Source organism: Gorilla gorilla, chromosome 9 (genome assembly GCF_029281585.2).
Source record: "Gorilla gorilla gorilla isolate KB3781 chromosome 9, NHGRI_mGorGor1-v2.1_pri, whole genome shotgun sequence".
Lineage (NCBI taxonomy): Eukaryota > Metazoa > Chordata > Mammalia > Primates > Hominidae > Gorilla > Gorilla gorilla.
Window position 1 is genome coordinate 21,991,116 of NC_073233.2, and position 144,179 is coordinate 22,135,294.

At 42.8% G+C, this 144,179-nt stretch overlaps 1 long non-coding RNA gene across 2 annotated transcripts; it reads left to right on the top strand.

Annotated features, from left to right (window-relative positions):
• Positions 1-33,800: 33,800 nt before the first annotated feature.
• LOC109028793 (uncharacterized) lies at positions 33,801-113,694 on the top strand. Of its 2 annotated transcripts, XR_008669762.2 has the most exons (5): positions 33,801-33,883; positions 47,955-48,195; positions 53,436-53,604; positions 112,655-112,780; positions 113,497-113,694. It is a non-coding gene; the product is annotated as an uncharacterized lncRNA (long non-coding RNA). The 2 variants fall into 2 exon arrangements; XR_010135374.1 differs by lacking the exon at positions 47,955-48,195.
• The last annotated feature ends 30,485 nt before the right edge of the window (positions 113,695-144,179 follow it).

Below are 144,179 nucleotides of genomic sequence, written 5' to 3' on the forward strand. Positions count from 1 at the left end.
ATCCTGAAGGCCACCTGTAGTCACCATCTGTTGCTAGTACTTAGGACTTCCCATTTCTCCTGCTTGTCTACAGTATGTTCACAGATATCTGGCTGACTGTCAAGTCCATGGTTAGACATGTGGGTAGCAGATGTGCACAGCATTGCATCCAGCTGTGCTTTTGCCAGCTGTAAGATACTGTATGCCAATTTCTTACCCATCAGACATCTGGAGAACAGGGCCCACATGAGAAGAAGCTCCTAGACATGGTGTCCCTCTGGGTGAGAGTCATAATGCCTTCAACACTCATCATGAGCCTAAGAAAAAGCTTGAAACAGAATTCTGGCCAACACATTCAGGAAATAATTATTGAGTGCTAACTCTGTGAGAGGCACCATCCTAGATGCTAGAGAACTGGTGGAAACAAGACAGAAGAAAGGACTTCACTATGGAGGAAGGGGGAAACTGTGATTCCCAAAGCAGTCAGGATGATCCTTTAGGAAACTCAATAGAGTCATGAAATTGCTCACTCAAAGTAAAAGCCGCAGTCTCTACCATGGCTTTACATGAACTGCCTTCCTCTTCCTTTTTAACCTCAACTCTTAACACTCTTCCTCTTGCCCTACCCACTCCAGCCACACTGGCCATTTTGCATTCCTAGAACACACTAAGCATGTTTCTACCTCAGGGCCTTTGCACTTGCTATTTTTCTTTACTGTTGGGAACACTACAGGGATTCGTAGTTCTTGTTTCCCTTTCTTTTCCTATTGTTCCCTTCTCTTCCTACCCCCACCAAATATTTTAAAAATTCAGAAGCTAGTCATCACAGGCAGTTAAAGAAGAAACCATGTTCTTCCACAGATTGTCCTGGAATGCCCCACCAGCATCAATGACTAGGTTCTCTTCCCTGGCCCTGAAGGAGTGGGCCACTTTCCAGACACGTCCCAGGCAGCAGTCCTGCTCCATGACACTGTCAAGAAGCGAGGAGCCTCAGGAAAAGTCACAGACATAAACAAGATAAAGCCTGTGACCTTCTAGGACACTTTGGCCTGTGGACCACAGAACTGTCAATGGCCCAGCCCTTGCTCTGATAAGGGAGGGCAGGAACATTCCAGGAGATGCATTTGTCTCAAGCCCTCAAAGGCTGAGCATCCCCGAGAATCTGGCAGAGAGAGAGAGGACGGGGGAGGCTGGTGGGAGGATCTCTCCAGGGCGTGGAGCCAGCCCCACTGCCCTTGCTATCCCTTCAGCCCAGATATGGGGCAAGAAATTCAGGCCAACTCAGCAAACATGTACCTGGCAGCTCCTTCCTGCCTGGCACTGCTAGGGGCAGAGTGCTGGAGGAGATGGGAGGGCAAGGATCCCAGGTTGCAGGGGCTCAGAAAGGTGGAGGGAGATGTGGATATCAACTGCCTGCATGGAAAATGAGAGGGGACAAAGGACAGGCTTTAGTGCTCTGAGGAAGGAGGCAGTCACTTTGTCTGAGGTTGTGGGAGTCTAGGAATATTTATTTCCTAGAGAACGAGGCCCCTAAGTAGGCCGTAAAGTTAACCATGACTTTGACAGGTGGAGGGGTCAGAGGAGAGCATTCCTGGCACAGATTGGTATGTTCAAAAGCATGGAGGAAGACAATTGCAGATGTGTTTCAGTTCATGCAAAGGCCCCTGGAAGGTTGCAATGGAAGATGAAGCTAGAAAGATCAGGGCTGCAGTAGGAGGGGCCTTGACTCCCTGGGAAAGGGTGTGAAACTATCCTATAGGAATAGGAGCCAGGGATGCCTCTCCGGTAGGGCAGAAACAGTACCAGCTGGGCTTCACATGGAGGAAGGAGGGGTGGAAGGAGAGCAGACAGGGCCAGTGGAGGGGATGTAATATTCGAAGTAAGAGGTGGTGAGGCCTGAATTCCAGTAGCAGCCATGGGATTTCTGGAAAAAGTTGCAGATTGTTTTCTTGCTCCTCTTTTAAGACAGTTATTAGCAGCTGTGGGGCCACCTGAGTGTGTACTGAGCACTTGGGAAACAGGTCCTGAACCAGAAAGAGTGTCCAGGTACAAGTCTACGTCCCATACCTTGTCAGGCAGAAGTTAGTAGGAAACCCTGCAGCCCAGCCAGATAAAGTCCTGGCTTCCAGAATGCGCTGGAACTGCCTGGGTGATCCTTTTAAAACATGAATATAAACATGTCTTCATCCTCCTTAAAACCCTTCGCTGTTTCCACGTCACTCTCAGAATGAAGTCCAAGCTCTTTGGCTTGGTGTTTAAAGCTTCATCAAGCCTGTGCTTATACCTCTGTCATCCCATCTCTATAGTGTAGGGCAGGGATCCAAACACTTGTCTGCATGTTTGAATTCACCTGGAGATCTTTTAGAATGTCTAAAGCACAGCCCAGCACCCAGACCAATTAAACCACAATTTCTGGGATGGGACCTAGTTGCTCAGGTGACCCCAGAGAAGCTAGAAACCCAGGTATAGGGCCTACATCCTAAGCTCCAGTCATACCAGCTGTATTAGCTAGCTGTTTCCGTCACAGACCACTTCAAATTCTTGGTGGCTTACAAAAAATATTGATTACCATGCTCACAGAAATGCAGATTATCTGTGATTTGGCAGGTAAATGCTGGTGGCAGCTCTGCTTCAGGCTTCAGGGTCAGCTGGGTTTGACTCTAGGCTGACTCTAGACATTGCATTCTAGACATTGCATTGAGGGAATTCTACAGATCTCTCATATTTCTGGGAGCTACATCTTTCCCTGCAGCAAATTTTCAAGGTATTGATAGAAGTACAAGTGCCCCTTAAGATCTTAGATTTTAGCTGGCAACCCCTCACTTAACTCACATCCCATTGGTCAAAACAAGTCCCATGGTCAAGGCCAACAATGATGGGGCAGGAAAACAGACTCTGCTCACTCTCCTGTTCTGCAAGTCACATGGCAGGAAGGAGTGAGGAACTAGAATAATCCACTCCATCTCACAGGTAATCTTGTGACCTTGAATGGGTCGCATCTATGAACCCCAGTTTCCTTACCTGGAGAATGAGATAGTCGCCCTGGATGCCCACATACATGACCGCCCCTCCCAGCTCTTCTCATCCACAAAGACCTTTGCACACGTATGCACAGCCACCCACTTGTGCCCATACTACACATTTAAATCATGACTATTATTTTTAGATACTTGTTGATTTTCAAAATGCTTCACATACTCACACAGGCCATATACTCATCTGCAGATACAGATCCTTGCATTCTTAGTCCTACACATACATATATACTTACTTTTCAAACACACACTTTTATGTGCACATGTTCCCACATTTATACAAATGCACACAGAGGCACCTATGTGCTTGTGTGCACTCGCTCAGCCGTACTCACACATGCCACATGGATTCTCAGACATGTTTAGTTACAAACAGTCTCCCCCACCCTGCTCACCCTCACATACTGGCTCACTCACACATATATTCTATACCTCTCCGCACAGCTGTTTAATCAGAATCAGGGCCTGCTGATGAGGCTGTTGTCTGGCACTCAGGGAGCTGCTTTAACTCTTTGCTGCCCCCATAAAGGCTGGCTGTACTATGTGCCCTCCATCTGCAGACCCCGGGGAACAAAAAGGCCACAGCAGAGTCAGGCGGAGATGCTTAATCTGCAGGATTGGAGCTTATCTGGTGCCACAGGGCCAGGGAGAGGGTGCAGAAGACACAAGGACAGCACTCTGGACCCTCTGAATTCACTCTGTGCTTTCTCCTCCTGGCTGCATCTCCCTCATGTCCCAGGTATCTTAGTAGGATAACAAAAAAAAAAAAAAAAATGAATCATCCAAACCAAGACAGTGTTGAGAGCGAAAGGGACACTAACAACAATTACACTGAATTACCTGAGATCGTCACAGGCAAGCAGCAATGCCTTGTCCCTACTCATGAGAGACCAGACATTGTGGACTTGCCCTGAGCTCCTGTTTCAGCCCAACTCAAGGACAGTCCCGGTTGAAAGGAACTTTCAGGTAGAATTGCCTCATTTTGCAGTTGAAGGCCCAGAGAGAAGCTGGGACTTGCCTGAGGTCACATAACAAGTTAGTAACAAAACAGTGTATAGAACCAAGTTTTTCAATCTTCCAGGCTAGAGTTCTCCCTGGTCTTAGGTGCAGCTCCTGGGAAACTGGCTGAAACTGTGGGATTAGCATGCAAGGGTTCACTGAGGAGTACTTGAGGAAAGAAAGCAGGACAGAGCAGAGGGACAGCGGCCTCAGCAGAGGTCATGGGGAGCTCTGGGAGCTGAGAGGGTTCTTCAAGATTGTCCCAAATGAATCTATGGGCCGAGGCTTTGTGCCTCCAGCGAGAGGACGTGACGTTGGGTGGGGCAGTACCCTGCAGCCGAGAGCAACCCCCAGGGAGGGATGCAAAAGCCTGTCAACTAAGGGAGACAGTGCCTTGGTCCTCCAGGGGAGGTGGGCAGCACACCATGGCATCCACCACATCCTGCTGTTAGCTTGTGTTAAACAAGCTACCTGCAGCCCCAGCCCCCCAGAGGCCTGCTTGTACCTGGGCAGCAGTTGTATTGGCATTCATTTCACTGGCTCCACAGGGGGTCCTGGAAGGAAATTGCTGGGGAGGAGGCCACCTGGCTGAGGCTGCTCCTGAGACTGACCAGTGCGTTCCTTGTGGAGCCCGAGCTTCCTGCCAGCCCCAGCACAGCCATCTCTGCAGCTTTGCAGCTGCATTCTTCACACCCATCGGAAGTCACTGTTGCTTACTTTATTTTTCCACTTCTTCAATCCTTCTACATGTGGTCCAAGGGAGTTTCCTGTCTAACTCAGCCAGGGAACAGGGGCAGCTAGCAGAGAGCCAAAAGGGGGCACCTGGGCATGAGTTAAGAGGGCATCTGTGGCAAGCCCATTACACAGCTAAAGAGAACAATCTCAATGAGAAGACTCAGGCTTCTTTATGAAGGAGGGACTCATTTCCCATGGGCTGTGGAGTCCAGCAATCCTGACTTCCAGTCTTAGCTCTGCTGCCTACCTACAGGGGCACTTTACACACACTTCCAGGCGTGAAAAAAAAATTTCAGCAAATTAAATTTAACAAAGTTTAGTTGAGCCAAGAACTATTCGCAAATCGAGCCCCCTCAGAACCAGGAAACGGAAGTGAGGCACAGCAACAGCTTCACTGGTTACAGCTCAGCATTGGCCGTATTTGGATGTGGTGTGATGAGTTGACTGCCCGTGATTGGCTTAAACTCAGCGTCTTGTTATTGGCTGAGACACAGCTACTTGTCACAAAAAATACATACTCCTAAATTAGGCTTTTATTCTGTTTACGTACTAAGTTAGGTGCATTTTGTTATGTAAATACTCAAGGTACTGAGGCATCTTCAGGCCAAGTTTAGTTAAATTTAACGCAAGCTACCTAGAACTTAGGGATGGCTCTCTATATACAATAGAGCATTGTAAGAATGTAGTGAGGTAACCTGGGAATAGGAAAGGGATCTGCAACGTGCCAGCACTCTGCTAAGCACGCAGCACCCACAGCCTCCCTTATCCCTATCACAAGCCTGCAAGGTGAGTACCCAGGATCCCATTTTACAGATAAACAAGCTTGCCCCAGGGCCCAGATCCAAGCTCAACCTGACATTGTATGATTGGTTGCCAGCATTCTCTGCAGATTAGTCTTGACAAGGGCCAGTTTCTTACTCCAGTAAAGCAGGAATTAAAAAGAAAATAAAAAAAGAAAACACTGGAGCAGTGCTTGACATTTCAGTATGTTTCCATCATATTGGGTGCAGGCATCAAGAAGAGCAAAAATCCTCCTCCTTAAAAACCCAAGAATTTCAGTGCCAAAAAAATGACTGTGGAGTTTTTCCATAAACACACACACACACACACACACCATGTTAGAGTTTTTTCCTGAGGATCCTGCAGAATTGCTTTTCACAAAAGAGGGCTAACAGCACAGAGCTCTTCTGGAGAGCAGATTAAATGAATTGTCCAGTTTTGGGTGGAAGGCTGTCCAACTTTCCCAGTCATCAGTGGAATGCTGGCTGGGTTGATGTAGGGGTTACTTGGGGGTTATTGACAACTCCCCAGATGAGTCTAGCAAACTCGTTTGTGCCAGGCTTCAACTAGGGAGCTCACAGTCTCCTGGGGAAAATGGACATAAAAACAGGAAATTACAATATGTAAGTAATATTATAACAAGAAGTAATAGAATCAAATACAAAGTCCCCAGATAACTTGGAGGTGGTGGTAGCTCTGTCTTGGAGGCTCAAGGAAGATTTGCTGAAAGAAGTATCACAAATCCAGGTTTTGAAGGATGAACAGGAGTTTTTAGGAGCTACCACCTACTTTTAATGATTTTTCTATTTAGAGAGAGGAGAAAAGAAAGAAGAGGAAGGGTGCTTACATGTACTACATGCTATTTGCCAGACCGCATTCGACACTTTGCACGTTTGCACATTTAATTCTCACGATAACCCTGTCAGATGGGGTTTTCACAGGCAAGAAACTTAGGATCAAAAAGGGTAAGCTGAGCAATTTACTCAAGGTCACACAGCTACCAAGTGCTGGGGCCAGAAATCCATCCCAGTTCTTTTGGCTCCAACTCCCTGGCTCTTTCCCTGCTGCTGGCTTCTGTAGCCCGTAGGAGCTGTACATTCATGGAGTTTATTTGTGGCATACTGTGCAGTTTTTGAGTTGGTTAGAATAATGTAAAATCATTAGGAACTGATTTAGCAATTGGTCATATCTACAGTCAACCCGACAAAATTCCCTCATCTGTTCACAGAAACTACAAGTCTTCAAAGTACTATCCCATCTACCCATTCCTCAGCCCAGCCCTGCAACTTGAGCAGGAAGGTCCATTGCCTGGTAAGTCAAGGGCAGAGCCAGGGGGACTAGAATCTTCAATTTCTTGGTTCCCACTGCAGGGCTCTATGAGTGACACTATGTTATATGTATCTTGTCCCTTTCATATCTCTGGTGCTGTAAGGAAGTACCTTCATGTACTCCAGATCCTGGGTACCTTCTGTATCCTCCTTAACATAAAGTCACTTAACATAGGACTGAGATTGAGTGTATTTCTTTCCATAAAGAGGTGTGGCTTGAATTCCTGTGCTGACCACTCCTGACTTGTGTGACCTTGAGCCAAGTTACCTAACCCTTTAGACTTTAAATCATCTGAGAAATAGGGCCATAAGTTTGGAGAAGTCCTACCTTTGTACAAAATAACTGGGGCGATGTTTCGGCACTTACTGGGTACACAAAATACCTGGTACTTACTAGGTGCTCAGTAGATGTGAGTTTACTTTCCTTTATCCTTTGAAGAGCTGTACCTGTGTCCAGGGTTAACCTCACTCCATCAGGACCTAGACATCCCTACAAAATTAGGGATTTTACTTCCCTTTGTGGTAATTAACTATATATTGTACATTCTATATCCAAAGTCACAGAGCAGATCCACAGTTTTCAAACTGGGTTCGAAGAAGCCCTGAGGTCCTGCGAGGTGGTTCAAGGGTGATGGATGTCAGTGGTCAGGCCTTCAGACCACCCCCTCCCAATTCAACAAAGGCAGAATCTCTTTTATATCTTTTATATGTTGGGATCTCAAGTAGAATTTCATTTTAAGAATGAAATTGAGTGTTGAAAATAGAAAATTGCAAACCTCTGTTGGAGAGTAATAGAAAGTTTAATGTGTGATCTTTGCATTGCAAACCAGGTTGTTTTCTCCCTTATGTCTCTTCCCTCCTCGTCTTTTTTTTTTTTTTGAGAAGGAGTCTTGCTCTGTCCAGCAGTGGTGCCATCTTGGCTCACTGCAACCTCCACCTCCCAGGTTCAAGCAATTCTCCTGCCTCAGCCTCCTGAGTAGCTGAGATTACAGGCACATGCCACCACCCTCGACTAATTCTTGTATTTTTAGTAGAGATGGGGTTTCACCATGCTGGTCAGGCTGATCTCGAACTCCTGACCTTGTGATCTGCCTGCTTCGGCCTCCCGAAGTGCTGGGATTACAGACATGAGCCACCACGCCCAGCCCCTCCTGGTCTCCTTAATGACAAAAGCCCAGCTTCTACCCTGCTCACTGCCCCACCCCCAACATGCAGACCAGTCACAAGAGGGAAAACCAGTTAACAAGGACCTGGAGAAGCTACAACGTACTTGGACTTCCAGTCTTTAAATGGACCGTTTTTGTCTCAGCCTGGCTAGGAAGTCTTGGCTGATGTGGGCTAGAGACAGGAAAGCAAGGTGATTTGGGGCCTAAAATGACAAAATGAGGGCAGAGAAAAGTGTTGAAAATGAATGACTGCAGAAAGGAAAGAAATATTCTGACATGCTCCTCTTCCTATCTGACACCCAGTGAGATGGAGAACACGTTGACTTTGGAGCCAAGAAAGCTGAGTTCAAATTCTGAGTCTGCCCAATGTGTAACTATGTGATCTTGAACAAGCCATTAACTCCTTCCAGTCTTATTTCCTCATCTACAGAATGGGAATAGTATTGCTGTCACAGGACTAATATGAGTGTATATCACATGTATGTAAAAAGCATATGTGAGATATTGAATGAAAAACAATTGATGCCTGTTAGCTGTCACCGAATAAACATCAGTCCCCCTTCTCCATCCAGCTACCATATTTTCCAGCCCATACATTGAGACACTGGGTTATGGTAAATATTGAATTAAATGATGTAAATCAAATTCCTAATGCAACTCCTGGCACACAGTAGGTGTTTAATAAGTGCTATCTTCTCCACAAGCTTCCCTCCTTCTGCACAGCATATTTGCAGCAACTGCCATCCTGATCACCTCATGCTTGGGTTACTAACTCAGCCCCCCTAGTGGGGTCCCCTGTCCCAAAGCCCTGTTCCTTTCTCCCTGGCATATGCAGTCACCCTAATCTTCCCCTAAAAAAATGAACAAAGCAAGACAAATGGCAAAGCTCCACTAACAACAAGCTATTCAGTTCCAGCATTATCTGATTTAATTCTCCATTTTCGTTTCAGATCAATCTGTAAGGTCAGTGTTAATAGCTCTCCCTCCCCCTTGTAATGATAATCTCAGGCTCAAAGAAATAAGCAATTTCAGCTCCTCACCTTGGTGGGGGCACAGCTAAGGTGTGAGATCCCATCAGATCTGTCTGCAACCAAAGACTCTTCTGCAACATTAACTGTTCTCTGAAGTGGTCTGGCTGGGCACTGAGAGTGGAGAGACCTGGATTCTAGCGCTGGCTCACCATTGGTTCGTGGTGCATTAGCCCGTTTCCTCCTCTAAAAATGAGGAGAGTCCCTTCCTTTCTTACCCCATATGTCTGCACTCAGGTTTCAGGGCCAATTTCAGATGGGCCATATGCTCTCTGTCCTCTGTACCTTTGCCCAAGCTGTCGCCTGCTCCTCAGTCACCTCCCTCATTGCCCTATGTCTACCTGGTTAAGAATTAAGCTCTAAGGTTCTACTCTATCATCCCTCACCTCCTTCAGAAAGCCTTCCTAGACCACCCCAGGCAGAATCAGGTGCTCCTCCTCTAGGCTTTCATAGCCCTGCATCTAAACCACAACTATGACCTTTTTTTCCTGGTATATACCTTCGATTATAGGACTGTCTCCTGGTAGATAGACTGGGAGCTCTCGTTTATCTCATTTATCTTTATACCCATGTCTGTCACAGAATAATTGCTCAGATAATACTTATGGAATGAATGCATTAATGAATGAATGAAGAGAGAGAGCAAGGGAGATCGAAAGAGCATCATTGAATGAGTTCAGGGTTTTGTTCGGTCCCAGCTTCAGAGTCCATTTCTTAAGAATAATTAATTCTTGCAGTTCTTCCACTGCTGACGTTGTGCCTCCATGGGGGTCAATGGCCCTACGCCCTAGCATCTTATCCCTATACCATGTAATCTTGGTCTGATGCTGGAATTTGGGCTTAGAGCTTGGCTCCAAGTCTCTGTGATAGGGCTCTGCCCTGCCTTCAGCCCCCATCCAGGACATGGGCCCTCTCTTACCCCGGCCAGCCTGTTCCAGGCCAAGGAACTCCATTCCTCTCCCCAGCTCCTGTTCTCTCCCTCTCACCTGCTTCCCTGGCTGGTGATAGGGCCTGCCTCCTGCCCATCAGGGCTTCTTAGATTACAACTATCAGCCTAATTTCTCCACTTCTGTGTCCCACCCACTTACTAGGTCAGCCTTCCCACTATAGCTGGGAGATGGTGACATCCTCATGTGTCAGGCTTTTCCTGATATCGGGAGCCCCTCATGTCAGCTCCTATCCCTGGGTCAGATGCCCTGACGTATGCCCAGCCCTTCAGACAGCTCCAGGTCAGTGTCCAATCCCTTTCTGCCTGCCAGGGAGCATCTGGACATGCCTAGCCAAATCCTGAGATGGGCTGGGAGAAGGCAGTCAGCCCTGGAGATCATTTCCAGTGAAGGCCCAGCCTGCAGGTGGGCACACGTGGTGGGTGTTCAGGTGTGACGAGGCCTTGGAAAATGAAAGATCGCATGTGGTGCAAACCTCAGGCTATGTGCCTTTGGATAACTCATTTTATCCCTCTGTGCCAAAGAGTTTTCGTTTGCAAATTGGAGATAAGAACACATAATAGCTACCTCAGAGGACTGTTGTGAAGAATAAATAGGATAATGCATATCAACCTCAAGGCCTGGTACATGATGAGCCCTCAGTAAACGTGAGCCCTTTTCCATGTCACTATAGCTGTTGTCATTATTGCTCTTGTTGCTGCTATTGTCATTAAGAAGAGTGGGCTGCATCCTCCAGGTACATCTCCTGTGCTGTTTCTTTTCCTCAAACCACTCATTAATATTCTGAAGACTAAGTCAGGGAGGCAGTAGCAACACACCAGGCTTAAAATTAATCAAGTTCCCTTCAGTCCAAATGAACTTTTCTCACCGATTCTCAGATCTTCGGCATCTTGCTACTGGGTGCATTTTTTCTACATAATGAAGTTTGGGCAGTGCTGGCTCCTGCCTAGTCCCTGACTGTGACCTCCATCCAGTCACAGCTGTTCTCAGGCGCTGCGCTTCAAGTCCCCCACCCCACATCATCTGGCTGCCTTCTCATCTGGGGTGATGCGACCCCAGCAGATTAATATGATGTCCTTGTAATTCTGCATCCAAGACACATGTCACTTTCCTTCAACACATTTGGAAGGAGGGCAAGTTCTACTTTGTAAGGACCGTCACTTATTTTGAACTGGAAGAAAATAATTTATTTGGTTAAAAGTTGTTGTGCTTTTCCATTAAGGGCACATATTACCCTTTTGTAATGGGAAATGGGGCCTTTTAGATCCCACATAGTCTAATCTCCAAAGTCACTCCAGCACAGGGCTTTCTTCCTCATTTGATTTCAATCAATGAATCCAACAACTAAGGAAATGCATTCAAAAATTAACCATACCAAGTGAAAGCAGAGGCAGGTATGTTAGCAGGAGTCTCCCAACTCAGGTGTTTCTGTAAGAACCATTAAAATACCCCTTATCTGAGTGGAAATTCATTTCTTTCTACTATGGGAAGACTCCAAGACACTCACTCTAAGACTTGGGCCTGGATCTATATGCAGAAACCCTACTGAACTTTGCAGTGTCACCCGCCACCCAACTAAGAGGGTCTCCCAGGATTGTTTTCTAGTTCCCAGTCTGGGCTGACATGGCACCCCAACCTGGGTACACATCTTAGAGGCTCAGCTTTTTGTCAGTGGCAAACTGGAAATTTCACCACTTAAATGAAACCACAAAATCTTAGGCCTTGGGAGAGTATGTCTGCAGGGCCATCTTGGTGTGCACCTCTCACTAACCATTTTCAACAGATGCCAAATTCTTGGATCTGGGAGGGTGGCCCTAGTCCCCATCTTCAGGCTGTGTTAAATGGTGAGCTTGAAGGCCAAAGAAAACTGCTTCAGACTTTGATACCTTATCAGTATGACTCAAAGGGAAGAGAGAGGTTAAGTAACTTGCTCAGAATCACACAGGTAGTAACTAGCAAAATTGGACTTTGAATCCAGGTTTGCATGACTTTATATTATGCCTTTCTGCAATGCTGCTGCCTGGAAGGCAGGCTTAGTGCTGCTGAGATCCTGGTAGATATCTGCTTTCCCCAGAGTGGTGAACTTTGCAGGCTACCGCCAGATCTATGCCATCTGCTCACTTCCGAGGGGCTTCTTCAAATCCCACCAGGTGACCTTAATGTCCCAAAATATTCTTGACACTGAAGCACTCACTTGCAAAGAAAAGCTGGACCCCAACCCCTGTATTGGACAGACCCTACAGGAAGTTTCCTTAATAGCCTAAGGAGCAGAGACAGAAAATGAAAAATCACTAAGGTAGTGGTAGGCTTACATCCTAGGGAGGGAGTGCCATAGTGCACACCTCCTGCATGGGCTGGGGTTTGCATTTGTGTTTAATAACAACTTTGATCCCTCTGCCAGCAGCAGCGGTCATTGAGAAATCCTGACATAAAGAAGGTATCTGGGAGATAAAGTTCTGCAAGTGATGATTACTAGCACTTAAGTTCTCTTTTTGTTGAAAGGAAGAATCCCAGATTGAACAGTGCATTGAATGATATGACAAGCAAGTACTTGATCCCTGTCCAGCTGGAGGGGGGATTGTACCCATCAGCAGCTTTTTAGCTAAGGACGTCTTTATATTTCCCTTCTTTGTCTGGGCCTCTCTAGTTCCTCCTTTTACTTCATGTCAGCACTATATAGTAGGTATGCCAAGTGGTTTTGAAATTTAAATTACAGTCTCTTTTTCAGATGTTATTGGAAAGAACATGTAATTTATAACCACGTGTTAGGAGTACAGGATGTTCATGGTCCACTGCCAATTTTTCTTTTGTAAAGTTAATAAAACTTTCATAAAACACTTATACACTTGTATATTTCATGGTAAAGATTTTTTTTATCTCATAGGCTAATGTAAAGATTTATTAAAACCATTTTTTTGTTAAGAGGAGTGTCAATAGTTTGCAGCTGAGTGTAATTTTGAATCCGTGGAAGATGATGGTCTGATGGAAAATGACAGTAACAGCTTTGTTGATTTAGCACTAAAAATAAAGGAGCCTTTCAAATGAGAGAATGCTCTAATATCCAGAGTGGGCTAGGATGCACTCAGGCCAATGGAGGCAAGCTGGAGGAGCCGGCCACCAGCACTCCAGCCCCTGGCAAGAGCAGAGCAGGATTGGATGGAGCCCAGGTGGGAGGGTGAGCAGAGCCCCAGGGGTTAGTGGGAAGGAAGGTTCTTCTTGCAGGGGAGGGAGGGAGGGGCCAGGAGTAGTGTCTGAGTTTACTTCTTGTGGCAGAAAACTCTGGAATCTGCCTGCCCCCACAGACACTCCTAGCCCTTTCTAGGCTTTGGTGGATTCAGTTTTTGCTGAATATAATGAGCGGGTAAGATCTGTCACACCTCCCTTGCCCCACTCTCTGTCACCTTTACCAATCCACATCTACCCCAAACTGGTTCCCATTGAAGAATCCTTTCAAGGAAACTCACTTAACTTTTTTTCTGAGTGTAAACCCCAGCTTTTTTTTTTTTTTTTTTTTTTTTGTAGCTGTTAATTGGTGTGCTCCCCTGTGTAGAGATGAGGAGTAGATGGGTTATGGATTCCATGATTTGGAGAAGTAAATAGACCTTTTTGAGCTTCTGTTTTCTTCTCCAGGAAATGCAGATGATAACTCCTGCCTCCAGACCCCTCTCTGAGATGATTCTGAGACACATATAAATGGGCTTTGCAAACTGTGGGCAGTAGATGTGAGAACTCTTCATCTTCCAGACAGGATCCAAGGTCCTTTGGAAGGGACAGTGAGCGGACTGCATCCTGCTTGCATGAAGACCCTGATTCCCTCAAATGTTGAAAGAGGTTGAATTTACAAATAAATTAAGAAATTAAGAGTAAATGAAGAGGAAGGAATGGTTATTAACCGTGTGCCATAGATCTTTGCATTAGTAAGCCTTATGGTCCTTGTTTTATAGATGATGAAACTGGGACTAAGAGAAGTGAAGTAATCAACTCAAGATCACAAAATGAACGGGACAACCAGGTTTCAAACTTAGGTTTATTCTGACACCAAAGCTTCCATATTTTTTTCCATTCTAGAATGTTAGAAGCAGTGGACACTCTGGAGTGTTCCCACATGCTAAGCACTACACTCGGTGCTCTATAAGCATTCTCTCTCTCAATCCTCACACCACACCTGGGCAATCACGATTACCTTCATGCAAGGTGAGAAGTGCTGAAAGTTATAATTCCTTGCAGAGGAGGGATTGAATGTGCTTCCCATGGAAGGCTGCGGTCTAGCAGTGCCTTTGGTTGGAGGGAGCAGGAAGCTTCAAGCTCTGCCTGGGGCCACTTCTCCCGCAGTTGAGAATTGAGGGTTAGCTCCTGGAATTTGACTTAGAAATGGGATTGGTAATTGTCTCATTCCTCTCTACAGGGGTCATCCCCATCTACCTCACTCTGCCCTCTACTCCAGCCCTGCTCTCTTTGGCCCCTCTTTCAGTTGTTCTTTCCTCTCTCCATCTGCCATTCTCTTCTACATTCCTTTTTCAACCAAGTAGTCACTCTTTATCGCAGCATTTCTCCTAGTGACCCTCCCTGGTGCCACTGAAGTGAGGGCCAGCCACATGCCTGGCTTAGGGTCACTGTTTTCTTTGTAGGAATCCTCTCCAGCACCTCCCTCCACCCACTTTCTGGCTAACTCCTATTCTTCGCTGAGGTTTCTGCTCAAATGTTACTTCTTCAGACCATGCCTGACACATCTGACTGGATCAGGCCATCTGTGTGTACACTCTTTAATCATTTTGCATTTCCCCATTACTTTTCACAATTATAATTAAGTGATTGTTTGTAAAACTTATTTGTTTGCTATCTATGTTTCCTGCTAGACTACAAGCTCCAGGAGGGGAGGAGCCGCATCTGCCTTACTCATTGCTGCATCTTCCATTCCCAGTAGAGCTCAGGGTCAGTCCTCTCAACCTCACACCATGGCAGTGTTCCTCCCCTTCTAGGCAAAAGGCCAGACAGCCTCCTGACTTCACACCCTAGTCCCATTTGTAATTGTGCCAAGTATCACCAAGTGTCATACAAGTGTCACAGAGTCTAGTTAGGAGAGATTCTGGTGGCAGCCTTCCCCTTCGCCCTTTGGAGAGTGAAGATGCACATTCCCACATTGTGAGAGGTGAAGAAAGAGCCAACAGTCTAGCCTGCTTCTACGTCTCGACAACTCTGAGATATGGAGGCATAGGAAGCTCTGGGATCCTGGAAGAAAATGTAAAAGAGAAATTGGGGCCCCAGGACAAGAAGTCCAAGAGAAATGGCAGAAGACTCCTACACAATCTCCGTCACCACCGTAGGGGCAAAGGCAGAGCAATTGGGACCAATGACCCCAACTAGGAACATAGCCTGGAGTGAGTGAGTATGTGAGTGTGTGTGTGTGTATAAGTACATATGTCTCCTTTTCATCGGGTCTGGGAGAAGGCTGTGGTCCAACTGAGCAAGCCATTTCCAAATATGCAGGTTTGTTCATTGCTATTGCTGTTGCATTTGTAACTATTGTTGCTTTTGTAGCTACTGTTGTTTTTAGATGAAGCAACTGTGGTTCAGCAGAAGTTGCTGCCTCTAGAGTCAGAGGGTGCAGGCTTGGGTGCTGAGCACCAGGGGCTGGAGCCCAGGCTATTCACTGAGCCTCCCGAATGGTGGACAGAGCTCAACCAGGCTGAGGCCCCTTAAGTGGGATCATCTGGCTCCTCGCAGTTTTGCCTATTCAGGAGAATGTGGGCAGGGCTTGAGGATTCACCCATTATCCAGCTATCTAGCTTGAGACAATTCTGCAGAGTGGTTAAGAGTTCAGGTTCTGCAGCCAGACCCTCAGCTTATTAACTTTGTCATCCTGGGGAAATTATTTCATATCTCTACATCTCAGTTAAAATTATAAGCACAGCCTGTTTCATGGGCATGTGACCTGTGTGTTCCCCCAGGGCTCCATCCTCATAAAGGCCCTGCAGTTGGTTTAACACTCTGTTCTTACCGTCTTGAAATTCCCAATTATGTTCTTTTAAGTAGCTCTGTATTTTCATTTTGCACTGGACCTTGCAAATTAAGTAGCTGTTTCTTATTATCAAATACCAAATAAATATTTATTACCAGAACATATACTCAGGGAGAGAACAGTGAGATAAGGCAGGTCTGTACTTGGCACACATTCAAGGCCTGACATTAAGGGACATTATTATTATTGCCTCTTGGGTTACCTACCAAGAACTAGACACCTCCCCAGCATTCCAGCAGCTAGTTGGTTAGATAGGACAGTACTAGTCTTCCACGACAAAAACAAGGCCCCTTAATGCTTGAGTAAGACTTAGACTGAATAAAGAATCAAGATCTTGGATGACTTCATGGCACATTTTTCCAGAAAGCCTATGTGGTGTGAAGTAGGATCTACATGTGGTAGGCTGCAGAGAGGTGACCAGGGGTGATTGGCTGCCCTACAGTCAAGTTCACCTTCTCCTCTCCTGGGTAACCCAATAGCAATGCCACTCTGCTATCCCAAAGAGTTTACCATTTCTGATGCTGGTCTGATTTGGTCAGGCCAGTTGCTCATTAGTGGTCTCCCATGTTCCAACCAGTGACTAGTTAAGCTTCCAAGCTAAGCACATGCAAGGTAACAGACACAGGCGACAGAAAAGTTGGCTGCACTCTTCATTCACCTGATGAATACACTAGATTGGCTCTATCTCTGTCCAGACCTCTTCGATCACCTCTGGCCCTTCTAACACGTATAGCCATGGCCAGTGCTGACACCTTCCTTTGCTCTCCCCGTCTCTCCTCAACTCATTCCTTCACCTCTGTCTTCATCCAAGTGCTGGAATACCTTTGTCCATCTGGTTATAAAAATATTATCACCATCCCATTCCTTTGACGTGTCCTCTAGAGGACAAAACCCCCTTGCTAAAAGGAAGCATTTTCTATTATATTTGACCAAAATCTATTTTTGAACATTTATTTGCAATAGCTGGCAGCATAGTGCAGCCCCTAAAGCTTCTCATAACTCCAGATATTATGTAATGGGGGATGGGCCAGGAGAAGCAGGAGGTCTCCTTAACCCTGGGTTATCTGAGGAGCCAGGGAGGCATAGCAGGTATTCGCAAAGTGAAGCTTTGAAATAGTGTCTCTGAAATTCAGCCCAGTGCTCTTTCTTCCTGCTGTGTGATGTTGTCTCTATTGAAAGATTCTCTTTCCCCAAACATAGAGTACAATAATCCCATTGAATGCATTGCCAATGATAAACTATGTATGGACAAATAACAACAGTGACAAAACCGCGTACAGAGACAAGGCAGTCTGTGTTGGGGAAGAAAGAAAAAAAATAAATGAAATTAACAGTGGGAGACAAAAACAGAGGAAAACCCAGCAATTAGATTAATCATAGACTTCCAGGAAATTGGCCCAAATTTCTTTAAAATCTTGTTGATTGTTATTCAGATTGAAGGGTTCCCTGCAAGATTAGCCAGAGCCCACTAAGCTTGCATACCAATCTGCTACATCCTGCATGCAAGCTGCTCAGATCCCAGGGCTGTGCTCCCGCTACAGTGGATCACCTGTGTAGCGGTGAGGTCCAGTAGACAGAGCCCAGGACTGGGGGTCAGGGAGTGGCATTTCTAGTCCAGCCTCTCAGCCAACTCACTTTGGGACTTTGAACAAATCATGTAACTTTCTGGACCTCAGTTTCCTCATCTGTTAAATAGGCAATTCTGCCAGCCTTTCTTAAAGCAGTGGGTTTTGAGAGGTTGAAGAGAAAATACAGATGTGGAAATCCTTGGACAGGCTGAAAATGCGATGCAAGCATAACATAACTTTTTGAGTATTTTCAGGGTCAGAAACGAAGTAGGCTATTGCTCAAGGTTCACATATCCCCCCTCCGAACACCGGAGTAGAGAAAATGCAGTGGAGCCCTAGTCATTGCTTACAAAAATGTTTCAAAGCCTTCAGATTCAGAAAAAAGTTCAGTACATCTTTACCCAAATATTCCTCCCTCTTTTATGATCTGCATTTAAAAGAAAATTGAATGACCTATCTCTGGATTTATTAATGCTTAAATCATTAGTATCTTGGCTTCAGAATGCTCCTGGGTTGCCAGCAGGATGTCAGAGCTTTCAAATGCCTGGAAGTTGCCCCTCACCCAGGGTGAAATAATCCAAACATAAAATGGTTTGGGTTTGGTTTGAAGGATTGAATGCCTGAGTTCCTCTTAGAACTGAACTTTTCAAATATGACCATTTTTGGCTCAAGGTTAAACAAAGTTACTGGCTGACTACTAGGTGCTAGGCTCTATGCTAAGAGCTTTACATGCATTATTTAACTTAATCCCTACAACAACCTAGTGTGGGAAGTTCTATTAACGTTCCTATTTTAGGGATGTAAAAAGCAGGACCCCCACTTCAAGTATTATGGAAAAGATTTTGACCAGTTTTTCTCTTGGCTTCTGTCTTTGAATCTGTGAATCATATGAAAAGAATAAATCATCAGAGAGCTGAAGTAAGCCACAACAACCATCTAGTATTACATTTCCCAAAATATGTCTCTGCTAGATTTGCTAGGTGTTAGCATTTGGACATCAACTAAGCTTGAGGACAAGAATCAAGGAGGCTTCTTTGCTGCAAGACTTCTCAGGGCCTTTGAAATTGATGTTCATTGTGACTCTCAAAGGAGAGGATGATGCAGGCAGCATTTTCCAAACTTACTTGGTGACAGATCTTTTTCTATAGGATCCTAATCTTCTTCAGAAAATTATTTTAAAAAATTATTTTAAAAAAAATTCCATATTATATTATAAAGGAAGACACCAAGGCCCAGTCAGGGACAGTGGCTTGCTCCCAAGTCCCAGGATGTTAATAGCAGAGACAACAACCCAGTTGTGCTGAGTTCAGACCTAGGCCAGGTTCCATGTTTCACTACAACAAAGGAAGGTGTGGTAAGAGGGCCAGTGTGGGCTTTCCACAGATTCATGCCACAGGGACCACACCTGGGATCACAGATCACAAATCACACATTTGCAGAATCAAATGGTCATGGGTGCTTTAAGCTAGAAGAGAGGGTTTTATTTTAGTCAACTCTTTTATGCTTGAAGGAGCTGTATTAGGATTCTCCAAAGAAACAGAGCCAACAGGATGTGAAAGGAGAGAAAGAAAGTGATTTAAGGAATTGGCTTATGAGATTGTGGGGGTTGGCAAGTCCAAAATGTTCAGGGTAGACCAGCAGGCTGGAAGCCTAGGGAAGAGTTGATATTGCAGTCTTGAGTCCAAGCAGTCTGGATACATAATTCCTTTTTCCTCAGGGGACCTCAGTTTGTTTTCTCTTAATGCCTTCAACTGATTGAACAAGGCCCTCCCATATCATAGAAGGTAATCTGCTTTACGCAAAGTCCATTGATTTAATGTTAATCTCATCTTTAAAATACCTTCACAAGAACATTCAGACTTGTGTTTGATCAAATATCTGGGTATTGTGGCCTAGCCAAGTCCACACATAAGATTAGCTATCCCTGGGTCCATGTTCCTTCCTTCCCTTAAAATGCTATTGGCATTTCTCTACGTTTTCATCCTCAGCCATAGAATGGGAGAAGCATGTCCAGAGATCACTCACTGCTCTGAGTTTCAACCTGCACCTTCTGTGGTACCATGGAAGTGCCTTGTGAGTTCCCTCATCAGTGAATGAGGCTAGAGGCAGGGGCGAGGGAGGAGGGCTGAGCTGGATAGATTCAAAATTCTACCACACTTCCCTCCTTCATCCAAAACAATTCAATTTCTGTCTGTTACATATGAGACTTCCCTTTAAACTGATGTTAAAATCTGCTGGAAATTCTCCTGGTCTACACAAGAACACTAGCCCTTCCAACACTTTTCTACTCAAAGTGCATTCTCCGGACCGACAGCATCAGCACCACACAGGACCTGGTTAAAAACGCAGAATCTCAGGTTCCACTCTTGACATATTGAATCAGAGTCTGTATTTTCACAAGATCCTTAGATGATTAGTAAACATTTTCAAGACTGAGGAGCAGTGCTCTGGAGCTCAAGCTTCTAGAGCACTGACCAGCACATTGCCAGACACATCATAGAAAGTTAAGAATTGTTTTTTTTCCTGAATGATGGCTTGACTTAAAAAACTGAGGCCCAGAGGGAGAAAAGATGACACAATTAATTACTAGAGTATTAGTTAAATCTTATTAACAGAAAATAAGATTCTCTGATCATATATGTGTTCTTTGTACAAGAATATGCCTCTTTTCTGGAAAGCCCAAGTCATCACTGAAAATTCTTAAGTTTCCAGTCTGAGCATTTCAGAATTTAAGAAGTTCCACAGAACCATCTAAGTTATTTGTGTTTATAGGACAATTTCTTACAAGGAGTTTTGCTCAGCAAACAAAATCACTTCGCCAAAATGAGCAAGCTCCCTTGAGAGGTCCCGTTGGAGTGGATGAAAACTGAACTATGTGTTTACCTGAAGGTACATTCAGGCTGAAATAAAAATCTCCTCCTATGCAATCTAGGTTCATTTCAGCTGCCTTTCCTGAAAGGATTTGAAAAATTCTGAGCAAATGATCAGTCAAGGAGTTAATTTGCTGTTGTGCTAAACTGCTAGCACTGAGGCTGTCATAGGAGAGAAAGAGAAGCAAGTGGAGAAATCTTTGATCCTCCGTTCAGCCAACTTCTTCCAGAAAGTGGAATGAGAGATCAAACATGAAGAGCAGTGTGGGCTCTGGGATCTGTCCAGAGCTATAGGAATCCAATATTACAATAATCATCCAACTTCGACAGAAGTCATCCCAGGAAGCTTGCCAAGAAAAAAGCTTGACGAAGAAGACGGCTGAAACTATGACAAACGAGGGAGAGGGAGTAAAGGTTGCAGACGTCCTTGGGTTGTCTTCATTGGAAAACTCCTTCTGTGCATCTCCTCCCTTATGCAGCCTTTCTTACAGAACCCAAAACAGATGAAGCTGAATAATCATCTGCATTTCTATACTCGCCTAAAAGTTTAAGGGTTCGGTCTTGGTTTTTCTGGGCTAAAGATTCACACAATCTCAGCCCAGCAGAGGAGCTTATTGTTCAAATAGCACTGTGTACCAAGGGTCTCACCAGCACTTCTGTTCAGATCCTGTGTGATATTCACCATAAAGGCCCTCACATCTGTGTAACACCTTGTTACAGAGTGTTACAAAGCACTGTCACATTCAATTCATTTGTCCTGAGGTGGGGACTGTGTGCTCTGGGATGCAGGACTGATTGCTGGCTGCCTCCTCATCCCATTTTCTCTCCAAGAATCCTGGTCATAAGTGATGCACAGGACAACTTGACCAAAGTCCAGCAAATCCTACAAGTGTAGTCACTTGCAGCTACTACAAATGCAGAATCTCATTACAGTAACTGGACTATAGCCCGTTACACTGATATTTGGCAGAAGGCTTGGCAGATAGAGCAGCACCCCTCATAATTTTCTGAGTGCCCAGACTATTACCACTTTACCTTGACTCGTGGCATGGAGCAGATACTATGTAAAAGCTGTACCTTAGGACATAATCTACTCACAGGCTTGGTCTTGAACCATGCCCTTCAGCTCACCTAGCTTTCAAATACCGTGGCCACCTGCTGCAACACTGATTTCCCCTTTCCTTCCTCCCTGAAAAATACTCCCCCTCACCCTGCCAAGATGTGCCTTTAGAATCCTGACCTCTTAACATCAACCACAACCTCACTACCCCGTACTTCAGTGTTATTGTCTTCTTATTCAACCTAGTCCAAAGGACACTGTGTACCAAAGGATAAGCAAATCAGTCTTTTGGGGAAAAAAAACAAAAATCTGAGAAAAGCTTCATAAATTCACACTGTGCTATAGTTCACTGCAGAGCCACCCAGTAAAGGATGCTGCAATCTGGAGAAGAGAAACTAGCAGAACCCAGTGGATTCTAGAGCCGTTAAGTGTGGTAGGGTACAGTTCACCCATCATCAAGTGAGTTGATAGAACTAATACTTATGGGTAATAAAACATAGTCCCTTCCCTCAAGAGGTTTAGAATTCATCGAGGAAGACAGACATGAAACATGCAATTACAATCCGGGGGGATGTTGTTGGGATCCAGATTTCCCAAATGCTATCGGAGGAAGTTACTGGTAACTGCTGCATCCAACAATTTCAGGGGGGTGTATTCACATTAGGGATAGCTAAGAAAATCCACTGATCTGGAGAAGCGTTTGGCATTAATTGTATAGAAGCTGATCTTATTATTAATGTTTATAACACATGATTGCCTCTGACAAAGATTGAGATTTTATCCTTTCATAATGAGGCTTCTCAGCCCAGCAAGGGCCCCCAAGTCTCCCAAACCCAGGGTAGCTGCAGGGTGACTCATAGAAAGCAATAGTGGTCCAACATCTGAAGGAAGTGGTCTTTGCACCACAGGCACAGCTTGGAACTGATCTGATAATCAATCATCAAATCATTCCAAAAATAATACTGAGCAATTATCTGCTTAAATTAAATCATTCTTAATATATAGATGAGGTATAATTGTCCAATAGTTTTCTCACCCATGAAACAAGGATAATAATTCTGACCCTAGAGAATGAGTGTGAGGTTTAAATTAGACACTATAGGTAAAGTATCAATAGTTCTGTTATGTTTTAAGCCTTGTTTAAGGTTTCAGCCTGCCTTGAACAAGAGAAGGAAGAGAAAACAAATAAATTGCATTTGTTCTATCTAGTATTTTAAAACTCCAGATTATTTAGAGTGGATAGCCTGAAAGTGTTCAGAAGTCTTCCTAGAAACCTTTTAGAATAGCTAAAGACGTCAGAGATAGGGAAACCTTTCCTTTTGCACCAGATGATGAGGGGCTAGATGTCTCAGAACTAAGGTGCAGGCCACTGGGTATCTATCTATTCCATCTTTCCCTGCCCACCCTAATGAGAAGAGGACAACTCAGGGGTCTATTCAGAAGAGACAGAACTGATAGGAGGGGGCCAGAATGTTCAGTTTATGAAAATTTTGCCTTCTGAGTCCAGTTTAAACTGGAGCTTTATCTGAGTCCCATGTCAAGAACCTCTTGAGATCCTATCTGTTAACAGTTTACATTTCACTTTAACTTCCTCCAGGGGGGTAGAGCCATAAATACTAGTGAGATGGTTTTGTATGATAGCCTGGAATTCTTATAATTATTATTGTTGGCAACAGTGTTTGGTTTCATGGCAGTAGGCTTTGCTGGTTGCCTGATATCAGTAGATAGAAAGACATCTTTAACCTCAACATGTTAATGTTATGATTATTTAGTTCTTTCTGCATATCGAGTGCAACCCATGCCTTAACAAACATCCCAGAAAGGAACTAGAGTTCCAGAAAGACAGCTTTGAATTAAAATCCTGTAGTTGCCACTCATAAGCCATGTAACCTTGGCCAGTCTATTTGGGCTTCTGTTTTATCTGTTGAATGAGAGGCAAAATTTCAGAAGGTTCTTCAAAGGTTTAAATGAGAAAATGTTTCTGGCACATTATGGGACTAGAAATACATCTTATCCTTCCTATTGTCAAAAGCAGACACTCTGGGGTGAGTCTGGTTTATATCCCGGCTTCTTGACTATCTAAATATAGAATCTCAAATGCCTTTCCACTTTGTAAAACAGAATAACAATAGTATTTACTTCATGGGGTTGGCTAACCCCCATAAGATAAATTGGATGATTAAGTACAAGTTATTAATATATGTAAAGCACTTAGAATAGCACCTGGCATGTAGTAAGTTCTGTTGTAAGAGTTAGCTATTTTTATGATTTCTTTCCTTCCTCCTTCTCTCTCTCTCTCGTTTCTTCTCTTCCACCGCACTAATATGACAGAAGAGCTCTTCCTGACAACACAATCCATGTGGAATCATCAATTTTCAGACTACTGATCTCCTTTCAGCATCAAAAGAGTTAAGATTCTTTTAGAACCAGACGCCTGAGCCACATACTGCTCCCTCTCCTTTATAGAGGCTAAGGCCTTGATCATTTCTTAATGTAACTACTTCAGGAAATTTGTTGCGCTAATAATGTTAATATGCCTTATTTCTACACTGCTCACGCCCTGAGCTCTCAATCACTTCAAAACACAGTGATTGAAATTTTTCAAAAGTCTTTGATTTCGAAGTTGTTATGTAGAACACTAGTCAAGTATAAATATGGCAGAGTGATTTAAGGCGGTTGGAGCAATCCAAATGTTTAAGCTTGTTTCAAATAATTATCAATCTTTCTGCTCTGCATTTTCAATACCTCCCTTCATTTCAAGGAGTGGCCCTCAGTGAGGCCTGGAGCATGCTGTTGAGGCTGCTGAGTGCCTCTCTGTTTCCCACACTATGTCACCTTGTCATAATCATGTTATTAAACCCTTAATGGCTTGTGCCGCTCCTGGTGTCTGATTCGGGTCACAGAGAGAACTGGTCACCTTGGAATCAAACACTCACTCCATGACTGGATTCATCCAAGCATAGTCCTTTTAGGCCACAGCTTTGAGGATGTGCAGCCTAAGGGATAGTGCCTTCTGATAGCCTTATATCAGTCAGTTCAGATGCCCACAGGGATGCAGGCTCTGGTGAACATTTACCTTGAAGTCATGAGCTCCAGATGGACCAGATGATGCTTTTATGGCCCGGACATCTCTTGTGCACTGCTGTTTATCTGCTCAGTCCCACTTCTTATTCTACTCCAGCCCCTCCCACCTCTACCAGTTCTGCTTGGATCTTGACCAGATTCTCTCCAAGGTTACCTCACAGTGCTTTTTTCACCTGGGTGCACATCATGTACTCCCTCTCCTGCCCTGGGGCTTCTCTGATTGAAGGGGAGAAGTAACCATGGGCCCTGCTTAGCCATATGCATGTGCAACTGTAAATGCAGGCAAGTAAATTACCCAAGGGCTACCCTTGACCAAAGGAAGTGATAGATATGTTCTCCCTTCGTACTCCTAGTTGACAGTTTCAAGACACATTTCATGCAGCTTCTCCAAAGGCCTTGTGAGATGAGCATCAGTTGCTCACAGCAGCAGCCAATTCCCCACAAAATACTTGCACTAGCCTTCTCTCCTTTGCTATTCTACTCTGTCACCTCTCTTTCAAGTGTCCTCCATTCCTAAATAAAATGCAGTTGCATTTGCTTCAGACTGTTTCCAGGGAAACTCAGGAATTGCCTGCATCCAGGAGCAATGGGCTCAGAAACATTCCAGGCCCAGAAACATTGACTTAGAGGACCAGAGCACATGAATTCCTGAGAACAAAGGGAACAAAGCCAGGGATGCCTTTGTGCAGAAGGACAAGGTGACCCAGTTACCCAAGCACAGACTAACCAGGGGGCAGAGCTATCTCAGCACAAAGTGTTTGCTTGACACATTATTTTTTCGGTGCCAAAGAACCAGTGGACAGGATTACTTTAGTAAAATTAGTACAGATGACAGTTACAGCACAAAGGACTAGGGGCCTGGGCACAATAACACCAATGAACACAATTACTTAAGATAGAAGCTTCAGGTATAGACTGCAGTTGCCCCCGTGTAGATGGACCAAGGCCTGGGGTTTGCTTGGCACAGAGTAACAGAGCCCCATGTGGCTGGGGTGGAGACTGGCCAGCCTTTTCCCTTCTGCCTTCGGCATCCCCACACACAGTGGCACCAACCATTGCTTCCACCGTTACTTGTGGAGTGCACATGAAGAACAGCATCAGATTCAGGCTCAGAGGATGGGAGTTAAGGCCCCTCTCTGCTCCTTCACTGCTTGTGTGACTTGGGTGATTCACTAAAACTGTCCAAGAAACACTTTCCTCCTTTATAGATGGGAAATAATAAATATGAGAGGATGGCTATTGAAGTCCTCTGCAAAACTGTAAAATATACACTTGAGGTTGATAATACCATTCAGTATGAAATAGCTGTTTTATGGAGGCTAAGAGGAACGTAAATTGATGATTATCGTTATTATTAAATAATATTTGCTTTTGCATAGCTCTGCTTTACAAAGTGTTTTCACTTGATCCTGTCCAAAACCTGCCCAGCAAGTTGTGTCATTATGCCTCATTCTACAGAGGAGGAAACTGCCACTCAGAAAGCTCGACTCTCCCGAAACACTCAGGCAATGAGTGGCAGACCTGGGGAACAAAGCAGGACTTCTGAGCCCACGTCCCTTGCTGTGTTTCTATCCTGACATGCCAGAAAGGAGAGTTGGGCACCATGGTTCCATGTTTTCCAGCTTTAATTGGAATGATGCCGGGAGATAACTCCGCTTAAGAACGCTGAGATGATAGTGTTCTGTCTCCCTCTTCCCCGGGGCCATTCCTGGGTAGCACTCACATCACGCTGTCATGTAGAGAAGCTTCTCAGGCCTATATTTAAGTAATAAGACATGACAGGCTGTGTATTTCTGGGACGTTATTACATGCCTGGGGTGGTGGTGGGAGGCTGAGGCTAAGGAAATTTCTTTGAGTGTTGCTTTGGCTATTATAAAATATCATGTATAAATCAAGATGGGGTGAGGGCTAGTCAAAGAGGCAGACAGTCACTTACAGGCGGTGCTGGCATGGCTGTTACATCACTGCCAGCCAATCCCACTGCTCCTCTTTCTTGCCAAATCCCCCAAGCGATTTGGTAATATGAGACTTACAAAGCATTCAAGTTCAAAGTCATCCTCAGGATTCTGAGATTGTCAGGGTTTGTGGAGCTGAAGGGTCAATCATCCCATGGGTGTCCATCTCCATTCAGTGGAGGGTGACCCAAGTGGATCTAGATGTAGAGGTTCTGTAAGAGACGGCCCTCCAGCAAACCCATACTTGCCATTGGGTAATTGCTGGATTTGCACTTCTCAACGTCTTATGGGTTGTGGTTGTGGTTTTACACTCTATTTGGGGGATAGGCCTTTACTCTCTGCCAGTCTAAATGACTAGCAGGCATTAAAGATGGCTACCAGGCTGATCAGAAACAGACTTCTAGGCTGTTTTGCAACTAGATCCCTGAGCTCTGATGTTTCAGCCAAGGTTAGGCAAATCCAGGCCACAAGCCTGGTTTCTGTGGGGCGTTCTCATGTGCGGTGACCAGGCTGTGATTAGGAACAGCAATATTTTCCAGAGATTTTGCCCTCAGGGAACTGACAATCTGGAAGAAGGTATAAAACAAATATACTCAGATAAATCCAGTATGGGTAATAAAAAAATTACTAAGACCAAGTCATATTTAGCTATATCCTTAGTGCGTGACACAACATTGAAGATAACAGACTCTCAGGCAATGCTTGTTGAAGGGATGAAAGTGCCCTAAGAACCCAAAGTGCTGAAGATGTCCAGCTGCTCTAAGCTTCAATTTTTTAGGCTGAATATAAAGAAAAGTGAGGCTTTCTTTCCCAGCCTTGCTTGTAGGGTTAGAGTGAGAATTAAAATAAGAGACTTCTATTGTAAGCTTTAAAGCACTACCCAGTTTTAAGTGAATGCAATGTAGGATGTGATCACACATCTGTCTAGCAGTAAGAGAGACAACTCAAAGAAAGGACTCTGGATAGTTTGGGGGTACATAAACATATCCAGCCTCTTTCTCCTATTTCCTCTCTGTCAGTGACTTGGACTAGACCTAGGCTGCAAAGAGGTTTCATCTATTGATCTTTTGGAAATGTCTGCCTCATATACTAAGTTGGGTAGGATGGTGAGATTTCACCTGGATCCAAATGGATCCATGATCCAGTGGGGCAGTGCCATGATCAATTAACAATATCTACCACGGACTTTGTTCAAGAAATAGCAGCATGTGTGCACTTGTTTTGCCATTTTTCACCTGGACCCTCATTTTCTCATTCCAGGTAACAGCCTCCTAGTTGGTCTTCATCTTCCATTGTCACACATTTCAATCCATTCTTACTTCTGCCACTGAAGTGGTCTCCTTCCAAAACATAAATCTGACCATGATATTACCCTACTGAAATCACTCAGGGATTTTCTCCTTGTTCCAAGAATGTAGCCGAACTCCTCAGCAAAACCAGTAAAGCCCACAGTAACTTGATCCCTACCCTGCTAAATCATCTCTGGCCTGGAAGCCCAAACCTTACCCTCTAACCATACCAGGAAGGCATAGCCAGCTTTCTCCCCAGCACACTCTGAGCAGCTTAACCAGCCTGAGATCTTCTACTCAACCTTACTCTTCAGTGCATTTATTTTCACCTCTGTGAAATCTTCCGTTATCACCTTCAAGTAGAATTGATCTCTTCTCTTTCATCCCTGTAGCACACTATACAGATATCTGTTATAGCATTTATCCTTCGTAAAAGGTATTTATTTGCTTGTTTACCTCCCTCACTAGACTGTGAACTTTGCAATACAGGAGATTATGTCTTGTGTATACATCTTTGTATTTATTCTAGGTACTGTGCTTGGCATAAATATATGCTCAATAAATATTTGAAGAACAAATAAATGAGATGAGGAATGTACTGAACTGGACTGCCATACATAGAGCCCTTTCTATGGGCTCTTTCCTCGTAAGTCACCAGCCTTGGATCTAATTGAATCTAGGGAGGGCACAGACCCAAGACAGCCATTCTGGAAGCTGGATTGTACCTTGTGAACTGCATAGGAGGAGAACTTTGATAAACAGAGTTCACTAACATGTTAGTCACGAGCAAACAAATATCTGAACTTGAGATACGGAAAGTCAGTTAATAGCAAAAGATAAAAGACAAAAGGAGAAGGCCAACTTGGTCACCATGAGACGTTAGAAGCTATGAGTAAACAGAAATGAGCAAGACAAAGATGAAATTTGCATGGAGTGCAAATAGGGTGATTAGATGGCAGCAGCAAGAGGGTAGAAGCAATCAACTCTGGTCTCTGAAGGACAGTCTCTAGAGCCATCTTGGATCCCGAACAACTTTCTGGTTTTCACATTTGTTGCATTGTTCATTATACCAAAACAACAGAATGTGTTTCTGCTAAATCTAGAGGGTCTATTCGGGATGGTCTAATTTAAACTACAAAGTACATTATTCAATCAATGGTGCAGATAGGATTCACAGGCCAGAGCTCTTTCTATTCAACAGTTGGACCTCAGAACTAACCAACGTTGGTCAAGAATGAAGCCCACTGGCTTTGGCCCAAAGTAAGGCCCACAGCGGCAGCAGCAGGGGTCAAATATTCGTAGAGACAGAACTGCTGCCCAGTCTATAATACCAGCTTCTCCAAGTGCTGGGCCCAAGCCTTACTCATGCAGAACTCCTCCAATATGCAGGCATTGCTTTCTACCTGGAGGTTCTACCTCATCACCAAACTGGCCTGGAGAAGAAAAGATTAACCTCAAAAAGTTGAGTAGCTATTCAAATAACTGAAAAGCTGCTGTTTATGAAATAAAAAGCAGACATACACTCTATAAATACTTCTGAAACTTAAATGGGCACACAAATCACCTGCAAATCTTATTGAAATTCAGATTCTAATTGAGGGAAAATGGGATGGGCTCTGAGATTCCTTATTTCTAACAAGCCTCCAGGTGATGTGATATGCTGGCCTGAGGACCATACTTTGTGTAGCTAGGCTCTAAGTAGCCCCTGAGGGAAGAAAGAGAGCCCTTTGGCAGATGCTAAAGTACAGGAGTCCTCGCTAAAGAACTTTCCACCTGCTCAGAGTTGTGTGGAAAAGAATGTGATGGTTCAGTATCATGACAGACCAAGCAAAAATTCGGCAACAATTTGGCAATTGCACATTATAGAGGAAATTTTTGCTCTGCATGGCAGATAGACTATCACAGTAAGCTTCAAACTTTTTCATTTATGTATGCCCTAAAATATTTTGACAACTATGTACCTACTTGACCATTTCTACGTCACATGTTTAAAAGTATTTATTTATTAATAAAAGATAGAAAATGTTAGTGTATTTAAAATGAAATGAAGATTGACTAATTTAAACAAATGCTGCATTAGCACCAGCAGGTAAGCTCCAGAAGGCAGGGAATTATTTTGCCTGTATTGTTCACTGGCGTGTACCCAACAGGTAATAGGTACTTGATCAATGTTTGTTGAATGAATGAAGGTACGCCAAAGCTGAAAGCAGACATGTGAAAATTTGATCCATGAGACTTATCTATAGTATCTCAAAATTTGGTAGCCCCACAAAATATTCCAGTTATATTTAAAAAGTGATTTTCTAAAAAATGTATCTTGACCTACACTGCTCAGGCTCTTCTAAATTCAGTGCATCCCAATCTTGGACAAAATACCAATGTTTTAATGTTAAATTTCATATAATACCTAACAGAATGATGATCAAGGCAAAAAAAGATTTTTAAAAACCTAGAAATGTAAATTGTCTTCCTTAGTTTCTTTTTTTAATAACAACTTTTATTTAAACAGCATTAGACATCTCAGGGCTGCCTCCCTGATCAAAATCTGTCTGAACCTCCATCATCTTGTTCCATTTACACATCAGAACGTTCTGGGGTCTGGGTTAGGACCTCAAATGCCAACTACATCTCTGAAATACCATAGAGTGCCTATTTTCATACTTTCTGGATGCCACATTATGCCCACCAGTGGAATTTCTCCTGGTGTCCACTCTACCTACAGTGGACAGACCAATCCCAGCTCTGATAACAACCAGCACTTTTCTTCCAGGATGGGCAGGCCTTTGAGCAGTGGCTGGTATCAACATGAGGCAGTGTCGCCTGGCCCTTCGAACACAGCAGCTTTTTACTGCCCTCTGACATCTCTCAGGCTCTTAACCTCCCTTTTTTAGGCCATCACTCTTACCTTTGGTAATCACACTGGCTTTCTGAACCCTGACCCTTTGGCCAATAGACCTATAGGTGGGATCTGCCCAAGTGGTCTTCTTCCTGCCTCCACCTGGACCCACTTCCAGCTCCTGTCCTATTTACATTACAGTGCAAACCCACAGCTCCAGAGCTTCCTTCACACTCTCCTCCCCTCTCATCCTAATGGAGACCCCGCCTTTGTCCTCTCTCTCCCCAGCCTTCCCTAAAGTCAGAGTTCCAGAAAAGCTTCAGGAGCTTCCTGGACCCAGCCTGCTCATTGCAGTGTTGTTAGAGGGGAGATCCAGCCAGCCCATCACTGCCTTTCTTTTCCTCATTTATAGCCCATTTCTCTAGGCAACAGGTCAGACTAAGACCCTGATGGAGTGTTCCTCTGATAGACGGAAATGGGACTGGGACTGAACCTTGGCCAAACACAAAATATTTTTGACTGTGCTTTAAAAAAATTTTTTTGATACACGCCATAACTCATCAGCCTAAAGGAAAGTGGTGATATTCCAGTGTCCGATAAGCATATTAGACCAGCCCACAGATCATGGGAACCAAGAGAAAATGGCACTGCAGGGTTACATGAGCCTCAGACGTGTTCCCGGACAGAACAAGTGTTATTGTGGGATGACACAGACCAGACCTCAAAGCAGATGCTAGTTAGTCCTGTTCTCAGAGGAAAAGCCGACTGGAAATGGAGCTTTGAGACAGGGTCAAAAGCAGCAATGCTCTTTCTGGCTGGCAGCCCTCATCCCAGCCTTGTCTCCACAGAATCTCACTGGGAAAAAGACAGAACCCAGAAACATCTATGTGACTGTCTTTAGATTTAATCATGATTGATATTTGTCCAAGGAAGTGAATGGATCCAGGACGGGTAGAGAGATGTCTGATCAGAAGGCTGAGTAGGATATTTCCCAAATTTGCTTTCTGGCCCATTAAAATCTCATCAGGATAAATCTTTTGGGAGACCTAAGACAGTCACCCTGGAAGCATTTGGAACAGCAGATAGCTGGGCAAGAAAGAGGGTGTCAATTTAGATGTCTTCCATTGGATGGGGATAGTGGCAAGAACAAGACAAACAGAATCATCAGAGCTGATAAGAACCAAGAGGTCATCAAATTCAGCTTCTTGATTTTGGTGAGAAGGGGAGTGGGGCACAGAGAGAAAGGGGGGCATGCCAAGGTCACACTGTCACAAGGCATGGAGGAAGGTGAACAAGGACCAGCACTCAGCTCGCCTGATGTCCAACCCAGGTGTTTTTCCTTGCACTGAGCCTTGAAGGACAGCCCAGGTATTGGCGAGGACGCTGCTTCCCTTTGCTGCTGCTCTGGAGCTGGGGAGAAATGGGCCAGGTCCTAAATGCAGCTTTTAGGGAAGTCTCTAGCAGGTTGTCAAGTGCTCCTGCCAGTGCTGAGCTGGCAAAGGAAGGTGGGGAGAAGTGCTTAGAAATCCTGAGCACTGAAAGGTGGCCTGTAATTGTAAAATTCCATTTCCTTTCAATTAGCAGCTGATTGCATTTGATGAGCTGCAACATTGTTTCCTCCGTGTAGATTAGGAGTCAGAGCAGTCAATGAGCTGTGAAATTCTCTCCCTGCTGAAACAATAGACAGTGATTAAAGCGCAGCTAATCCGGTCATTATAGCCAGAGCCCACTGATCATTAGCTGCTAACCAGATCCCAGAGAGCAGCTCCAACCCAGCCCAGGCGGACTGGATGCAGCAGGTAAACACTACCAATATGCTGCCTCCCTCCTCCCCATGCCCAAAAGTCCCTGGTGGACCCAAGGGTTGGGGCGAAAAACTGGATGCCACAGTGGATACAGGGAATGAGACTGCCAAGGGCAGCTTGATATCAGAGAGGCAGCCAGGACTTCAGAGGTAGAGGTAACAGATTTGGGATCATGTCCCAGCCCACCCCTCACCTCCACTCCCCAGTTTGTGTTTTAACCCTGCAGCTGGCATCAGTTATTTACCCCAAATCCTTTATAATGCCTTCCTTGTGTGGCTGTTCTGAGGATTAATACCACAGCCTAGGTAAGATCACTGGCATAATGCTAAAAGTCGGTAATAATGCTAACTAACATTTTCAAGTGTTTGCTACGTGCCCAGCACTGTTCTAAGGGCTTTGTATAGATTAACTTGTCTAATCCTCATAACAACCCTGATACAGTAGATGCTATTATTTCCCTGTTTTTTTCAATGAGGAACACATAAGTTCAGTAACTTGCACAAGATCACTTAGCCGTAAGAGACAGAGCTGGGATTTAAACCAGGCAAGGCAGCTCAGAGACCCTGCTATAAAATACCCCACTTGGTTGCTTAAAAAAAAAAAAAAATGCTAACACTCATTGTCTCCCTTTGCTAGCCCTGTAGTTTTCAAACTTTACTGTGCAGAAGAATTAGCCAGAGAGATTGCTAGAAATGCAGATCACCTGGCCTAAGCCCCAGAGATTTGGATTCAGGAGGTTAAGGAAAGGACCCAGGAAACTGTGTGTTAATCAGCACCACCTGCAATGCTGATATGGTGACCCAGGACTTACCTGCAGAAGTGCTCTAGGTTCTGGGGAGCAGCCGTTTATCGTCCAGGACCCACATCCTCCTACCTCACCCAGGGCTACTGCCCAGCGCCTGATGAGGAAAGCCACAATTGCACTCACAGAGGATGAGAAAGAGGCAAAAAGCAGAGATTCTGGAACCACATGAAGTAGGATTTGAAAATCTGTTCCTTTTCTTACAGGAGTGGCCATATAAATTATCATCCAAAGCAGGACACTTCTGAGAGTAAAAGGGAAATTAATAATTATTCCCAGGCAATAGACGTAAACTGAGACTGTCCCAGGCAAACTGGATGTGGGATTATTGTAGCAGATGCTGATGGTGACCTTAGTTCTCTGGTGCTGAGAGCTGCTTACAGCAAGCACCTGTGGAGCATGAGCAGCCTGAGCACAGGACAAGCAGGAAGGGTGGAGGGTTAATGTCCCTGAAGCAGCATCAACCAATAGCAGATAAGGGATTTATAGATGAACACCGTAGTGTTCTTGCCTCTAGGATGGAATAATAACTCTTAAGAGTGTTCTGCTCTATCTCCAAGAGTTCCCCAGAAAGACAGAGCCCCAGTCGCTTATCATGGTAAGTAGCTGGATAACTCAGTGTTTGTCTTCTTTCCATTCTGTATTTCATGTTTCTCATCTTTACTGGTTATTTCATGGAGTCACCTTGCAAATGAATTGACACCCAGATCCTTTGCTCAGAGTCTTTTTCTGCACTCAGAACAGTCGTCTTACCACTTAGGAGCCATGTGACCTTGGGCAAGTACTTAAATTTCAGCTTTCTTAAGAGTAAAATGGAAATAACAGTAGAGAATGCGTGTAAAGCATGGCATATGGCAAACACTTGATAAATGTCCAGTTCCAGTGTTGTTATTATTGAATTGTTATTGCTCTGACTCACGTCGGAAGCATTTTTTCTCTGCTATCTTGCTGTTGCCTCTTCATCTCTCCTCCAGATTGTTGCAATCCTCTCTCATCCGAGGTGGCTTCCGCACCATGGCCAGGGTGCTGACCCCTTATTTCACTGCTACCATTGGCCTGCTGTATACCAGACAAGTGCCAGGCTTTGAGAAATGGTAATATTGTGTTTTTTTTAATTTGTCTTGAAAAACGATTCAGAGTGGCTACTTCTAAAAGAGAACACATAACTTATTTACCAAATACAGAAGTCCAACACTTATATTGAAGAGCAATACACACGTAAAGAGTCCTGAGCTAATCATCACTTCTCCTTTCAAATACCTTCCTTTGCCTGACACTGAACAAAGTCCAAACATAGCATTCAAGGACATGTCATAACCTTTAGCCTCCTGACAGGTAGGCTGACACTGCTTGTGCTCAGAGGCCTGTCCCTACAGGGAAAATGCCATGGAAACCCTTTCTGCCTAAGTCCCCCTTCTTCCTGCTTTTCTTTCAAATAAAACAAATGTGAGGTAGATTACCTACTCCTTTTAATTTTTTGCCAAGCACAGTTGAACAGCTGATTTTAGTCATTTCTACCTATGGTTTCCTCCTTAGAGCTAATTAGTTTCTTTTCAAGTAATTGCAAATAGTACATTTTCCAGGCCCTTGGAGTAGAGGCTGACAACTAGCTCGCTGGAGTGGGCTCTTATCAATAGCTCACGGAAATTAGACACACAAACATCACACTGGGGCCTCTGAGGGTTGCTCTAAGTTGTTTAGAAGAAATAGCTCATGAAAGTCCCACGGTTCCTTTATGAATGGACTCGCTGATACAAAATCTCTGGGGTGTGGTGGGCAACAGGATAGTCGGAAGCTTTCCTAAACATCAAAATGGGCTCAGCTCTACACGAGATCACAATTCACTGTGCTCCAGGTACTGTGCTTGGTGCTGTGAGTGAGTCAGGAACAAGGGTTGAGGCAAGAGGCAAGGGGGAGAGAAGAGAGAGGGAAGGGCTCTCTCTGCAGGTTTAAAGAAGTGGACAATGATGTTCACTGGAGGAGGAGACACGCACAGGCTTCGTGGGATTATCATCATTATTATCAATCATTCCCCTGCACCAGAAAGCCAGTCCCAGTACCCTGTCCTCCAAGAACCAACAAAGAGATCATGCTTATAAGGTTCTTACTTTGGTCTTTAGAACACAATGAATGCTTACTTTCACGTCCATGGTTTTCCATGGAATCTGGTTTTATATTTTGAGAGTGTTTCTTTTCTTGTTCTCTCCCTTCAATTTGAACATTGTTGTTGTTGTTGCTGCTGCTGCTACTGCTGTTGTTTTGAACCTTAGATGAGAAGAGCTGAGTCATTCAGACTCCTTGGTTCATGGCATGTTGGTTACCCCATCAGTCCGTGTGACTCCCTCTACCCTTGTATGAGTTTCCTGTTGCTTCTGTAACAAGTTGCCACAAACTGAGTGGCTCAAAGCAACACAAACATATTACTTTACAGTTTTATAGGTGGGAAGTCCAACTCAAATCTCACTGGGATAAGATGAAGGTATTGGCAGGGTGCGCTCCTCTGTGGAGGCTCTAGGAGATGATCTGGGGCAAGGTGAAGGTATTGGCAGGGTGCATTCCTTCTGTGGAGGCTGTAGGAGATGATCTGTTTCTTTGCCTTTTCCAGATTCTAGAAACTTCCCACTTTCTTTAGCTCATGGCTCCTTCCTCCAACTTCGAAGCCAGCAACTTCGGGCCTAGTCCCTCTTACACTGTCTTCTCTTAGTCATATCTTCCTCTGACTCCTGTTCCCCTCTTCCATTTTTAAGGACCTTTGTGATTACATTGAACTCATCTGGATAACCCAGGATATGCTCTCTGTCTGCTGATTAGCAACTTTAATTCCATCTGTAACCTTAATTCCCACTTGTCATGTAACCAAACAGCTTCACAGTTTCTGGGAATTCAGACGTGGACATCTTTGGAGAAGGGATGTTATTCTCCTTACCATAATCCCTAATCCTACACCTATTCCCTGTCCTCATTGACATCTACTCTAACGTGCTTGACATATGCCCTGAAATATGCACGTTTCCTTGTAAATATGCCATTAGTGTATATGTTTTTAATTGACATATTGGTATTATTCTATGTTTAATCTATGGTGTTCTCACATGCTATTCATTCAACACTATGTTTTTAAAGTCTCCCATGCTGTTCTGTACACATGGAGTTTGATGGTTCTAACAACTGCATATTATTTTGTAACATCTACTTCATTTTACGTATCCAGTTTTCCACTGATGGACTCTTGTATTGCCTTCACTCTACTCTGAGCTTTATCCTGACAGACTTCCTTGCTCAGGGTCCCAGTTGGACCCACATAGGAATTTTTCTAAAAACTGAACTAAGGCTAGGATTTCTGGGTAACAGGGTAAAGACTAGGATTGCTGGATCACAGGATATATCCCTGCTTAGTTTCACTAAGCTCTCTTGACTGGTTGTACTAGTTATACTTGGACTAGTAGAGTTGTCGAACCTCATTACTGTGATGGTGATGCCATGTCTTCTTCTGTCCAACCTCTTGCCTGGGAGCAGAGCTGAAAGCCTTTTCTGGATCTCTCTCCTGTATATTTTTGCTTCCTAGACAAGCTTCAGAGCCACTAAATACACTTTCCTCCAGCTAGCACTTGCATCTCCCTCCACTCCTCTTTTCTATGTGTTAGCACCGTGCTGGGCACAGGCCTCCATCAGAGGAGTCTGTTCTTTGGCTATGCAGGCTCAGAGTTTTATTTCCATTCCTTTCCCTCCATCCTCCTGCCTCTGGACTCTGGTTTTATTAATTTAACAAGGAGTTCTGGAGCACTTACTGGCTCAAATACATTACCCCCTTCTCCCCACCCTAGATATTTGGGATATCAAAAGAAAAACTAAGGGGCTTACATTCTGGTGTCCTGTCAACTCAATTGCAAAAACTTAGCCAGGATCCATTCACTTCTCCCCAAAACCTACCTAGTACAAGCAAACAGCATTTTTCACCTGGACATTTGCATTTGTCTCCTACTTGTTGGTCCACCTGCTTCCACTCTTACCCCATCTAGTCCTTTTTCCACACAGCAGCCAGAATAAACATTTAAAAATGTAAATCAAATCCCATCACTCCTTCATATCTGCTAATAGTCCATTGCCTAGAGTATGAAATCCACATTCCTCAGCCTGGCTTACTAAGCCCCATGGCAGCTGGCTGCTCTCGGTCTCTCTGACCTCATCCCTTGTCACTCTTTCCTTCATTCACCATATTTCAGCCACATTGGCCTTTTTCCATTCCTGGGATAGGTCAAGCCTGTTTCTGCCTCTCAGCCTTTGCAGTAGTTGTTCCCTCTGCCCAGAATGCTCTTCCCTCCAAGTTGCTGAGGACCGGCTCTGTCCCATCATGCATACATTGATCCTGTTTTAATTCTCTGGATGGCACTTTTTATTTGCTAGCACTACTTATTTATTAATGAGTACATTGCCTGTATTCCCCTGTAGTGTGTGAACTTCATGAGAATGATTTTCTCTCTCTTGTTCACTGCTCTATCAGTACCTTGTATGCTACCTAGCACAGGGGTGGAGTTCAAAAATGTGTGGGTTTATTTTTGAGGAATAAGTGAACAAATGAGTCTAAAGCAGTGGTTCTTGATCTTGACTACCCATTAGAATCATTTGCACAAAGCCAAGCTCCACATAGACCAGTTGAATCAGAATCTCTGGGCACAGGGCTCAGGTATTGGCACTTTTTAAAGCATCCAGATAAGCATTCACCTAAGGCTCTGAAGCAACCCTTTGAAGATGAGAGCCCATCTCAAGCAGGGCAACTTAGAAAACTTCCTTGGGATTTTGTGTGCAAACTTTAGAAAGAAAAATTTTCTTTTTCTTTCTGGTGTTAGCTGAGATGCTGTAAGCCTCCGGCTGTCTGCCGCCATGTCAGCCGACACCACCACCATTCCTGGGTGCACGGAGGAAGGCAAGCTGTAGGAGGAAAGAATAGGACCAACTCAACAGAGGAGCTGAGCCAATTCAAAGGGGAGGGAAGGCATGGCAGGGAGGGGGAGGAAAAGTGCTGATGGTGTTGTGGGAGACCCTGGAGTCTCTGAGTCTAGCCCCACTTAAATTCTCTTCTCGGCTCAAGTTGGCAGGGGTTAGGTTTCTGTCATTTGCAACTAAAAGGATCCTGACCAATACTTGATCAAAGCAAATAATTGTGGGTCAAGAAAAGATGATTTAAATGGGATCCAGAAGACAGAATATTAAGGCAGTGCCTTTATCAATAAATCCATAATTCCAAATATAGCCACTTGCTAAACCAGAAGGAATCCTTTGCTTCTCTTATTTCAGCCAGTTAGTCTGTTTACAAAGTGTCACAGTTAAGCACTTCCACAACCACATGAAAAGTATTAGATCACTTACTCTTCTCAATAAAGGGAACAAATTTGTGATGGACTGCACTGTGCATTCATCACGGGACACTGCATATGCCAAGCTTTCGGTCCTGAGGGGCTCCTCTCCCAGCCAGGATACTGAGAGAACTCAGCAAAAATGGTTGAATGCTGAGACCTCTATGATTTCCCTGTCCACCCCAATTCTAATCACAGGGCTCCTTTTGAGCCTTCACAGGGATGCTGAAAGGGTAGAAACTTTGGCTACAGAGGCTCTGACAACCCTGTAAGGTTGCACCTTGAGCAATGGAGAAATAGATCAGTAGGAAGTTGCCCAAGATGCCAGTCTTCAAGGGGTACCAAACGGAATGCTAAAAGGTTTTGAGAAATGGAGGGAAATCAAGAAAATTGTATTGGAGAGAAGTCCTCTCAAAGAGAATACTGTGTATGATTGAAAGGCACAAAGCTATACAGAGAAGATACGAGGCCTGGCACACACTCTTGGAAGTGCGTGCCTAAACTCTTTAAGCCTTCAAGACTGACAAGCCCTGCTCCACAAATCCCACATGCCAAGATGCTTTATTTCTGCAATCTTTCTGCATTTCCCAAAAGATAAGCTATATAAAAAAGAGAAATAAATGGTAACATTCCCGGGAAGATTTCCTGCTGGCTTTGACTTTGCATGGAGGCACTGAACAGAGATGGGGCACATAGAATCACACAGGGAAAGTATGTAAACCGGGTCTCTAAGCTGGAGGAAACACCCAGATATTCTATTACCATTTTGTTAGGCTCCTGCCACAGACAGCCGCTGTGTTGTTTAATAGAGTAAGCCCTAGCATTAGCCCAAGTTAGAAGGCAACTGTAGCTGATTTCTCAGACTTCTGAGGCTTCCATCTCTCTAGGGCAATAGTCAGTGGCTGTGTTGTACTATAGAGAGCTGTTGAATTGGATAGCAATCTGCAGGGGGCAGCAGCGAGACAGATATGCCTTAGGATATCTCCAAAACAAAATATTTGATAAGCCTCTCAGTAAAGCGTAGGACCTTTCCCAAAGCCCTGTGCTGAACAGCATCCTGAGAATAGTGGGTTTGGTTAGCTGGGGGGCTTCATTTTGCTAAGGGAGGTATGCACGTTTGGGGCTAGGCGGAATAGTTCAGTGTGGTAGAGGAGAAGCAGAGCCCCACCCCTGGTAGTCTTGCACTCTTCACTCTTTACCCTGTCGTGATCAGCTTCCCCAGTAAGTGCTGAACGAATATTTCAAGTCTGTGGGTTTGAAGGAAAGTCAGAATCTTACCTGCCTGAGGAGCCCCATAATTTGTTCTGTCCTGCTCACAGACATTCAACAGCCTCCTCACACCTGAAGCCTGGCGTAGAAGGGAAGGGAAGGGAAGGTGCATTGTCATTCTTCCCAGGACAGACACAATGAAGAAAGTTGCACCTCAGCATATCTGATTGTTTCTTTTTTGCTTTTTTATTTCTTATATTTGAACCTGAAATTATCCCTTGTCTATTACCACTGCCTTCCTGTAGGTTTTCTACTAAAAAAAAAGTGGCCGTATTTTGTCAGGGCTAAAACCCGGGTAAGATTGTCCACCATTAAACAAAGCCCTAAAACTAATCTAATATAGGACTCTTAATTTGATAAGCTCTTCCAGACCTAAACCCACATCATATATTCTATGATCAATAAACTGTAATGAAATTCCAAATAAGCCCCTCCCCATGGAGCACCAGCCTTCCAGTTTGGAAAGTAGTGATCTGGTGGTTTCATCATTCTCCATCATTAGCAGAGGATGCTGTAGCTCACTTCCCACATCCTGACACCATATCTTATGCTCACTCCCTTGTTTAACACTAGATCTCTAATGTGCACATATACACACACACTTGCATATATAAATCAGTACAGATAAAGATCTATACAAAACAAAACTACAAAACAACTAAAGAATATGAAATTATTGTTTAAAAATCATGGACATGCATTATTTATTTCCCTCTTTTCCCAGTGGGATCTAAATATCCTCTACCCCAGGTCTCTGGGGTTGGCCCTGCTACTTGCTTTCCAGTAGAATGTTAGTAGACACATAAAGTATTTTGTGCATCAGCAATCACCATGAAGATAACATGCCCAGCTAGTTCACTGATCCCGGGAGGACAAGGGCCACCTAGAGCAGAACTGATCCCAAGCTACAGCTTAAAGCAAAGCCCAGCCAAGCCCAAGTGGTATCAGCTAAAACTCAATCCTCAGACATATGAATGAGAATAAATGATTGCATTTTAAAGCCACTACACTTTTGGGTGGTCTGTTATACAGATTTATTGTGACTATAGCTAAATAAGACAGAATGATATTTTCTGAAGCAAGCTATGAAAGTTCAAAGTCAGAAGAGAAAATGCTGACAGAGGTGACCATGTCTATTTTTAAAGCTGCATATGGATGTTTAAGAAAACAGCACCATAAACAAGCTTAAAAATTAATCTGAGCCAATAATTTAAAAAGTGTCTTTAGCAGATGAAGGTGAGATGGAGGAATGGGAAAGAACAGGATGCGTAAAATATATCTGTAGTAATGAACTGTGTCCCTTTCGTTTGTGGAACATCGTGTCGCTGGTAAAAGAAATGAAGTCAGTCATTCAGGACTCACCATGGAAAGATGTTCATGCTGAATAGAAATTTCAGGATATGTGATTAGTAAGACAGTATCTTGAAAAGGGATTTGGAGGGAAGTCCGCTATATTTGTTGCCCCTAGGGACTGGAATTGGGGGAAAGACAGTGAGAATGGGGACTTTCAACTTGGCTATGTCTATATATTTGCATTCTATTCTAATGACCATGTATTAGGTGGGTGTTTGGTCTCAGATATCCTTTTGCCTGAAAGCTCAATATTGTAATAGCACCATTATTATATGGCGATCCAGCCATATATATAGGATTTCCGACAGGGACAAGAAGCCTACTACCCTCTGACATAGACCTTTGGATGGATTTATTTTTTAGAAACACCTCCAAGTATTTTCATACATTTACATAAAATCTGCTGCTCTTTCTCCTAACTTCACTTTAACTTTCCTAAGATAGAGACTACATCTTATTTTTTCTTTATTTTCAACAAGTCAGGTATAGTTGAGTATATTTACTGGAGCACACAGATATGAGGGTGCATACCTTCACTCTATAACTATTGACTCTCAGAGGTTCAGGGGAGATCATAGACCATCCCATTAAATCCCTAATGCCAACTATTTCACAGAAAAGGAAAATGAAGCCCCGGAGGGACAGGTCTCTGAGCTGTGAGATCAAAACCAGGACTCAGAAGAACTAAGCCAAATTGCAGCCCGGTCTTCTTTTCTTTCTTCTACCAGCTAGCTCCATAGTCCAATTCTTTTTTTTTTTTTTTTTTTTTTTTTGAGACAGAGTCTTACTCTGTTGCCCAGGTTGGAGTGCACAGACATGATCTTGGCTCACTGCAACCTCCGTCCCCCGGGTGCAAGTGATTCTCCTGCCTCAGCCTCCCAAGTTGCTGGGACTACAGGCACATGCCACCATGCCTGGTTGATTTTGGTATTTTTAGTAGAGACAGGGTTTCACCATGTGGCCAGCATGGCTGGTCTCAAACTCCTGACCTCAGGTGATCCGCTGGCCTCAGCCTCACAAAGAGCTGGGATTACTGGCATGAGCCAACGTGCCCAGCCACAATAGTCCAGTTCTAAAGACTGGTTGGTCTAGGGTCTGAGAAGGCAGCAAGATAGCAGGATATATGACAAGAGCATGAGCTTTGGAATTAGACAAACATGGGTTCAAATCTCAGTTCTGGGATTTGCACAAACTGTGCCATTGGCCAGGTTGCTAACATTTCTGAGTCTCTATGCTTTCGCTTATAAAATGGGAGGGTAATAGCTATTAAACAGAGTTATTGTGAAAAAAAATGACATAAGATTTATAAAGCACTCAGCTCAGTGACTGGCAGAGAGTACGAGCCAATTAAATGTGAATGTCATTCCCTTCTCTGTGGAATATCTCAGTAGCTAAAACACTTCTTTATGCATCAAGGAATTAATACCACTGTTAAGAGATTAATTCACAGCAATGCACATGAAAACAGTGATTCAGATCATGGCAAAAAACTATAATTAAAGTATCTGGTATTGTTTGATTACAGGGTTGGCTTCACTGACTTTAGCACTTTGTGGGCAGAGAGCAGGCAGCTGAGAGGCAAAGCGTGGCTTTATTTTCTGGGAGGTTTCTGACCACTTCCCAGGTCAGGGTGGGGATTACTCTTCTGATCCTTGTTTTGCACTGAAGTGTCTAAGCCTTAATGGGTTGACATAGAGAGGGGAACTTACATTTACTAAACATCTACTATGTGCCAGGCCCTTTAAATACTCATTCTCACTTTATTTTCCCAGAAATCCCAAAAGGCCAATATGTACAACTACATTTGATAACCAAGAATGCTGAGGCTCATCAGTAAATTCAATAAGTTGCTTACGATGTCATCCCCAGTTAAGGATGGAGGTAGGGTTTAATTCAAGTCTGCTCAACTCCAAAGGCTATGTTCAATTCAATACAGAGGCTACCTCCTATTTCGGCACAAATTTACAGCTAAGTATGTAACAGGCACTGTTGTAAGTACTTTGAGTGGTACAGCTAAGACTGCTAGTTAACTATCCACTTCCATTCTCCCCTTCTTTACTAACAAAATCCCAAGTTTTTATTGTGAGTAGCGAATGTCTAACCACAGATCAGCATTTCCCAGTTTCCTTGGCAGTTCAGGAGGACCCAAAAGATCTAAGGAAGTGTTGGGTGGAACTACCAGGAAAAGTCCTGAAATAACCCATGTGAGAGGTATGACTTCATGTCCTCTGTCCCTCCACCTTTCTTTTTTTTTTTTTTGGAGACGGAGTTTCGCTCTTGTTGCCCAGACTGGAGTGCAGTGGCGCGATCTCAGCTCCCTGCAACCTCTGCTTCCTGGGTTCAAGCGATTCTTCTGTCTCAGCCTTCCAAGTAGCTGGGATTATAGGTGCATGCCACCACGCCCAGCTAATTTTTGTATTTTTAGTAGAGACAGGATTTCATCATATTGGCCCCCCACCTTTCTTTCTGCTTCTGGTCTAGAATGTGGACTGAGAGTTGGTACCTGGCAGCCATTTTGAACCATGAGGTGCATGAGGCAACCTTGAGAATGAAAGTCTGCTAAAAATGGTGGAGTAGAAAAGTAGAGGTAGCCTTAGGCTCCTGACAGCTGTGGAACTGCCTTGTCAATACTGGATTGCCAATCTTTAAAATTATTTTAAATGAGGGAGGAATAAGCCTCTACTAATTTAAGTTACTTTTCTGTTGCTTTTGTGATTATACTTGAATATAATCTTAACTGCTACACCTATAATTTCTTATTTAATCCTCCAATAGTTTTATGTGGTAAGTATTATTTTTATTCCTAAGTTTTTCAGGTGAGATAATTGAAACACAGAGAGGCTAAGCAACATGCCCTAGATCACTGAGCTAGTATATAAAAGAGAGTGGGTTTGAACCCATTCCAACTTCTGCAACACTCATGCTCTTAATAATCGTATTAGACTGCCTAGTCAGACTAGACATCAAAGACTGTTTTCCCCAAGCTGAAGAACTTTCATGTCTCAGTGGTATTTTCCTTCAGAATCAAACTTTATTTCTGATGGCTTGAGCCCTATTTGCATCTGGCATGAGGTTAGTTTTTCACTTTGTAAGAAATAACATTCTAATGGGTTTTTAAGGGCCCAGAAGACTTGTTAGCCATTCCCTGGCTGCCGCAGGACAAACTCATTAAAAACATCTGAACAAAACCAACAGAACTTGAAGGGCAACAAGAAAATGAAGACACTCTGGGGGTGGGGTTAGAGAATCCATATGGTAAATCACAGATATTAAAGGGTCCACTCACTCAACTGGAGGTGGAACTCTGTGACCAAGACATTTCACCCGTTTGCATTACAGGGTCTCATAGGTTGGTAACAAGAATTGCAGTCACTTACTCATCAGAATTTCTGTCAAGAAAACAATTTGGATATCCCTAGAGTTTTCTCTTAATGGGATTTTACCTCTGTGGAAAAGGGTTTGATAAGTAAGTGGATGACGCAAACAAAATTGGAGGAAAAATGTTTACTGAGCTAAATTATTTTGCAACCCTGGAAAAGTACCAATTATAGGAAAATACGGTTTATCCAGAGTTCTATCAATTGGAGTTTACTATTAATTTGATCTGTAAAATGGGGATAATCACACTGATGTCTCAAGGTGGTGGCAAGGAACATGCTAAATACACCATATGGAGGTGACCTAGCACAGCAACTACCACAGTGATAAAAATACGTTGAGATATGCTTGTATTCTTTTATGGGGCTCTGAGGAGCAAGGACTGGCCACTGTGTTTTCTCTTCCGGCCTTTGGGGAGCAGTCTTTAGAACATACAGAGACCATTTAAAAAATAATGAACAGAAAAAAGCAATAAACTCTCCAATGCCCTAAACAACCCAGGCGCAGAGCAGTAAGCATTGGCTCTAGTATCTGCAAATAACCTTGCAGATTTTCTGACTACCTGGTTTTCAGAAGCCCACCTAAGTAAATCTCCTAACCCCTGGATCATGTCAAGAGGCAGCACAGCACAGCAGTGAACATCTTGGCTCCAATACCAGTTGACCTGGGTTTAAATTCTTGTTCTTTACTTACTTGGCCATTTTAGTTAAATATTTGTAAAATGGGGTTAGTAATACCTATAGTTGACTGTGGTGAGGGTTCAATCATATAATACACGTAGGGTGCTAGAAGAATGTCTAGCACGTAGTTAGTGGTTAATAATTAGAGGTCAGTGTTAGTGATTATAATTATTAGTGCAGAGTATGGCATAATTTCCTTCTTCCCCTTCCTTCTGTGACAGCTCCATCATGGTGGGTCTCAGTCTTGTGTGGTGGTAGCAAAGTAGGCTTCATAAGGAAGTCAGGAGCCTAGCCCATAGGCTCTATGGAGATAAAGGCCCTAATGAAAGATCTGGTAGGCTTCCTAGAAAAGATTAGAGCGTAAACTTTGGAACCAGGCATACTTGGGTTTAAATTCTGATTTCTCCGATGACCAGCTGGCTCTGCGACCTTCAGCAGATCTCAGGACCTTAGAATGGACATGTACTGTCATGTATTGCGTAACCGCATTTTGGTGAATGATGGACCACATATACAATGGTGGTCCCATAAGATTATAGTACTGTATTTTTTACTATACCTTTTCTATATTTAGATATATTTAGATACACAAAACTTACCATTGTGTTACAATTGCCTACAGTATTCAGTATAGTAACATGCTCTACAGGTTTGTAGCCCAGGAGCATAGGCCATACCGTATAGTCTAGGTGTGTAGTAGGCTATACCATTTAGGTTTGCCTAAGTACATTGTATGATGTTCCTACCATGACAAAATCACCTACTGATTCATTTCTTGGAATATTTCCTTGTTGTTAGGTGGTGCATTTAACATGGTTGTTAAATTTTTACTAATTGAAGAGTAAAATCTCAAGTAAAAGAACTCTTCCTTGTTCAGCTTTAAACTTTGCATCCAGTGGTCTTGTCAATTGCAAGGTTGTTCTGAGCTGACAAACTAGTTAGAGAAATGGTCCGTATGCTTTTATTTGGAGGAGGACTGCATAAAAAACCATCCCAAACTTTAGTGGCTTAAACCAACAACGATTTATTTAGCTGATGACTCTGAGGGTTGCTAATTTGGTCTGGGCTCAGCTGGGCAGTTCTTCTGCTAGTCTCAAATGGGTTCACTCATGTGTCTGCAGTTAACTGCCAGTCAGTGAGGTGACTCTGTTTCTGGGGATTAGCTGGCTATTGGTGGGGCCATGGAGCAACATTCATCAAGCTAGAGCAGGCAGTCATGGGGTTATGGGAGATGCAAGAAAGGATGTCTCAATACACAAACACTTCTCAAGATTCCTCTTGCATCACAATGGCCGAAGCAAGTCACACAGCCACAACAATAGTATAAAGGGAACTTCCCAAGGGTGTAGGATGATGTGAACAATTCGAATCCATTACTGCAACAATTTACCACAATCACCACAGAACATGTTTTGGGAGAAATAATTCATTTCTGAAATAGGCATCTTGTACATACACATGAAGCCAAAGTGCCTTTCCTCTTAATATATTCCAAAGAGAAATTATTCACTACGGCCCTCTGGACAAAGGCCGAATAAAGAATTTTCCACTTACCAACCAATTGAAATGCTCTCTCTCGCATAGAGATTTCCTGATTTCCTGTGAATTAAAGCTCCAGAATAGGGGGTTTTTAAGTCTCTTTAAACGCTGACGTTCTATGAATCTATACTTTTCAATTCCAATTTGAAAAGAGCTGAAGCCCAGGACAAGAAAGCCCTGTTTCTTGTCCAGTGAGGCAGTCACAGGAAATTTCAGCCCAATGCAAAGAGCAACTGGTCAACCATGAAGACTGTGTGACATGACCATGGATTAAAATGTCTCAAGAAGTAGTGAGCTCCCTGTTACTGAAGGTGATCAAGCACAGACTGGACAGCCATTTTTAAAAATAATCAAAACTGTGGTTCTAATTGTATTTGTGTAAGGAGACATCAGAATGTTTATATTGCTTCCAGGAATTCTGATGCCCTCCCCAAGACAGGCCATGCAGAAAAGTGGAATCTGTCCCTGTATTAGGCAAAAAAAAAAAAAAAAAAAATATATATATATATATATATATATATATATATTTAACAACAAGTGAGCACTTACTATAAACAAATTAAAGTACTTTCACATCTTATACCTTCCTTTACTTTAGTGCCAATAACTCCTTTATACAAAGGGAAAACAAAGGCTTACAGATTTTGCTCTAAGTCACTCCCAACTAGTAAGTATCTGAGTGGTTCCTTCACTTTCAACTCAGCAGTTCTTTTCATGTTCTTGGCGACCTTCTTTCTTTCCTTCCATCATTCATTCATTTGTTCAGTCTGTCTGTCATTTGATCTTCATCCTTAATGAAATCTCTGTTAAATATGGGGAAGGATAGGCATGTACTAGCATCTCAACTTACAGACCTTAAGACTGGGTGAGAATTAAATTAGATAATCTATGTAAAATTCTTAGAGCAGCATCAGGTACCTGAAAAACACTCCATGAAGGCTAGTTAATATGATTATATGGGGAGAAAAGACATGAAGCTTTTGAAATTGAGCCTGAGTTCAGAGAATCTGAGATGTCTGGTCAGAAAGAAACATGTAAAAAGGGTGAGAGGGCAATGACCACAGCCCCACATCCTTGAGTCCTGTGGTTGTTTCAGGAACCCCAAGGAGCATGAGGACATCCTGAACAGAGGCCACCTCAGGGGAGCTGAAGGAGCAGGAGAGCAGCCCTGGTACACCCTGCCCAGGCTCACCTCCTCCCGCAGAACTAAGCCAGGGCTGAAAAGTTCCTTGAAAGAGGCTGCTCTTTGGAAGCCTTGCATATTTCTGAAGGCTGCCAAGAGAGTGTGCGGCTGAAACCAGAGTGAGGACCCATGCTTCCTTGAGGTGGAGCCCAGGGTAAGCATGAGATAGAGAAGTTAATCCTTTCTTCCTGCTTTGTGCTCCCACACCCACTCCTGATGGCCCTCTTGGGCAAGAGCTAAAACAGCCCGACACAAACTGTCTCTCATGAGTGGCTGACATCTGGTCTCTAGAAAATACTCAAGTAATACTTGTCTGGCAAACTCCTGGAGTACAGGTCACACCCAGCAGCTGACCACTTTCTCCTTGGCTCTGAGGCCATGACAGCTAGCCAGTCTGGTGTAGGCCCATTTGAATTCTAAAGTGTGTCAGCCCTGGCCACCCTACAGCAGGGGATGAAGAGCAGGCTCTTGGCATGGTCTTCTTCAGACCCCTCTCCCTTGCCTTGCATGCATGTCCTCATGGAAAAATGTGCTGTGTGAGCAGGTTGGGGGTGGGTAGGGTGGGAGAAAATGGAATATTTTCTGAAAGAAGATCCTTTTCAGCAATTGTTTTAAAGTTGAGCCAGGCGTGGTGGCTCACATCTGTAGTCCCAGCACTTTGGGAGCAGGAAGATCGCTTGAGGTCAAGAGTTTGACACCAGCCTAGGCAACATAGCAAGACCCTGTTTCTAAAGAAAAAAAAAAAAAAGAAGAAGAAAGAAAGAAAGAAAACTTAGCTGAGCATGGTGGTATGTGCCTATAGTCTCTGCTACTTGGGAGGCTGAGGCAGGAGTATCACTTAAGTCCAGGAGTTCCAGGCTGCAATGAGCCATGATCACAACATTGCACTCCAGCCTGGGTGACAGAGCGAGACTCTGTCTCTAAAGATAAATAAATTAGTTAATTAAAGTATTATGTGGATAAGGTAATTCTTAAGACAATACTAAACAGAGATTAGAGGTAGTGAAATGAAATGTGTCATTGAAGCATTCAGTGAAAACCAAGAGAGAAGTGGAACAGGTGGTCTGCCTTTGAATGTGCTTGCACTTGGAATAATCCACAGTACTGGCACCCGCTGATGCTGAAGGCTGGCTCTTCCTGGGCCTGGACCCACATGTCCAGGCCCAGGTCAGGAGAGAAGCACCTGCTGGAGTTTCCCCTGAACCTCTGCACTTGGCCGCCTTGGAGCCACTGCTATTACAGAGGCAGTTTTAAGGACCCCAGATAAAATATTTGACAGAAAGGGAAGAAGCATCAGCATCCACAGTTGAGCCTGTGCTTCCCAGGGTGCCAAGGGCTTTTTATACAGAATTTCTTTTCAATAGGAAGGCAAAAAAGACAATTTCATGCCATCCTCAGTGTAGCTTGATGTCTTACTTCACCAGATAATATTTTTTGCTCTTCTGTCTTCATTGCTCTATCTGTCTTGAATGTCCTTTTCCTGGATCTCCACATTTCAAACCCCACTGTCCATGCAGACTCAATCCAAACCCCTACCCTTTCCATAAAGCCTTCTGTGGTTCCTCCTCCACCACTACTATGAGCCACAGTCAGAAATAACTTCATCACATACTTATTCATTCTGTGCCATAGCTTCCTCATCTGTAAGATGGGCATAATAATAATGCCAATTCCATAAGATTATTGTGGGAATTAGAAAGAGCACTTAGAATTAAGCTTAGCATATAAATAAAGTTTAATAATGATAATGATAATAATAATTGTAGTTGTTGTCAATGGATATAATTTATCTCCTTTGCTGCACTGTAGGATTTTGGAGGCAGGGCATGAATGAGGTCTTATTCATGTCTGAATCCAGAGGCTAGCAGTCAGCCTTGATGCCCAACAGATACTCAGGCTCAGTAGAATGTTTGATGAATGAGAGTGGAGGAGTGTCAGAGGCCAGCGACAAGAGCGATCTTTGAGCCAACAGACTCCCCACTCATTAACCCTCCATCTGCCTGGCCATCTTTATGGGCCACCTATCACTATGCGGCTATTGTTTAAAGCCGGCCAAACTATTCTGGTGCTGGCTGCTGGCAGCCTCGGCTTCAAGCAGCCGCCAGAGAGGCTGCTGCGTAGGCTTACAGCATCATCGAAGCTGCCTTTGGGGCTCTGCTTCTCAGGGGCTGGTACAGATGAAACCTGTGCCCCTGGCAAAGTGGGGGCCTGGTCTTTCTGCAATCCCAGCCCTGCTTGGACACCCATTACAGCAATGAGCACAGCGCATTTGACTTTTTGCCTTGTCTCTCACGCTTCTCAACATGGACGGTTCGTAATGGATGTCAGACTTTGAATTTCTTATCATGTTGTTTATATCTAATAAGTGAATTGCCCTGTTTTTTTAAAAGTCAGCTTTTAAAAATACTGTGTTTGAACATCTGTCAAGGGCTGGGGATTAGCTGAATAGGCACTGGATGCCAGGATATTATATTCTCTCTTATCCTTTATACTGTAATTATCTTGATCCTCAAACAACTCAGCACCAGTTACAACCACTTTCGCAGACTTGTTGTTGCTGCAAATTCAAAAAATTATTTTATTTGAATCTAAATTAAACTGATATGTAACAAGGTTTTTTTTTCATGCTAAGTCTCAAAAAACAGTATCTGCAGATGATTAAAAAACAGTAAAACACGGACAATTTCAAAGTTTATTTCAAGAATAAACTCATGAAAATTCATCTAATTATGCAGCAGTGTACCAAAAATAATCTTTTCCAAACCTAAATTTGTTTAACAAAACACACAGTCAGCTAAGCCAAATGAAAGCAAACGTGTGTTTATGCCATAGTCACCCCCTCCCCCTGGCTGCTCCAGTGGGCATGAGGGCTTGGCAGGGTCCTGAAGCCTGTTGGCGGCTTCTGAGTCCTGACACTTTGCTTGCTGGTGTTTCCAACGAGCGGGCCATTGGCTCCACTGATCACAGAAATGGACCCTGTTGCTGCTTGTGTAAGTGGTCTCTGTTTCTGGAATGTGGAGAGCTGAAGCAGGGAGGACAGAGTATTTTACTCTCAACGACTCAGGGGGAAAAAGAAACTAGTAAAGCATCATGCACATAACTGCAGGCAGAGTAGTGCTGTGTCTGCCAGTGATTAATAGTAATAGTGAGAATAGCTACTGTTTATTGAGCCCTTGTGCTGCACCAGGTATTCATTTAAGAGTCTCACATTCTTCATTTTTTCAACTGACCCACGTAACAAAATAACTGGGAGCCGGTTGTCATGACCCCTACTTTACAGATGTAGAAACTGAGGTTTAAAGGGAAATAGCTTGTCTAAGATCACACAAGTAAATGGCTGAGCTGAGATTTGAATCTGTCTGACTTCAAAAGCGTGTGTTTAAACTGCCATAGCATACTGTGTTGGCCCAGCCCTGGGCCAGCTTCTGGGAAGGAGAAATCCAGGAATCCATGGGAATCCCAGCTCTCCCCTTCTAGACAAGTTCCTGGTTACTTTCTGGATCTCAATGTACTCATCTGTAAAGTGGAGAATGCAATACTTAAGACATAGTAAAAATTCAAAAAGTCATAAAATATGATTATTCAGTTAGATGATACACCCTCAGAGGACAGGAAGTATGTTTATTTTGTTCGTAATTGTAACCTTAGTACCCCCCATAATACTGCACAGTGTTTGGCATATAAGAGAGTAGGAGTGAAATCATAGCTTCCTTCCTATAACTTGTTTACAGCTTATTTGGAAAGAAAAAAATGACGAGTGCGAGCAGATGAGAGAATAACATGTGAACATGTCATCACAGAGATGTTAATTAACTGCCAGATTGGTGACCTAGTAATAATGTCATATTGGAATTGTCCCCACCAGGCATTAGAAAATTGGGTTCTGGCCCCAGTGCCACAACTTCCTAACTGTGCAGGTTTTTGAACTTCTCTGAACTTCTGTAGGAGAGGAATCATAATGATCTAACTTTTCTTTTCTCCTGTACTATTGTCAAGTCCAGAAAATACTGTCACATGCTTTATGAAATGTCATGACCATCATCATTTTCGGCAAGGAGAGCAGGGAAATGAGGCTGAACTCAATGGAGGAAATGGCTGAAGGTCCCAGCCATGAACGAGGAGCCACATTTTGCTATAGATTAGAATGTATTCCAGAAGGAAAACTAAAATCAAGGATCTATGTCAAGTTCAACTCCTGTTTGCAGAGGCCTACAGCATCCTGGGGATTCTCACTCACTTTCACTTGCCAGTAGCAATATTAGGCACTCACTAAATATTTTTAAAGTCAAGTTCATTTGCCCTAATTGGAATAATAGAATTGAATTGTATTGAATGCAATGGCTTCAAAAAGCCCTATTAAAATCCACCTGCCACCCAGTCACATAAAATCACCAAATAACTTTCTTCACTAAGTTCCATGGTCTGTGCTTCTGCTGTATCTTTTCTCTAACTGAGGCAGAGTGCATGAGGAAGGCATGGCTTCTGGAAGGGAATGGTAGGAGGGCACATGCATGGATATTAGGAAGAATTTTTCTCCCCCAGGAGCAAGAACCTGGAATTTCTAGGGAAACAGAAAGGAGGCCTCACAGCCCTCAAATTTACTGGCATGTGCTTCCCTAAATCACCTTAACAAGTGAAGCTCTTTTAACCTCAGCATTCATCTCTTAATTCACCAGACATTTTTGGTCCTTGCTGTGTGCCTGGCACCATTCTAGTCTATGGGTCTTAAGGCTTTTCAGATTTTCTATTTCTGTTACTTTGGGCAAGTCCCTTAAACTTTCCTATCCTCAGTTTATATATCTATAAAAAAATAGACATCATTTGTTATGCCTCCCAGAGTTTGTAGGAGGAACAAATAAGATTAAAATACTTCACAGGCTATCTGACATTTAACAATTACTTTAAAAGAAATAGTCATTAAAGAACTAAAGATGTTTTTAAAAAAGAAATAAAGGTCGCTGGATCTAATAGTGTGATGTCATGGAAAGAACTAGTTATAGTTGGAAGTTGGAAGTTGAAAGTAATGCATGCACGTGTAATAAAAGGACCTGATCATGCTAGTCCCCTGCCTGAAAACCATCCACTGCCCACCATCCACTCTCAAGGAGCCCCAAGTCCTGAGAGCCTAGCCACCTCTCCAGACCCATCCCTCACAGCCCTGCCCCCTGCCCCCAACATATACCCTGCTCTTCTGCCACACGTGGATTTGATTGGCTAGTTCTTGAAGAGAACGTATTCTCTCAGGCTGCCCTGCCTTTGCACAGGCTATTCCCTCTGCTTGGAGAAGCCCCAGTAATTTGGCAAGAGCTCGCTCGATGTCAGCCCCTCTGGGAGACCTCCCAGTTTTGTCTTTTTATCAGGACTGAGTTTTGTTCTCTCCTCTGATCCCTGCAGCACTTGGGCAAACAGCTGATAGGAGTTCATTTTGTGAAGCTGTGACGAGTTTTCCAGTAGACCATGAGCTTGCTGATGGCAGGAGCCTGCCTGTCCTTGATCCTTGTTTCTGTGGGGTCTGTCCCAGTGCCTGGCACAGTGGCTTTGGAGATGGAAGGAATAGAGGGAGGTAAGTGGATGGGCAGGAGTTCAAGTGCTCTATTCTTAGAGGGGGCATGGGGGTGGGTCTAGAATTGGTCACTATGAATAACCTGGAGAAATTCTGAAAACGAAACAAAACAAAACACACATATAGTTCCTGCCTCCCAAGATTCTGCTGCCGTATGGGCCCCAGGCAAAAATGGATTTACCTTGCAGCTAGTGGAGTTTATACTTCAAGACCCTTCACTTGCACAGCTTGTTCCAGGGACTTGGGAGAAGCTCCAGCAATTCCCTTTTTTTTAAGACAGGGTCTTGCTCTCTTGCCCAGCCTGGAGGGCAGTGGTGCCATCTCAGCTCGCTGCAACCTCCACCTCCCAGGCTCAAGTGATCCTCCCACCTCAGCTTCCCAAGTAGTTGGGACCACAGGTGGCAATTTCTTATTCATAACTTTATATGTATACTTTAAAAAGGACTCTCTATATGGAATGAGTTCAGGCCCCACAAAACCTGGATCAACCTCTGGCCCCAGGATCCAGTTTCAATAAGCTTGTCAAGTGATTCTGATACACAGCCAGATTGGGGGATGACTTGCTACTCAATGGATAACTCACAGACCAGAAGCATCAGCAAACAACATGGGTGGGCAAGTTGGAAATGCAGAATCTCAGATCCCATCCCCGACCTACTCTCTGTGAATCTGCATTTTAACAAAATCTCTGGGCTGATTCATGTGCAAAAATTCATATTCAAAGTTGAGAACTATTGCTGTAATGATTTCTCTGAGAGAAAAACTATTTCCAGCTGTAAAATCACAGAGGCCTTCTTGGAGGAGGTGATCTCTGAACTGAGACTTAAAGTAGAGGCAGTATTTGGGTATGTGTATTCCAGCAGAAGCAGCAAGCAGCATCAGTAGAATCCTGGAGATGGGGAGTATGATGAGGGGTTAAGTAGACCAGGGTCTTCGGGCTGGAATCAGAGAAGACAACCACAGGCAAGTTGACTCAGGTAGGAGGGAGAGAGGGAGGGAGTCTGGGGAAGAGCCCACGTGCTGGGTTAAGGCCTTTGGATTCTAATTAGGTAAGAATGTGGAGCCTTGGAGTTTGGGTCCAGAAGATATGAGAGATCCAGCTGCAAAAGCAAAACATCCCCTGGGAGAGGGAAGCCAGTCATAGTGTTTATTCATGCTCAGGTACAGATTATTTATGCCCAAGCCTTGCCTGGAAGAAGTCAAAGAAGGGAAGGGGCAGGAAGCCAGAAGCGAGACTGAGAATTCATGAGGGAGGTACTCATATTTTTTCCCACTTTGCAGGGTTGGTGAGAGTCTCAACAGCACTCCCATCCTTGGCACTGTGCAATCAGGATATTTGCTGACTGTGGCTTACAGAGGGGAAGGAGCTGGGTGTGGTCCAGGTTGAGTCCTGTGAATTCCCATCACTCCTGCTCCCTGCAGGCTCTACTTCTGCACCTTCCTGTGTTCAATTCATTCCTGCAGCCCCAACAAAACCTACCTACAGGATTGTTAGAAGGACTAAAGGGCATAATACAGCAAAGTACCAGAAATATATTGGGACCTGAAAAAATGCATGTAATCCTTTGAAGCTTGAGTCAGAACTCATAGTTCATCCACTTCTCTATGCTATCATGAGGTTCAATTTCTAACAGATGAATGCTTAATCATAAAATGCCCCAAATACCAGCTAATAGGAAATTCATCATTTGGCCTTAGAGTGGGTTTTGTCAAGGCTTGATGTCATATACACACTTTAATAACACACATCAATAGTAATTTAATGAACATTTACTACATGTTGATCACTGTGCTAAGCATCTCATTTAGTCCCATCATAAGATGACGAAAGGGAAGCTTGGAGATGTTGAGTGTCTTGCTCAAAGTCCCATTGCTATTAAGAGGCGGAGTAGGAGATAGAAGTCAGCACTAGGGTGAGATCAAAGCAAGTATACACCTGCGAAGCCTCGTATGGGTGCCACAGGTGAAACAGGTTTCATCTGGGAATGTACATTTGGCTTCTTCCATCCCCTTTTCAAATGCTAGGAAAAGTCAACATCACATTTCATATAGATGGAATTGTAGACTCAGAGTCAGAGACAGAGAAAACATAAGGACGATCTAGTTCAATGCTGCTCCCTTACAGATGCAGAAATGGACGCGCAGAGGGGTTGCTTGACTTTCCCATGGTAAAGCAGGATGAGAGTGTCTTACCTCTTATAGCTCATACATTAAGATAAAAACAAACATATAAAAACACAAGATTATCTTGTTTTGTTCTATCCTCACTTCTTCACATCCTGTGCCAGACATCAGCTCCCTCCTTCTCTTTCCTTTTTCTTTACTCATTTATGTATTGGTTCAACAAATGTTTATTGATGCGCTATTGTGAAGTTACATTCAGGGAAGAGACAGGAATTTAGGAAGAATAAGTAATATAGAGCAAGAGAGAAAAAAGAAAAGTAAAGAGAAGAACAAAAAAAGTAACACAGAAAGAAGTAGAGAGAGAAATAAATACAGAAAGAGAAGGAAGAAAGGAAGGAAGGAGGGAAGGAAGGAAGGAAGGAGAGGAAGGGAGGGAGGGAGGGAGGGAGGGAGGGATGGAGAGGGAAGGAAGGAAGGAAGGACAACATCAACTGGTCACTTTCTATTGGATAGACACTTTTCCAAGCATTTTACATGTATTAACTCATTTAATTCACCCAGAAACCCTATATGGTAGTCACTATTCTTATCTCCAATTTAGGATGAGGAGCCTGTAGCACAGAGACCTGAAATAAATCACCCAAGGTTGGAGGGCTGGAAGGTAGCAAGGCCAATATGCAAACCTGGCAGATCTGGCTCTAGAGGACTTACTTGGGATCTATGCATGTAATCGTGTTGTAATGTCCTCCATTTGCCCTGATGGCCACTGGAAGTGGATTAGATACTTACAGTAAGAGCAGTATTGCTCCTGAGAGTCTTTATCATCTTTTCTCAGTGGAGAACCCTCATCACGATTTGTCATGGACCATCAGTGCCTAAGATGCGAAGGGAGAAATGTATTGCACATAAAACCATCAAGCAGAGGATCCTATAAGGGAAAAGGATCATGGCATTTAGAGCCATGGGACCCAGGGTTTAGCTGTGTCCCTGCCACTCCCTAGCTACGCCATGGGATGAGTCAATCCATCTCTTTGACTGTCTGGCTCCTCATGTGGAAAATGGGAATTCTAGTTGATCTGACCCCATCTACTTCAGAAAATCAAATTAAGGTGAAAGGAGTTTACAATATCAAAGGTCAAAACCAGGGTGAAATCAAACACAACCACCAGTCTTTCTCTCCTTAATTTTGTGTAGGTGTTTATTAAAATAGAAAGAAAGAAGCTCTGTGGGGTTGGGCGGTGCTGAATTTAGAATGAGGATGATGGAGAAAACCCAAAAAGGAAGGCTTAGGTGATGAGCTTCCAGTGGGTAAGGGGAAGAAGGTGGATTATTTAGGAAGAAGCAGAAAGGGCCATGTGGATAGTTAATTGTCTTTGGATAAATGGATGGTTATAGTCATTCATTCATTCATTCAATTAGTATTTATTGAGTGCCTCCTATGTACCAATGACAGTGCTAGATACTGGGGTACAGTGGTTTAGAGAAGAGACACAGTTCTGGTCCTCATGTAGCTTGCAGTCTGCAGAAAGTCAGACACTGAACAAAGATGCACAGAATTCAAATGCATAATAATAAACTGTGACACATGCTATGAGACCAAGGAAAATAAGAATTTTCTATAAGAGAGAAAAACAGTATTGGGTAGGTGAGGACACACTGAAGGACTCAATGCCCTAATTAGTCAATGCCATAATTATGGGAATAATTCCCATTCTTCCTCCCCACCGCTCACCAACTGCTATTTGAAAGGTCATAGGTCTCTGCTCCATACAGGCATGTACTATTTTAATTCAATAAGCAATCTTTTGAGTGCCCAATAAAAATATGTGGGTATATCCCCAGGCATCAGGTGTCAACCTGCCTTCATAGTCAGCCCTGGCTGCAGCCCCCTTTGATGGGATCCCTGCATATCATTTTTATTCCTATTTTACAGATTTAAAAAATGTTCACAATAGTTCAAAGATTCATCCAAGACAACACAGCTAGAAAGTCCAGACCAGGGTTTAGGACTTTTGACAGCAAATCGAGGGCTTTTTCTGTTCACACAGAATAAAATCCTAACCCCACCAGGTCCAGGATGTCATGTCTTTGCCTCATCTCTTGCTACCTTCCCTCTTCTTTACCCTGCTTCATCCACACAGGCCTTCCCAGGATGCAAAAAGATTTTCCCTGCTTCAGAGGCTACGCATCAGCTCTTTTTTCCTATGTCTGGAATGCTCTTCCTTGATTTTTTACTTGGCTACCATCTTTTATTTTTAAATCAGCTTTATTGAAACATAATAATAATAATAATAATAATAATTATTATTATTATTATTATTATTATTATTATTATTTTTGAGATGGAGTTTCACTCTTGTTGCCCAGGCTGGAGTGTAATGGCGTGATCTCAGCTCACTGTAACCTCTGCCTGTCAGGTTCAAGCGATTCTCCTGCCTCAGCCTCCCAAGTAGCTGGGATTACAGGTGCACACCACCAGGCCCACCAGGGCCACACGGAGTTTCACCATGTTAACCAGGCTGGTCTTGAACGCCTGACATCAGGTGATCCACCCACCTCGGTCTCCCAAAGTGCTGGGATTACAAGCATGAGCCACTGAGCCCAACCTGAAGCATAATTTGTATGAATAAAATTCACTCCTTTTCAGGGTTCAGTTTGATGAGTTTTGACAACTTTATAAATATACTTAGGCAACCACCGTTACATTTCCATCACCTTGGGAAGTTTCCTCCTGCTCCTTTGCAGTCCATCTTTTGCCTATACCCCAGACATCCTTTTCATATAAGATGCAGTCCATCTTTTGCCTATACCCCTTCCTCCTTTTCATCTAAGTTTCAGCTTAATTATCACCTCTTCAGAGGCCTTTAGAAGCAATGCCTTCCCTGACCATCCAAAAGCTCTCTTCCATGCTCCTCCTCCTTCATTCTCTTTCAAAGAGTCTGGCTGTTCTCTTTCTTGCACTTACTACAAGATGTACCCATTTTATCGACTTACTTGTTTGCTCTATTTCTGTCTTCTCCAAACAATATAAGCTCCATAAGGGAAGGGTCGTTGTCTTTATTAATACTTGTAACCCCAGGGCACAGTGCTTGGCACATAGTAGAATAAATATTTATTAAATGCATGAATGAATGCATGGATAAGTGGTACTGGATCCTTCTGTGTGCAAGTAGCTGAGGATTCATGGCTGAATCAGAGATGATTTCTACGCTTATGGAGTTCACAATCAAATGGAAGTCTTGTGACAGGCACACAGATAACACCGACACAGATAATCCCTAATGCTTGGATAATGCACTACTATGCACGTATAAGGCATTTACTGTGTGCCAGGCCTTGTTCTAATTCCTTTGTATATATATATTCACTCATTTTATCCTCATGGCAACCATATATGGAAGTTACTACTGATATTGCTGGTTTAAAGATGAGGAAAACTAGGAGTTTCCCTAGTCAGGCTGAGTCACTTACCGCAGATCAGCCAGCTTGTGAGTGGAGAAGTCAAGATTTGGGACCATGCTATTTTGCAGGGCTGCCTGATCCATGCCCCAAGAGAGGGTCACATAAGGGATCCAGAGAATACGGAGAAAGCTGAAGGCAGGCCCAGCTCAGACTCAGGTCAGACTTGCAGGGCAGGCGAAGTTCTAACTCTGGAAACTGGAAACAGGGACAATTGTCTCTGGAAGCCCTACATCAGGTCCAGTTCAAACAGCCAGAGACAGCCCTCCAAACCCAGGGGCAGGATTTTCAGGCCTCTAAAGGAGACTATAGCCGGATGGGGAGGGAGTGGCTTGCCCTCGTGCCCCTGTGTCCCCAGGGATCCATTTACCCCAGTGACAGTGCAAGCCAGAGCATCAGGGCTTCAGGTGGCCAGCTGAGTTATTCCCACAAGGCTGCAACACGTATCCGGAACGCATTGGGAACTGGGGCTCCAGGCCGAGAGGCCTGAGCGCCGCCTGGGGATGTGGTCCATCTGGGTGGCAGCTTCCCAGAGGCCTGCCGCGCTCGGCCTGCAGTTCTCCGCTGCGGACGGTAGGTGGCAGCGGGTCGTGAGAAATGGCCCTCGCCTGGCCCTGGCTGCGGAGACCCAGCCTGGAGAAAAACGTGGCTGGGCTTCGGCCGCCGAGCGAGGGAGAACCGCGCCCCCGGGGTGGGGCTTGGGGGCCGCCCTGGGACTCGGTGGCTTCTGCCCGAGCGGAGGTCAGCGAGGACCCGGGAGGCAGCGCCTGGATGGAGCTGGACGGGGAGGGCTCTGCTGGGGCTCCTGGTCCCCATGCGGCTGTGCTGTTATGGGGAGCCCTGGGGACCCTGGCACCCTCGTGAGGGCCCAGCCCGCCGACTCCTTAGCCAGAACTTGTGCCCAGCGTGGGAATTTTCTTCCTGAGCAAACAACTTTTTTTTTTTTTTTTTAACTGAGGAAGAAACTGCCCTTCAGAGAGGTTAAGGGACTGGTTGTGGCCACATGGCTTGTGCGTGGCTGTGCAGTTATTAAAACCTGGTCCTGTCTGACAAGAATCGTGCTTTTTTCCACTGTGCCAATACCCAGTGGGGGATTCCCTGGTGTGAGCGCCTGGGGATAACGGGGGTGTCTTCTAGTCTGCATTTACAGTGAGGAACTCGGCTACGCCAGGGTGTGGCCATGGGCCCCCGCTCCCAGGCACTGTGCGGTGAGGGGGTGGCTGAGACGACCGCTGGATGGCCTTGGAGAGCCCTAATTCCCTCCCAAGCCCTAACTCTCCAGGCCCCCGGCCCTGGCAGCCTCTGAGCATTAAATCTGACCAGACCTGCCCCTGCAGGGTCTGAACTCCGGACGCCCCCCACCTCTGTCTACCTACTCTTATTGTACTGGATCTCAACCCGTGTCCCCACCTCTGACATTTGAAAGCACTTTTACTCTCGGGAATTCGTTAGCTCTTTACAACCACCCCGTAAGGCAAAAAAAAAAGAAGGGACGTTTACATTTACAGAAGAGGAAACCGAGGCCTCAGAGAAGTGATTTGCCAAAGGGTACCAAGCAAGTTCGCGGCTGAGCCGGGTCTTGAACCTTAGGTCTTCATAGCTGCCTCCTGCGACAAGGCGGGAGCAGCGCTGGTGCAAAGCTCTGGAGCGGCCGGCAAGCCGAGCAGCGGAGGCCCTTCCATGCCTCTTCCTCTCCCGGAGGCAGACGGGGAGCGGCCGACAAATTAATTCACGCTATCTTTACATTATGTATAATGCGGCATGATTTTATTTTGCTTCATTCCCGAAATCTTTTACAGTAATTAGTAGCCGAGTAAAATATAAAAATTAATGCAATATAACACTTTAATGGTAATAATACACTATCCTGTCTAATTAATAAAATCTGTTGTTTCCAAGCACGATTATTTATTTGACAAATTGATAGCACACATCCTGTTCATACCCTCTTTCCTAGCTCCCATCCTTTCAGTTTATCGAATAAAACTGTAGCAGGAAAATAAACAGATTGTCTTCTGACCTGACAAGCAAGTGAGAAATAAACCTCTCACTCATACATCCCTAATTGTTCTCAGCAATATCCTCTAACACATGTCCAGATTGCTTAAAAATGAATCTTGATTCCTCCCCCCCGCTTTTTTTTTTTTAATTGCGTCTCCTTATTTTAGAGAAAAGAGACCTTTCCTCCCTTTCCTCTGGGTAGTGTTTATATCGGGGCAGTTGGAGGGATACAAATTTTGTGACTGTTCAGAAATTCTGATGGCCTTGCTAACAGAGTGAGGCGATTGTTCAGGCCATGCCAAAGAGAGAGAGAGAGAGAAAGAGAAAGAGAGGGGGTCCGGGCTGCTCTGAGCCGCTGCCGAAGAACGCTGAACCCATCGCGAAGGCTGCAGGAGAGGATCAGCAAGGGAGCAGGGAGCAGTGAGGTTGCAGGATTGTCATTGGGAGTTGGCAAAAACGAAACTGGGAAAGGGGTTAGGGCAGGATACCCAGACCTGGCAGTATTTGCAGGTAGTACTAGGGAATAAGGAATAAGGTCCAGCATCATTATGTGTGGAACTTGGGATGAAACAATGATCTAATTACCAACCCGAATGCATGCTATTTTATGTAATACGGGGGCATTTTACATGCCAAGTGTGAAAATGCGAAAGCATTTTAAGCTATAAATAGGGCCTCAGAGACAGAGATACAGAGAGACATGGAGACAGATGGAGAAAAAGAGAGAGTCAGACAGAGACAGAGCACGCAAGAGCAGGACAGAAAGAGAGACTTACCATCTGCAGGTTATTTTGCAGCACTTTTCTCTGAAAGAAAAATTATGTGATGTGATCTGTGTTCGGGGAAAAGCTATGCTATCCTCAGCTTTCAAGCTACATTTACTATAATAAAAAAGGAAAAAAAAAATCTCCAAGTGCACACAGGTGAAAAAAGTCACCCTCTCCTGGAAACTGGCCTCAATACAGAAAAAGAGATACACACACACACACACACACAAACACCCCTGCTTGCACAATCCATGGATGAGTCTCCAGAGTCCTTTCTTTTGTATAGAAAAGTTCTACGATCTTATGGGCATTAGGTTCAACACACATACACACACACACAGACACACACAGGCACAATGCAGATATGTGCACATACCACCACTACACACACACCCTTTTGAGCCCAGGCCCTTGAATCAGTGCAGTCATGCCCCATTGGTGAGACTCCCCAGGCCACTTCCTGGGCCACCACAGTAATCCCTACCTTCCACTGAAGTCTGAATACTCTGATTTTATTACCCACCCCCACCTTTTTCTCTTGATCCATCTCCCCATCCCCACCACCATTGTGCTAGTGCATTATTTTAATAATAAAAATAATAATTTAAATAAAATTCTTCCAGGCTGGGCGCAGTGGCTCACGCCTGTTATTCCAGCACTTTGGGAAGCTGAGGCAGGTGCATTGCTTGAGCTCAGGAGTTCAAGAACAGCCTGGGCAACATGGTGAAACCCCATCTCCACCAAAAATACAAAAGATTAGTCAGAGTTGGTGACATGTGCCTGTGGTCCCAGCTACATGGGAGGCTGAGGTGGGAGGATGGCTTGAGCCTGGGAAGCAGAGTTTGCAATAAGCCGAGATCGCGCCACTGCACTCCAGCCTGGGCAAGAGAAAAAAAAAAAAAAAAACTTCCATAAAATAGGTGCTGACTCCAGTTTTTGCGAGCACACAGGTATGCAGAAGGTGACCAACAAGTTTGAATACTTTACCTTTCTGAAAGTGCTCCCCTATGAATTGTTTAAGGGCAAGGGTTACTACACTCACTTTATAGATAAGGGAACAGGTCATTTCTTTCTGAGGCGAAACAACTGGGATGTTCAGTGAAAAATCTTAACACTATGGGTGGGTCAGGTACTATTCAAATGCTTGATAGGCATTATTTCATTGAATCCTCAAAATAAATGTATGAGATGGGTCCAGTTATTACCCTCAGTATTATAGATGCAGAGTCTGATATTCAGAAGGTTTATATAATTTGAGAAATTACACAATTATACAGTGCATATATAATAGCACTGGAGTTGAACCCACACCTGTCTGGATTTGAGGTTCCTAAAGCCATGTTTTAATTCCAGCTCTGATATTCACTGGCTGTATTACTTTGAGCAAGTAACATTTCTGAGACTCGGTTCTCTTAACTATAAAATGAAGATGAAAATTCTCACCGTTGATATGAAGGTTAAATGTGACATGTATATACTGCCCAGCAGAGAGTCTCAGCAGGGATTAGGAGTTTAATCAAGTCTACTCTTCCTTTCATTTTTACTTTTGTCCATCTTGCATTAGCCACTCCCCAGAAGTTACCTGAAAGATAACTCAGTTTGTTGGGGCTACAACCCGTTGACAGCTTGGGGCTTCAAGCCTTTGTTTCACCATTTGCAAGATAAGGAAATAACAGCTATTCATGAGGATAAACTGAGTTAAAGCATAAGCAGCCAGCACAGTTCCTGGCACATGGACAGTGCTAAAATAAATATTTGTGAAAGAAAAGAAGGGAGGGAAGAAAGAACCAGGATAATGGTGCCCAGGTATTCAAAAAGAACTTGCACTCAGCAGCTCTTAGGGCCCAGGGACTGGTCCCACCAGGCTCTGCCAAAGGTTGAGTAGGAATGTTCCCGCAGATGGTGAATGTCCTGTGGACCTGCCCAGTGCTATTGATCAATATGTTTTATGATGGATCTAATTAAGCTCTCTAACGAGGGATCACAAGATAACAATTTATCCCAGAACCATCACTCATTAAAATGCCATTTCAGGAGATGACATCGTTCCAGCCTTAATTGGCAGAGTTTGCGTGACTGGAATCCTTTGGGAGCAGAGATGCCCCTTGTCGTTTGCTTGTCACCTCTGTGGTGAGGGGGCTTAGAACGGCCCTGAGAGGCACATGAATTTGTCAGGTATTGCCATAGCCCAGGCTCCACCTACCCTTCTGCAGGTGGCTTTCTGGAGCGGGTGACTCAGCAGGTCGCTGACTGGAGCCTGTGGCTGTGCAGAGGCCCGGTTTTGGAATAAGAAACCCAGAACTTTAGTCAGCTCCTGGAATGACAAGGCAGGAAGACTTAGGAAGTGACCATTCCCATCAGCCTCAGTTTCCTCTTCTATGAAGAGGCCTTCCCTGCCTGCCTCCTGGGTTGGTGGAAGATTTAAGGAGATCATGGAAAGGCTTATAGAGCAGTGGAAAGAGCACAGACTTGTAAGTGAGATTCTCCAGGTTCAAATTCTTGTTCTTCAACCACTGGCTGTGTGACTATAGACAAGCTACTTAGTGTCTCTGAACGTTGGTTTCTTCAATAATAGTGCCTAACTCAATAGGATTCTTGGGGGGATTTTAAGAGCTTTATAATCAGCCTGGTTTCTGAGGATCCCAGGGACACAGAGATGAAAAGGCATGGGGGTTTTCTGAGAGAGCCTGTAATGCCTTAGTATCAGAATAATATCTGTGTCAGGACAGATTACAAACCCAAAGAGGACCAGAAAAAGCTATGGTGGCTATACCCACAAGGGAGGAGGAGGCATTTGAGCTAGATCTTGAAATAGAAGACCTTTCCTAGTTGCAGAATAGAGGAAAGGGCATCCCAGGATGAGTGAGCCCTCAGCACAAATAAGCAAAGCACCTGAGGTTGGAGAGAGTTCGTGCATTCAGAATGCAGTAGTGCTCCCTTCTCCGTGGATAATGCCTGAAACCATAGCTAGCACCGAACCCTGTATAAAAGACGTTTTTCCTATACATATTCCTATGATAAAGTTTAATTTATATATTAGACATAGTAAGAGTTTAACAACTAATAAGAAAATAGAATGATTATAACAATATAATAAAAATTAGGTGAATGTCATCACTCTTTCTCAGAATATCTTATTGCATTGCACTGTAAGTTAAACAAGGGTTACTTCAACACAAGCACTGTGACAGTCGGTGTGATAACCCAGAGGGCTACTAAGTGACTATCTGGCAGGTAGCATATGCACTGCACAAAGGATGGTTCATGACCTGGGCGGGGCCAAGATTTCATCACACTGCTCAGAACGGCATGCAATTTAAAACTTGGGAATTATTTATCTCTGGAATTTTCCATTTAATATTTTCGGACCACAGTTTAGCACAGGTAACTGAACTGTGGAAAGCTGCTGCGTCATCCCATTGCGGAAAGGCGGAAGGGCAAGCAAGCAGGTGCGGAAGATATCGCAGTGCTCCAGAGCTCCCTTTTTACAGCAACCCACATTTCACTCCTGTGGTAATGGCATGAATCCATTCAGGAGGGCTCCACCCTCATGACCCACTGTCCATCTAAAGGCCCCACCTTGCAGCACTGCTGCATTAAGAATTAAGGTTCCAACACATGAACTTTTGGGGGACGTATTCAAATCGGAGCACCTTGCAAAGTATTTGGATTTCATTATGAAGGTCACTGAAACCTCACATTGGGTGAGTTTGATGAAGTCTCATTATAGAGCTTGGACCTCAGAGGAGGAGAAGGGAGGAAGATACAGGTGCTTCTGCCAACAAAGGTGGCTTGGAGCCTTCAGAGCAGACCTCATGTTTCCCAAGACCAGGAAGAACAGGGCCCCCATGTCCTAAGTGCCATAGACTTGTCAGGAGCATTTGCGGAAACCAAGATGGCAATGGTGCCTTGAATTTTGGACTGCTTTCCTCCCAGAGAAGGAGACTGGGTGTGAGGTGGAGGGAATTAAAACTTGTAGAGCTGCTATCATGCATTAAGGGATGTAGCATTCGATCCTCACAACACTCACCATCAGGTGTGATTGTCCCCATTTACTAAATGATGTGTTTGAGTCTCAGAAAGGGTTAGTGACTTCTCCAAGGTAACCTGCTAATAAGAGCAAAGTCAGGATTTGAGCTGTGGTCAGTTGGTGCCAAACCAGTGCTTCTGTCACTTCATGCTGTCTCACTAAACATTGTCACATTTAGGACCTCCATTCCCCAGGTTTGAGATGTGGGTGATTTAGCTCCATCTTTCAGAAGGGGAGCTTGAGACCCAAAGAATTCTTCAAGAAGCACCTTGCTTATGGACACTCTACATGAGATAACTTTCTGATAGAAAACAGAGATGCAGTTTTGATCTGACAGCAGTGGTATTGAGGAATGTGTTTTTCCTGGAACTCTGGGATGGATTTTATGGCCTGATTCCAATTTGCCTTTCCAGAGGCCATTAGCCTCTGCTCATTCCTGACTCCTGGGGCAGATGTGAACACTCCTGGATCTTTAATTTTTGAGAGGGTGTAGGAGGGGGCTGATGCCATTTTCCTATTGCATAATAAAATTATTTCCTTAACAAAAAAGGGGGATCCACAGTTTCCAATTCAAATGCTTTTTTAAAAAATGGGGAAAAAGTAGCAAAAAATAGTCGAAAGAATGCACCCCTAAATGTGAAATTGTTCAGAAATACATATTTGTAATAGGATTCAAAGTGTTCTTGACAGCTACTACTTAGTGTTTAAAAAGTTGCAATTAGTACCAAAAGGCTTGGATGAAGAAAACATCCTATCATAGGCATATTTATAAAACAACTTCCATCAGCCAAAGGAAAAATGGACAGAACTCTATTACAAGCTTTTTATATTTGAAGAGCAATTTCTAATAATATATCTAGAAGCCATTTCTGAAATTGACTTAGTGTGCATGATCTGGGATTAATGTTTTCTGCAAAATCACATGCTCGTTTGAACGTAAACATTTTGCACTTCCGTTCCACCTCCTGGTTCAGAAGAATGCACCTCCAATGTGTAAAATGATCTATCAAAATTAATTGTGAATGCCCTAATCCAATCAAGTCCACCTCATTAGGCAAACATTTAAATTATTAAGTTAAATAGTGGGATATTTCAATATAATCTTGTTATGCTATTTTTATGGCAGTACAAATGCTGTCTACAGATGGGCTCTGCTTCCCAGCTTCCTTGCTATTGTTGATGAGCTCCCCACCTCTGTTGCTGGATTTCACACGTGTGTGATATTGGTCTAGTCACAATCCTGCATTCCCTCGCTACCTCAGCAATTACTGATGGAGCTCCTACTATGTGTTAAAATTTGAAGGCTAAAAAAGACCTTCAGGATAATCTAGTCATCACTTTTGCAGATACAGGAACTGAGATTCTGAGAGGTTGGGTGCTTTTTTATGGACCATGGAGCAAATTTGTGGCAGAGCTACTGGTAGAACCTTCTCTTCTTGATTCTGCATCCAACCATCTGCTTTTTTCTTCTTTCCTTGTCCATTTCTCTCTCTAATTCAAACATAAAGATGTATATAAAATAGATCAGATTCGTGCTGTTCATATTTTATATCATTAGTATTTTGCAAAATTATTCTTTTTCCCCCCATTTAATAAAAGATATATTCCCAACCTGGTTGCTCTTCACAGAGCTTTAAATAGCTTGTCCTTTCTAAATTCCTCCAGCTAGCAAACAGCTATTCATCATTCGATAGTTCCTTGAAGGCCAGCCCAACAGAGACATGTTTGGAAGAAATAAGATCTTGATGTCTCAGCCTCCAGCCCCTAAGTTAGTCTCTGGGTATGTGCATATTGAGAGGAGGAAGAACAAAGGAGTAAACGAACAGGAACTAAAGCAGGCTTGAGGTCTAGCCATGACCAGGGTCCAGATGCCCATATTGGGATCCTCTTGGGAGCTAGAGAACACAGTCCTGTCCTCAGCAAACCCCTTGCCCTACACCCCAAGGGAGTTATGTCTATGCTGTCTAAAGATTCAGATTTCACACCGACTCTGAAGGCAGGTCTAAGGAACCTTTAGACTTTACCCTACTTTTGGGAACAAGGTGAAATGAAGAACTTCCCAGTGTTCCCCTTTTACTCTCTGGTTCAATTGTAGACGGGATTATTTATACCCCGAGGCATGGCTGAGACAGGGATAGAACTATCAAAAAGATATTCCGAAGGGGAACTAAACTTAGAAAGTGCCATGAATTCGAATTATCCACTCTGCAGGTGGCTTAGGCCCCAGGGACACGGTATGACCTTAGTGGGCCCTAGGTACTCTTATTTTCATGGGCTCTTTCTTCCATTTAGATAAGTAAATAAACAAATTATATTTTATGACTACATTAATATAAAGAAAAAATATTAATAGTATAAATTAAAGCATTTTCTTTGACCTAAAATGTCCTAAAATTCTCTGATTTTAAGAGAATTAAAACATTTTTGTGGGCCCCCTAAATGTTTGTAGCCCTAGGCACTCAGCCTACTGTGAATAATAGAGCAGCCATGCCAGACCCAAGGAGAAACAGCCTCCCATTCTGCCTCCATTTGGCAGATGGATTCTGATCAACACCAACACCCTGGAAATATCTAGCTTCCTCAGATCTGGGCAAGAAAGAAGAGCCTTAGCTCCTGTCCTCTCACTTTCCATAGCCTGTCTGGGGACAGATTGAAAACCCTTGGTGTAGGGAGAAGTCACCCTCCTTAATACCATTCAAACTCAGGTGCTTCAAGGTTATCACTGGAGGAGAATGAGCTTTGTTCTTTGTTCTAACAGTTTTATTCCTTCTGCTGGCATTACACTTGCCCTATGTGGAACCACATTCTTCATACACTAAAACATGGCTCAGTCAGGGTTAGAACTGTCAAAAAGACCTTCTCAAGGGGAAAGTAAATACAGAGAATACTGCAAATTCATGATGCAAAAGGGCCCTTCAGAACAGAGGAAGTGGGTACATGAGGCTCTGCAGAAGAACCTGAGTACCCCTTGTTTAAAAGACTGTAGAAATTGAAACTCTTACATGCTGCTGGTAGTGTCTGTTGGTGCAACCACTTTGGGAAACTGTTTGTCAGTATCTATGAAAGTTGAATATATTATACGTGCCTCATGGCCCAACATTTTTACTCCAAAGTATTAGATTGAGCCATATGAAATTATCAGTGTTTAACTTTTTGATCTACAAAAATGTCAACTTAATTTGATTCAATTTAATCTATAGCCAACAGAAAAACATACATATGCTCAGCAAAAGTCATATATAAGAATGGTCTAGCAGCACTATTCAAAAGCTGGACACTACCCAAAAGCCCATCAACCATAAAATGCATAAATAAATTGTGGTTTATTCCTATAATAGAATAGTACATGCAATGAAAATGAGGAAAATACAACTCCATACAACAACTTGGCTGGATCTCACAAACACAATGCTAATTGAAAGAAGCCAAACACAAAAGGATGTATATTGTATGATCCCATTTATATAAATTTCCAAGAGCAAACAGTACTAATCCATGATGCTAGGAGTCAGAAAGGATAATAGGTATGGCCCTAAAAGGCCACTGAGGGGCATTTTCTTGATCTAAGAGCCGGTTTTATGGGTGTGTTCACTTTAGAAAACTCATCAAACTATAACTTATGATTCGCACACTTTTCTATATGTATGTTTTCCTTTCTTAAAAAGTTTACTTAAAAAAACAAGAAGGCTGCAGAAAAATGCAGGCAACTGTTCGGGCAAAGACAACAGCAGGTGGCTTCAGGAGGGCCTACCCTCCTGCCCTCCAGTTTTTGTTGTGGATTTTTTGATCACTCACTAATATGGGCTCTCCTTAATCTCACTTACTCTCCAGCCCAACATCAAGGTGGAGCCTATTATTGTTCATATCCGGTGGATGGAGAAACTAAGGAAATAGATGCTTTGAGAGTCTAACTCTCCCAAATGCACACAGCCATTGTGTGAGAAGCCAGCACCTGACTCCAGAACAGTGTCTCTCCCAAGCTCTCACTCTGCAGGTCCAAGATCCAGACTCAAAGTAATTGGGATCACGTGGGACACCTGGAAGTCACAGCTCCCTATGATTTGGATGCAGATCCCACCTCTCTGGATCCTGCCCATCTGTAGACAGCAATTGTACTTCTCTGGAAGAAGGTTCCAGTTCTCATCCCTGCCCACCAGCATGGCCACCTATGAACCTGTGAAAACTCTTGGTGGGGGACAGGGCCTGGTGACTGCAAGTTGCTCACTCATGTCTGGCAAAGACATGATTTTTTCTGTGTTCTCTGACAAGTCCAGGCTGGCCTGCCTGGGCGTTGCCATCCCTGTGGCATCTGCTGGGGACATCCCAGTTCTATCTTCTTGTGCTTACTGCTCTTTCTGACTTTGGTTCTGAATGACCCTGTAAAGGTGTCTGTGTGGATTTATGTGGAGATAGAATATATGGAAAATGATGCAGCCCTAGGCCACAACAAAGGCGAAACTCAGCCTCTGTCTTCTTCTCTGACCACTAACTCGACCTTCCCCAGCCCCAGCTCTTCCCATAGCACTTTTAAGGTGAGTGTGGGAAGAAGTGCCAAGAAGAAAAGCAGGAAAGAGTGTTTTCTGAGGGGGCAGTGGGAGTCTGTTCACGTGCTCTTCCCCTTTCATGTATGCAACACCCCTGGGAATTGGGTATCATCATCCTCGTGGTATTGCAAAGGCATCTGAGGGCCTAGGAAAAATAAATGCATGGGCTGCTGTTTTCCCTACGTGGGATGGTGATGCAGGCAGAGAAAACTAGTGAGCACCTAGGGGCAGCCAACCTCTCCTCTGTCATGGTTTGCATTCAATACTCTTGGGTGTGGACACACTCATAGATGGAGCTTGCTGTCTACTGATCTTGGTTCAGGTCATGGCCGCAATCAGTACCATTAATAAGGCACATGCTGCTTTTCTAGAAGAATGAAGAAGGGAGCCATTACCTTCTGTGAGGGGCAAAAGACATTGTATTAGCAGGTGAGAGTTCTGGTTCCAGCTCACCCACTTACTCTGTGTGGCTCTGGAAAAATTTCTCCCCCTCTCTATCCCTTAACTTTCTCATCTGCGCAATGAGGGAATGAGATTTGTTGATGTCTGAGGGTCCTCCCACCTCTAGTACTCTGGTGTCTTATAAGGAGGTTCTCTTTGATCTGCACCATGAGGTATTGATGCCACTGAGGAATACTCTAACTTTCCCCCAGGACTGAAAAGACAGGAAGGAACTTGTCTCCTTGGCCTCTGGCTCTGGTGGGCATCTGAGTGACAAGAGACAGGCACAAGCCTGGTCTAGAAGGAATGAGGGACAGCCAAGTTCATGGGTAGCTGAAAGGTTCTGTGGACCAGGAGCCACCCAAGTCTTGGGGTGTGGACAGTTAGAAGGACTCAAGGAGGTAGATTCTGAAAAGGGAACTAGAATAGCACCGGATTCATGTCCAAACCATTGCTGCAGCCTCTTATTTTATGTGTGCACTTCCTGCCCTCACTCACCCCAACTGTTTCCTATAACTCAGGGGTTCTTAATCTGGAATTCGTGCCCTTTGAAGTTGCTTGCAAAACAATATGTATAGGCGAGTATGAGCATTTTCCTGGGTGCAGAAGCTTCCATTTTATTCTCAAAAAGCTTAGACACACACATATACACACAAAGCTAATAGCCACTCTTCCAATTTAAACACATCCTTGCTCCATCCCCACACTGATCTAGGCCCTTGTCATGAGTGTTTTGGGCTATTGCAATCACTTCCTAACTGGTGTCTGTGCCCCCAACCTCATATTCCTCCAATCCAGCTTCCACAGAGCCCTCAACATCGCTTTCTTCAAACTTTGTTTTTATCAGCTGTAGATAAAGTTCTAAGTGTTTAGCCCAGTTGTAAGGGCCTTTGAAATGTGGCCTCTAATTCCTTCTCCATTCTCACCTCCTGACAACCCACTTCCTTGTGCAACTTTAACTGTAGCTTCACCCCAGGACATCATGGTTCTATGACTTGCATGTTCTATTCTCTCTGAGAGGAATGGCCTTCCCTCCCTTCATTTGCTAAACTTTTAGGATATAAACACCATGAGAAAAAGACTTTGTTTTGTTTATTGTACTATCCGGATACACAAAGTGTGTCTGGTATGTGTAGGTACTCAGTAAATATTTGCTGTGAATGAGTAATTGGATAAATGACTCGTTTGGGATTTATACCAAGAGTCTCCACCACTTGAAGAATTCTCTGATGTCCCCAGTGGAGGTGGTCATTCTATTGGATCCATGTCTCACTGTATTGCAACTATTTTTTATATTCCATGTGAAATCATTAGGTAACATTATATGTGTCATTATTATTAATATATATCACTGAACTGTAAACTCTAACTTCACAGACCCAGGGTTTTTTGAATTAAAAGATAAATCCCCAGCATCTAGATCAGGCTGGCTAGCATCTAGACCAGGCTGGCTGGCACCTACCAGTTGCACCAAATAAATGTATCTTAAATGGATGAAAAAGCAAATGAATGCCTGCTCAAAACTCAAATGCCAAGGCCATCTTTGCCCCATCAAAATCCTATCCATTCTTCAAGCTCTGACTCAAATTTGACTTCCTTTCATGAATCACTCCCTTCCCTTGTCCCCAATTTAGTGTGGTTTCTAGCTTCTCCAAGCCACCCCTAGCATTTTGTTGAACTCTTTTTTGTGGACTAATTTCACTCTTCCCTGAGCTAAGAACTTAGCACGATGCTCTCTCCTATTAGTCTTGCATACTCCTGGAACCCTGGAGACACATCTATTCTGTTCTGTGGCCACTCCCACCCTTGCCTGCTGACCCAGCCCTAGCACAGTGCTCAAAACTGTGATACATGACATGAGATTTTTGTTCAATTGAATGACTTCCCTACCTGCCAATTTTTGGCTAGATCTACAACTTTCTTTCATTAGACATGTTTCAGCTTCAGTTCTTCTTAAAATCTTCCTTTACAAAGAAGAAAAAGAAAGACCCACTGGCCAGTATGGGAGCTTCTGTGGAAGCATTCAGCTACTTGCATTCTTTCTGTGCATGTACCTCAAACCAAGACTGCTCAGAGGAGGGCCAGCCAACCCCCGCAGGAAACCCAGCACACTCAGGCATTCACACTTCAGAAAAAATAAAGATGCAGAACAGGAAAAAAAAATCATTATGGGCTACATCCATCGCACAGTAAGAAGCACTAATTATTCTGTGTAGCCTGAGTTTTTCTTGGTAGGCAAACTCTTTTGAATATTAACAAATATTTATTTAGGAATTAATAATTGACATCTATTAAAGCATAATTTATGGAGAGTGAATTCCTCTTGGTTTGGGTTCCCACTGCTCTGCTACATCTGGCTGCTCCAGAAGTGACTCTTTCTTTTGTTAGAAGCAAGACACAGGGGCAGAGCACAAGCCAGGGCCAGGGACGCGCTTCAGTGACTGCACACAACAAACCACAGTGGGAGGGCGTCGGGTTAGGATTCGATTGGAAAACTGGCTGTGGGCCTGACTCTGCCACTCCTGTTCCTGTGGCCTTGGGAGAGTTTCTTACCCTTCAGAGCCTCCTTTCCAAGGCTAAGAAACAGACGTCTTCGTGTCTACCAGTATTTAGTTGGACATGCCTGGTTGCAAGTAAATAAACTATTTTGAGTTGGCTTGAGCAATAAAGGGGAATTTGGGGAAGGAGGCCAAGTCATCTTCTGGAGCACTGACAGGGACAGGGCTAGGCCTCAGACACCCCTGGGAGCCAGGGCTGCTGAGCCAGGGCTACTAAGCCCTCTGCACCCTCTCTGCTTCTCATCTCCACTCCTCTCTATGCACCTGCTGTTATTTTCCTCTGTTTTCAGATTTCCCCTGCTTCTTTGGTCCCCTGGCAAAAGCACAGCCTCCTCATAGCTCCTGAGCTTTTCTGACACAGGTTCAACCATAGAAGGCAGTGGGAATATCTTTTGTCTCCATTTCCATCTTGCTGCTGTGTGATGCTGACTGTTTAGTGGAGTGATACCAAACAATCATGGACAGGGTTTCAGGGTCACAGTTAATAAAATGCCTTCTAGGCACCACCATCAATTTATGTACTGATTCATTCATTCACTGAAGGACCACTGACTGAGAGCTCATTGTGTGTCAGGCAAGGTTCTGGGTGCTGGATATACGGAAGTGAGTGAGGGAGAAAGGTGTGTGGATCACAGAGGCCACTCTTAGGACAGGTTGTTCCAAGAGAAGCAGCAATGCCAGAGAATCAACAGAAAACCACTGCAAGGCTGTGTGAAAAGCACAAGTAAAGTTCAAAGCCTTTGCAAAGTGCACGAGGTTATTATGATATTAGACATTTTTAGGGAAAACTAAGAAGTTTAAAATGGAAGAAAAGGAGGGAGGAAGAGAAGAAGGAAGAGAAGCAGGTAAGTCCACAGAAACAGAAACAAATGGAAACAACAGGGAGGTCAATGCTGAACCAATGTAAGAATTATTTTTGCTCTTGGAGGCTTTGAAAAATAAAATGAACAGCGGTGAGCCTTCTGTCATTGGAGAGTATTCAAGCCAAAGCTAGATGACCTCCACTCGGGGCTGATGTACCCATAAACCAGGCAAGAGATAGATGTGCCTTCCCATTTCACAGTTCTGAAAATCTATTTATATAGTCAAATTCAAAGGTTTCAGTTGATTCCACACATTTGGCCTTCAAGGGGAGAGGCAGCTTGTCACCTTTCCTGGCCTCCCAAGACAAGAGCTTATACCTCATTTTAACATTAAATAAAGAACAGCATTTCAACTCCTCTGGAATGCAAAACTGTGAATTTGAGTGAAATATGCAGTTTTCATTATGTTAAAAGATCTACTCATTACAATCAGGATAAGAGGATATGAATAAGACAAATTGATCACCACTTTAAATGTATTAATCAGCTTGCAACTCTTGTCACCAGTCAAAACAGAGCAGTCAGACATTTATTCTGTCTCAGTTGTACTGTAGAGCCCATCGAGGAGGTCACAGAGTCAGAGTGCCTCCCTGTGCCATTTACAGGAAAACAATCACAACACATTGCAAAAGTTTTTGCCTGCTTAGAATTGGACTAAGCAGACACAATTAAATATTGTTACTCATGCCACAAATATTTATTGAGCATGTACTATGTGCCAGGCATTGTGTAAGGCACTGGAGATAACAAAGATAAGTCAAAGCTGGCCTTTGCTCTTCACATTCCCATATGGTTTAGTCAGGAAGCAGATGTACAAACAAACAGTGACAATAAAGTATAACTGGAGATAAGTCAGTGGTTTTCATGCAGTGCTATAGGACTAGGGACCAATCTGGAGACTGTGGTTGCAGTTGGATGGCCGGGCACGGAGGATACTTCATCCAGATGCTATCTAAGCTTAAAGTCTAGGAGAGAACAAAGACTCTTGTGAGAAGAGAGACCTGCCCATCTCCATAGTCAGAACAGTGGGTACAGAGGGCACAAACACTATGCTTGGGAAGAATGTGTCTTCCTCTAGCCTGGTGGGAGAACTTGGTCTGACATCTATGTTAGCTGAACTACCACACTCAGCTCAAAGGAAAGCCATGAAACTAGACCCAAAACCCTCCTTCCTCACTGTCTCTGCCATAATAGGGGCTCAGAGTTTTGTAGGGTGAGGGGCACCAAACTAGTTCAGGTCAGGGCTTAGGATAAGTATAGAGAGGATGATTGATGGAAGGATTTATTCAAACATCAGGAATAGACCGGGAGTGGTGGCTCACGCCTGTAATCCCAGCAATTTGGGAGGCTGAGGCAGGTGGATCACCTGAGGCCAGGGGTTTGAGGACAACATGGCAAAACTCTGTCTCAACTAAAAATACAAGAATTAGCCAGATGTTGTGGTGTGTGCCTGTGGTCCCAGCTACTCGGGAGGCTGAGGCACAAGAATCACTTGAACCCAGGAGGTGGAGGCTGCAGTGAGCTGAGATCATGTCACCGCACTCCAGCCTGGGTCAGGGTAAGACTCTGTCTCAAAAACAAACAAACAAACAAACAAACAAACAAACATCAGGGATAAGCAACTGTCTTCTGGAAAGTGAGCTTTCACAGGAAAGGAGGGCTTGGGTGGAAGTCCCAGTAGTTGGGCTGGTTAAGCCCAGGCAGGATTCCCATCCGCAGGACAGTCTCCATTCTCAGAGGGCACAGTTTTAATTCAATGACTTGGGTGCAGCTGGAGCAGAGCCACTTGTCAAGCTTGGGGCACAGAAATAATGAGGCTCATTGTTCAAAACCAGCACCTTCAATCCTCCCTGAGAACAGAAGGGGAAGGATGAGCTGAAATGGGTGGGACAGGGACAGAGAACCTGCTGTATGATTGTCAGCTCTCCCTTCTTTAGTCAAAGACAAGTCCCAGGAAAGTGTCTAAATCACGGAGTTAGATTCACAGCAAGCCTGATAACTAACTGAATCAAAACACTTCATCTTGGGGCTGGGGACTCAGGTGTCAGTGGGCAGAAGGGCAGGGTAGACGGACCACCTAGAAAGAGAAAATAACCCAGATTTCTTTCTATACCTTTTATCCAAACCTCATGGAAAACATGGAGCAGCTCTTTGGGGTCAAGGAAAGGCAAGTGTGTCTGCCACAATCTGCTGTTTTTCCAGGCAACTCATGAGGCCAAACAATCAATCCACTGAGTTGAACTTTACAAGTTACTGATTTTTTTTTTTTTAACTTCAATTATCTGCTGTTGATGATCCCATTATGGGGAGGGAGAGAGGTGTAAACTCGATCTAGGGTTCTCTGGAGCAGAGCATTTATCTGGTTTTATGAGGTTACGAGAGCCCATAATGCATGTTTTATGGGCCCATTCTCATTTTTAATCTGCTTTGATAAGATCACTATGCTGGAAGGATATAGAAACTCATCACCAGGCCCAGCCCAAGACAGAGACAATGATACTGGGTTGGGAAGGTTTTGCTCCTTTAGGTGATGCCCCTGGACAGTTTCCTGGATGTGGGCTCCTTAGGATCTCGCTCATTCAGGGAACGGTCTTGTCCCAATCTCTCAGACATCCTTTCCTTACCGATCGTGGGTGGCAAAAGTCACTGGAGAGCACAGACCTCAGACTGTGACAGTAAATTACTTTAACTTCCCCTTTATTTTCCAGTATTTTCCGATGAGAATGCTGAGAGAGACAAACGTAGAGAATAGGAGAAAACACATTTTTTATGCTTAGAAACGGACTAAGTTCCAGGCACAGATTTCTAATCCTAGCTCTTAGAGTCAAAGATCTGACTAGGGTCTAGGGTCTAGGTTCTAGGGTCCCTGCTCCAACTCCATCATCCTCAGCCTTGACCACCTCATCTCCCACTTGGATCTTCCAGTCCTCTTCCTTGCTTCATCCTTTCACCAGAAGAAGGAGACAGCACGAGCATTTGCTGAGTAGGCACAGAAAATGAAGCCTCACGGAATCTCTACATGCTCCCCTAGCCCTTGCCTGGCCTCCTTTGCAGCTATATTGGGATGATTGCCAGACAACAGGCTGAGAGTAGAAGTCATTTGTGTTGTCCCAGTTGGAAGCTGGTAAGAACAGGTGTGAATTCCCCAGTTTCTTGCCAGTGGGAGAAGTGAAGACAGTTGACATAACCAGAGTTGAAAGATGAAAATAGCCCTGATCCCTGAGTCACTGTTGGAAAAGTGCCTTCAGGAACACTGTCTGACTCATGTGGACTCTGTTAAGTCACTGAGATTTTGGGATTGTTTGTTCTTGCAATCTAGTGCAGCCCAGCCTGACAACTGAGCATCTTCTATGTGCCCAGCACTGTATTAGGTTCTTTCCAATAAATTATCTCAAAACAATCTTATGAATGTCTACTCTAGGAGAGTTTTGGCCCAGTAAAGTTTGAGGATGTGAAGGGTCCCTACATCCCCCAAGACTTAGCTTCTTCCTATGCATCTCCAGAAGTTATGCCAGAACCCCTGGCCTTTGGGACTCTCAGATTCTGCCCATTCTCAAGAATTCTTCTGAGAATCTAGCCTTCTCTCTGGACTTGGCATTCATCACATTTCCCCCTGGACTTGACAGTCTCTGGATACTGGAAAAGCCACAATTTTAATTGAATTCAGTTGACTAGAAGGTGATTGGATAGTGCATAAAATATTAACTTTTAAGTCAGGCAAATCTGAGTTCAAATCTTAGTATGATCACTTTGTTCATTCAGTCTTTCATTCATAGTGCATAAAATGTAATTAATACCCAAATGTACATCTCCAGCCTGGACTGCTACTCTGAGCTCCAGATTCAAGAATCCCACTGCCTACTTTGCATCTCAAATACAGCTAGAGCCCTTGATCCCCAGATCTCCCTCTAGGTTTCCCCTTTTCAGTAGGTGGAAGCTCCATGAGTCCAAATGCTCATCTCAGAAGCATCCTTAACTCAGCCCTCTCTCTTCCCCACCGTAGTCTAATCATTACCAAGTTTTATAGATTCTACTCAAAATATCCCTGGAGTTTTTGTCTCTATTTCTACATCCATCATGCCAGTCCAAGCTCCTCTTCTCTCTAACCTGGACTAGATCTAGAGCTTCTTTCTTGCACTCCTAATTGCCTTGCTCTATCCATTCTCTAACTCACCAGCCAAGGTCTACTCAGAAACTATTAAAGTATTTGTACTGACTTTAAAGGGGGAAATTCCAAAATCAGTTGCAGCCTTGAGTGATCAGTGTACCCTTGGTGGACCTCTCGGCCTTCCTGCTTTTCTCTGTGCCCCCCTTATGCCAGTCTTCCTTTCTTCCCTGGTCAGGTCCTCAGGTGGTCCCACCTGCCTCTGTCTGGGTGCTCTCTGGCTACTGACTTGGCCACCTTCTGTCATTCTTTTAAACCACAACTTAAATTTCACTCTCTTAGGGATGCCTTTCTTAAACTCTCAACTTAGAACTGGTCCCCTAATGTAACTTCTAATCACACTCTGTACTTTTCCTTCATGTCACAGTTTGTACTTGCATATTTATTAGTGTGGTTATTTGTTTAATGTTATCTCTTGCAACTGACCACAGGGGCAAGGAGTACACACAGTGACTAGTACAGAGTATGTGTTCCACATACACTGTTAAACAGATAAATACATGTTTATTGGGTGGAAGGCAAGTGCCTGTATTGCAAGGGTGAGCAGGAGCCCTAGCATTGGAATCAACTAGAATGTGCATATACAAGAACTCTACTGTATGAAAAGCTCTGCGAAGTCCGTATTTATAAGATAACAAGATGGGTGTATGGTTGATATAAAAATGGATTTTAACACAAGCTTTTCTCCTGGGAACTCTTCAATAGTTAAAATTTATACAGTGTGCCCTGGCGCAGGGGCTCACACCTGTAATCCCAGCACTTTGGGAGGCCGAGGTGGGCCGATCACCTAAGGTCGGGAGTTTAAGACCAGCCTGGACAACATGGAGAAACCCCATCTCTACTAAAAATACGAAATTAGCCGGGCTTTATGGCGCATGCCTGTAATCCCAGCTATTTGGGAAGCTGAGGCAAGAGAATCACTTAAACCTGGGAGGTGGAGGTTGCGGTGAGCTGAGATGGCGCCAAAGCACTCCAGCCTGGGCAACAAGAGTGAAACTCCGTCTCAAAAAAAAAAAAAAAAAAAAAAAAAAAAAATTGTATAGGGTGTGTGCTATATGCCAAGCACTGTATATAATTGAAAGCACTTAATTCTCAAAGACTCTAGGAGGCAAGTTCTACTTGTGCAAGTAAAGAATGTGGGACACCGTGGGGTTTAGTGACTTACCCAGGGTCAAACAGCTAATAAATGGCAGAGCCAAGATTCTAGCCTGGGTTTTCTGTATGCAAAGTCTGTGCTCTTAGCCACTTTGTGCTATGCTAGGAAATGCTCCTTAGTGGTCCCTAAGGTGGGACCAATGGATGACTTTTAAGTCCCCATCTCAGATAGACACCTAAAATGGGAATGTATCACAAAGACTTTCAGAAAGATCTTGAGACACAGCTAGGGCACAGCATTTCCTGGCAATGGTCAGGAAGCTGGGTAGACCTGGCTTCTAGTCCTGGCAATCACCAAGTCACTGTATGGTGTTGAACCAGTCACTTCACTCTCAGAGCGTCTGCTGCCTCTTCCTCCATAAAAATAAGGGCTTTGAATAGTTCACCTCTGAAGGTTCTCATATATAATAGTCCAGAATCATGTGCATCTTATCTTTGATAAGATCACTATGCTGGAAGGATATAGAAATTCACTGACAGGTCCAGCCCAAGAGAGACAATGATACTGGCTTCGGAAGGTTTTGCTCCTTCAGGTGCTGCCCCTGGGAAGCCTCCCTCAATGTAGGCTCCTTATGGCAATATAAATAAAGTCCTCTGTCCCCTCTCATTCATTCTAAGAAATTAACCAGAAGTGCCCTCTTCTACTTGATCATTTAGGTAAGGAGTGAGAGTTAACAAATGGATCAGAGAGGGAAAGACGGAGACAGAATGGAAGAAAGAGAAAAAGTTTAAAAAAAATGTGAGGAAGAGAAGAGGGTGAAAAAGGACAAAGTGAGCTTGGTGAACAAGGCTCTCTCCACTGTGAGTTCCCAAGGAACAAGAAGGCACATCAAAGTTTGCAAATTGACTCAGTTTCCTTTTCCAGTGACTATGGCCGTTAGAGGCTTTTGACTTGTTCTGAGTCAACAGAGAGGAATGAAAAGGATGATTTAAAAGACACAAACACACAGAGCAGAGATTGCAGATACAGAACAATAAATATCCTCTTCAAATTGCCGATTGGAGTATCTGTATTAGGCCATGTTTGTAGTCTCTGCGTGTCGAGCGATGGAGAGCCCAGATTGTGGCCAGGGAAGTCACACAACAATGGGGCTTGATGTTTTGTTTCCACTTTTCAAAGGCGCTCCTTTTTTTCCTCCCAGTGATAAGGCCCAGGAAATGGTTAGTGACATGCTCGTGGGAACCTATGGAAAAGAATACACACCATATCAATGGAGCAGCCGCCGGCCCAGGAGCAGAGACGGTGGGTGGGGGAACCGCAGGCTCCCGGCGTGGGCTGTGGTGTTGAGATAGCATTGAGAGGCCGCCCGAAGCTGTGTGCCCCCAGTCTGGGGACCGGGCCTCTTTATCCAGCCAGAATGGGTGGAAGGCCAGACAATGTAGTGCTATATTTGGTTTCACAACAAAGGGCCCTAGAAAGATTTGATAGTGCAGGGATGGTCGGGAAGGCAGCGCAGGATGCAGCACAATACAAGCTTTGCAAAGGTATTTAGCCAGCCCCTTTATGCCAGGGACATGGCAAGGTATGGATGTCATCGTGATTTCTAATGGCTTTTGTCTGAGCCAGGGTTCTATTTGCTAGGGAGGTCCCTAGGCAGGGCTGAGAGCAGTGCCAGGGTGCTCCTGGTGCCACTACACTTCAGGGCCACCTGAAGTCAACTCCATGACTGTCGATCCACTCCTTCCACTGAGCCCAGGCTTCAGCAGGCCCAGAGAGCCCCAGGTCAAGGGGAAGGTGTGCAGGAAGAACTGGAGCAGGACCTTTTCAGGGAGTAAGCAATCACAGGAGGTGTCCTAACCAGAAAGAAGCAGCTGCAATTCCATTTGGGGCCAGGCATCCCAGCAGGAAGTCATCAGGATGAGGGATGAGGGTGCAGCTTCAGAAGGGTAGAATAGAGAGCATTGAATGGCATTGGGTACCAAGCCTGGTGTTTCTGGGAATTTCAGCCAGAAGGAAGGCAACAGACATGAAAGAAGTCCAGGCCTTCTGTGATAAAGCTGGCAAGAGTCTAAGAAAACTAGTCCCATGATGTGGTGGGGTACACACAGGACTTCTGTCCTAGGTCCTGGGACCTTCTGGGGAGGAGGCAAAGTGAGGAGAGCAACCCCAGAAATGTAGGGAAGTAGAGCCACTGGGTAGCCTGGCTGTACCAGAGAAGTGTTCTGGACAAGGGGTGTGGGAAAGGCGGCTACCACTCAGTAACAGTTCTCACACATTTAGGGCTTCATTCCAGGGGGAAGAGCATCAGTGACTATTTTCAACTTTTTTCTGGTTTTTAAAATGTAAAAACCCTTGGTGGGCTGCCCCCGTACTGGTTCCAGGAAAGGAACATGGCAACAGGCAGGCTAGGGCTGGGACAGGATGAGAGATATTCTGGCAGGTGACCTCAGCAGTCATGGACCCATCAGACCAATCCTCCTGCTGAAGCTAGAGAAGTCCAGAACAATGCAACCTCAATTGGTGGAGTTATCTCTGGTTTGGGGACACTTTTTTCTTATTGACTTCTTTGTGCATCAGGATTAACTTTGTGGACCGATTCTGGTGCAGGGGATATCTCTGAGAAGGCCTGTCAAACTCTTCTCTCTGTTGCCCCCTTATTCTCATCACTGGTGCCATGGAATCCTCCAGAAGTGTTCCCTGGGTATTGTCTTTACTTTTTCAACTTTTATCAGTTCCATCCATCTATCTATGCACCCATACAACAGAGCTCTCCTTTACTCCTAGATGCCAAGTTTACCCCAGGTATTAGAAATAGAGTATTGAGCTCCTGCAGCCTCCTTGGAAGTTCTTGGACTGGTAAGGAAGATACTTGTCTAAACACATAACTACGACTACAAATTCAGAAAAGCAGTTGTCCAAGCAGTAGCTCCAAGGAGAGAATATCAAATTCTATCCAAGAAAGCTCAAAAGTCTTCATGAAGAAAGTGATGTTTAGTAAAGACATGAACACATGAAATGTATCTCTCATAATATAGGCCTGGGCTATATAATGGGCTGAATTGTGTCCCCCTCTCAAATTCCTATGTTGAAGTCCCCAGACTTGGGGACACTGTCTTTAAGAGATAATTAAGTTAAAATGAGGTCATTAGGCTCGGTCCTAATCCAATCTGACAGATGTTTTTATAAGAAGAGGAAATTTAAACACAGACAGGCACAGAAGATGCTGTGGAGTCACAGGGAGAAGACCCCATCTTCAAATAAAGGAGAGAGGCCTGGAGCAGACACTTTCCTCAGGGCCCTCGGTATAAACCAATCCTACTGTCACCTTAATCTCAACCTTCCAGCCTCAAGAACTGTGAGAAAATACATTTCTGTTGTGTAAGCCATCGACTCTGGCGTGCTTTGCTAGGCATCACTCCAATCCCAAACACTGTGACATTCTTTGCTGGGGAAGGACCCCTTCTTGAGTATCTGGCACAGTGTTTGACATGTAAAAGGTGCTTAATCAAGGCTAAACTGAATGAAACAGCAGGTCATATTTAAATCCAACTCTATCAGCCTCAAGTAGAACATGCACATCAGAGAACAGCCCCTGTTCCTAAATGTTGCCACATCTTTTATCTCAGCTTATGTTATCTATATATTTACAGCAAGTCACTCAGTAATTTATGACATATATATTGATAACTATGTATTAGGCACTGGAAATCATAGTGGGAGGAAAGGCCCTTTGGATGAAGAAATTCCTCCTTAGCTACTCCAATGCAAGAAAGGCCTATCACCAGGGTCACATCTGTCTGTAGTGGGGCCCAGGCTCCAGGACAAGTTTGGCACATGCTGGCCTGACATCCATGGCTCAACCTCTCCTTAGTACAGGCTCACTGTAGGGCTGAGATAGGCACAGGAGTCTGATGCCTAAGGTGCCAAATAAAGGGCCCAGCTGAAGAGGCACTTAAGATGTGGAGTGACTAAACTCTGTGAATTCCCTCCTGCTGACCCTGGGAGGATTCCTGGCTCTCCACGTGGCTGACAGGGACAGACATGTGGATCGCCAGGATACTGTCAGGAGTTTCAGCTTCTAATTGGCAGGCATCCAGATACTGGGACAACCTAGTGATAGGAAGAATGTAGAGCAGTTGTGGGTGTTAATGAGGGCTGGGGAATCAGCCAAGAAGCAACATGGTGGCATCTGCCACAACACTTCCTATACCCATAGCTTTGGAGACAAGCACTGTGGGTCAAATCCACATATTCTCACAGGCATATGTGTGTAGATACCAGCATATGTGCTCTCATATGCTGCTGGTGGTATTCACATAGATCACCATGTAAAATATGCATGTTGACATGATACCTGCACATGTCACACTGGGCAAGAGTCATGGATCTGACACACATACAAAGCCATGCATGCTCATGGGCACACACATGCACTTACATTTCTAAGTATGCACTGACACATAAAAAATTAAGTCCAATATGGGTGGTGAAAGTTATATAAGCACATGAAATGTATCTCTCACTGAAGAGGGTTTGTATCTTCTTCAACGCTTCAGAAAGTCTTCCGGGGACCAAAAGCCATCATAAGTGTTTCCACCATTTGGATTAGAGCTTCCTTGTCTTCCCTGCACATCTCTGATAAAAAATAGATGGAAACTCTCCTCAATTCCTTTGGAAGCTGTAAAGTGCCTACCAACATCTGGGATTAGCACCATTATTTATGAGTTTTAGAAACAGAAAGACAATGTGATGCAAGTAAAAGAGCAAAGAACTAGGGATTAGAAGATTTAGATTCTCATCCCAATTTTTCCTCTCTCTTGCTAAAGTATTGGTCTGGATCCAGGATGACAACTTTCTTCTCAGCTTCATCTCTGACAGTTCTGTTGAGGAGTGTTCGGAGGCTATGAATAGGCTCAAAAGGGAAGAGTGCCATGTTTGGTTAATAGTGTCTGACTTAAGCCCAGAATAAGGATGTTTCTGACCCTTCTGTTTCCAATAATCCCTAAGTGTGTATCATTATCCAGAAACTAGAGGAATAGTGCTCAGTCTTCATCAAGTTACTTTTCTATAGTCCAGTTAACTTATTAGTCAAGACAGGAACCACACATGCACCTGTTTCTCCTCCTCATCCTATCCTTTCAGCTCTTATTTAGCCATAAAATACCTTGGGGTCATTGATAATATTTTTTGGTGTTGTGACCCTCGTGATTCCCATTAAGACTTTACTTATAGGGCTGAGTTCATCATCTTTATCTCAAATGGAAAGATGCCTTCAAGGACTCCCCAGAGCTGTGTATTAAGGCTCCAGCCTGTGGTTACCCAAAGAGGTTGAAAGCTGCCTGGTATGCCTTTTGCACAGTGTGGCTCCCACTGCAACTCTATGAAGCAGCAGATGTGCAGTGGTTATGATTCAGACTGATGCGAGGAGGGGGAATAGAAAGATTAGGAACCCTTTACCATTCTAACAATACCCACAGAAAAGCGGGGGAAATTCATTGGAGCAATTCAGCACTAGTTCTTAAATTCTGCCTACTGACATACCAGCTCTCCTTCACTAGGTCAGATGAATTCTCAACAGTAACTGAGATCTTCCAATGTGTCAGACACTAGACTAGGCACTTTACATCATGTATCCCATTTAATATGTTCCGCATGCCTGTTAGATAAATAATACCTGCATTTTCAAAGTGGAAAAGCTGAGGAGGGAGTCTGAATTAGACAGCTAAGAAAAAGTAAACTTGGAATCAGTACCACATTAGCCAGGTCCCACCATGCCACCTGGGCAATACCACTGTAGACTGACAAATGGCTTACCATTTTCCAGTGCAGAACATACAGGCATCCTCCACAGTCATCCTGGAAGTGGACTCCATCAATCAAAATTCTCCTTGAGGCAGTTCATCTGACCCTAAACAGAATACAAAAGACTTTAAGAACTGAACTATAGGATAGCCCACCATCCAGATCCAGGTAGGCTACTGGGTGGTGCTGCACACACAGGATGGGTGAGTACTCTTGAACCAAGTAGAAAGACAAAAGTTCTCAGAGAAGAAATAGAAGTCACAAAGAACTGGAAGTTTCAGAACTGAAAAATATACTAAACAAAATTTAAAAACTCACTAGATGGCATCAAAAGCTTGAAGAAAAAAGTCAGTGAGCTTGAAGATAGATAGATTAAAAATTACCCAACTTGAAAAACAGAACTAAAAAAGAATGAATTAATTAAAATAAATAGATCCCTAGGGACATGTAAGATTAAAAACAAAGGTTCTGACATTTGTATCATAGCAGAAGGAAGTAGTACAACACTTATAAATTGCTGAGAGAAAGGAACTATAAACATAGAGTTCTATATCTAGTGAGAATGTCCATTAGGGATAAAGGAGGAATAGTGATATCTTTAGATGAAAAGAAACTGAGAGAATTTGTTGCCACCTGACTTGCCCTAAAATAATTGATATAAATAGTTCTTTGGACAGAGGATAATGATACCAGAAGGAAACCTGGAACATCCCAAACAAAGGAAGAGCAACAGTAATGGTAAGTAGATTGTCCTCCTCTTGAATTATTTAAAATATATGATGGTTGGAAACAAAGATCATAAAATTGTCCGATGGGGCTTTCAATGCATGTAGATATAACACATAACAACTATAACATAAGTGAAAAGGGTAAGGAACTTATATGGTGTCAAAGTTTCTACATTTCGTTTGAGGTGGAAAACATTCAAAGTAGTCTATGGAAAGGTATGTATGCATACTTAAATTCCTTATAACTACTGAATAAAAATAGGCAAATGTATGTAGTCAAAAACACAATAAATGAGTTAAATTGGAATAATGAAAAAATGTTTCAAATGATTCAAAAGAAGGAGAAAAGGAGAAAGAAAGAAAAAAAATCAGAAGGAATAAATAGAAAACAAATAATATATTAGGCCTAAATCCAAACATATCAATAATTATATCAAATGCAAATTTTCTAAACACACCAATTAAAAGCCAGGGATTGTCAGAATGGATTTTTCAAAAATCTATTTTTATGAAAGAGCTCTTCATATATAGTAATATAGAAAGGTTAAATGTAAAAAGATAGGAAAAGATATACCACACAAATACTTGTCAAAAGGAAGCTGGAGTGGCTAAAACAATATCAGATAAAATAGATTTCAAAGCAAAGAAAATTTTAAGAGATACAGAAAGATATTATGCTATGATAAAAGAGTCATTTCGCTGAGAAGTTATAATAATCCCCAAAGTGTACACACCTGACAACAGAGCTTTAAAATATATGAAGCAACAATGAACTAAACTGAAAATATAGACAAATTCACAATTATAGTTAGAGACATCAATACTTTTCTCTCAATAATTGATAGAGCAGGTAGATGGAAAATCAGCAAGGCTATGTAAGTACTAAATAACACCATTGACTAGCTTGATCTAATTGACATTTAGAGAACATTCCACCCAACAGCACGAGTGCACAAGGATCACTTACCAAGATAGACCATATTCCGTGTCATAAAGCAAACCTTCACAAATTTAAAAGCACTAAAATCAAACAAAGTGTATTTTCTGACCAAAATTGAATTAAACTTGAAATTAATAATGGAAAGATAACAAGAAAGTCTCTAAACACTCGGAAATTAAATAATATGCTTCTAAAAGAAACCATGGGTCAAAAAGGAAGTCTTGAGAAAAAATAAAAAATATTTTGAGCCAGTTGAAAATGAAAATACAACATATCAAAATTTGTGAGATACAGCTAAAGCATTGCTTAGAGGGTTCTCTAGAGCATTGGATGCTTATATTAGCAAAGAAGAAAGATCTTAAGTCAATAGTCTAAGCTTCCACTTTAAGAACCTACTAAAAGAGCAAAAAAAGAAAAAAAATCCCCAAGACAAGCAGAAGAACAAAATAAAATATAAGAACATAAATAAATAAAATTCACACCAGAAAAACAACAGAGGATTTGAAATAAAAACCTTATTCTTTGGAAAGAGCAATAAAATTAATACACCTCTACTAACATTGACAAAAAACGTTAAAAGACTACAAGTTATCAACATTAGAAGTAAAAGAGAGGATATCACAACAGACCCTACAGACATTGAAAGGCTAATAAGTGTATTCTAAAAACAACTACTCTATCCATATAAATTTGACAACTTAGAGAAAATGGACTGATTTCTTGAAAACCATAAATTACCAAAGCTCACCCAAGATGAAATAGATCACTTAAGGAGTCCTATAACTATTAAAAAATATGAATTTATACTAAAATCTTTGAAAAAAGAAATCTTCAGGCATGTATAATTTCAATAACAAATCCAGCAAATATTTAAAGAAAAAATAGTATGAATTCTACATGCTTTTTTCCTCAAAAACAGAAGAGGGTGGATTTACAACTCATTTTATGAGGCCCACATTGTCCGGACACCAAAACCAAAGACATTACAAGAAAAGAAACTCAAAACTCAAAAACCCCTCAGGAACAAAAATGCAAACATTTTCAACATAAAATTGCCAAATTGAATGCAAATAAATTATTAAACATGACCAATGGGGGCTTATCCTGGGAATTCAAGACTGGCCCAATATCCAGAACTCAAATAACATAATTCACCATATTAATATTCTAAATTAAAAACCTATATGATCTGTACATTTGACAACATTCAACATCAAGTTATGATAAAATCTCCCAACTAACTAGGAATAGAAGAAAACTCCCTCAACAATATAAAGGACATTTACTAAGAACCTACAGCTACCATCATGTTTGATAGTGAAAGACTAAACACTTTTCCTCAAAGATCGAGAACAGAGGAAGGATGTATACTGTCACCACTCTTATTCAGTATCACTTTGGAAGACTTAACCAGTGAAATGAGGCAATAAAAATAAATAAAACGCATACAGTTTGGAAAGGAAGAAATAAGGCTATCCTTATTCACAGGTGACATTATCATCCATGTTGAAGATGCATAAGCATATCTCCCCCAAAAAGAAAGAAAGTAAAAGAAAAAGATCTTCTAGTACCCTAGAACTAATAAAAGAGTTTAACAATCCACAATATACAAGGCAAACAAAAATCAATCAAATTTTTATACACTGGCAATAAGCAATGAATAATTATAAATCAAAGTGATAAGGATAATAGCATTTACAATAGCTCCAAAAAAGAAAAATTACTTATAAATTGAATGATGTATATAATATCTGTGTGTTTAAAATTACTAAACACCGATGACAGAAATAGAAGAAAACATAATAAGTAGGAACGCACACCAAGGTCATGGATTGGGAGAACTCAACATAGTAAGATGTCAATTGTCTCAAAATGGATAAATAGATTTAATGCATTCCAATAAAAATTCCAACAGGATTTTTTGTAACTATAAGCAAGCGAAGTCTAAAATGTATACACGATGCAAAAGACCTAGAACTGCCAGAACAATTTTGAAATGGAAGTGTTAGAGAAATCACACTATCTCTTTTTAAGATTTACTATGAAGCTATAGTAATTAAGATAATGTAGTATAGGAACTGACACAAAGATAATTAAGTTGCGTAGAGAGTCTAGAGATAGACCCACATAAATATGGTAATTTATTTTTGACAAAGTTGTAAAAGGTGCAATGGAAAAAAGATAGTTTTTTCAACAAATTGCATTGAAACAACTTCAAGTCATTTGCAAATAAATAAACTTACACTTAAATCTCACATCTTACAGAAAAATTACCTAAAATTGGATCACAGATCTAAATGTAAAAAATAAAACTACACAATTTTAGAAGAAAATGTCAGGGAAAATCTGTGTGATTTTTGTTTTGGTGATGAGCTTTTAGATATGACTCTAAACACTCATTATATAAAATAAAGATCGTTAATTGAATTTCACCAATTTAAATACTCTTTCTCTGTTCAATATACTGTAAAACCACAGACCAGGAAAAAATATTTGAAAATCACATATCTGACAAAGGCATTGTATGTAGATTTTGTAAAGAATACTCAAAACTTAACAGAAAAGAAAACAAAAGATGAAAAACAAAATATAAAGAAAACAAAAGGTGAAAAATAAATGATAAAGAAAACAAAAAACATAATTCAAAAATGGGTAAAAAACCTATACAGGCAGTTGATGAGATTACAAATGACATGAAAAATATTCAATATCATTAACTATCAGGAAAATGAAAAATTAAAATGATGATGAGTTACCACTGGTAAACCTAATAGAATAGCTAAAATAAAAAATCCTGTCAATGCAAAGTGTTTGTGAAGATTCAGCACAATTGGAATTGTCATATATTGTTGGTGGGAATCCAAAGTGCCATAGCCACCCTGGCAAGGTTTGGCAGTTTCTTATAAAGTTAAACATGCACTTACCTTATGACCCAGGAGTCCCACTCCTAGCTATTTACCATGCATAAAATTATATTCACACACAAATTTATATGTTTGTGTTTATAGCAGCTCTAGTTATAATCACCAAATCCCCATCCAAATATCCTTCAAGAGGTGACTGGATAAGCAAATTGTGGTACATCACTCAGCAATATAAAGAAGTGAACTATTGATACATGAAAAAACTGAGATAAATCTTAAAATTATTATGTTAAGTAAAAGAAGTCAGTTTTAGTAGGTTATAGACTGCATGATTTCATTTACATGATAGTCTCTAAAATACAAAAGTATAGTGATGGAATACAGATCAGTGGTTGTCAGGAGTTGGAAGTCGTAGGAGGGTGACTACAAAAAGGAAGCATGAAGGAATTTAGCGGGGTGTGATGGGACTGTTTAGTGTCTGGTGGTTATACAAATCTGTGCATGTATTAAAACTCATAGAAATGTACACCAAAAGCATGTTCAATTTTACTATATGTTAATTTTAAAAGAAAAAAATTAAAGTCTCTATTAAGAATAAAGAAAGATATAAAAATAATGATCTAAGCTTCCTCCTTGAGTATCTAGATAAAGAAGAGCAAATTAAACCCAAAATAAATAGAAGAAAAGAAGTAAAACAATAGAATAAATTGATAAAATAGTTAATGTTCCAACAGTAGGAAAATCAACAGTCAAACTCTGGTTCTTTGATATAATTGATCATTCCTTAACAAGACTACTAAAGAAAAGGTGAAAAAAATCACAATCAATTTCATCAATGAGAGGGGAGATATCCCTACAAATCCTAGAGATAGTAAAGGATAATAAAGGAAGGTTCTGAAAAACTTTATGCCAGTAAATTCAAAATAACACAAACAGAAATGGACACAAGATGAAATAGAAAAATATAAATTGCCCTGTATCTATCAAAGTAATTGCTTTCACAAAACGAAACAAAAACCAAAAAACAAAGCAAAACAAAAAAACTTTTCATAAAGTAAACATCAACTCCAGAGGGCTTTACTGGTGAATTCTATGAAACATTTAAGGAATGCAGAAAAACTATTTCGCAAAAATTCTTCCAGAGAAGTGAACATTATCAGCTTCTTTTATGAAGCCAGCATTACATAGATACCCAAATCAAACAAAGATATTACAAGAAAAATTTCTTTAAAAGTTCCTCATAAACATAAACACAAACATTCTTAATAAAGTACTACAAATCCAATCCAGTAATATGTGAAAGGCACACTGCAGTATGATCAAGTGGGATCTATCCTAGGAATTCAAAATAGGGGTAAAATCCAAAAATAAATTAATATAATTCACCACATAAACAGACTAAAGAAGAAAAACCATATGTTGTCTCAATAGACACAGAAAAACATTTGACAAAATTCAACACACGTTCATGAAAAAATTCCCAGCAAATTAGAAACAGAAGACAACCTCTTCAATGATAAAATGAGTCTATAAAACACCTATGGATAGCATCTTAATGGTGAAGCATTGCCCACTTTTGCCTAAATATCAGAATCAGAGCAATAATATATGTCTGCTCTCACTACTTCAATTAATATTATCCTGGAAGCCTAACTGATGTAATAAGACAAGAAGTAAAATAAAAAGTGTAAAGTTTAAAAATAAGAAAGTAAACTTATTTTTATTTGCATGTGTAATAATTGTATACATAGAAAACATGATGAAATCTACAAACAAAACTACTGGAACTAATAAATCAATTTAGCAGAATTACAGGATAAAAAGTTGATATACAAAAATCGATTTTATTTCTATGTATAAGAAATAAACAAAATGGAATATAATTTTTAAGGTTTACTGTAGCATGACAAGACATCAAACTTATAGTAATAAATTCAACAAAAGGCATACAAGACCTCTACACTAAAAACTACAAATAATTTTGGACAGATATTTGGCAATAAAATTATAAAAATCTAAATAAATACAGATATATACCATGTTCATAGATTGAAAGATACAATATTGTTAAGGTGCTTAAAGTCCTCATGTTGATCTTTTGATTCAATGTAATCTCATTTGAAGTATGAGCAGCCTTTTTAAAGGAATTAACGAGGAGACTCTAGCATTCATATGGAAATTCAAAGGCTCTAAAATAGCCAAAAAAGCTTTTAAAAGGAAAAACAAAATTGGGGGTCTTAAGAGTAGCTGATTTTTAGACTTACAATAACCCTACAGTAGTTAAGACATTATGGCCTGGGCAAAATAATAATTTATTTCAGCAAATAGGCCAATGAAACAAAATATATAGTTCAGAAATAAACTCATATTTATATTGTCAATCAATTTTCAACCAAACTACCAAGTAAATTTAATGGGGGAAAGAAAAGTGTCTTTTTGTCTCTTTGTTTACAAATGATGCTGGAACAACTGGATATCAATATGGAAAAAAATGAATCTCAACTCCCATTTCAATCCATACACAAAGGCTAACTCTAAATTAATCAGTGACTTAAACTTAAAAGTGAAAATTATAAACATTTCAGAAGAAAATTTAGGAGAAAAATATTTAAAACCTTGGGGGTAACAACATTTCTTAGATAAGACACAAAGTGTATGAACTTCAGAAGGAAAATATAACCCAGACTTCATCAATATTAAACGTCTGTTCTTTAAAAAACACTATGAAGGAAATGAAAAGGCAAGACATAGACTAGGAGAAAATATTTCTAATACATATATCTAACAAAGGACAGGTATCCAGGATGTATAAAGAACTCCTACAATGCTAATTATAAAAAATAAATAAACCACTAAAAATATGGCAAAATATTTAAACATACCTTCACAAAAGATCAATATGGATGGCAAATAAACTTACAAAAAGATATTCAGCAAATAAAATTGACAAGGCAAACCATAATGTGATTTCACTACATACTCATTAGAATAAATAAAATTTAAAAGACTGACTATGCCAAGCCTTGCTGAGGGTGTGGGCATCTGGAGTTCTCATACTTTTGTTGGTGGGAGTATAACATGGTACCACATTGGAGAATTGTTTTACAGTCTCTACTGATATGCTCAACATAAATGATTCTCAGAAATGTGTTGTGTGAAAGAAGCCAAATGTAAAAAATACATATTGTATTATTCCACTGATAAGACATCTAAGCAAAACCAAGCTATAGTGATAGAAGTTAGAGCAGCGGTTGTCTCTAGTGGAGGCAAGAATTGCCTGGAAAGAACCATGAAGAAACTTTCTCAGATGATCTAATGTTCTATATTTTGCTTTGGGTAGTGGTTACTAACATACACAATTGCCAAAACTTGTCAAACTAAATACTTAAGACCTGTATATTTCATTGTAAATAATTTATAATTTATTACATAAATTATACCTCATAAAATACTTTTTTAATTAAAAAAATGCTGATGAGGCATAGATCCTGATATAAATATATATGTACTTTGAGATAAATCTATTTCTAACTGTTCTTCAAAACTAATGTGAAATGCTTGAACTATTCTTGCTTTTGCAACTTCCCTGAATAATTAAAGCTTATACATTCTGAAAATGGAATGTGATTGATCTTCACCCAAGCAATGTTGCTACTGGGTAGGGCTGTGTCCAGCAAACATACTATTTTTGAGTTGGACAAGATTGCCCTTTTCTTGATCTGTCAGATTCTCATGCCAGGCTGCAGAAGCACCCTGGGGTGAAGGAGCATGTAGTATTTTAAAGTGAACACACACACACGCATGCACACACACCCCAATGCACATTCGTGTGTTTACCTTGTATGCCTCTATGTACTCAAACTCAGTGCATTGGAATTCTGCCGAATCCTCTTTCTATAATGTGAATAAGTGGTTTCCCAAGGGTGCTTCCAACTCTGCAATTTGTTAGATGGGTAAGAGCTGAGGTAAGAGTGGGAATGCTCAGGCACTGGATGGGGCTATGCTTACACACCCTTGCACACATACACTCTTCTCTCCTACTGATATGGTTTGGCTGTGTCCCTACCCAAATCTCATCTTGAATTGTAGTTCCCATAACACCCACGTGTTGTGGGAGGGACCAGGTGGAGATAATTGAATCATAGGGGTGGTTTCCTCCATCCTGTTCTTGTGATAGTGAGTTAGTTCTCATGAGATCTGATGGTTTCAAAAGGGGCTTCCCCCTTTGCTGGGCACTCATTTCTCTCCTGCTGCCATGTGAAGAAGGATATGTTGGCTTCCCTTTCCACCATGATTGTAAGTTTCCTGCAGCCTCTCCAACCCTGCAGAACTGTGAGTCAATTAAACCTCTTTACTTTAAAAATTACCCAGTGTCAGGCAGTTCTTTACAGCAGTGTGAGAACAGACTAATACACCCACACATCTCCCTTTCACATCTTAGGAATGACAGCTAGACATCTACCATCCTCTCCCCAACCACCATTTCCCAGCCTCAGCATCGAAGCTGTCTCCCAGTGCAGGTGGGAATCAGAGCACTGCTGAAATGATTCTGAGTGAAAAGTGACAGTTAATCCAATGAAGACACTCCAACTACATTTACTCTGTATTGGGGACCTTGCTTATCTCTTCAGTGTTTTATTGACTCCTCACAATAAATACTGTAATTTAGCTATAATAACTACTACAAACATCATATTTTATGAATAAAAAAAGACCGGAGCCCCAAGAGTTTACTTACCATTTTACCCCAGTTTACTCTGGAAAATGGAGAAGCCCAGTTTTGAATGCAGATTGCCTGTGTTTGCCTGTGTTTATAACTGCCATGAAAGTCAGCTTCCTACCTGAAAATTAATTGCTCCTTTTTGCAGATAAGCAGCTTGTCTTTTAATGTTCATTGATTAGGCCAAGCAGAAGAATATTCATTTAGTGCCTAGTATGTGCTAAGTACTGTGCCAAATATTCCACATCTAATCATGGCAATATCATCTCAATTAGGTATTTCTTCTAACTTTAGTGATCAATAAACTGAAGTTCAAAGACGTTGAGAAACTTGCATGAAAGTTTCAGGCAGCAAGAAAATTTCAACCTAGGCCTGGCCCTGCTACTAAATCAGCTGCTATCCTAGAATATTTTGCTGCCAATTGGCTGGAGAGTAATTCAAAGCATCTGTAGAATCCTTGCCTGCAACCTGCGAAATTCATTAACTTTCTCCCACGTGCTCCCCCATTGTCACTAACTCCCTGTCATCTCTACAACTTTGCTCACACTGGCTTCCCGACCACAAAACTGCCTCCCTCTGCCACACTCCTCCTACTACCACCAATGTCCTCCCTATTTTTGTTAGCCTGTTTTGCATTGCTACAGAGAAATACCTGAGACTGGGTAATTTATAAAGAAGAGTTTTATTTGGCTCACAGTTCTACAGGCTATACAAGCATGGCACCAGCGTCTGAGGCTTCTATTGAGGCCTCAGGAAGCTTTTTTTCATGGCTAAAGGAAAGGGGAGCAGATGTGTCAAGCAGTCAGAGAGGAGGCAAAAGAGAGGCCAGGCCCTTTTATTTATTTATTTATTTATTTATTTATTTATTTATTTTTTAGTATTTATTGATCATTCTTGGGTGTTTCTCAGAGAAGGGGATTTGGCAAGGTCATAGGACAATAGTGGAGGGAAGGTCAGCAGATAAACACGTGAACAAAGGTCTCTGGTTTTCCTAGGCAGAGGGCCCTGCCGCCTTCTGCAGTGTTTGTGTCCCTGGGTACTTGAGATTAGGGAGTGGTGATTACTCTTAACGAGTATGCTGCCTTCAAGCATCTGTTTAACAAAGCACATCTTGCATGGCCCTTAATCTATTTAACCCTTAGTGGACACAGCAGATGTTTCAGAGAGCATGGGGTTGGGGGTAAGGTTATATATTAACAGCATCCCAAGGCAGAAGAATTTTTCCTAGTACAGAACAAAATGGAGTCTCCTATGTCTACTTCTTTCTACACAGACAGGGCAGCTGGCCGGGTGGGGGCTGCCCCCCACCTCCCGGACAGGGCGGCAGGCCAGGCCCTTTTAAACCATCAGATCTCAAGGTAACTAATAGAGTGAGAACCCTCTCATTACCACAAGCAGGGCAATAAGCTATTTATGAGGGATTTGTCCCCAGGACCAAAACACCTCCCACTAGGTCCCACCTCCAACACTGGGGATCATGTTTCAACATGAGATTTGGAGAGGACAAACATCCAAACTCTATCGCTACTCCTTTCTGTCTAGTCAATGACCTTATCCATCAAGGAACTACAAAGCACTGTCTCCTCCAGGAAGACTTCCCTGATCTGTCTAAGGTAATTACTTCTCCTTTGAGCTCTAAGTTCTTAAAGGATGCCTGCCTTATTCTCTCAACTTGTGAAAAATCCCCTTTGAATTGATTTTTGTTTTTTTGAGACACAGTCTTGCTCTGTTGCCCAGGCTGGAGTCCAGTGGCATGATCTTGGCTCACTGCAACCTCCCAGGGTCAAGCAGTTCTCCTGCCTCAGCCTCCTGAGTAGCTGGGACTTCAGGCATGCACAACCATGCCTGGCTCATTTTTGTATTTTTAGTAGAGATGGGGTTTCACCATGCTGGGCAGGCTGGTCTCGAACTCCTCACTTTGTGATCCGCTCGCCTCAGCCTCCGAAGTGTTCAGATTACAGGTATGAGCCACTGCCCTGGGCCTTGAATTGTTAATTAACCTTTGTCTTTTCATTTTTTAAAAATGTAATACCTTGTTCCCAAAAGTATTGAAATTTCCAAATGACAGAGGCAGTGTATGCACCACATACTACTGCAATCCTATGTGCATGTATGTGGTGACTCAGTATGCCACCTCCTCAGAGAGGACTTTCCTGATAATCCCATCTAACATAGCAGCTTCCATTACTCTTTGCCCTCTTGTGCTGCCTTGTTTTCCTAGCTGGCATTCTCTAATATCACTCTTTGTAAATTTGTTTATTGTCAGTTTTCCTCACTAGAACATAAGCATCATGAGAGCAGGCACTTGGTTCTATTCACACTGGATCCCAAGAATCTAAAATAAGGCCTGGCTTACAATTGGTGCTCAAATTTTTTTTTTGAACAAATGACTAAATGGATGAGTAACCAACAATCCCTAGAGTAGTGGCCAAAGAACCACAGCTACTGTTACAGAAGTGGGTAACCCCAGGAGATTTTGGTAACACTGTGAGTTGATGGGAGAATGTTCCTCAGAAGCATCAAGACTAGAAACCAAGAACAGCATATATCCTGGGTAGTTTTGCCCCTCTTCACCCTTTTCTAAACTGCGCTACATTCTGAAAAGATGGGCTTTATAGATGCATTATTCAGATTACTTTTTCCTTTGGCTTCTGGTCGAATTCAGCCAGTGGGAGACTTCATCAGTAGATCAGAGGTGGAAAGGTAGAAGCCTGAATACTTATTCTTCCAGGTCCCTCCTTGCCATGTTTCTTTACTGATGCCATCACCCCATCAGCAAATGCTCTCCTACAGACATAGCTCAGCCCAGGACTGGTAAGTGCACCTGTCCTTTACCCCTTCAGACCTCGGGGTAGTGGCAGGATCCCACAGCTGCCAGCCTCAGGGTGCTCATCATCTCTTGTGAGTTGCCTCAATCCTGCTCACTCCTTTGTAAATAGTCCCTTCATTAAATTCTTTCAATCATTCTTAGACAGGAAAAACCCTGCCAGACACAGCTCAAAAAATTATTGGACTAGCATCAATAATAAGAGATCAAGGAATTAGAATCAGAAAGAAAGGAATTCATGGCATAGTGATGCTTCTGCCTCTAAATCCATTATGAAAAGGGGTCAGGCCAGTTTCACATGAAGGGGCAAGGCCAAAGAGAACCTCTTTGAGCAACAACACTGCCAAGTCTGATTCCCAAAGAAGATTCTAACTCCATCTTTGAGCTCTTTCCCACCTCCCGCATGTTGGGAAGGATGCACACCCCAGTGAAAATGTGGATTGGCAGAGGCAGCCTTGGGAGAATATGTCATGCGCTGCTTCCTCCTTGGACCTTTCAGCCAAGCCCACCCACGCTACAGCAACACAAAGGCTTCTTTGTGGTCAGCGTCCAGCATTGACCAGCTTCTCTTTGCTGCCAACCATATTCCCCTTTCAGTTTGTCCTGTTCTTGACCCTTGGTTTTTAGTTGTTTTTTTCTTTTTTGTTTTTTTCCTTCTTGGCCTTGATCCTGCCTTTTGGATTTAGTGGCTAAACATAGTTTCCCTGTTTGACCTTTGATTCTCTCTAGGGACTTTGGCTCACACTCACCACTCTATTTTGACTCCTGGATGCATATACAGAATGCATTGACCCAACAGCATCTTACACAGTACCCTGGGATATGAGTGCGCATGTGAGTGCATGTGTTTAAATGTGTGTATATATGAATGCACATATGTGAGTGCACATGGCAGGAAAATATCAAACTGCCTGAGTCTCAATCTTGGCTCCACCACTTACTAGATGCATGGTCTAGGACAAGTTACATATCCTCTCTGTTCCTCAGTTTCCTCATCTGTAAATCTATTAGCAATGTTTTTAAAAGTACCTACTTTATAAGGTTTATAACATACTAGGGTTATACCTACTATGTTAAGGAGAGGGTGACCCCTTTGTGAGCAGGAAGGGTCATGCGATTATTTCTGGCCAAAAAGATGTGAGCAGAAGTGATCTGTGCCACTTACCTGCTGATGTGAGATCCTCTAGGACTTTCCTTTCCCCTGCCACTAAGGCCATCCATGTTCCAGGTATTGGCTGCCTGAGTCCCAGATTGAGAATCTGGAACAGAGACCCCACCAATCCACCATGAACAGGGAACAAAAGAGAGAAATTAGTCTTGTCATTGTAAACCCCTGATATGTTGAAATTGTTTGTTAACACAGCCTAACCCAGCCTGTACTGACTGAAACAGCTGTTGTAAGGACTGAGATAATTCTTATGAAAAGCTCTTAGTACAGTGTCCAACACATCAAAAATACTCAATAAACATTAGTTATTATCATTTGTATGAATGGGACTATTTTTATCATTATAGTTGACCCTTGAACAACAAGGGTTTGAACTGCCCAGGTCCTCTGATAGGTGGATTTTCTTCCACCTCTGCCACCCTGAGAGAGCAAGACCAATTCCTTCTCTTCCTCCTCCTCTTCAGCCTTCTCAACATGAAGATGACAAGGATTAAGACTTTTATGATGACCCACTTCCAGTTAATTAATAGTAAATAGATTTTCTCTTCCTTATGATCTTCTTAAAGACATTTCTTTTTCTCTAGCTTACCTTATTGTAAGAACACAGTTTAACATACAAAATACGTCTTAATCAACTATTTATCAGTAAGGCTTCCAGTCAACAGTAGACTATTAGTATTAAGGTTTTGGGGAATCAAAAGTTATACACAGATTTTTTACTGTATGGGGGTCAGCACTCCCAACTCTGTTTGAGGGGCAACTGTATTTGTGTGGGTAGGGATGTGTGTACATAAGAGCGTTTCCTTTGTTAGATCAAACAGTTTCAACAACCTTCCATTCTCAGCACTTGAGAAGTCAGGTGAGCCATAATCCAAACTCTCAGTACAGTTTAAAGGTAGAGTTTCCTGACCTGAGGGATTCCCAAGAGGGTGTTCTGACATCAGCGTCACACACAGACAGTGAACATGCCCCAAAAACTGTAGTAGGCAAGTCATATTATGGATTTAACTTCCTCGATGTAGGCTAAAGTGGTAGCAAAACCAGAGATGGTTCCTTGGGCCATGGATTAGAGACAGGAGAGGCTGTGCTGGATCGCCTTTCTGTACAGTCTGAATGATTGTTGGTCTGCGGGGACCACAGAAGACCTCCAATTAATTATTACTGGAGAACATAAAATCATAAACAACATTCCTTGTAATAAATTTTTCAAATGAGATTGCATGTTTTATTTACAGTACTGGCCCATTTTGGGCTTTAAATCTATGAACAAAAACAAACATGCTTTTTTATCAAACAGACGGGGAATAAAAGTATTCAATATCCTTTCTTTCTCTCCTTGCCAAGGAGGACATGCGCTCTGTGCTACAGAGGAAGGCAGGCCCAGGCTCTGTCGTCTGGTAGAATGAATGGACTCATTTTGCTTTGCAGAGGAAGGTTTAAGCTATAAAGATCCTTCCACATGGTGGGGGTTGGGAGGTGGGGGATGGGTGGTAGGGAAGAAAGGAAAATTGAAAACAAAGGGTTTTGCTGAGGTTCAGACATTTTACTTCTTAATTCAGCATGGTATCTGAGTTTAAAATAGAACATATGCAAAGTGTAAACTTCTAAAACTGAAACAGCTATCATCAGGCATGTTTCTATAGCCAAAAAATCAGAAACCCACTGATCTGAGCATTCTACAGAGAAAGTGAACCAAGTAGAAAATAGATTCTGGCCCAAGGTCTCATTTGCCCTTTGTCTACCTGTAGCCTAGCAAGGTCATTCTGAACCTTGGGGGAGAGGCATCTTATATAAATTCATATGAGTCCTCATAGCCTCAGATCTGGTAGGCTCAGAAATGTTGTTGCCAAAATGTCTATAAAGATGTATTTTCTCATAAATATTGGTGATGAATCAGTGAATACAGGTCTACCAGAATAATGGAACATCCCATTAAACACTCAGCTAGGCACCAGTTTGGAGCAAAACCCTGAGGGGCAAGGTTGTTGTTTTCCAGTATGTGATATAAGCATAAATCAAACAGTGATATATTGTACTGTGTTTCTGTATTAGTTACCCGCAGCTGCTGTGAAAACTTGCCATAAACTTGGTGACTTAGAATTTATTCTCTCACAGTTCTGGAGGCCAGAAGTCTGAAATCAGTATCACTGAATCAAAGTCAAGGTGTTGGCAGGACCACACCTCTTCCAGAAGCTCTAGAAGCAAATCCATTTCCTGCCTCTCTCACCTTCCTGGTTCCTGCCAGCATTTCTTGGTTTGTGGCCACATCTTTCCAACGTTTGCCACAAGCTTCTCATTGCCTTCTCTTCTGTCTGCATCTCCACTCTTGCTGCCTCTCTAAGGATGCTTTGATTACATTTAGAACCCACTAGATAATCCGGGGTAATCTCTCTCTCTCAAAATCCTTAACTTAATCCATATCTACAAAGATACTTTTTCCATATAACATTACATTTTCTGATTCCAGAGATGAAAACTTGGTATCTTTTAGGGCGATGACTGAGCCCACTATTGGCTCCAGTAGTCCAGGAACCAAATGTGAAAGTAGAATTGTCCTCTCTCACTCTCATGACCCACCTGCAGAATTTGTGTTTCCCATTCCCACAACCTTAATTTCTGCTGGATTAATAGTTCTGTTTCCCAGGGAAAGAGCATTTTCACCAGGGGACACAGTAAGTATTCCACTAAAGTTGAATCTATGATTCCTACCAGGTCACTTTGGGCTCCTCCTCAGGTAGAGCAGGAGGTAAAGGAATGGGACCTGCTGGAGGCACTTAGGTTACTGCTATAAAGTGAGGGCAAAGAGGAATGTGGCCAGAACTCAGAAAGTTCAAAGGGAGTCTTTTAGTTCTTCTACAACTGGTGGAAATGGTGAATCAATAATGTCAGCATTCAAGGCCTCACCAGAGCAAGACTACTAAGACTCAGACTCCTCTGAGATGAAAGTCTAGATCTCCAAAATCACTCAGTCTAGATCACTCAGGGCAAACAACCTGAAGTGTTTACCAAGGGTGAGGGAAATCTAGAATGGGTGGAAGAAGAGAGAGATGATAACAGTTATTTGAAAATCCCCAATGAGTTTATTCAACCAAGCCTCCTGTATTGAGTCTGGAGACGCCTTTTTTGTCTGCGGTGGATTCTGTAGGCACCAACTGGGTCCCTGCTTCATGACTAAAGCTCTTATTTCTCCAGCTGCTGAGTGTGTCACATGCTGATGGCTTCTGCTGAGCCTCTTTCCTTGGACTTGCGGTTTGTAGAAGGGAAAATCTAGTTTATGCCCCCTCCCTAGGGCAAGACACATTCAATGACTGGTTGGTTTGAAGGTACCAAAGTGAAGGCACCCTGTCTTGCCTGGGAACATCTCTGAAGGACCATCCCAGCTCCAGGGATCCTTCTGGAATTGGCAGATCCGCTGTTGCAAGTGCATTACCATTTCATTTCTGCCTCTGTCCAACTCTGCCTTCCTTATCCTCTGAGTTATTCTTCACAACGCTGCCCAATAAAACAATGCACTTTCACCTAGAGTCTGTTTCCAGGAATCTTGACCTAAGACAGAGCTCCACATCACCTCCTCTGAGCTCACCTCTGAGTTTAGCAACAGCTTCAGCGGATACTACCATGCAAGCTCAGACTTACCTCACACCGGCCAGGCCCCACCTCAACCATGGGCTTCACATCTATTCACTTTCATGAGGACCTAGGGCCCTCATCAGCTCTGTGAGAAGCCACTTGGTCTTTACATATGCAGAGCCTGGAAACGCAGACGAACTATTGACCTCAAGTGAGCAAACCTAAACTGAGGGGGTATGGGAACTGAGAGGTAAATCATCCAGCTTCCTGTCCCTCAGATGAGTCATCCTGGGATGTGGTCTAGACACCACTCAGAAGGCTGCAGCAGAATATAGCCCCTGAGGCCCAAAGCAGCAACCTCAATAATATACCTTTATATTGACTTTTCCTCCCCAATCTCTGCTTACTGGGATTATCTCCTTATAACTAAGTCCTTCTCTCAGGCTCTGCTTGGGGAGAGACCAGACTTCCAGGTACCACCATTAGCTAAGTGGTTGTTGCTATCTCCTACAGCTTTATCTTTCTCAAAGCAGAGAAATTTGGGGAAAGTGGGCAGCTCACAAATTCTCTTTGATGGGTATATAATGAAAAGGAAAATGTCATATGTCAAAACCTACTATGTGCTGGGACCTATGTCAGGGATATAGCAATGAGTAAGCTGAAACATTTTCCCAGAGGAACCTTGCATTCAGTAAGTGTGGATGGCCAGGGTAAGATGTAGGAATGAGATACACATTGAAAGGTGAAGTGGGAAGAGACCAAGGAAAGAATGGTTCCCTCTCATTAGAAAATCAGTAGGGGGGCCGGGCATGGTGGCTCATACCTGTAATCCTATCACTTTGGGAGGCCGAGGTGGGTGGATCATCTGAGGTCAGGAGTTCGAGAGCAGCCTGGCCAACATGGTGAAACCCTGTCTCTACTAAAAATACAAAAATTAGCTGGGTATGGTGGCGGGCACCTGTAATGCCAGCTAGTTGGGAGGCTGAGGCAGGAGAATTGCTTGAACCAGGAGGTGGTGGTTGCAGTGAGCCAAGATCACACCATTGCACTCCAGCCTGGGCGACAGAGCGAGTCTCCATCAAAAAAAAAAAAAAAAAAAAAAAGAAAAAAAAAGTGAAAAACAAAAAGCAACAGGGGCTTCATAGAAGAGGTGGAATTTGAGAATAGCAAAGTGAGGTGAGGGGAGCCCAGAGACAAGAAAGGGCAGGGCTAGCTAGGATCATTGGGAAAAGCCCAGTTGGGATGAGGTGTCAGGTGTGGGAATGAAGGTCATTGAAGATACAGCTGGAGGTGAGGACTGTGTTGGGAACTCTTGGGTGCCAGAAAGTGGATCCTGGGCATTGTTCTTCTTTCAGACATGGTCTATTGAGGTGCTGGAAGTTATATAGCCTTCAGGATATATACTATGGCCCACTTAACAAGAAGTGGGGAGAAGTATCCTGACATACAAACCAGCAGGGTTTTCGTTGGTACCAGAAGAAAGTGTGTGGTAGCTGGCAGGCAACTAATCAAAAGAGCTAGCATTTATTGAACAGTTATTATATACCAAACAGTGATCTTTATATGCATTATATAATGTAATCCTCACAGCAACCTTATGAGACTGGTCCTTATAATATCTCTACTTTACAGGCAAGGAAACAGAGATTAAAAAAGGCTAAGTAACTCCCCCCACTCACCCCGGGTCTTAGCCTTATAGCTGTTAATGTGATCCATGCAGACTGACACGTCCATGCCCAGAATTTAGCCATGATGCTGGCTGGGCGAGGTGAGGGCTAGGCAAGACTAGCATCAGCCAGAGCTTTTGAGCACCGTCCAACACCCAGAGGCCCTTTGTTCATCACAGGGTGTTGTGGTGGGGGAGGGGTTAGGAATGGGAAGTGGAAATGAGGTCTGACCCCTAATTTCAGGATTAGGGAGGGAGGTAGCACCATTTTACCATTACTAAAACAGTCTTCCTAACCTTCTCTAGGTTTGAGCTACTTGATGGCTACATATTTCATCCCTCTCTTTTCAAGCCTGCAAGCAGAGTAGGAATTCTCCATTCCGAGCTGGGATTTCATGCCTCACCTTTATAGCTCCTTGCAACCATTGCTGCCACTGGCTTTGAATCTCTCAGTTTCCATCTCTTCAAATACCTGTATCTTTAGCCCCTTTAAGATGCTAATAATTTATTTATGAAGCATTATTCAAGCATAGATCCATCTGCTCCATGATGTTCACTCATTAATAATAATAACAACAGCTAACACAAATACCTATATGCATCTTATTTAATTCTCATAACAAACTTCCTTGTGAGGTAAGTATAGTATTACTATCTCCATATTTCAAACAAGGAAGCTGAGATGCAAAGAGGCAAGATAATGAATGCAAAGTCACTCAGTTGTAGAGAGTTGAAGAAATTGATAGAGCCATTTCACTAAGTCTACTTGAAAGCACCATTAAGCTGCTGAAAAGTCAGCTGGGGTGCTTGGGTGTTCTCTGGGCTCTCATCTCTGGAACTCTCTCACGACAGGCATTGTTCCTGCCAGCAAGGTCATACAGATATGCTTGTTTACTGAGTGCCTTTTATGAGCCCAGACCCTTGTCACACATTGTGTCATTTCACCCTTACAATGCCCTGCCAAGAAGGTATGGCTAACATTATCCCCATTTGATAGATTAAGAACCTGAGAGTCAGACAGTATTATTAACTTAAGTTCACACAATTGTTCTCAAAGAGCTCATAGTCTAGACAGGGGATAAACACATTCTTTAAAATAAGTAGATACAATACAGCATGGTCAGCTGATCATTAAGAGCTGTGAGAGCACCCAGGAGGGAACAGTGGTCTCAGCATGGCCGTAGCAGGAGAAGGCGGGAGGATATAGAAGAAGAGTCTGGAAAGGTGTCCTGAGGTGGCATTTTTGCTGAGTTTCTAGGGAGAGGAAGCATATTCTAGGGGAGGAAGTGGGAGAACGGCATTCCAAGGAGTCCAGGGAACAACTGTCCAGTGAGCTAGTGGTGGGTAAAGGTTGGCATATTCGAGAAGGATGAGTTTTCAGGCATAACAAGAGCACTGGATGCAATGAGGAGATGTAACTGTGGAGAGTAAAGCTGGGGTAAGACCCTGGAGGACCCTACAAGTGCCGCCAAGGAGTTTGGATGGTATCCTGGAAATTACGGGAAACTTTTCAAGTCCTGGAGGAATGTGAGAAGATTTCCGTAGGCATCATCCAGAGTGGAAGTGGGGATGCAAATGGAGAAGAAGGAAAAACAGAAGAAACATTTAAGGGGTCAAATAAAAATGTCCTGGGGCTTTTGGTGTCCCAAGACATCAAAATGGCTTGGGATGGGTATGTAATGACTATGAGTAAGGACTTCAACAATGACCCTCCAGTTTCCATATCTGGAGATTGGATAGATGGACGGTGGCATTCATTGAATTAAGAAGGAACAGCATGAGGGAGAGTGATATTGAAATGGCATGTATCAGCTGAACTTGAGGAGCCATGAGATTCCAAGGGGAAGCTGTCCAGGAGGTCAGCGGACCTGAGAAGTGGGAGAGATAGATTGAGTTAATCTGCTCAGCAGATGATAATGGAGTGTTTATCAGGTGCCAAGCACTGTGCTTAATGCTGTTGATTGAGTCGGATGGTTCAGGATCCCACTCTGGAAGCTCATAGTCTATAAGGAAAGTGGACCAGCAAGTGTCCTGCCATGTCACAGAAGCCAAGGCATGTCCTGAGTCTAAGACAAAAGCATAAAAGAAGTAATGCCTAACTCTACTGTTCAGGGAATAGTTTTTAAAAAAAAAGGCTTTATGCTTTATATGGGAAGGACCTGAGATCTGAGTCTTGAAGGAACAGGAGTTCACAGCCAGACAATGGAGGAAAGGGCATTCTAGGTAGAGGGCACAAGCACATAAAGGTACATGGAGCCTGCATTCTCAGTATGCTTGGCAGTGGATGTGGGAGGTAGGAACAGGAAGGGTTATGAGTTACAATGCTGAGGAGATCAGCAAAGGACAGATGGCAGAGAGTCTCAAATGCTATGTTAAGTGGTTTGGAATATTCTCTGGAAAGTGGAATCCACTAGAGGAATTTAAGCAGGAAAGTTACATGATTGAATTTGGAATTTGGGAGTCAGAGAATAGCAGTCAAAATTATAGGAGTAGATCTGATCTTTCAGAAAAATAAATAAATAAATTGAAGATTGAAGGTTTATTCCAGATATAGTCAAAGAACTTCATACCCTCTGGCCCAGGCTGGCCTTGTATCAAGTCATTATCATTATTAAAAACTAACTTCTATGAAGCACTTATTCAGTGCCAGACACTATTCTAAGCACTTTATATATATTTGCTCATTTACTCCTCATAATAACCCCATGAGATAAGTTAACTGGAAAACGATGGGGCCAGGACCTGGAGCTGGGATTTGAACCCAAGTCATAGGGCTTCAGAGCTGATAAGACTTCTCCACTCAAACATGCAGGCCCGTGCAATAATAATATATAACATTTGTGAAGTCTTAATAGGTATCAGGTGCCTTATTTGCACTATCTAATTTGGTCTTCATAACAACCTCATAACAGATGAGAAAATGGAGACACAGAGGGACACATGCAAGTTATTTAACTCGCCCAAGTTGGAACAACTAATAAGTGGCCAAATTTAATCCAAGCATTCTGACTCGAAAGACTGTGCATGTAATAACTTTGCTCTGCTGACTCTGTAAGTTTTCCATAAATACTAGCTGAATTGATAGATGGGTGGTTGCAAGAACAATGTTTCTAAGAATTGGCTTCTGCAGCCCTGAGATCCAAGCATTACCAGGCCAAACACCCAGATGGTGATTTTCCACCAAAGCTGAGGAGCAGAGTGTAGTGCGGCTGGCTCCTACTCCAACTAGCCTGCTTCTGTAGCCTGAACCTTGCAGGGCAGGTGGGCATCAAAGGCTGCGGGGAGTAGGTGGGACCAGCCTACCGCCCCTTCATTGGCCTGGCCCCATCAAAGGCACCTGTGCCAGACTCTGCTCTGTTCCAAGCCTGGGCAGATCAAAGGGCCCTGCACAGAAGTTCGGTTTCTGGGCAGCTCCGGTTCTGATAATCGATTGTCACTTTGGCAGTGACAGCAGAGTCCAACATGACAAGACTGCCACAGCTAAGGCTCCTGGGGCAGACATCAGAGCACAGCTCCAAAGGCCGGGAAGCTGTCTGAGGCCCCTCTGGGCCTGCACCCCTGGTGGGAAGAGAGAGAGGAACTAGAGAGGCCCCTAAGGAAAATGTTTGGAGCAAGATCACTAGAGTGAAGTTGATGCAGGCAAGAAACCTGACCTTGGCATTTATATTCCTGCCATGGAACCATGAGATCTGATTACTTCATGTGGCTCGGAACAACTGTTGACCTGCCCACATGTGTTTATTCTCATGCACACACATGCACAAACCTAAATATATACACACACTTGAATCACTTGCCCAGACATACGTACATTATAAACATATCCCTACACATGAAGATTCTCACACAAACACAAACAAAAATATTCATATACACATTCTCCTAATACCCATCATACTTGCCTACATATGTGTGTGCATATATACACATAGCACTATACATACTTACAGATGCAAATACATAGCCACACACATATACATGCCTGCTCATTCATGGGGCATATATTTTACAATATATTCTTCCAGTTGCCAGTCTCTATCTCTAACATTTTTCTCTCAAAACGATGAGAATCATCCTCATAAACAGGCTTTAAGTGCAGGAATAGCCTATGGCATAGATCCGGCTGCCAGCCATTCTCCAACTCCTCTGCAGAAGAATCTAGAGGAAATGTCCCAAATTGTACCAAACAGGATTTATGTTAGCTCTTGGAAGGGATTTCCTGCCAATAAGAGCTAATAAAAATATCAGCATGTTAGAATTCTGTTTATTGAGGAATATTTGGTTGCCAGAAATTTGAACAATTGGAATATCAATTTTGCCTCAGTTGTATGCTCTGAATCAATAGATTTTAAAAATAGTTATATATTCTGAATCAATAGATTTTTTAAAAAATATAATGGCATAGCTATAAATCAGAGGGATTTATTATAATTTGGGGAGCTGAAAATGCTTTAGTTTAAAAGGCAATTAACATCAGAGTTCAGTTTCATTGAAGATTTAACAAATGAGCATAATTAGGGCATTTGAGTTAGGATAGTGTTTAAGCACCTTCTTGCTCATAGTAAAATCACATAACTGAGAAAAGTAGCATGGGGTGCTTTGAAACCAGCCTAGGTATCATCTCCTCCAGGAAGTCCTCCCTGACTCTTCCCTGCCTAGACTGGAGTGGGCATTTGCAGTTGACAGTGTGTGTGCTGTGCCACCCAGGCACCCTTCAGGACACAGGCTCTCAACCCCTGGGCGCTAGTATTGGGTGCTAATAAGTCACAGGAGAATCTCTCTCCAGGACTTGCTCTCAGCAAAAAGAAGCCAACTCACCCACGGTTATGCCCCATCCCCGGGGCAGTGTGCCACTATAATGACTGGTTGATGTGGAGCTACAAAGGTCTGGACCTTTTGCTTAAATGAGACAATAAGAAAGGGTTGTCCCAGTTCCCAAGCTTCCTGTGGGATCAGCTGCAGCCTCTGTTGTGACCGCATCACAGCACAACTTCTCCCTCTCCAGGCTGCATTCACTCCTTCAAAGGTGTTGTTTCTGAGAATGCACCCCAATAAACCTCCTGCACCCAAATCTTAAAAGACTTAGAAACTGTCTCCCAGCAAACTTGACCAATGGCAGTGTCTTTTCTCAGTGCACCCACGTTTTTGTGTATTCCTCTCCTTTTCTCACAGCCAATACCCAAATGTCAGCAAATATATTAAAGAAATATCCCTAATCTCATCTCTCATTGCCTCCTTGGCTACAGCTCCGGTACCAGGCACCCTGACCTGTCCCCTGGCCCGTTTGCAGTAATCTCCAAACTGACGGCTCTACTTCTGCTCTTGACCTTCACAGTCTATTCACAGCAAGTTATGGGGTAACCCTGTCAAAACATCATTTAGTCATGTCAATTCTTTGCACAGAATCTTTTCGTGGCTTCCTATCTTTTTTAAAAAACATCCAAAGTCTTTACCATGCCTGCGGGACCTCCATCCTCCATGACCTGGCCCTCTTCTCCCTCTATGCCTTCATCTGCTCCTTCGTCCTCCTTCATTCATTCCCCTCCAGTCCCGCTGCCTTTCCTGCTGTTCCTTCAACACACAAGGCCCACTCCTGCCTCAGGGATCATTGCACTTGATGTTCCCCCTCTCTGGACTCCTGGGACTTATTCCTTTAGTGCATTTAATTCTCTCCCAAATGCCACCTTATCTGAGAGGTCTTCTTTAGCTTATCTAAAATGCCACAGTTCCACACCTGCTACACTCTGTCCCCTTTCCTTCCGGACATTTCTTCATAGGACTTATCACCACCTAACATATTATATACTCATTTATTATCTGGGTTTCCCAAAACTGAGAGCATGGACTTTGACCTACTTGTTCCTATGTCCCCAGTACCAGACATCGAGTAAGGTCTTAATAAATATTTGTTGAATAAATTAATTGGTTTAAAATGTTCTTTTGTGTGTCTGTCTCCTTCACTAGACGGTGAGCAACTGGGCTCAGTACTGGATCTTGTTTCTTTCAGCATAGTAAGTACCAAGCCCAGAACCTGGAACATGCTAGGTGAGGCAAGCAATAATATTTGAGATGAATGTACGAACAAATGGATGAGACCAATGTTGCAGCAAGCAACATTAGTCCTCTTTAGACCTCACTGTTCTATGTTAAATAAAAATGATACTACCATATACCCTATCTACCTCAAGAGGTTTTTGTTAAAATTTAATAATACACTATACCAACCTCAAAGGCACTTCTGAATAGCCAGGGGTTCCATATCCACGCAAAAGTTTCTGATTAGTCTTTGTGTACTGGCATCCATGGGAAATTGGTTCCAGGCCCCCCTGCGGTTACTGAAATTTGTTCATGCTCAAGTTCCTTATATAAAATCGTATAGTATTTGCATATAAGTCCCACACATTCTCTCATGTACTTTAAATCATCTCTAGATTACTTATAATACCTAATACAATGTAAATGCTATGTAAATAGTTGTTGTATTGTTTTCTTATATATATTATTATGTATTGTTATATTATTATTTTTTCAAATGTTTTTGATCCAGGGTTGATTGTGGAACCTACAGATGTGGAAAGCCAACTTATAGGGCCTGAAGGAAGATAAATCAGAGCTTTCAGATCCCATGAGGACTCCATAATGGAAGATTTAGCCAACATCTCCAGGCTGCTTTGAACCATAGACATTAGACCTTTAAGATATTATCTTTATAAAGCAAGGGTTTCTTATGCTTGCTGCCTAATAATTTCAGATCTTCTCTTCAATCAGCCTATGAATGTTTTCACTGTAAGAGATAATATACCAATGACAGTAAAAACAAGTAATAAAATGGGAAGAAAAAGCTGTCTAATAAATTATAGAACCAAAGCAGATTTCAGAAACTAGCATTTATCAGTCAAGTACTATAGACAAGGAACTGACATAGAAATCCAGGTTTTGAACAATTCAACAGTGTTCTGGAACAGGGATAGTGGTGGTGGTACAAATCATGCCTTGTACAAAGCAGAGTCCCTTGAGCTCTCTGCCATTTAGGCCAGTGCTCCAAAGATCTCCTACATTGTGGCATGTTGGCTTGTTCCTAAGAAGACTGCTTTATGGGATTTCATACATACATGCACATACTCAACACAACCAAATAAAGTTTTATAAGCAAGAAAGAAGCCCCTCCTCCCAATTTCTGCCTTTCACTTTACTAGTCCTGGTTGATGGAATCTGTAGTTAGTTACTGAATCCAGTTCTATGTGTCACTGTTGCAGCCTGGGATCATCATCAAAGGTATGAAGGCTGACATGATCCTCATCTCACTGTCGATGATTTAAGATAAACATGGCTCCCATGAATGGATTGCAGTTGTTACCCTGCATCTCAGTCTTCTCCCCATCTTGGGGACTGTGATGTGCCTGATATTCACTGCCTTGCAGCCCTTTTGCATTCCCCACAAAGCATAGGCTGGGGAAATAGTAGAGTCTGGACCTCCCTATCTAGAAAATGAAAAGGCCACATGATGATCTTAGTGAAAAAGTGACCCGGAAGGCCCTGGATGTCAAAGTGTGAATAGATGATAGCCCTTGCCAGCCTCCAACTCTAACTCTCATTCCATGACTTGATGCTATACAATCCATTCCTCCTGTAGAACTTAGATGCTACCATGGGGAGAAGGAAGAGATGGAGAAATCCCTGAACTAAGATTAAATATCTGCCAACAATGGACTTGGGTTCAAGTTTATAGAATATTCGCTTCTTTTCTGCACACCTGATCTTGTGGGTTAGGAAACTATACCAGCTACCTGAAACTATTGCAATACAGTCCTAACTGGTTCCTCAGACACTACTTCTAGCTTCTCCAGTCTACCCCCAGCAACCAGAGGGAACTTTTGAAAACATGGATATAACCACACCTTTACGGGTGAGAAGCCAGATTTTCAAGTAGGGAGATGTGTTCACATCCCGGCTCTGCCATATGTCAACTGTGTGACCTCAGGCAAGTTATCCAACCTTTGTGAGCCTCATTTCTCTCATTCCATTATGAAACAGAAGAATCCCAAGGCTGCTTCATTGAATGCCATTGGGATTCCATGAGATGATGGAGGTCCTGGCACAGCTTAGAAATTCAGTTAATATTGGCTGGTCCTTACTGTATCATGTTGTTAATCACCTCCTTAGCTTTGTGCACATGCTCCTCCTTTCCTTCCTCCCAAAAGAAAACCAGAAACCATCTCCTCTATCAATTTATTCCTTGAGGCATAAACTGGGCTGCCTTCCTCTGTGCCCCACAGGGTAGGTTTAGGGATTTCTTAGTGAGTGGTATACCTTCAGTCTTCCAAGCCCAGCTTAATCATAGCATTCATCACATATCATCTGGTGACTTCCCCATGTTCTTCAAAGGCCAGAAATAATTCTTGATCTCTGGGCCCCCTTATAACCTTGAGCACCCCTTACCCTGGAGAGTGCCCAAGGGACAAAAGAAATCTCTTCTTAAAGGCCATGGGTAAGGGAGGGGTCAGGGGTCAGATTGAGGAAGAAGTGAGCTTGCAGTCTTGCCCTCCTATGAGAGTCCTCCAGCCTGAGCCACGGGCCTAAGGCAGACTGGATCCCAGCAGGCTGGGACACAGGGTTTCCAGGTCAACTTTTATATTCCCACATGGTATTTGTTCCTTTGATCCTTGAGCAGATCAAACAAAGCTCACTAATCAATGGCTTCCCTCCCTGCCTTTCAGAGCAGATCCTCAAACACAGCCTGCATCTCTCCCTGCTCCCCTCCCACCCTCCAGTTTTCCAGCCAGAGGCATTTGCTCTAAGGCCCAGGCTGTGGCCCACCTATCACCGCTACCCAAGTAGTACAGGTATGATTGTCTGTTTAATTTCTTTAATTCAAATCGCACTAGAGAAATTTCAAGACTCACTCACTGATAAATCATGGTTACTTACCTCTTGTCTAGGCCCTTGGGCAAGGGTGCATTGATGCATCTACTATGATTGCCTGGTTATCTTGGTCTTGGAAGCACCCAGTAATGAAAGAACCCAGAGAAAGATAAACAGAGCCAAGGGAGCCAAGGTTAACCTTTCTGAGCCTATTTCTTCCTTTATGTAACTAGAATATTGTTTCCTGCCCCACCTACTTCACAAGGCTGAAATGAGGATTAAGCAAGTTAATGGCTGTCAAGGTCCACCAGGAAGGATGGAGTTCTAGATACATACTGGGTTCCTCTAGTCCTTACATATTGCAAAAGACTTGAGTAAATCTTCTGGAAGAGCTAGGCTGACCAATCTTCCTGACTTACCCAGGACTGAGGGATTCCTTGGGATGCCGGAATTTCTGTACTAAAACCAGGAAAATACAAGGCAAACCTGGCTGAGGTTGAGTTGGTCACTCTACACAGAGGTAGCACTTAACCAGTGTCTGTCCTGGGCTATAATGGTCCCCCTCCAAAACTCATGTTGAAGCCCCAGTACTTTAGAATGTGACTGTATTCGAAGATGGGGCATTGAAAAGAGGTGATTAAGTTAAAAGGAGGCCAACAGCGTGGGCTCTATTCCAATCTGACTGGTGTCCTTACAGGAAGAGGAAATTTGAAGAGGAAAAGAGGCACCAGGGATGAGGACACACTGAGAAAAGACCATGTGAAGACATGGCAAGAAGACAGCCAGCTGCAAGCCAAGGAGTGAGGCCTCAGAAGAAACCAACCCTGCCGACACCTTGGCCTTGGACTTCTAGTCTCCAGAATTATGCGAAAATAAATTTCTGTTGTTTAAGCCACCCACTCTGTAGTATTCTGTTATGGCAGCCCCAAGCAAACTAATACAGTATCCTTGAAGAAAGAAGAATTATAAAACCTAACAGTTAAGGGGCAGTTAATTGACATATTAACTCATTTAGTCTTCTCTTCACAGAAACTCTCTATAGGAGTTATTACCATTTATCACCATTTTACAGAGGAGAAAACTGAGGCACAAGAGGTCAAGTAACCTGCTTCAAAGTCATAACTAGTAAGTGACAGAGGCAGTTTCTTCACTCTCAGTCCTCTAAAAAGCAAAGCCCAAGGTTAAAGTGCTGACATTTAGTAGAAGCAAAATCAGGGCCTTGAGGGTGAGGCCCAGGGGGTAGTAAGAATGAGTTGAAAAGGGAAATGAGGCAAGAAAATATGCAATGTGATGTACAGCAGCTGGCCACCACCTCCCCATGATCCTCCCTGAGACATAGCAGCTTGCTGGGTAGGTAAGCTGCAGCGCTTGGAATTCCTCTAGATCATTTGCAAGGAGAAACCATCTCTAAGGGTAATGGAGAAGGGAAGGGGAGAGAAGGGAAGGAGTTGTTGAATTAAGTTTGCTTACAGCTGCCTCCATACATATTATAAGTTTGGCCTAAAAGTTTCTCCATACATAGTGAACCATAAACTAACTTTATATGTAAACAGACTGTAACCTACTCTTGTAACAAGTACCAGAGTCTCAGCCAACCACAGGCAGCTGACTGTTCAAAGCAGGTTCAAATAAGGCAAAGGCCCAGCTGTAACCAATCCAGCTGTTTCTGTACCTCACTTCTGGTTTTGCTAGGTCACTTTCCTTTTTCTGTCCATAAATATTCGACCATGTGGAGTAGCTCTGAACCTATTCTGGTTCTGGGGGCTGGCCGATTCACAAATCGTTCTTTGCCCAATTAAACTGTGTAAAGTTTAATTTGTCTAAAGTTTTTTCTTTTAACTGGATATTTATGTATTTGGCTCCTCCTTTTTCCCTTTCCCTTTTCTCACTGGTCCAAGGGATCCCCACTATGGGAAGCTAACTCCCCTGTACTTCCATCATCCAAGGCCCATCCCTAACATTTGTGGTACCTAGAGCAGGGATACCAAGGAAGGCTGCTGCAGACTAAGCTGTGTTCCCCAGAAGTCATATGTTTATGCCTTAACCCCTAAAGTGATGGTATTTGGAAGCAGGGCTTTTGGGAGGTAATTAGGTCATGAGGATGCATTCCCTCATGTTGGGATTAGCATCTTTATAAAAAGAGACTCCCCTCCTGCCCCCTGCCATGTGAGGACACTGCAAAAATGTGGCCACAGCAAGGACAGCTCTCACCAAAAATCAAATTAGTCAGCACCTTGATCTTGAACTTCACAGCCTCCAGAACCATGAGGAATAAATTTCTATTGTTTATAAATTACTCCATCTGTGATATTTTGTTGTAGCAGCCAAAACTTACTAACTACAAGCTTACAACTTACAACTTACAACTACTAAAACAGCCCAAGCTAACTACAGACTCAAACACCATACATCTAAATATTTAAATGTCACACATCAAGAAAGCAAACTTGAAGAATAGAATGTTTTCACTCTTTCATATTATCAAATGCATCTTTATAATGACCTAAAAGGCCATATTACCTGGTGGTAACCTGGAGATGGGCACCCTGGGGTGTCCATGAGGGGCACTTCTCAAGACTTTGAACTTAGCCATCCCTCCTGCCTGCTGGATTGTGTCTTCACTCCTCAGAGCAGGGCCTTGTCTTTTTCTTAGGAGGATAATCATAAAAGCAATAAATAAATGCTCCATGTTTATCACATTAAAGAAAGAAAGGTGAACAAATACCAAAGAAAGCATTTTCATATAAGACATACTCAGAAATATTATCAGCTTAAGCTGAAGAATAAGAAAACTGAGGCTCAGAGAAGGAAATGATAAGGTGGAGGTGACAGAGCTCAGGGTTTGACTCCAGAATCCAAGTGTATTTTAATTATGGCACATTGAGGCTATCCATAGTAGCACTAAATTATGTCCATTCAATTGGACAGGCATTTATTAAGAGTGTTTCTGTGCCAGGCATCGATTAGCTGCCAGGATACAGATGTGGACAAGATCCATCTCTGCTGGAGTTGCTCACAGGCCACAGGGGAGATGGGCAGGTGAAAGTAGCAGTTGAGCAGTGCCAGCAATAAAGGCTGCAGGGCATGTAGTGAGGACCCAGAGGATGGTCACCAGGAGATGATGACACTTGACTTTCAAGGCTGAGTGGGAAGCAACAAAGAACAGAAGAAAGAAGGCCCTAACAAGCAGGAGAAACAGAGTATGAGCAGGTCAGGAGATGTGAGAGGCAGCATGATCCTGGAGCTGCTTGAATTCCCCTGAACTTGGAGCATGGGTGAAGGTTTAAGGGTGTGATTATCGGGCCTATGAAAGCCTGCTTAGATATGAGGGGAGCTCCTGTCGGATTTTGAGCCAGGAAATGACCAGATCAGAGCTGCACTGTAAATCTGTATCATGCCCCTTTCACTTTGTACTAAAATGACCTCTTCCCTTGTCTCTGTTCCCAGACCCTGTCTTGGAGCTCCTTGGGGAAACGTATTCACGTTATTGCCCCAGTACCTTGCATAGTGCCTGGTATTCGTTTGCTAAATGAGTGAGTGAATAAATTAATGAATGAATGAACAAACTCTGCTACCTGGTTGTATTCTGCTATTTTGGCTTCCTTCTTTTTTCCTGCGCTGTTCCTGATTTTAGTTGAGGATTAAACATGGGCTCTGCAAACAGGCCCTAAGGCTGTGAGTCTGTGTGTGTATGTTTTACATCAGCCAAACCAAATAAACAAACACATGGCAGAACCCCAGGCATGTGGCTCCCTCACTTGGCACAGCCGGCTGGCACGTGGCTGCCCCTCCCCAGCTTCCCAGCACCTCCCCTTGGAGTCAGGATGCTGCCTAGAGGCTTGGCTGTGGATTTGAGAACCCCTCCTTACTTCCTCTGCTGCAGCAGCAGGACTTCAGGCACATGCTGATAGCCTCCATTTTAATTAGTGAGAATTTGAAATCACTTCTGTCTTCAAACTCTTCTGAGAAACAGGGCAATGACCACAGTACCAGGGAGAAGACAGGAAGATGACCCTACTCTCACCCTCCAACTGTGTTTCCTGCTCCACTATACTCATTCCAACTGGACTAACTGTCCATTCTTACTGACTGATCCAAGTAACCCCTAGAGTTTTCTTCTGGGGGTGCACTCTGGGAAACTCTAGGGGTTAGCTAGATCTCTAGGGGTTACCTGAATCAGTCAGTGCTCAGCTCTTTAAGCGTCCCAAATCAAAATCAGCACTCTCAGTATTCATCTCTACCTCACCTGCTGAGGTCTTCCTGAAATTCCCCAAATCAATCAGTGACAGCCCCATTTCCAAGGGCACCAATCACAAAGGGAGCCTAATTCTAGACTCCTTCTTTTTCTTCACCCCAGCGATATTCACACGGCATTGACTAGTTCACTACCAAACTGCTTTAGCAATCTGCATCTACCCTTCCATCCTACCTGCTACTGTCCGATTTCATCTCATCTATCTAGACTTTTGCAAAACTGCCTCCTACTGGTCTCCTTGACTCCAGTATCTTCTTTCTCTAATGTCTTGTTCCTTCCAGCCACCATATTGATCTTTCTATACTATTGATTTCATCCGTCCACTCTCTTGGCAAAAAACAAAGAAAAAAACCATAAATGGTTACTATAGCAGGCATTGTGTGTTGTTCTTCAATCACCATTCTTCAATGGTAATATAACTCCCACATTTTCGGTGGCTATTAACAACAAAAACTACGTCTTCCAACCTCCTCTGAGCAAGGCGTGACCATGTGACTTAATCCTGTTACAATCAATGGGATTTACATAGAAACGGAGTGTGCAACTTTAACCAGTGTCTTTAAAGAGTCATAATGTGCTCTTTACCTTCTTTCTTCCTTTCTGCAGGATGGAATACAGATGTGATGGCTGGAGCTGGAGTAATCATCTTGGGCCATAAATGACCTTAGCAGTGGAGGTCATGCACAGCAAGGTAGAAACAAACCATGGAACACCATGCAAACCGTGGCTGTTTCTTTCAAACTTTCAATGAGAAAGAAAGAAACTTTGATTCTTATTAAGCCACTGCTATTTCAGGATGTTCTAACCCTCCAGCTGATCCTAATTTTAATTAATTATCACCTACAGCAGGGGCTAGAACGCAAATGCCACCAGGAGCCAGATAGGCAACATAATTTAGTGATGCCTACAGAGAGTCAGAGTCTAGGAATGCGTTTATTTATTCATTCATTTTTACTTATTTAGTCATTCATTTTTTCATTTAACAAGTATTTACAAAGCTGCATTATGTACCAGGCACTCTTAGGCATCAAGAAGGAAAAGATAAACGGGCTCAGTCCTTTCTTAGAGAAGATCTGGGTCTGGTTGGGGAAGACAACATTTTAAATAGATAAATATAGTAAAGTGCTATGAGACTGTGGTAGCTGACCTTACAAATAGCAATAGAAGCAAAAAAGAGAGTGAAGCCCCTTCTAAAATCTGAAAACAAAAACTTCATGAAAGAGGTAACCTGCTTCTCAGAAAATAGGTAAAGATGGAAATTCCGGATAAGCAAAGGTTAGGAGGATTTGATTCCCTGCTATTGCAATTCCTTTCCCTTTCAGATAATTGCAAATAATTATTTAGAATAAAGCCCAAGTGGGCTTCTCCTCCATTCTCCCTCCCGCCCAATACCTCCTGCCCTCCAGAAGACAATAGGGGGGTGGCATTATTGCAGCCTAAGGAGCACTAGGATTTGGTTGCAGTTAGTTCTCCAGCCTTTATTCTCACTGAGTTCTTTACTGGATCCGATAATACTGGGAAATCATAGCTGCGTCTGGATAGCACCACACGTAGCAGACCTGATGTTTGGGGACTGCAGGCATGTCTAAGAGTCTGACACATAGTAGGTGCTTAGTTGAATTTTGATGAAAAGAAGTCTTCCTGAGGGTTTTTGTCTCTCTGCTCCAATACCCCAAGTAAAAAGTCCTAGAATTTTGAGTGGTATTCAGAATATTTAACAATCCAGTATTGCACAGGACTGACTAATGAGGTCAGAAACGGGGTAAACCATTTAGTATGTGGACCCACCATACATGAGTCCTGCCTGGAGGAGGGTCTTGGAAATGACAGCATAAAAGTGACTTACTTACCTGCGTTTTTTTATTACCATTAAAAGGGAAAGGTTCAAAGCAGGAATTACAAAACCACAAGGCACAGGTGGTGCCCTCTCACTATCTTTCACTTCGCACTCTTTGCTACTTAATCTTGGAATGCATCCCTACTCAAATTTTACTGGAGTCCAAGGGTGTCAGAGTTCCCAGGGGCCAGGCATGGGGTGAATTTGAGCCTGCAGCAGATCAAGTCACCATGGGCCTCCCTGGATTCCCAACAGGGCTCAGAGCCCAACTCCTGGCACAGTGGCCCTTTACATTCTTCAAAAGGAGCAGCAAATCCCTGCTGCAGACTCAGCATGAGTCTTCTGTCCTCATTCCCTTTCCATCTTTTACAATGTCTTACACTCCTAACTGCCCTAAACATGTGTTCCACTAGGAACACGTACCTGGTGTATTTTCTCCTCTGAAGCACTTTCCTCAGGGGAAAACTCTCTTCAAAGAATGTCTTAAGAGAATAGAAAACAACAAGACTGAGCGGCATTTGTCAGCCGATAAGGGCCTTAGAAATAACTCCTCCAGCTGTTCATTTCTAAAAGTGGAAAGCTGAGACCCAGAAAACTGGAGTGGTTTGCCTAAAAACACACAGAACACTTTCACAAAATTCTTCAGCAGTTTGAAGTGTGTGTACTTCCCAATCCTTTTCTCTGCCTATACCTTGTAAACATATTTTGAACAGATGGAACCGTTATCCACCACAGTTAACCCCAGGCACACACGTAGTCATCATGGTACAGGGACTATTTAGGGGCCAGGCCTTCTGGGAGCCTCTTTGGACCAAGTGTGTCAGGAGGCCTGAGTAGCTCTAGAAAGCCATGTGGAAGGGGATGCTGGAGAGTGGTCCTAAAAGCTGCAGAGAGCCCAGGTGATAGAAGGGGGCTGGGCTTTTCCTCCCCGGTTTGAAGCTTTGAACCTCTTGGGCCCAGTAGGTGGTCAGCAGGGTTGGGAGCATTAGCATTTGTTTTTTCACTTTGATCCTTTGTCTTTTAAGTGTTGTGGAAGATCTGGCTGGCAGGAGCCTGACTCCTCCAAGAAGAAGGAGGGGGACACCTTGATTGATCTGAAGAAGAAAATGAGCATGAAAATGTGTCTTCAATAATAGGAAGCCCAGTCTCTTCTTAAAGCCCATTAATTGACTCATTCTTGACCCCACGCAAGTCATTTCCTTGCTCCTCCTGCCTCTAAATTTTCTTCGTCTACGAAGTGGGAGGGTTGGTCCAGTCCAGTGATTTTTCAAACTTCGCCTTTTAGCATCAGAACCTCATCTTTTTTCTTAATTCATACGCAGATGCCCAGTACTCAAAGCAAAGCACAGCTGCTCTGACTGAAGCTGGAGACAGGGATCTCAGCCTATTTGGCCCCCATCCTGAGGGCAGCTGAACCCCCAGACTCCAAGGAAGCCCTGGCAACACAGTTTAAAAACCTGTGGACTAGATGATATTTAAGGGCCCATTTTGTTCGAGTTTGTAATTCTAGATTTATCACACAGAAAATTGATCCATGTGTAGCTGTTTATTCCATGTATCTGTAGGAAGAGAGAAAATACGGAGCCTCCTATTCCACCATCTGGCTGATATTGTCTCCCTTTATAATTCTAAAGTTGCCAGGCAAGGTGGCTCATGCCAGAAACCCCAGTGCTTCGGGAGGCCAAGGCGGGAGGATCACTGAAGGCCAGGAGTTTGAGACCAGCCTGGGCAACATAGTGAGACTTTGTCTCTAAAAAAATTAAAATAAATTCTAAAGCTAAGCCCTAGGAATTAGGGAGGGCAGGGACTCTAGTCCAGCTATATACATGAACTGATTAAAAGTCAGAAATGGAAAATGATTTACCCAAGATGTAGGGCAGACTCTGTTTAAATATTTTAAATCTTGTCTCCTGGCTGGGTGTGCTGGCTCACGCCTGTAATCCCAGGACTTTCGGAGGCCAAGGCTGGTGAATCACCTGAGGTCAGGAGTTTGAGACCAGCCTGGCCAACATGGTGAAACCCTGTCTCTACCAAAAATACAGAAACAATTATCTGGGCATGGTGGCACATGCCTGTAATCCCAGCTACTCGGGAGGCTGAGGCAGGAGAATTGCTTGAATCCGGGAGGCAGAGGTTGCAGTGAGCCGAGGTCATGCCACTGCACTCCAGCCTGGGCAACAGAGTGAGACTCCATCTCAAAAAAAAAAAAAAAAAAAATCTTGTCTCCTGTTGTGCCTTCATGTGGAGATCATGCACTCTAGCCAAATAGGAATACTTCAAGCTCCCCAAATGCACCATTTTCTATTATTTCTCCATGCCCATGTAAATGCTCTTTCTTCTACCTACCATTTAGTAATTTATATTCTCAACAGACTATTGAAAATGGACATTTATTTTTAAACTTGGCTCAAGGGCACCTCTTCTGTGAAGACTGTCCACAATTCTACACCCTTTTTTTTTTTCTGCCTGCATAATGCTGTAGAGATGCTTGCATCATCATCCATCACCCAGAGGGCCATAGTCCATTTTGGCTGCTACAATAAAATACCTTAAGCTGGGTAATTCATAAACAACAGAATTTTTTGCTCACAGTTCTGGATGCTGGGAAATCCAAGATCAAGGTGCCAGCCAATTCGGAGTCTGGTAAAGGCCTGTTCCTCATACCTAGTGCCTGCTATGTGCCTCACATGGTGGAAGGGGCAAACAAGGGACCCTGGGCCTCTTTTATAAGGGCACTAATCCCATGATGTGGTTCAGATATCAAATCTCAGATTGAAATATGGTCCCCAGTGTTGGAGGTGGAGTCTGGTGGGAGGTGTTTGGGCCATGGAGGCAAATCCCTCATGAAATGCACCCTGCCTGTAGTAATGAGTTCTCACTTTAATAGTTCACGTGAGAGCAGGTTGGACACACTTGCTCCCCCTTGACCTTCCACCATGACTAAAAGCTTCCTGAGGTCTCACCAGAAGCAGATGCTAGTGCCGTGCTTTTACAGCGTGTAGAATTGCAAGCCAAATAAGTCCCATTTCTTTAGAAATTACTCAGTCTAATAGCCAATTTCTATTATATATATTATAGGAATTGGGTTAGATAGATAGGAAAAGTTTTCCCTTTCCTCCCCATTCAAGGTGAAGTTGATACAACTAGAAGATCTAAGAAGGAAATTTTTTTTTTAAATGGAGGGGCTTTTTTTTTTTTTTTTTGCACCATCTTTTGTATTCCAGATGGCTTGGGAGTGATGCACACTCTTTTTTTTTTTTAGACGGAGTCTCACTCTGTTGCTTAGGCTGGAGTGCAGTGGTGCAATCTCGGCTCACTGCAACCTCGCCTCCTGGGTTCAAACGATTCTCCTGCCTCAGCCTCCCGAGTAGCTGGGACTACAGGCGCTCGCCACCACCCCCAGCTAATTTTTTGTATTTTTAGTAGAGAGGGGGTTTCACCCTGTTAGCCAGGATGGTCTCCATTTCCTGATCTTGTGATCCGCCCGCCTCAGCCTCCCAAAGTGCTGGGATTACAGGTGTAAGCCACCGCACCCGGCCCCAATGCATACTCTTTCTGGTAATGAATTGAAAGCTCGTACCATTCACTGGTCACAGCCTCACATAATTTCCATGACAGCCTTCAAAGCCACATCCCCACAATTTAGCACTACTCAGAGCACAAGAGGCCTTTGCTCAATGGCCTATTGATATCTGCCTGCTTCCTGCAGACCAAGATCTTGGGCCAGATGTGAGGGGCAGGTACAGGGATAGGGAAAAAGTTATATTCAGATATCAAAGGAGAGAACTGAAGAGTAGTTACTTACCCTAAGTCTCCTTGGGATGATGGTGCTTCCACCACTGAGATCTCTAACAGAGAGGAACGGAAAGAGGCATTGTCTACGGAAACTTGGTCAAGAGGTTGGTAAATTTCCTCAAGCTTCTTTTCACCCTATGATAGGCCAGAGTTCAGGTCTTTAAAGAATGTTGAGTTTGCACTATTTGCGAAGCACCATGCTAGGCTCTGGGGCATCAAAAGTGAAAAACTACATGCCTGTTCTCAAGGGTCTGCAGGCCCAGATATACTGCACAGGATCCCTGAGATCTAAGTGCTTCCTCACCAGAATTATCAATGGAATTCTGAACCAAAAGTGGCAGAGAGGGAATCAGTTTTTCTGGCTCCTTCATTCTTTTGTCCACATTCTTTGTTGTTCACTGATCTGGTCATGTTTTTATTTGAGAACTGAAACTATTTGCAGTGCATTCTCAGTCTTTCATCGGCAATTGCTCAGTTTTACTGACTTCATCAGCTGTGCTTACAATACTCAATTGTATTTACATTGCTTTAGCCTCTTCTGTCCTCGTTTGCCACTGAACCAGCACATAAAAATGCAACTCTAGTACAATGGAAACAGACTATGATTCTCTTCAATGATGTCTCTCATTAATAACTGTGGCCCAAAGGAAGAATCAATTAAATGAAATAATATATACAACATATTAAGACTGTGTCAGGCATGTAGGAGGCAGCCAATATGTGTTAGCCATTGTCATTAGAAATATATACATATCTTTCAAATCGATGGTTACCTGGAAGAAGTCCCATTATTCAAAGTCCTTCTTGGCTTTCAACATCAAGTGGCCTCTTGACTATAGCAGCTGGGGTTTGGGCCACCTGCTTCCGACTGCTGCTGGTTTCTCTGATTAGCATTTTCATTCCCACCTCAAGTGGGTCATGTCTGCTCTTCACTCATTACCCCACCCTTACCTTGAACTGTCAATGGAGGTAGAGAAATGTGCATTACCCATTAAATTTTAATCATACATTGAGGGCAATGTAAGGCCATTCCATTCAACAAATGTTACGAGCACTTGCTGTGTGCTGTAAGCTGTGCTCAGTGTTGAAGCTATAGAGATAAATGAATCACAGTGCCTGTCTTTCAGACACTCCAATATGTAAACAAAGTGAAGAATATTGACTACATTCAGTTGTGAATAAACTGTCCCCTTGCATTATGGTGAGTGTTTCTGGACACTCCTGTTTAAATGGAACCATCTCAACTACAAAGAAGACCTAGCAACATCCCTGATTTTTTCCACAATCAAAACAAAACAGTATTGCATAGTATTTAAGGCAGATAAGAGAATTGTTAAACAACTATTTTAACTCACTCCCTCTATCACCTCCTATGGGAAAAGTGCTCTTTTGTCCCCATTCATCTTGGGTGTGGGGCATGATTCTGTACTGGTAGAAGAAACAGTGTCTAAGTTCTGAGCCTAGGATTTGAGTAACATTATACGTTTCCACTTACTCCTCTAAGAGCTTCCAACCTCCTCCATGAGAAGAACATTCCCCAGAAAACTGCTACTGGATAGCCTGGGCTCACAGTAAGATGTGTGGGACAGAGCTGATCTTGACTTCAGGCCTGAAACACCCATCCCAGCCCCTTGTGAATGCATGTGCTAGACATCAATGCTAGCTTTTTTTGTGTCCTGAAATCCTGTGGTTGTTTGCTACACAGAGAAAGCTGCCTAATTCTGTGTTCAAGATCCCTTGCACTTTGCCTACTATCTCTAGCCTCATCTCTTTTTAGCCATACCAAACAACTCACCTCTTCCCAAGCCCACTGTGTTCTTTCAAATTTCCATGATATTTCTTGTGGAGTTTCCTCCGTCTGGAATTGTCTTCTTCGTCTACTCAATGTTCAAAGCCAGAATAAAATTCACACATTTCACTTTTGTAATGATGCTTTTCTCTATCCATCCTTCTCTGAACCAAAACACAAAAAACAAAGAAAAAACTAATAACAGTTTGTTAATTCATTCAATGGGCATATGGTCAGGGGCCTGCTCTACAGCATGTTTATGGGCTTCTTCCTCTACGTGAATCCCAAGCTCTTTATCCAAATCCATTATAAGCCCTTGTCACTTTGCACTGCAACTGGCTGTTTAGAAGGCCTGCTCCCACTAGCCATTGTCTCTTCTAGTGCGGAGGCTCTCTCTTTTATCTCTAGGTCTGGGTGTGAGGACACACACAAAGTAAATGTCAGTTGAATTCAATCTCCCTAAAAACTTACCAGTTGACAGGTAAAAATAGCCAGTTCTCTGGTAGAGAGAAAAAGAGGTCAGAAGGACCCACAGCTGGGGCTGATGTTGCTTCCACCTGCAGGCCTGGCCCTGCCCCAGTTCCAAACCAAATCTGACTAAGGCAGGAAGTCCTCAAGCATCTTCAGAATCCAGTCCAATGGGGCTTAATGTTGATTCTCTCTGTTTATTAGCCTCATCTGTGAGTCATTTCCCAGGCACTGAGTTCAGGATTCCACTGTTTTTCCCAAGTTGTCTCTCCATTGGTCTGGCGTGGGGGTGGTTTGTGTTAACCGCCAAGCTTCTGTGCTGCCCTCCCGTCACCTCCAATTAGCTAGGGTACCTCTAGAGAACTCAGGTTTTCAGCCAAGACTTTTTACTAGGTGCTTTCTGGTGTAAGACTAGCCTGTTTGGTCCCAAGTTCAGGTATCTTCTCTAGCCACCAATTTCCTCTAAGGGGCAAGAGGGACCTGCTTTGCTCCTGCCAACCCCTCTCCAGTTAGTGAGGTTCTGCTCCTGATGCTCAGCTGGTCTCTGGGAGTTGCTGTCTATACCAGCTACCTTGGACTTTGACAATTGAGTGTAAAATCTTCAATAGAGTTTGGTTACTGCAATTACCACTAAATATTCAGCTCTTTGAGAGTAGGGACTTTACTCCAATATATGGATGTGGCCTGTTTTCAATATGCCACTGAAAAAACACTGAATGAATAAATGAAACGATGAATACCCAGCCTCAGAGCTCCCCTTTCATAGGATAAGGGAACAATAGAGTGAAAACAGCCGTTTGAAACAGTCTTAAATCTCATGTCTGTCTCCCTCATCTTCTTCTTGTCTTGCTGATCCTAGCAATTCCCATCTCAGCCTAAGCTCCTGCATCTCCATCACACTACCCCCAACTCCTAACCCCCAACCAGTTTCTCATCTTAACTATTTTGGCCACTCCCTTTTGGCATAAAGATGAATGTTCCTTGTGGAGTGAACACGTGTGAACCACCTGTGAGGTATGTTCCCATCTGCTGAGGTCTGGAACCATTGTCCTTAAGTCCTGCTCTCAATGGAAGCCCTAGAAAGATATGTCAACCATTTACACTCTGTCTCCAGGGCCAACTTTGAGTCTCAACTCTCAACCATAAGTAGAAATGGCTGCACCATGGGCATTTTGCCTGTTTTGACAGGAGAACCTCTGCTTCTGCCTTTAGCCCCTGCATCTATTTCAGCTGCATCCCTTGCTCCACCCGAAACACACACCACACCATCATACTGAGGTGGTTGAGTCAAGGGAACCAACTGGAGGAGGCTTTGGCAGAACTCAGAACTTCCCCATTGCCCTCTAATGCCAAGGTGATCAGCCCAGCCTCACTGTTAAATTCCAATATGGGATAGAGAAAGGGAGACAGCCTAGGAATCTTGCTCCCTCCCCTGGACTGCCGGTTTCTGTTCTCACAGCCCCTGAAGCAAATGATTCTACTAGGAGCCCCCCATATAAGATCCCACCCCATCTAGAAAAGGGGAGAGAAGTCTAAGACTACACCCCAAGTCAAGCAAGAGCAAGGCCCCATCATGAGGAATGTAGACCTTTAGAACTGGGACCAGTGAGAGCTTCAGAGAGATACCAAGAAGCAGATGGCACAGGCAGCATTTATCCTTCACTCAAGAAACAGCTCTGAATTTTTCAGTGCAGATTCAATCAGCTGCTGAGGAGTCCCCAGCTCCAGGAGCTGCAGGGCTGGCAGTATGTCCCTAGGAAACAAAGTCGTGGAAGAAGAGTGCCTTTGGAACTCTTATGAATCACCTAATCTCAGAATCATGAGGACTAAAAGGGCCAGAGAAAAATTGCAATCTAGCTAATCCCCTAAAACATCTCTGATAGGAGGTCTTTTTATTTTAGAACACCTCAGTCAACAGAGACCTCGCTACTTCCCAAAACCATACACAGTGTCACACATTGTGTTCTTTCTTAAATTGAGCTGAAGTCTGCTTGCATGTCAGATAAAGTGTTGGATGATCTCTCAACTCCTCCGTCTAAGCTCCCATGATGCCCCAGCTCTGGGGGGCCCAAAGCATCCCCAGATAGTCTAATAATCCCCAGTTTACTACATTTTTCTAAAATGATCAGGATCTTATTTCTCTTTAAATGTCCCTTTGGGGCTAAGAAGAATGTCTAATAAGAAGATAAAGTTGTGAGTTCAGAAGCCCATTTTAGGTCATTAAAATACTCCGATGTCTTCAAGGAATTTATTTACACCCCAGCCAAAGGGGAAACATCACCCCAGCTTAAGTTTGCCAGTTCCCCCCAATTCTGGGTCAGTGCAAAGGACAGACCCCACCCCACAATGCTCCCTTTTCCCCCTCCTCCACAACTTCACGTCTGCACACACTTCTCATCTCTAACACCCCTTTGCCACTGGGGCTGTCTTTTGTTACATGCAAATTTCACATAAAATCCTTCAAATGAAAACAGGTACTTTTCATTTTGCTCCCATAAACAGACACTTTCTAAATATTTAGACATCTGTATATAATGCCCTTAAACTGTTTGTTCTGAAGCATAAATAGGTATCTCCGTGTTTGAGTTAGTGTCTGATATGTTTCTCATTTAAGGAGAAAACATAAAAAATAATTGGAATAACTACAGCCAGGAACAATGCTTACACAGCATGTCAGTGTCTTTTATTGTATCTTAAAGTAAAAGCTTCAGTTGTAAGAGTCTTTCTCCCCCATCAAACAGAAGCACAGCTCTTGTCTGCTAACCCTCCACAGGACTCAGCTGCCTCAGGGCAATGGGGGCCAGCAAGCAGCCCCCACTTTAGAGCCTGATGTGCTGTCTCGTTGCATTTGCGGTGCCTTGAACAGTACACTGACTCCCCATTCCCCATCCTCAACTGTTCATTGCATGGAACAAATTTCTATTTTAGCTTCAAGGTGGGGAAATTGTGACCCCTTCCTCAGCCCATGAATTGCTCACAAAGCAAATGAGATGAGGAAGAAGGACACCAGCCCATGTAGATCTGCCCTTCAAGTTTTCTCTCATTAGAGTCTTTACCAGAAAGGTCTGGGACTGCCCATCCATCACAAATGGGTCAAGAAGTTCGGTTGGTGGGGGCTGGAATTAGGGAGCCAGCTGGGATAGAGATCCAAGCCATTTTCTCCCATCACCTTTTTACAAATTTTTTTTTCTTTTTACAAATTTTTATCTCCACTTCTCTGACACCAGCAGCTTTCTCAAATGGTCTGACCTACAGTATGAAGAGGTGTGGGATAAGTGTATTACCCTCAAGACCTTACTACCAAACAGGATGTTCCCAATCCCTGAAGCTCACCTCTGAACACACAGATGAAATGTTATATTTTTACTGCAGCCTTAAAATGAAGCTTACACAGATCCTCATTAATGAATGCTGCTCCAAGAGACCTAATTCAGCACTCCCTGTATCATCTTTAATAGCCCTGCCAAATTGTTGCTCAGCTTCTGCTTGGACTGTCTGATGATGGGGAGTTCTCTACCTTAGAAGGCAGCCTCTTCCATTGTTGGACAGCTCTGGCTGTTAGAATTTTTTCCCAATAGGCTCAAATGTCCTGTAAAGTTTGCCCATTGGCTCTGTACATTCATTAATTCACTTATCAAGCACATGATGAAACCCTAGTTGTATAAGACACTTTGTGCTTGAAATTAAAGTAAAATTAAGGAAGCTTCTATTTCCGAGATCAGTTAGGAAGACAGACAGAAATGCCAGTTATTTCAGTTTAGTATGTAGATTACTGTAATAAAGGCAGCAAGAATCCAGCAAAGGTATCCGCTGGAGTCTGAGAAAAGGCCAGCAGCTGAGTCTTCAGAGAACAAGGGCAAACTATGCAATGTGGCTTCCATAGCTAGGAAGCAGGACAGACCATCCCCGCAGATGCAGTCTGGCTCCAGGGACCCCAAGCTTGAGGAAAGCCCAGAACTCCATGAGAGTCCAAAAGCTTGCAGTGAAGGAGTGGACCCTCCTCTCTGATTGGGGAACATCTCCAGGATGGACAGCGATGCCTATGACTCATGCACTTCTGCCATCTGTCTCAACACAGCAGCTGGAGGAATACTTCTAAAACATTAGATCATGTCATTCCCCATTATATTACCCTCCACAGGCTCTAGAGCACGCAGAGGAAAAGCCAAAGAGCTTACAGAGGCCAGTGTGGACTACATGATCCTGCCATTGTTACTTTTCTGCTTGTTCTCTTAATCTTCTGATTGCCCCCTCCTCTCAGCCAGCTTCCTTACTAGAATGCTCCCAACATGCTCCCACCTTAGGGCCTTGACACTGGCTGTTCCTGCTGCCTGAGACACTTTTCCCTGGATATCTGTGTGGTGCACACCCTCCCCTCCTTCAAGTCTCTGCTTAATGTCATCTTAATGAGCCCTCCCTGACCATGCCTTTTAATACAAAAAATTCCCACACCATATCCCTGATTCCCAGCTCTATTTTTGTGTTCTCTTGACAGTTCTTATTTTCTAAAATATCTTATTTGATTTGTTTATTATGTCTATTTTTAATGTTGCCTCTCTACCCTGCTCCATGGATACACACTAGAATGTAAGTCCCTGAGTGTAGAGACTTTTTTTTTGTTTTATTCACTGATATATTTCATCATCTAGAGCTGCACCTGACAGAGAGTAGGTACTTTAATAAAAATTTTGTCAAATGAATGAATGTTATCGGGGGAGAGCTCAAACCAAATACTACTTTGATATTAAATTTGTCCTTGATTTATCTTACAGTTTGTGGAGAACCAGAGTTTGGCCAATAATTCACACACATCCACATATATAGCAAACCTCTCTGACTCATTTAAACTCAAGTAGATTTATCCATTGATTCAGTATTTTATTTAAAAATTATTTATTTCATTCTGATAGATGAGCCTACTAATCTTGCCCCAACTTGGTTTCCTTTTTATACACTTATTGCCTTTTATAAGGGCTTTGACTTATGCTACTATGATGTAAAAGGAACCAATGCAATCCCTTTCTGGACAGGCAGGATGACAGCTATTGGGTCCAAAAACCAAGGAGGCCCATGTCTCTATTACCCAGGGTGGCCTGATGCCTGTAATAACTCCACTAGCCATTTCCAAGGCATAAAGGCAAAAAAGAAACCTCTCATTAAGATAAAATATATGAAGTTGAAGGGTCTCATGGGACAAATCCTGTATAAGCAAAAGAGTACTTGAGTGTGAGTCTTTCTTTTTCTTCTCTGAACTTCATGTTTTTCATCTGTTGTCTTAGTCAATTTCTGCTGCTGTAACAAAATGCCTGAGACAAAATACTGGAGGTAGTTTATAAACAACAGAATTGCTTTTTCTTTTGTCACAGTTCTGGAGGCTGGAAGTCCAAGATCAAGGCAAGTGTCTGAAGAGGGCTTGTGTTCTGCTTCTGAAATGGCACTTTATTGCCGCATCCTCTGGACAGAACAGATGCAGTGTCCTCACAGGATGGAAGGGACAGAAGAGCTGACTAGTCCATTTGAGCCTTATAAAAAAGGGCACCAATCTCATTCATAATCACCTCCAATGGGCCCCACCTCTTAATACCATCACCTTGGAGGTTCAGCTCCAACAAATGAATTCTGTAGAGACACATGTATTCAAATCATAGCATCCATATAGTGGAAACAAGAAGCATATCTACCCCTATAGAGTTGTTGTGAGCATTAAATGAGATCATCTATGGTGTGTGCTTAGCAGAGTGTCTGGCTGATAATAAGGCTACTTGTTAGTAGCTCTGATCAGAAGAAGTCAATATGGCACCTGGAGATAGCTTAGTTCCATCAATTCAAAGTTTAGTCCACCTGCATCCTGGCAGTTCAGAAGGAATATTTGCGACATATAGCCCTCTGAGCCCAGAAGCCCTGGCCTTCAGTAGTTAGCACTCTGAAACATAGTCTCCAGGCCTGGGCTTACACGGCTTCTATGCATGAAAATCTGAGCAGTGTGAGATGGTGAATCTGTGTGCATTTGCTCCTTTCTGTTTCTGTCTTCTGAACCTTGCTCATATACGTTTACTGAGAATTCCACTACACACCCAATATTGCCCAGCTGTCTATTTTTAATGTTGCCTCTCTACCCTGCTCCATGGATACACACTAGAATGTAAGTTCCTGAGTGTAGAGACTTTTTTGTTTGTTGTATTCACTGATATATTTCATTCCAGCCTTTTGGGCTTGAAATGAGTTGTGCCATCATAGGCTTGGTATACTCCTTTCTGAGAGGAATCCTGGTTCTACTTTCCCACCAACCTGTACATTTATTTAAACCCCAATAGGTATTTGTTGTAGGTTGAATTCCCAACAAAGCAGACTCTAAGAGTCTAAGACATAGGGTGTTTATTGAGAAGTGGCCTTGGGGTCCACACCTGTGAAAGGGAGGGGCAGAGGGAGAAGTCTAGCTGTGATGCAGTCCCAAGACAGTCTCAGACCACCCTCTGGAAGCTATGGAGATAGGAGGTCCCTTTAGGGTTGTCCTAGTTGGGTCAAGATAGCCATGACTTTATACTCCTGCACTGATCAATCACTGAATGTGGGATCCAGGGGCAGGGTGTGATCCTAGGTACCTTGGGCAGTCTGTGAGAGGGCCAACAACTGAAGACCCTTCTGCCAGCAAAACTTTCAGCAGCTGAGGCAACAAGTTCTTCACCTAGAGGAAACTATCTACCCAGTATGCTGTCAATCTTACTGGGCTTTGGCCTAGATTTTTTATTCAGTGTACTAGTTATTTAAGCCTACCTCAAACACTAGCTTATTTGGCTATGGCCCAAAAACTGTCCAGTTCTTTCTGACCTCTCTCTTTGGGAAACAGAATCACCATCCTGGCTCATTGACTGGTGTCAGAATCTGACTGGAATCATCTCTTCAGACCTCAATGCCAGTACCTGTTGGATTTTGGTCATCGCTGGCTGCTTAGAAAGTACAGCTCGCTTTGTCAGCTGGGACCTCCTTGGACACTGACCCTAGCTAGGATAAAGCTTAATTTCCATACTCATGGACTCCATGCAGTGGGCCCCACTCAGGTCACAAGGACTCCATAACCAAGTCAAAATATTTGAACCTTGTCTCTGGTCAAAGGGACTAAGTTTAGGTTCCTTTCACCCTCAATATTTTTACAAAATAACAATATAAATTATAATAATATCAACCCCTCTCATTTTTATGATACCTTTTAATTTGCAGAGTGCTTTTTCATCTGTGCCTTCAGTTTTGTGCAGAACACTCCTGGAAGATAGGCATTATTCCTGTTCCCCTTCTCCAGCTGAAGTTCAGGGTGACTGAGTGACTTGGAGCATTGCCCCATAAGTGAAGTTGGGAACTAAATTCAAGGGCTTTGAATCCCAATTCTTCATGCCCTGCCTACTTCCTGCTGCTTCAGTCACCTCAGCTTTGTGTCCTACCCACTCTCTCCTCTCCTTTACTCTTTCATTTCCTCTGCTCAGTCTCCTTTCTTCCTGGTCTAGCTGCAGGCAGAAACTCTTCTGAAGACGCCAGGTTAAATAAAAGAACAGCTTTATTTATTAAGTTCAGCAAAGAGGAGTGGAGGGGAGGGATGTCAATGGTCATGTGCATTTAACAAGAAAGCCTATAGAGGGGCTTGTTTAACACAAAGACTTCACAGTTGTAAGAAAAAGGCCAACAAGCCCCTCCACATCCCCTCAAGCAAGTGACCAGGCAGCATGACTAGGCAGGGTCAGGCTGGGCATTCCAGTCCAGGAAGACTTAGGTTCAAATACAATCCACTCTTCCTACTTAAGCTTTGTGACTTCTCTGAACCTCAGTTTTCTCATCTGTTAAGTGAGGTTAATATTCAGATAATGTATGCGAAGCACCGAGCACATTGCCTCCTATGCATCTGTAGCTTAGAAAATGGAAGTTCCTCCTCCTTCTTCCTCTGCCGCCCCTTCCTGCAGCCCAGCAGGGAGTGATGAGAAGATGGCTTGAACTAGGTAGAAAGAGCAGAATATTCTCAGACCTTGGCATGCTTATTAGGCTTGTGAGAGGAGCAGAAAAGGGAGAAGGGGGCATGTGGTATGAGGAGAGGTGGGGAATACAAACCTAGTTAGCCATTAGGCAGATGCTGGGGCACACTAGGATCTTTGTAGGACACAGCTCGGTTTTTATTTTAAGTATAAGGAGAAGCCACTAGAAGTTTGAGAACAGGGAAGCAATGCGATCCAGCTGTCGCTATAAGATCATTCTGACTAATGGTGGAAATGTTTACAAGTCAAGCCTCCTTTCCTATTATATCAGCTCTTCCAGGGCAGGAAATAGGATTTTAACTTTTTTTTTCTTAGATAGTTCGTTAGCATATTAGTTTTCAAGAACTGCTGTACTAAAATACCCTAGGCTGGGTAGCTTAAGTAATAGAAATTTATTTTCTCATAATTCTAGAGACTAGACATTCAAGATCAAGGTGTCGGCAGGTTTGGTTTCTTCTGAAACCCCTCTCCTTGACTTGGAGATAGCCACCTTCTTGCTATATCCTCACATGGTCATCCCTCTGTCCTAACATCCTCTTCCTATAAGGACACCAGTTATATTGAATTAGGGTCCACCCCGAGGACTCCATTTTACCTTAATTACCATTTTAAAGGCCCTATTTCCAAATACAGTCACATTCTGAGGTCATAGAGGTTAGGATTTAAACATGTGAATTTTGGGGGTCATATAATTCAGCCCATAACAATTACTGAGTTAGTTGATTACTCAGTCATTTAGTAGACTGAATAACAAAGCTAAAATAAACTAAGTTTGTGAATATTGGCTGGTGTCAGGCTCTGACTGGAATGATCACTTCCGTATTGTGTAATGCAGTGTTAGGCACACATCAGGAACTCACTAAAGGTTTGTTGAATAGATTCAGGTGTTTGGCATAGCCGTATAAAAAACATATAAAGGAAAGCTCCTTTTGATCCATATACTTTGGTGCTGTATGCATAATGACTGTGTCCTGAGACCAAGGATAGACTTTCATCCAAAGAGTTTCAGGTACCTACAAAACTTCAAGCTCAGTCAAAAATTCTTACCTGGTATAAGAGGCTCATTCACTGCATCCCTGACTGGAAGCCCACAGCCACTGCTTGAATAGCACCAGGGATGAAGTCCATCACCTCAATGAGGAGCCCATTCCCTCCAGCTCTGGGTACAAAAAGAGAAGGGATAGCAAACGTAAATGCCCAGGACTCAGGGAAGAAAAATTACTTGAGTAAAAGGATTGAGGCAGTGGGGTAATAGAAGGGGAAGACATCTATAGTTCTTTAAGGGTAGCAGGGATCACTCATCTCTAGCTAATATTCTCCATGAAGAAACATGTGGCCCTGTAATCAGACTTCCCAATTTATCCAAAGGACCAAGAAATCTAGGTTCTAATGTGAAATATCCTGAACTTTATAAAATCTGACTAGTTTAAACTAACAACAAAAACAACAATGATAAAAAAAGATAGACCAACAAAGAATATCTAGAGCCCAGATATTTTCATGGGTCACCATTTGGAGATTTCAATTCAGAACCATTTCTAGACTATATGGTACTTCTGTGCAAATCTAAAAAAAAAAGGTGTCACCTCTAAGCAGATGCATGGTTTCAGGAACAAAATAAGGCTGAGATTTTAATCCTCAATCATCCCTCAATTGGAACTTTGTGAAGCACATAAACTGTCCAATAATATGATTCTCTTTGGGTTATGATGTTAAAACCAACATATCTATTGGTCCTAATTCTGACAGATTATAAAACCACACAGTGCCCTTGCCTCTCCCCTTTTTATTACCAATTACACTTCAAATTACTCATTCAAAGTTCATCTTTCTAATTAGATCACAAGCTCAAGGCAGGTAGGAAATCTCCAGTTCCCTAGTTCATCCTCAGTAATAAACACAGCATCTGGCACAGCAAAGGCATCCAACAAATATTTATTCAGTAACTAAGAAAAAATAAACACAGAACAAGTCATCCCCCTTTTCAGATTTGAGAGAATCACAGATTCAAAGTCAGTTATTATAGCACCCTGGTCTTCTCTATACCAAATGTGCCCAGTTCTTTTACTTATTCTTTATAGGGCCTGGGTTCCAGACGTCTCACCATCCTGGCTAGTTTCTTCAGGACGTAGTCTAGTTCCTCAGTGGTATTTCAAAAATGTGTCTCAACACTTCAGTCTGTGACTTTAGTTACCAAAGGAATGGGAACTCATGTTTACTCTATTAGGCATCTGATAATTTCTTCAATCTATGAAAAAACCCTCAGGTAGAAATAATTATACCATTTTCTCAAGAAGAAATGAAGGCTTCTGGAAGTTAAGTAACTTGTCTAACCAAAGTCACATTGTTTGTAAGCAGAGGGACTGGGATTCAAACTTAGATTGTCTGACTCCCCAAAGCCATGGTCTTTCTACTATGCCAGGCTTCACTGTTCCGTCAAATTATATTTAACTGCCAAGTGAGAGACTGTCTTGGGTCCAAATATCTCAAGCATGAATGAGCTGAAATTTTCCAAGCATGAAGGGTCAGACCAGGTAGCTGGGTCCATTGAGAGCACTGCAGCAGGCCACTCCATTGAGAACCAGGTGTCAGCCTCAGAAAGGGAAAGATGTCTTGGGCCAGGACAGCTGAAAGGATGTTTATGGGAAGAAAACCTGGCGGAGATTAAATCCTGTGCACCCACAACCCCCGTGATCTCAGACTGCTGTTTATGGCCAGAACAGCAAAAAGCCAAACAGAAACTTTTTTTCTTTTTCCTGGTAATAGCTTTTGGGATTTATCTTAGGACAAAGAATAAAGGTTCCTGACCTGGGCTAACTGCCACTCTCCTACCCCTCATCCTCTCAAAAAATAAATAAAAAATTAACTTAACCCCAAAATGAGGGCAGACAAAGGCCAAACATGTCAACTTTTCAATCTCAGCTTAGTTTCCACCTTGGGTTCTTTAGGGGTTGTCAATGACTTAATGAAGTATTTAAATTTGGGGGTGATTGTTGTCATTCTGTCTTGTTATGAAGGACATTTCAAAACAGCTTGGAAATAAGAGGGAGGCCAGAATTATTCTTTTTTGTAGTTCAGTCATCTTTGAACAAGGTCCCAAAACCTCAGCTGGAAAAAAATCAAGATAATGTTCGCAAAGCCAAAGAACATATCTTCTCTTGTTTCCAGTCTTATTTTTATCTATGAAAAATTTACAGTTAAGACAAGCACATTAAAAAAAGAACAAATGTTGCAGGAGCAAATTAAAAAACAGAATAGACAAACTACTTCTGATCCCATCTTCCTTACCCAAATACTCTGCCTTTGTGTTTATTTCCTTCCCATCTTTTTTCTTCTGCATGTAACCAGGTTGTGATCATTCTGTCTACATAATACTAGTTTGAGTCTATATATTTTCAATGAACATTATATCATAAACTTTTAAAAAGTTACAATCTCTATCATAATTGATAGCTGTATAATATAGTTTGCTTCTTGACTCTAGCATTTAAGCTGCATTTTATTAATGCATTAGATTGCTATTGTTAATGTAATAGATTGCTGGCAAACTAGTTATTGCTTAAATTTAGTTGTTCTTAAAAACCAGACATTTAACCAAATAGGCCTTATTTTACAGGGATCTGTAAATTATACAGAATGCTGATTAAAGAAGAATTAAATTATAGATTACTTGCATTAGAAGAGGATATCGAAGTCATTTAAGTCAAAATTTCAATTGATGATGTTCTCTTTTGTGTTTATGGTAAAAGTGCTCAATTATGAGATACTCTTTCCTACAGAGGCAGCCAGTTCTGTCTTGAACAACTATGATGTCTTCCTATCTGTAACTTCCTCACTGGGACAAGAAAAAATAAGTTTCCCATAAGAGATAATCACTCTTAAAGGACTGAGGCAGTGGGGTGATAGAAGGGGAAGACATCTATAGTTTGTTAAGGGTATTCCCTTTAAGAAGGCAGTCCCAAAAGTCTCTTGATTTGTATCTAATCATGCAATACATATTAATCAAGGGCCTCCTATATGTCTCACACTTTCCTAGGCACTAGAGATAGAACAGAGAACACAAGATGCATGGCCCCAGCCTTCACAGAGCTTTGATTCCTGTGTAGACTTGGTTTGGAAAGTAAAAGATACATCAACGGATACCTATCCCAGACCTGAGTGATGAAGAAGGAAGTCCAGAGAAAATACCACTGAAGCTGAAGTGAGAAGGTTGAGTTAGCTAGTTAAAAAATGTGGTAGGTGTTTTAGGCAGAGGAAAGAGTGCATGCAGAGCCCATAGTAGAGAGGCTAATCAGAGATGCAATCCAGGGATGCAGGCAGCATGGGTCTTGCACATGCACATTTTGATAAAGCTTTTCATTGGTGATTCTCTGGCTAATTAGAGTGGCAAATAATGTTCTAAGACTACGAAGCCATAGGGGTTAGAAAAACTATCTAGAGATGATCTAGATCGCTATTTCCCAGAGTGTTTGCTGAGGAGCATTTGTTACTTGGGTGATAAAGGTATGTACTGGGATAAAAGACTTCTGTGTTCAAATGTATTCCAGAAAAACAAGGTTAAATAAAGACAAATAGACGTATTCACTGCAGAAGTTTTTGGAACTTTTCACAGGCACATCAGCATTGTCATTCTTTAAGGGGCATTGTTACATGCAGGGTTTCTAAACATATTATACCATAATATAACTTCATGTTAAGTATCTAATGGGACTTAGTTTCCCTTGAACTTTCTTTGGGGACTGCAGATATAGACCAATCCTAGATTTTTACAAATGAGGCAACTGAAACCTAGAATGGGAAAATAACTTCTCCAAAAGGACACAGAGAAAAAGAATGGCAACCAAGTTCTCGTGACTCTCAGATCCTTGGATGCTCCAATATAATTTAATGTCTCACAGTCATCCAATTAATGTCAGTATAAGCTGGTTTTTGGCATGTACTGGAAGCCTACAATGTGCCTATTGCATTTTACGTGTAATATTGTGAAATGTTCACCACTGCCCTGAGAAGTTCTCTTCTGGCTGCAAAGAATTTGATTAGACATGTCTACCTGGATTACAGCTATCCTCTGCCATGAGGGCTTCTTCCTACCCATTCCTGATGGCTGTACTTAGGCCCTATATCCTATCAGATCTTTCCTTGATGGACCTGCTGTTCAGACACCATTGTAAGACTAGTGACAAATGGGCTCTGGATTCAGGATACTCCAAATAGAAGTGGACGTAGTAGTCATTTAGTCTAATTCCTCAGATAATAGAGGACAGCCATCCTCTTTGTAAATATTTGCAGGAATAGGGAGCTCATTACCTCTACTCATTCTGGGTCTGGATGGCTTCCAGAAGGAACAATTATATAAGCCCTGTACAGATACCAGTCAGAAACCAAGTGTGGAGCTCCTTCCACTTAAACATCAGAGGAATATGGCAGTTGGATGGAAATGTGCAGCTTCAAACACCACCACCTGCTTTTCTCCTTTCCTCTGACTGCACTGCAGAGAAGATGACGGGAACCTACACTGGGAGTTTAGTGTTGGCAGCAAACAATCATCATATTTCACTTGAGGAGCAAAGAGTTTCAAGATGATTTGTTTAAAGAGAAGCAGCCATGGATTTGGCTTTGATTGCTCTTAATTCTCTTAATGATAAAATCTATAAAGAGCACCAGGAGGAAGAGAGATTTTTATTGTCTTTCTTTTTTTAATGACAAAAAGAGACATCATGAAGAGTGAAGGGGCTTTCTTGCGGGTGCCAGGGTCTATTTCCCATAAGAAGAGGCTGGCTAAGCCCCAGCTCCCCAGGAAGGAACTCATGAGAAAACGACACAGTGGGGGAACAATAAAACTTCCAGGGAAGGGTGTATGTATTCAGAGGGAAAAGAGGAGCAGCTGAGGGAACAAAGAGCTCCTGATGAAATCAAGATTTGTGTGTGGCTTAAGTATGGGGCCTCGGGACAGGCGAGACTGTTTGGTGAAGGAATCTTCTTCAGGAAAATATGGGGAGCTTGCAGACACCGTAAATTTACACTATAGCTTATTCTAAACCTAATAATCACACTGTAAGAGGTGGCAGTAGCTCCCTCAAAGGAAGGTCCAAGAGGCAAGGTTGATTTATGTCCCTGTGTTTGTCAGCAGCCAAGGTGGCCACACCCTTCCTGGGCCCTGATTTTGTGGACAACTGTTTGCTTCTCTAGTGCCTGCGGATTCTCACCTCCCTGGCTGCCTTCAAGTTCCATCCCAGAACAAGGTCATGTCCATTAATCAGCTGTCATAGGCCCGGCAGAGAGCTTACAGTTTCCAGGCCTGGCTTAGTCCTTGCTGATCTTGTCCTAGGCCCAGCCTAAAGGGACATTTCGAGCCAAGGAAATCAGCTTGCTGTCAGTGAACTTGCAGAATGTTAGGGCCAAAGGCACCTCTGGAACAATTACGTTGTTGGACCAATTAACAGATGAGTAGATGGAAGCACAGCTGGGGAAAGTGACGTGCTCAGGTTCACATGGTTGCCAAGAGCCAAAGCCAGGTGTTCCGAATCTCATGCCAGCTCTTTCCTGGGCTTGTGACAGACAAGGGCCAAGTGTGAACAGAGAATGCTGTGCTGCCTTCTTGTCATGCACCCCATGTCCACATAACGCACATACTGGGACAAACTCAGCTAGAGCTGGGGGAGGACCATGACACCAAAGCCAGCCTCTGCTTCAGATGATCAGACCACCCCAGGGACATCTTCAGAGCAGGATCACACAGAAAATGAAGTAGTTATCAACAACACCAGCTGGATAGGCTCCTGGCTTCCTGATATGCAGTTTTCTTTAAATATTCCTTTTATGATGTGACTTTTCTAGTCAAGAACTTTCAGAAGCTCTTCAGTGCCCAAAATATTAAGCTCCTCTATCAGCCTAGGTTTAGTCAGGAAGATAGAGCCTCTGGGACGTTATGGGAATATAGGATTTAAAACAGGAATTAGGATTCACATCCCAAGTCCTCAGTAACAGAAAGGAAGATTCTGGAAGTCAGTAAGTGACCACTCTAAGTAGATAACATGGGCCTCAGAATGGATGCTCTTAGATTATTTGGCCTCAGCCAACAAATAGCCAACAGGCATGTGGACCGTGAATCTAGCTGGTCTTGTTCATAACCTGGATGTCAACACCTAAAAATGAATTGGTACAAAATCAACTACATCTATAAATCCTTGTTATGTGCCAAGACCTTTGTCAGGGGCTTAGGAAGGTACAAAAGTGAATGAATCGTGGACTTAATAACATTCTTTTATTCTTGAAACATTTTCTTTGATGACCCTGAATTGTGTAACACTTGCGTTACTCAGTTATATCAGGCACATTTCACTAAAAGTCATCACATATTTTTTTTGTTATATCTTGAAGCATAACTTTGCCAAGGAGGGAGGGAATTATGAAAGGCATAATTGGACACTTTAAGTATGTGAAGTTTATTGTATGTCAATTGTACCCCTAGGAAAGTTGTGGTAAAAAAATTAGTTGCTTTCTAAATTTACTCCATGAACTTAGCTTGTTCATTGTGACACATGTGGAATTCGTTCCCTTTCATCTTCTTTTTGCCTAAATCATTGTTTCTTATGTGGGCTTCTGTGATATTTCCATTAAGTGTGGGTAGAAATAACTATCCACATATTTTTATGTAGTACATACTAAGTATTGTTTGAGGTCTTTCAGGTCAATGGATACAAAATATAGATAGTAAAGTTCTGGAAAGTCTTAATTTCCCTTCATAAGTCTTTTCACCATATTTTCACTTGTATTGCCTAGAGCTTAACCTTGATTATAATATGGAATCTCTGTAGACAAACGAATGTGCACACATACACATTTCTTTAGTCTTTAATTTCTGTGAATATTATATCTTTAATATTAGCCATGTGGAAACCCAGAATTCAAAGAGAATTATACTGTTGTGAACAGCAAAGGATAAAATCTATTTACTCCCCTTCTTTCTTACTCTACCAACGAGGGATATGGCTTTATTTCCTTAAATGCTGTTTCTCCTGCTAATTGTTTTAGAATGCTTCTATGATAGCCTCTGTTTTTCTCATGAGTAACATTTTATCACCCCCTAAGGAACTTGTTTTACATTCTCCAATATGTAGTCTGGAAAGATAAGAAATATTTTGAATCAAAATGGCTTAATTGGTAAGGTACTACCTTAAATGTCAGAAGAAAATATCAGAAGTCATTCCACTTACCTTCTAATTTTTATGGGAGTTGTCATGGAATTGGCAACGGGATATAATTGGAAAGGTATTAGAGAAACTACTGGACTATTTTGTGGGATCTCATCTACAAAATCTCTGTGAACATTCTTTCTCTGGGATTGTTTTATAACCAGGTGCCAGTTATAGTTTACACTTATGATATCAGCGAAAGCTTCAAGGCAAACACTTTCCTAAGGTTTAGAAAGATAGACCAGTCTCTGTTTTCCTTAAATTACTCTGGGACCCAGTGAGGAAATAATGACAGGGGAAGAGGGTCATAGTCATACTCCCTGTGCCTACGGGGACAAAACCCTTTTCCATGTGGTCACCACATTCTTGGGTTGGTATTCATGCATCAAACCAACACCTACCAGCACTTGTTATGTCCATGGCACTTTCTTAGTTGCAGTAAGGATGGCTGGAGGTTCTTGTAGCTGACTAGGGAGGGCAAGGTGCTGCTTTAGATTGGATAGCCCAAGAATTAGATCTTGAGAAGTGGAGATGAGGAAAGGGCAGGTAAGACAGAGAAGGTAAGGATGCCAATGTCAGTTTTTGAGTGGGTCGCTGCTGTAGGTCTCGGCCAATCAGCACATTTCCACCTCCTTGCTGTTGTGATTGTTCAGAGATGGGCACTTGGCTTAACTTGGTCTAATCTGTAACCCCAATTGTTTGTTAGTTGCGGAAGTGAGTCTCTGGACATTGAGCAAGGAAAAACATAGACCCAAGTGCAATTGGTAGACATCTTGTGACCATGGAGTCAACCTTAAGATGAAGCTGAACTGTGGATGGTAGAACAAAGATGTAGAAAGAAATTGAATATTGGTGATTTCTTGAACAAACCTACCTTAGGACTCTTCCTTTACAGGAGCCAAAGTACTGCCTTGTTGCTAAGCTAATTTGAGTTGACTTTTCTGGTACTTCCTACATAAAGACTCTTAACAGAGATATTGATAGTGTATACAAAGTATTTAGTGTAGAAACTGACATATAATAAGTGAAACATAAATGGTGCCTATAATTACACAAAATGAAGTGATAAACACAAAAATTCAATCTTACGTCAACCTCTCAAAATTGTGTGTTTTCATTTGTATATACACGTGTACATATGTATGTACATAAGTATGTACAAGTGTACATACATGTATACATATGTACACACATGAGCCTGAATCTCAGGCTGTATACATGTACATATATAAAGACATGTAGAGGAGAGTACATGATAAACACTACACTGCCAACTCAACCAGCCAAGCACTGTCCAACTCAACCAGCCAAGCTGCAGAGAATGAAATTCTTCGACATACCACTAAGTCAATAAGGACCTATCTGGTAGAACATCAGGCTCCCATCTCTCCCATTAGGTGTAATTAATCTTGCAACCAAGGACATGGTGGAAGCTCCTGCCCACCTAATCCCACTGCAAAGGCCCATGTCACAGGTCTACTTCTCTCAGTTCCTGCTTGGCCTTCTGTTCCCTGTTGTCTGAAGCTCCAGCCTGAATCCAGCACAGTTGATTACGGCTCTGGCAACTATATCATCCTTTTCCAGTTGTTTTACCCATGAAACCAGTTAGGATCATTTTTTTCATGCATGCACATCCTTTTCCCATGGCATGTCCACTATGCCAGGTTGGCTGGGGTTAGGGGTAACATTGCGCTAAGAAGTAGTGATCTTCCATAATTGTGGGGGTAGTATCTGCTCTTCCTGAGTCCTCGAATAGTTTTCAGTTCTCTGAATTGCTGCTTGTCAAGATAGTTTGAAAATAAAGCATTCCCCACAGCTATTGTCCCTGGCACTACCACCAATGCCCCAAGTAGAAGGGAAGACCTGAGGTTCAGAGGTTCTTCTCACTTGGCTTGTCTCCATGAAGAAGAGACAGTTGGCACCTACCACCAGGATTGTTCTGCAGTCTCCCCCTGGCATCCCCATCTGGCACCCAGGCCCAGAAAACATCTCTCCCTTCTCTATATCCAAGATCTTCCCTATTTCCCAGTGCAGAACAATTGGCAATTCAAATTCTCATGGTATTCTCCATTGCTTCTAATAGAAAATTAGAAAAAAGAATAGTCTGAAATTGTTACATTTCCTCCATGGTTTAAGAGATCTTCCGTGACAACTTTATTGTATAATTATATATAAGTGTGTCTGCCCCATTCTCTGGACAGAAGGATTTTGGCAGCAGGAATTGCAGTCTGTCTTGTTTATACCTATACTCCTAGCTCCTGATTTGGTATGTGCTACATAGCAGAAACTCAATCAACATTTTTAAGATAAATAGCAAAATAGGTAGATGGATGGGTGGATGGACGGATGGATGAATGGTTAGATGGATAGGTGAATGGATGATAAATTAATAAATCCATAACTGCCCCAGGAGTCAAAATAATGCCTCATGGGGCAAGTCCTTTGAGCTAGAAAAGAATAACAAACATTGGTATTATTTACTACAGCCTAAAAGATCTTCTCATATCTTTGATCTTATTGATCATCCCAACAATGGTAATGGTGATGTTATTATCTAGTTTACAGATGAGGAAACCAAAGTCCAAAGAGGTTAAAGAAGTTGCCTGAGTCACCAACTAGGTACTGTTCCTCGCTAGGTCTAAAATCAAGTCCTATGTATCAAAGCCCAGACTGTTTCCACCACTGAGCTGCTTCTTACAAGAAAGAGTGGAAAACCTCTAAATTCTTGAAATAACATTAAACATTTCATAGAAACAAATGTTTAGTGTGTAGATTAACTATTTGATGGTAATATGAAAGAGTACAGAGAAAAATGAACATAGGAATAAAATGAGTTATTGCAGAAGAAATACACATTTGTATTTAATGTGATTTTACTTTATTTTCTTTCCTTCATAAACCACCAACTTGCAACAATTAGGTTGTAGTTATAGGCAGCTTAGAGAAGGATGTTTTGAATTAACAACTAAATTGTCAGGTTTTTTGTGAAGCATTTTATTGTCGAGTACACTTGGAGGGAATCA